Source organism: Hakea prostrata, chromosome 6, assembly GCF_041222555.1.
Source record: "Hakea prostrata isolate BN-2017 chromosome 6, UWA_Hpros_2, whole genome shotgun sequence".
NCBI classification, from domain to species: domain Eukaryota; kingdom Viridiplantae; phylum Streptophyta; class Magnoliopsida; order Proteales; family Proteaceae; genus Hakea; species Hakea prostrata.
This window is the reverse complement of record NC_142605.1, coordinates 40325820-40469005: the sequence shown is the minus strand read 5'-3', so window position 1 is coordinate 40469005 and position 143186 is coordinate 40325820. Positions and strand designations below refer to the sequence as shown.

The 143186-nt window shown below is 37.3% G+C and overlaps 7 protein-coding genes, 1 long non-coding RNA gene and 1 pseudogene across 16 annotated transcripts; 5 read left to right on the top strand and 4 right to left on the bottom strand.

The window, feature by feature from the left end:
• Positions 1-4121: 4121 nt before the first annotated feature.
• LOC149014130 (uncharacterized) lies at positions 4122-5388 on the top strand (annotated as a pseudogene). The gene is made up of 2 exons (XR_016173870.1): positions 4122-4910; positions 5040-5388. The product of XR_016173870.1 is annotated as an uncharacterized LOC149014130 (transcript).
• A 3296-nt stretch (positions 5389-8684) lies between these two features.
• Positions 8685-9011, top strand: LOC149014129 (uncharacterized). Its single transcript, XM_089157775.1, has one exon. It carries the CDS (start codon positions 8685-8687, stop codon positions 9009-9011), a length of 327 nt encoding a protein of 108 aa, XP_089013901.1.
• Positions 9012-22424: 13413 nt separating this feature from the next.
• On the top strand, positions 22425-32531 carry LOC149014128 (uncharacterized). The gene is made up of 3 exons (XM_089158742.1): positions 22425-22562; positions 23833-23999; positions 30858-32531. Exons 1-3 carry the CDS (start codon positions 22493-22495, stop codon positions 30873-30875), a joined length of 255 nt encoding a protein of 84 aa, XP_089014868.1. The 5' UTR covers positions 22425-22492; the 3' UTR covers positions 30876-32531.
• Positions 32532-32669: 138 nt separating this feature from the next.
• LOC149014127 (uncharacterized) lies at positions 32670-36504 on the bottom strand. Of its 4 annotated transcripts, XR_016174113.1 has the most exons (4): positions 36417-36498; positions 36132-36343; positions 35785-35917; positions 32670-35150 (listed from the first exon to the last, which is right to left on the bottom strand). It is a non-coding gene; the product is annotated as an uncharacterized LOC149014127 (long non-coding RNA). The 4 variants fall into 4 exon arrangements; XR_016174114.1 differs by lacking the exon at positions 36132-36343 and having other exon boundaries at positions 35785-35863; positions 36417-36504; XR_016174111.1 differs by having other exon boundaries at positions 36132-36498.
• Positions 36505-37464: 960 nt separating this feature from the next.
• GLT1 (NADH-dependent glutamate synthase 1) lies at positions 37465-51991 on the bottom strand. 2 transcript variants are annotated; one of them, XM_089160135.1, is made up of 23 exons: positions 51738-51991; positions 50913-51572; positions 50615-50734; positions 50288-50401; positions 49229-49381; positions 48762-48862; positions 48497-48593; positions 47930-48039; positions 47248-47351; positions 46932-47111; positions 46471-46814; positions 46319-46389; positions 45768-46237; positions 44638-45507; positions 43828-43982; positions 43375-43536; positions 41655-43256; positions 40341-40556; positions 39973-40241; positions 39371-39676; positions 38982-39249; positions 38612-38869; positions 37465-38320 (listed from the first exon to the last, which is right to left on the bottom strand). In XM_089160135.1, the coding sequence occupies exons 2-23, from the start codon at positions 51297-51299 to the stop codon at positions 38060-38062; spliced, it is 6618 nt and encodes a 2205-aa protein (XP_089016261.1). In that variant the 5' UTR covers positions 51300-51572; positions 51738-51991; the 3' UTR covers positions 37465-38059. The 2 variants fall into 2 exon arrangements, with proteins under 2 accessions (XP_089016261.1, XP_089016262.1); XM_089160136.1 differs by lacking the exons at positions 48497-48593; positions 48762-48862; positions 49229-49381; ... (2 more) ...; positions 50913-51572; positions 51738-51991 and adding an exon at positions 48212-48481.
• Positions 51992-71064: 19073 nt separating this feature from the next.
• ORG1 (OBP3-responsive protein 1) lies at positions 71065-80498 on the bottom strand. Of its 2 annotated transcripts, none has more exons than XM_089158179.1 (14): positions 80408-80498; positions 79798-80100; positions 79646-79689; positions 79484-79562; positions 79213-79329; positions 78549-78731; positions 78361-78447; positions 77463-77557; positions 77295-77382; positions 76178-76258; positions 76013-76089; positions 74307-74442; positions 72709-72771; positions 71065-71895 (listed from the first exon to the last, which is right to left on the bottom strand). In XM_089158179.1, exons 2-14 carry the CDS (start codon positions 80086-80088, stop codon positions 71278-71280), a joined length of 1959 nt encoding a protein of 652 aa, XP_089014305.1. In that variant the 5' UTR covers positions 80089-80100; positions 80408-80498; the 3' UTR covers positions 71065-71277. The 2 variants fall into 2 exon arrangements, with proteins under 2 accessions (XP_089014305.1, XP_089014304.1); XM_089158178.1 differs by lacking the exon at positions 80408-80498 and adding an exon at positions 80226-80386.
• A 6971-nt stretch (positions 80499-87469) lies between these two features.
• Positions 87470-98219, top strand: LOC149014124 (LOW protein: zinc finger CCCH domain protein). Of its 2 annotated transcripts, none has more exons than XM_089158426.1 (5): positions 87470-88617; positions 93315-93960; positions 94788-96183; positions 96294-96371; positions 96524-98219. In XM_089158426.1, the coding sequence occupies exons 1-5, from the start codon at positions 87882-87884 to the stop codon at positions 97223-97225; spliced, it is 3558 nt and encodes a 1185-aa protein (XP_089014552.1). In that variant the 5' UTR covers positions 87470-87881; the 3' UTR covers positions 97226-98219. The 2 variants fall into 2 exon arrangements, with proteins under 2 accessions (XP_089014552.1, XP_089014551.1); XM_089158425.1 differs by having other exon boundaries at positions 94782-96183.
• A 4177-nt stretch (positions 98220-102396) lies between these two features.
• On the bottom strand, positions 102397-115287 carry LOC149014123 (histone-lysine N-methyltransferase ATX4-like). Of its 2 annotated transcripts, XM_089158270.1 has the most exons (25): positions 115191-115287; positions 114852-115058; positions 113568-114742; positions 113356-113411; positions 113058-113271; positions 112344-112466; positions 112175-112243; positions 112014-112082; positions 111810-111901; positions 111645-111737; positions 110027-110162; positions 109198-109303; positions 108948-109047; positions 108690-108814; positions 108386-108531; positions 107844-107948; positions 105448-105512; positions 105022-105229; positions 104421-104507; positions 104250-104306; positions 104076-104165; positions 103632-103718; positions 103323-103397; positions 102980-103080; positions 102397-102755 (listed from the first exon to the last, which is right to left on the bottom strand). In XM_089158270.1, the coding sequence occupies exons 3-25, from the start codon at positions 114582-114584 to the stop codon at positions 102665-102667; spliced, it is 3312 nt and encodes a 1103-aa protein (XP_089014396.1). In that variant the 5' UTR covers positions 114585-114742; positions 114852-115058; positions 115191-115287; the 3' UTR covers positions 102397-102664. The 2 variants fall into 2 exon arrangements, with proteins under 2 accessions (XP_089014396.1, XP_089014397.1); XM_089158271.1 differs by having other exon boundaries at positions 109198-109294; positions 113568-115058.
• Positions 115288-120432: 5145 nt separating this feature from the next.
• On the top strand, positions 120433-141858 carry LOC149014122 (Pleckstrin homology (PH) domain-containing protein). Its single transcript, XM_089157774.1, has 17 exons — positions 120433-120975; positions 122916-123233; positions 123339-123435; positions 123548-123630; positions 123920-123983; positions 124090-124204; positions 124957-125111; positions 125811-125896; positions 126525-126604; positions 127465-127595; positions 127900-128050; positions 137149-137286; positions 138815-138852; positions 138962-139012; positions 140256-140423; positions 140506-140618; positions 141356-141858. The coding sequence occupies exons 2-17, from the start codon at positions 123061-123063 to the stop codon at positions 141477-141479; spliced, it is 1767 nt and encodes a 588-aa protein (XP_089013900.1). The 5' UTR covers positions 120433-120975; positions 122916-123060; the 3' UTR covers positions 141480-141858.
• The last annotated feature ends 1328 nt before the right edge of the window (positions 141859-143186 follow it).

The window sequence follows — 143186 nt, the reverse complement described above, 5'->3', positions numbered from 1 at the left end:
ATTCTTCGGTCCCCAATTTTGAATCTTGGTTCCGCCCCTGAGGACTCATGCTTCTTAGTTAAGAGGTTGTGGTTTCTACTTTGCCGAGACATCTCCCCTGAGAATGTAGTCATGGTGCACGTAAGCTGACTCGAAAGAACCTTAACTCCCAAAAAAAATGGGTCCCCCTTCTAATATGTAGTGGAGATGTTTGAAAGAAGTACATACTCTACCTTGACAAATAGAGAATCCCAACTTTTAGATTTGGTGAACAATTTATACAATAATTTTGTTGTTAATTTCTACATTCAAAGTGGCAAGTATCGACTTATTCAAGAATTATACTTTACTAGAAATAAGTGTTCTAGGATTCTAATAATATGTCAATTATTTCCTCGGGATGTGTAAAATTCTTCACCATGTGGGTAGAAAATCCAAATCTTAAGAGCGTTTTCTGAAGTTTAAATGGTTGATTTGACAAAAAAACTTATGGTATAATTTTATTATCAATTTCAATACTCAAGTCTCCATTTATCGAAGAGTTATACTTCACTAACCATACCTGTGTTAGAAAAGACCCTAAAATATATCAATTTTGCATATTTCACTTTATTTTAACATTTAGTTTGTTTCATAAGTCATTTCCTTTAATTTCAATTTTGAATTTTCTCTCTGCCACTCGAACCCACTTTCTTTTTTTGAGTGGTTGGGTGAAGGAGAGAGCAAAGGGTGAAAGGCTATGTTTAACAGAAAAACCACAAGTTGTCAATTGAAAGGCCTATCTGAAAAGAGCCGTGAACAACCCAACTGTTAAAAACGCTTGGAGGTTTAGAATCTGATTCCAATTGATGAAAGCGAAACCTGGTTGCTTTGGCCCACAAACAGAATAAAACCACCTCGAAAGCTCTTATGTTCTTATATATTCCAAAGTTAAATTATTATTTTAATTTATTTTTCTTTTGATAAAGTATTCAAAAGTTGAAGTTGATACCAAAAATGTTGAAAGATGAACATACAACTGGCCCAAATAGACATTTAAAAGTTGCTTTCTTGAATCAATTCCCTGTCTTCCTTACTCGAGGAATTTTGAATCAGGGTTTCCACTTTCCAGGGAAGAAATATTCAAGAGTTCATACAAAAGCTAGAAGTGTGGATGTTTGTCAGGAACTAGGCAAATGGATTATTATTAAAGTAAAAGTTATTTTTCGTCAACTATAAGTTAGTATCAATTTTTAAGGCTTCGGTCTAATTGTTCTGGTAGCGTCATACAATTGAACGGACCTAGTCATTCCATGCAAGGTTTAAAGTATCTTACGATACTATACAATAGTAGCTGATAAGTATCCATATTTGACTCAACCGATACGATAGATCTCGATACGTCTCTCTATTGAATTATACTGAAATACATTAGTGAGAGCGATACAATATCGTTACAGGACGATACGTCTCTCTATTGAATTACACTGAAATACATTAGTGAGAGCGATACAATATCATTACAGGACAATACGTCTCTTAAAATCACCTGACCGATATGATACTTGATACCAATACTTTAAACCTTGATTCCATGATTGTCCGAAAATCATTTGACTTCCATCGCGATTGGAAAAAAAGCATTAATCAACACACGTGAATGGCCCCGGGAGTCTAAGGAGCGAAATTCATGACCTCATTGCATATGCAAGCGGATGTTAAAGACCTGGTTGGTGAAATATTTAATACTATGATTAAGTCAAATTTTTGAATCTATGCAATAGAATGTTAAGAATTGACTGGAGGAAATATTAACTAGAGAAAAGAATTGCTACCTCATGCCTAGATAAGTATATATATATATATATTTTTAATTTTTTTAAATAGTCAGATTTAAAAAAAGATTTACATAATAATATATATTTAGATTTTTTTTATGTAAATGAATCCTAATTTTGGAAATAATATTAAATTCTAAATTTTGTGATAATTTATTTCGCCCAACTAATATTCTACCATGACTACCGAAATTACCCTTTAGTATTTTATATAAAAACTAGTGATAAACACTTTGGGCGTGTTTGGTTACATGAATCCAGAGATTTGAAATATCTAGATTTACAAATGGGAGATTTATACCCGTTTGGTTGTGTGAATATCTCGATTCATGAAATCTAGAGATTCACCTTTTTACACTAAAAACGTGAATCTGTATATTTATGTGTATGAGTCTCACTACTATAAAAGCATTAAATATTTTGAACCATGACTCCATAAATGTTTTTTTTATAATAAATTTATAGATTTCATTCCAAAGATTTAGGTTAACCAAACAGTTAATTTTATGAAAAATTACTCCATGGATTTGAAATTTATAGATTTGAAAATCTCCAGATTTTTTAAATTCCAGATTCAAATAACCATACTGGGCCTAGCAATTCCTTCAATCTCTTGGCAATTCAAGGTCTTTTGTAGCTTTCAATCCTCATATTTAGTATAATTCATTGTTTGCGGTCAATGGAAAAATAATAGTTGGGCAAAAAAATTATCATAAAATTTAGAATTCGATAATTATTTTTATATATAGAATCCATTTGAGTAAAACCTTTTAAAAAATATATTATTGAGTAAATATTTTTTAAATCTTTGTAAATCTGACTCTTGACAAAATTTTCCTTTCTTATACTCATTTTTATACTATATTCATAATTTGCTAGTTACATTGTCAATAATGCTATCATATATTTATTTTTAGGTCTGTGTCATAAACTAAAAGAATTATTGAGAATTTTTTATTACGGGTTAAAACCACGGGTGTAAATGGATAACTGAAATTCACTCCCAAATTTGCATGCGCATCCATTTAGCAGTATTCGAATCCGTCTAATTACTGATAGGATGTGGATATGGTATGCTTTTTTCTTACTGATTATTATTTGTCCGGTTAAATTATCCGATTAAGTTACTATTTGGATTTATTTTTCTTATTTTTATAAATTGTTACTTGAGATATGGCATTTTTTAGACGTTTTTCTACTAAAATAATTATCAAAGTTGCTGAATTCTTAGATTTCAAACCTATCCTCGTAAACAAAATAGTAAAGATGTCAACAAGTAGTTGAAAATTTATATTCATGCCCATTTAGAAGAATCTAGTTAAGAAAATAATTATCCGATTATCATCTGAATCGTCTGAATATAATAGGATGCGGAGTATGGTATTACCACTATCCGATCCGAATCCGAACCGTTTACCCCCATAGTTAGAACGTTAGTTTCAATCATGGTAGCCTGTTAGGCTTGGGCTGGATTAAGTCCACCAAATTTAAAGTTTGGGCTGAGGTTTATCAGCCATATTAGTGTTAGGGCCCAGCCCAGCCCATCTTCCTTCAAGCCATCTCACGTTTGGGTGATAAATGAAAAGAAAAAAGGGGGAAAAACCGGGATTTTTAATTGCAGCTGCTGCTGCAGACTGCAGTTAGCGGTTGCGATTTATCCACGCCTCCAACAATGAATCCAACGACTGAAAATCAAAACACGGGGACTTGAATGTAAATTAAAATTTTTTTATTTGAGCAATTCCTACTTAATCTTTTCAAATTTACGAAAAATTCCTTAGGTTCAGCAGAACTCGATTCAATTTTCTATGTCAATTTCTTTCCCATAGCCGTTCCAGCTCTATAACCAACACCCATTAACTTTGGGAACCATCCACCACCATCGCTGCAAACCCTAGGTCTCTGCGATTAGGGTTTCGAATTGGTTTTTCTAAAATTAAGAATTTTAGAGAAACTACCTCTGATATCCATCTTCCTCCTCTACAGATCAATGCTTCAAAATGAACAGTAGTTGGTTGTTGTTCCTTGAAGAGTAATTTGGTTGCGCATGATTCAATCTTAAGTTGTATTTCTACCCTAGCGATCGGTGGAGCTCGAGCTTCCCGGTCTGCTTTGGATTTCTTGGATGGGCATTTCATGTCGTCTCCTAGACCACCAGAGAAGCCAACACAAGGGGGAAGAGAGAGATAAAAAAAAACCCCATTGCTCCTGATCTTTAATTCTTGACAGCACTGAAAAGTCACCTTAGAATGAATCTAAGCCTTCTTAGTTACCGTATCCACCATTCTGCTTAGTATTTGTATATGCAAATAGTGACTGCTTGTATATGAAGATTTCATCTGTCAAGCATGTGTTGTTATCTGTTCTTTCTTGCCTCTCTATCCTCAAGCCATTCAATACCGTTGAAGCGAAGTGATGCTCAACTAGGTACTAGCAAAGAAAGTAATGCACTGTCAGCTAGTTCTTTCTCTGCAAGGTGATAGTAGTGTTTGTTCTTTGGAGCCATCAAAAACTGATCCTTCAAGCATCGATACTGACACCCACAAAATTCCACATGATAAAGGTGGATCTTTCAGAGAATTGTCTGAAAGAATATTGGTATAGATGGCAACGCTTCAGTAGATTCACCTTCAATTTGTTCATTTGGGGAGCTGGAGAATGCCAGCGGCTCTTCTCATTCTCAGAGAGATGACCATTCAATCCCCTAATGTGAATTCATCAATGAGGTGAAAAAGGAGGGTGTATTGCTAGCAGAATTGCCTTTGAACAAGTGCTTAAAAAATGCCGGTGCAAGTTCCAAATGTGTCCTTGTAGTGGATCTGCAGGTGGCTCCATTTCTCTTAATGAAAGTGAAACCATTATTCCTCCCCAAAAACTGAAGAGATCCTCTATGCAGGTGTGATTAAATTCTATACCCAAAAGGGTATTGGCTTTCTAATTGACAGGGAGGATTCAATTGTAGAATATGAGAAAGTGGCAAATCAGAAGAGGAAGGAGAAGTTGCAGCAGCAGGAAGGACTCGAGTCAAATTTTCTCAATGGATTAGGCCATGTACAGAAAATGGAGATCCTGAATGGAATTGCAGATATAAAAAATGAGTTACGATCCTTCCTGGTATGTACTTAAATGATCTGATGATGTCTTATTACTTGTTTTATTGCATCTGTTAATTTGTGTTTGATGTAAACAAGGGAAAGACAATGGTTTGTGTTACCGAGCTTTTGCTATTCATTGCCTGTGCAGATGTCGTCTGACCCATCAAAAGCAATCACACCTGCTGATGTCCACGATGTCTTTGAAAATCTTTCAAAAAAGCGTCGCCGTACACTTTAGGTTATTTCATGGACCACATATTTGTCGTTGCTGATGGTTTTGGAATAGATATGAAACAATCCTGAATGCATGTATCGTTGTAGAAATGTTACTTGTAACTGCTCAACTAATATGTAGTACTGAATATTATGAGTATGTGATCATTACTCCACCATTCTATGATTCTTTGTCTTTCTATGATCATACTCAATCCACTCAAATGATGTTTGTGCTCTAATCTGTTTTCTCTCTGGTTTGACATCCTTTTATTGGTGACAAACAGCAGTAACTCTTTTCTTTGAATTAAACTTCATTAGTTGATGAACTGTAGCTCAACCTCGAGGCTCTTTGCTCCTCTGTTTGGTACTGACAAGGTTGATAGAACCATTCTGCTCTGTACTGATATGCTTGTTTATAGATTGTGGTTCAGAATTTTCCTATAATTTAGGTTATATGTTGGAGTTTTATTCAGGATAATCTGTTTTTCATTTCTGTTTAAGTTAACCTAGTTTGTATCTTGGTATTTTATTAACAAAGAAGCTTAATATCCTGAATGGAACTGACTAAAAGAGCCTGGGGCAGACTTAAGATAACCTTAGGAGAAGTGGTGAGAAATGATATATATGGCTTATTTCTTTATTTAATACAACCTAAAATAGAGATGATTGGAATGGAAGGTAAAGATCCATTTAACCAACTCCATTTAGTTGATATAAGGCTTGTTTTTGTTATTATTGTTCACTGATGAGCCACCAGAAACTCAATCCACTTCTCTTTCAGGATCAAAAGCAAAGCAGACATGATATCATTATATCAAAACCAGAACCGGGTGTCCTAAATGAATATTGCTTCAAGATTGGGTTTGCTCTGGTTCACTGATGGTAAGAGGATATGCATTGGCCATGGTTGATTACTCAAACTAACATATATTAGGCAGTTCTCAGAAGTAACCATATAGTGGTGGAAGACATGGGTTCCAGTAGTTATCAGAGCAGTTGCCATATTGTATGTTATGAGAAGAAAGATGTATTATCATCATAAAATTTCTCTTTCAAGTTTCAACTGCCGAGGTGATTTCAGCTACCTCTGATAAGCTATCTTCTCCTCGCACCCATTTTTCCTAGCATTCACATTAGGGAAACCAAACCTGATTTTGACTAGTAGGTGGCTTTTGGCTACGCAGTTGGAATCTAATCTGCGTTTGCCTTGAAATGCAGGTTTCTTTGAGTTGCCGGTTCTGACCATGAATCAATATTTCATCTGAATCACAAACGCCAGAATAGATTGGGCATCTCATTCAGCAACAAAATGCATAATCACCGCGTCAATCAATACCTGCTGCTAGTGTATGCTAATAATGGTTACAAAAGAGAGAACAAAAATTATTTGTGAATGGCGGAGTTTTCTTATAATGTAAGTATGATAGTGATCTTTTCTTAATATGACAATCATGATCACCCGTTTTAGTCATCAACAGTTGAAAAAAAAAAAAAAAGGGACAAAAAGTAGAAGAAAACTTGTGAAAATCGTCACCAGCGTACCCAGTTTTATTATTAATAAATTGATTCACATTCACCTGCATCTTTGGCTCTTCTGGGAACTAAAATTGTCAAAGCTAAAAAAGATGATGCGACCATACTGACCGTCACTCTCCTGAGTGCCAAATGCTTCTTCCGCCGCTGATCTGCGAAAAGCGAAGTAGAAAAAATTGAAGCCTGAGAGATTAAACATGAAAGAAGCAATTTGTGTAGCGCAAATCATGGTTTATTGTATCATTTGAATAGACAAATTTTCAAAATTGTTGACCAGAGCTATGATTGATTTGACTTCGTTCAGCGAACGAGACAATGGTTGAAGAAAAAGGTAGCGTTCTGTGTAGGGGAGCCTACAAGCCTAGATAAAGTTGAATCTTCTTCCGAAATGGCAAAAAAATCAAACCAGAGCAGCAGAATTTGTAAGGGATTTGAAGTTTCCAGTAGTTTCAGTGTTTGTGAACAGAAAACCAAGAAGAAGGTAACGGTCTTCAGGAGACATCCTTCTCCAAGGGTTTCCAATTTCGGTTCAGTGGAACTGTTTCCTGATTTAGTTTTGGATAAGATTCTATAATACAGGTTGAAATTTTAAAATAAAAAGTACAAATTGTGAAATTCATTGCTTTAAGCTGAATTTCAAATTTTGGTGTTAGATCGTAACAATGTGAGGTTCAAAATTGTCCAAAATTTAATTGTTTCAAAAGGAAAAAATGAATCACTGTATTTTGTGATGGCCTCCATGCCGACATTGTGACTTTGAAAATCATCCATTGAATCAAGACATTTGCTTCTGCAGGTAGACTACCACAATATCAAGCTCAGAATAGACAACCGAATTGATTTTTTAGACAACAATAAATTCAGACTTTCAACCATTAACAAAAAACGAAAAGGTCAAGACAACAGGAGTTCAGTAAAAAAGTCTCTTATACAAATAGTGAAATTGCTTTAGTAATGCGCATTAAATACATGTGATAGTGAAACAAAATTTTGATTTCGCATGACGGTCCTGTGCATTAAATGTGTAGAGCAAGGTCCACACAGATAGTAGTTTCCTTATCATTCGGCGGTGGGTGTAGACCACGTGCGTAAACCACCTAAACTCTTATTACTTCTTAATATGTGTTTTATGTTGCAATATGAATTCTTGTACCTATGTAACCTTGAAGATGAACTTGCATTGGCATATTTTAGTGATTATGGAGATTAGTGATGGAAGTAAAGACCATCAATAATCTCAGTTTATGTGGGGGTGTGGGGGCGATACAGTATGATCCGATCCAATGGATCAATACATTTACTCGATTAAAATCTACGAGTATATACCTTATGTTTGCCTATTAGGTCATTGACAAATTTAGAATGTTTTTGCTTTGGTTTTGAATGACAGATCTTATAACATTATTCTAGCGATTGGTTGAGAGATCTCAATTCTTTTCTTCTTCTACGTAGTAAAAAGAAATTTTCTCCTTTCTTGATGGCTAGATAGAACACACCTCTATGTTTTCATTATGCAATTGATGATTTTTGTACGTTTCAACAATGAAACACAGCAATTAGGTTGCTGAACTGGACGTCACCCTCTCTTAATGGCATTGAAAGGATGTTCACGTCTCCCAAACAGAGCACATGGAAGGGATTTAAGGCTACAGTGAAAAGTCTTTATCAGCAAATTGTCTCTTTCCTTCTCAAGTGGTAGAAAATTTTCAGTTTAAATTGAAGGAGATGAAAGAAAGCAGATCCAGCCATCCAGGTAACTGTTCTCTATTATTTCTTTTTCTTTCAAATTTTGATTTGTAATCTAGTCATATTTCAACCACATTTAATAAAAAATTAAGAAAGAGACCTTAAACATTAAAAATTCCATGGTGAGGTCTTTAAATAACCACACCACTTCCTTTTCCTCCACAAGAACGGGCACCACTTGATGAGTTCTGAAAGTTTTAACACATTAAGGATTTTCTTTTTCTGAGCCTTTACTCCTCAGCTCCAAAGCTGAGTGAGAAGTGAGAGCTAGTTTTGAAGTTAGTACTGACTAAGAATCATGGGTAATTGCTTGGAGACAAGTAGAATAGGCCAACAGCAGGAACAAGAGGAGAAGACAGAACAGCAACAGCAACAAGAAGCAGAAAGATCTGAAAAAAGAGATGTGTTTGCTAAAGATGGTGGTGGTGGTGGTCTCAGGGTGAAAATTGTGTTGACAAAGGAGGAGCTGGAATGGTTGATGTTTCAGCTGAAGGAGAAGAAAGGGAAGAGCTTAGAAGGTTTATTACAAGATTTGGAGAAGTGCAGAAGAAGAACTGAAGCATGGAAACCTTCTCTTGAGAGTGTCATGGAGATTCCAGAAGCACATGAGATGATGGACTCTTAACTTGCGAGAAGCCTAGGTTCTCTTTTCCCTCTCCATTTTTGTACTAGGTTAATTTCCTCTCTCTCTCTCTCCCCCTTGTCAAGTTTCCATTATGTAAATTAAGCCACTTACTTGTAATTAAACTTCTTGCTTCTCTATAATTTTTCCTGCTGTGTTTATCGATTTCAAGCTGATTCTCACCTGCATTTTCAGGGCTCAAATTGAATTGGGATCGTTTCCTACTGATTCTGTTGAATCGGAATCAAGATCTGTTATGTGTCCATTATGCCACAGGTTAAAGGTTTAATTCAACTCGTTTCATTAACGTTTTAACACACTGATCAAGTACCTAATATTTTACTCAGATCGTTCAAAAACAAACTTACAAATCCAATTCTTAATATGATAATGTCGGGATTTGAGACTGAATTCTTAGTGGCAAATGGGAGAGGGTCATGGACATTTAACGTGATTTTATTTGGGTTCAACACAAGATATTATGAGCTGTTAGATCGAGATCTCGGTAGACATTAAAATCTTGATTGTTTAGAAACGAACGGTCGAAATCCAAATCTCGACTGAAATGCGTGATCCAAGGAATCAAGGTGATCCCACAAGCAAGTTCAAGTCGGCACTAAATTCATACCTTGGGTTGTACAGTTGTACTCTTTCTCTCTTTCTCCATTTCTTTTTCCACTTTAACGGTCTTCGTCTTGCGTTGTTAGTTGGGGAAGAGACAGGATTAACTAAGGAGCTTGGCTCAATGCAACTTTTAGAAAAGGTTAGAGATCGACAAGATTTTGGGGTTAGGTTGGGAGGATCAGGAAGTGGGACCATTAGTTGTTGATCTTTTGGAATCGTTTGTTTGTATTTCACAGAAACTGGATTTCCGGGTATGTGTGGCATGTGATGAAGCCTGATTAGTCAAAGCAATGAAATCTGAAATAAGTGCGAGAGACCCGGTCCCTGCTCTAGTGGCGTGAGGGTGGGCCCATGTGCCAAAATTTTTGTTTTTAAGTCACGAGAAGCGTTTTTTTTTTTTTGTTTGTCAATCCGGTCTTCTAAGGTTTTGTCTTGACTAATTCGGTGTTCGATCCGAATCGCACACCTGACTATGATGTGAGTGAGTCTTCCAGCAGAGATTTTTGCACATGAGAAATATTTTATATATAAAGTATGAGTCTTTAGACTCTTTACCACTTTATCAATCATGCATTTACAAAGAGCTAAAACTTTACAGCTCTAGATGCTAGAAAATAAGCAAGTTGGTTGTCCAAACTAAACCCTGAACTTGAATGTTGCGCATTTATATGTGTTGTCATTGGTCGAGATTAAATTTCGACCGTCATCAACATAGTCAGCCCCAAACTAATGATGAATTTGAAAGTAAAAATTAGAGCGAAGAACTGATATAAAGACAATATCTTCAATGACATTGGTTGCCATCCAAGTATCCAATCTAGAGGTGAAGATGCGCTTCATATTCGCCTAGAGTTCGCTCCCAGAAATATAGCCATCCCATGATGATTTTGAAATCTTTTCTAGAAAGTACTGTATCCTCACGCATGAAGATAATCAATTCGGTCAAGGCCTCTATTTGCTTTCGCCACATTCTCCATGCCTATATTCATGATTAGTAATCGAAAACCTTCTATTAACAGGACCACTCTTTCTTCGAAATGGTATAGGGACAGCGGATACTATACTAGACGGGATGGGAAAGCTGCCTAAGTTAATGCCAGATAAAAATGATTTTGGTTATAGTTTTCCGTGCGCGTTCGCCTTCGTGCGGGTCGGACTTCCCGCAGGATTTCGCTCCTTAGGCGTTGTTCGGCCTTGACAATGATCATTCTTTTTTGAATGAACTAGAAAGTTTTGGTTCACTATTGACGATCTCACAAAGATGAAATGCGTGCGGTCCTAAGAGGGGAGGGACGTCATTTTGAAAGAACTTATTGTTAACCTCTTTCAGATATGAATCTATCGATTCGAAGGAAGAATTGCATCGCTCATTCGATTCAACATGGGTTTGGGATATGATTTCTTAGAGCGAGGTTTATTGGTCTTTAAGTTGTGGGGTTTTTTCTGTCCAATTTCACATAAATCGAAGAGTCTTGAGCAATTTGAAAGATCATTCGGCGTAGTTGAAATAACTGGTGAACAATCGAAACACAATGTGCAACCCTAGCTGGTTCAAAAAAAAAACAATATCTCTCAAAGCCTCTGCTTCCATTGCTCCAACAGACATAGCTGTAAGAGAAATTAAAAGGATAATTGAAATTTAAGGGGTATTCAATTGACGCGTTTAAATCTGCTATGAACAAATCATGACAATGCATAAAGTGGAACTCATTGATCCTATATCTTGAAGGTGGTGGCTCCCTCCATCTTTATGGTTGGAATTTGTCACCCTTGCTCCCTCATTTGGTGGGTCCTACATATTAGGGCGTGGATCCCACGCCTCATTTTGTTTTCTTCAGTAAAAGATTCCACACTTCACTTTATAGTTGGGATTTCGTCCTTCTAGCTCCCTTAAGGGCAACTTATCCAGATTTTAACAAAAGCTACCAAACATGGTAAGTTATGGTATTACTAATGCCCACATTCTCCAAAAAGTATTGACTTCAGACCTCAAGGATGTTATTGTTAAATCACTTCTATTCAAAAAAAGAAGAAGGATGTCAGTCACTCACTACCGACCGAGACTTGAATGTTGTGCATTAAATGCGCAACACCTGCTGTTAACAGTTGACCAAAATTTTGATCTCAGCCGTTGGCAACACAAATGTGCAGCACTGGAGTTGAACCACTCGTTGGCAGCACAAATGCGCAGCACTAAAGTTGAACCGCGTACTACCAGCAAAGTCTAAGAGATGGACAAAAATGTATAATTCAAATTTGTGTGTATGAAGGAGATAAAAAGACACGCAAGATAGCCACTTTGATGTACCTCTCAACAAAACAACAAAAAAATTGTAGCAAAAAAAGAGATTAAAGAATTAGAATGATTTTTCCTGAGATCTCATGCCAAGTGGCTCTTCTTTTTTTGGCCCATTGGGCTACCCATCTTTTGCTGTTAATCTTTTTTTATTCTATTTCAAATATGAGTCCACAAAGAAGGCAATCCTTCTGTTGGGCCTAAGGATGTTAAAAGTTGGCCCACCTCGATATGTTTAGATTGAGCCCACCAGTTGAAGCCCATGATCAATTAAAGTGACTTTCTATAGCTTGAGTATCCCATTCAAGGTGATTTAACATGATGACAAGCCCATTTAAGGCTTGGTCATACCTTGACTAAGGTCATTTATAACCCAATCACAAATGAGTTTAATCTTCTCTTCAACTTTAAGAGTGAAATCATCCTGATATGGAAATTTATTTATTTTCTTAGGACCGAGTCCATCATCAGCTTAAATTATATTCTTAATTATAACTTTATATTATAAGAGTGGATATAACTATTTATATATACATGGCTTTGCCCGTGACTTTTACTCATGATACTCACCAAAGCGCTGACTCTTTCTCCCAACTCATCAGTTTCGGCTGTCCATTAGCTAAACAAGGAATTAATGATGGCACCAAAATGAATTCAACAATGAGAAGCAACACGGTGGGCCCTTTGTATTCAAACCAGATACAGATCCTCTACTCCCACTACCCCTATGCCTTTAAAATCTCTCTCACAACTCGCCTGATACAGACCTCAGTGACCCATCTATGTCAGAAGAAAATGTTCGGGATAGAGAATTTCAATACATCAAACCAATTGATAATGAAATTTTGCTCGAAAAAATTAATGCGTGTAGAGAAAAATATTGAGAAGGATAAACATTCACAACATCTGCTGAAGTCACAAGTTTAACAATCCCTAGTTGCTTCAACTAGCTTGTAGATAACTTAACATGACCGTTGTTACCGTTATTCATATTTTTAATTGATTTACATTTAAAACAATCAACTTGTGAAGATCTATAGTCCAGCAAGCACACAAAGATTATCTTATTTTTTGGGTTTGGATTCAATAAACTTGGAATCTTTACCACAGATAGATGGATAGGTTTTTCATTGATTTTCTGATTTTTTTTTACTACAAGAAGAAAATAATTAGAGAAGTAATGGAGCGTGCAAATCAATGGAGAGTTGTGGGAATATACATATGAATTCCTATTTGAATCGGGCATTCATGGAATCCCTCAAACCATGTTTTCCAAACCTTCTTTTCTCTTTGAATTATAAGCAAGAAAATTGCATCCATCAGCTACAAAGATATAAAAGAAAAACCTATGGTGAATCCAGGCCTTGAAGAAACAATCCATGAATGAGAATTAATGGATATGTTGCTTCAAGCTCAGGCTTCATCAGTTGCTTAATATTATTAACAATCTATAACTCTTCAGAGATACTCTCGAGAGCTGGATTCCAAGAAGAACGATCAGGGCTAGTAGGAAATATTACACTTTTAGTAGTAGTAGTAGTAGTTGCAGAGATGCAAGTGGTTCCTTTGATCCTTTGAAGCTGATGATCAGTGAGATTCAATTTGAGAAGTCCTCCTTCAACTCTGCACTTAGATAAGAGCACTGCTGCCTCTTTCTTTGTTAGCAGAACCTTTACTCTTGACACTCCTCCTGGAGACCCAATTACTTGTTTTCTGCTATGTTCTTCTTTCCTAGCAGAAGCAGGAGCAGGAGCAGGAGCAGGAGCAGGAGAACTTTCTTTATTGAAGGAGGAAGAACTTTTATTCAGTTCTTCTCTGTAAACATACTTCGGATTTGTTTCTTTGGTACTACAAGCTGTAGCTTCCACTGTTTCTTCATCTTTAGTACTGAAGCAGCTAAGCAAGAAGCAGTTCTCCATAGTTTGAAGAAGAGAAAGACAAGCAGATAAAATTAAGAAAATAAGATTAGAAGAAGATAAAGAGGAAATCTGCAACTTGGATGGGATGAAGTGAAAGAAATGACTTATATAGAGAAAGGTTACTCTTTGGAAGTAGTGAGAAGATAAACAACGCGGAAGAATCTCAAGGAATCGGAGACGCAACTCGTCAATCGTCAACATCTCATGACGTTTGAAGGTCTAGAACCAATCTTTTCACTGAACCCACTTGGCCAACAGACCCACCACCATCTTCTTCTACGCAAAGAAAAAGTCTGCAAAGACTGAGTCTGGGTGGGATTCGTGATGATCGAGGATTTTCAACTTACAATCTGGGTTCATTGTTGTCCATGTCGGTACTGATCCGATCCAAAAACTTAGAATTGATTTCTCATATATGAAAAACTTCTGATTTTAGATCCTGAATTCTTAGAATGAAAGGTTGTATGGTAAAGATTCTTTTTGTTCATTTTCCATGTTTGTAGTCCCTTTTCATCGTTGCTTTTGTTTGGTTTGTGGATGTTAAAATCATATTTAAATATAAAAAATTTAAAAAATAAATGTAACATGTAATTTTGAGTTTTCAGGTTTCAAAATATAAAGTTACGTTTATGTCCAAAAGCAAGAATATCTGTGTGTCTTCTTTTAGAGAAGTAGTATTTTTCTTGTGGAAAACACCAATTTAGTGTCTTTCAAAATGGACTCAAAAGTGTGCTAAAGAAAACATGAGAAACGCACATATGAACATGTTTTAGGCTCTTTTTGTACAACCACTAAGTCGCTTTAAGGATGTTGTGATCTTGTGAGTCACTTTTAATTCAAGTTGATCAATTTGCCAAAATTCTTTAATGACTTGGGTTTGATCTTTCTCATTTTCAAATCTAAACTATTGTATTTGGCAAAAAGAAAATTCTGAATTGACCCAGACCAACCAAGCGGGCAACAGAAGGTGAACCATTTTTCGGTTTGATTCTAAATTTCTAATGCATGCGTAATCAAGTGTCTTCAGATTATGGAAGACTTTTATCTTTTGGTGGAAGATTAAGGGAAACAACATTATGAGAATGAAGAAATTAGATGAAAAAGTTTTAATTTTCACTTCTTTAGTTCTTTTAATAAGAAAGATTTCTCTTACCTTTTTAACAAAGAAGCAGGATGAGTAAAGAAAAACATGAAAAATAAGATTAGACCATGAAGGAATTCTGCAACTTGAATTGAAAGAGATGATTTTGTTTTTATCAAACAAGATTTTAACAGGTTTTTTCCTCAAATGGACATAAACACGCTAGAAATTGATTCATCGTCATTCGGACAACAAACACTAAGAATCATTGCCAAACGACCCCTTAAAATCAAAATCCTTTGCTCCCGAACAGAGAATCCACCTACCTGCTCTTGGGATCTCACCCTCACAACAGGGTGGGGCTCCAGCTGGCCCCACCTGGGCCCCACACTGTTTGTGAGGATGGGAGGCGAGAGCAGAGTGGGTGGATGGACAGAGGATCCAAATTCATTTATTAATGTAGAAAAGGGTTACCTTTGGAAGTAGTCATAAGGTAAATGATGCTGAAGTCTCAAGGAATCGGAGTCCCGACTCGCTGACTCGTCAACCTGTCAAAGCCAGTGACGGTTCAAGGTCTTGAACCAGTCTTTTCAGTGGACCCAGTTAGCAGCCAGAATAGTCTGCAAGACTGAGTCTGGGTCGGACTAGTGATGACTAGGATTTTCAGCTTTAAAATCTGGATCAACTTTTTTTTTTATTGTCCCAGCCGATATCCGATCCAAAAACTTGGAATTTGCTTATCATATCTGAAAACTTCTGATTCTTCATATTAAAAAAAAATTCTGATTCTAGTTCCAGAAGTCTTCAAATAATAGATTGAATGGTAATATTTTTTATTTGTTTTCTTATTTTTAAGTAAGAAATAGTTTTTCCTGTCCCTCCCTACATTTTCATAGATTTTCACTATTTTTCAATATGAAATAGTATGGTTATTACACAGAAAAATAAAAATGAATTAACATGAATAAATTTTGAATTGTTAGGGTTTTTGTTTTTTGGTTGCCAATCCCGGTTTCTAAGGCTTTTCCTTGACTAATCCAGTGTTCGACCCGGGTTGCACACCTGGGTATAGTGGGTGAGTCTCCCAGGGATTTTTTGCATCCACAAGGTTTCCATACCGGAACCTTCCTTAAGCGGACCAAGCTGCTTACCATTTGAACTAACCCGTTGGTTAATTTTTAGGGTTTTAAAATAAAAAATTATATTTTGATGTCAAAAAAAAAAAATATTTGCACTTTCAAGAGAAGCGTTTCCCTTTTTTTAAGGTCTTCTATCTAGCTCTTCTTTTGGCCAATTGGGCTACCCATCTTTCGCTATTAATGTTTATTATTTTAATATTTCTTCTATTTCAAATTTGATTTCACAAAGAGCTGCCCGCATCCATCAGCTTGGGCATAATGATGTTAAAAGTTGGCTGGCACCGATATGTTTTAGATTGAGCCCATCGGTTGAAGTCAATGGTTGGTTAGAGCGATTTTTTCAGAAATTTATCCAGTCCATTTTCTTGACATGTGTCCCAACATCAAATCAAATGGTTTAAATTTATTTATAAATTAAAAAAAATTTGATGTAATTTGTAAATAGACCTTAATTTTTTTATGTGATATTGGGACATATGTTACACATCTACAAAAAAATGAATGGTCCATTTTTGTGTCAGAAATGGAGTGGATATTAGTTCGCAACTTTTCATTGCTTGAATAATCCAGAGAAGGTAAATTAAAACTTTGATAAGTTAAGGTTTGTTCATAACTCATACCCATATTATGGTCAACTATGACCCAATTATGGACTATGGGTCTGATCTTATCTTCAACTAAAGGTTTGAGATCACCCATTTACAAAGAGAAAATATAAAAAGGCTTGAGATCATGCAAGCATGCAAATTTGTCTATTTATCTTTTTAGAACTAAGTACATCCCGATCAGCTTATGCACATTTTGATTGCGCTCTTAGGGGTAGCTTTATATATAAGGTGAGGATAACTTTGATCATAATGCTATCTTTGCCCTCCAAATGTTTTTTTCCCTTTTTTTTTTTATTTTTAAGATAACTCTTTGAATTTTAAATTTTAATTTTTCTTAAAAAAAAATGTGAAAAATAAATTTAGTTTAGTGACAATAATACCCATTATTGACCCAATCAATATATTTGCTTGGATTGTACAGTTAGAGCTTTGACTCTATCTTAGCCTCCAAATGCTTTGTCTTTGGTACCTTTGTAATTGAGAGGCCAGCCTTCATCACTGACATGCACTTCCTATCTTTCTTCTATTTTCTTAAATGTATCTTTGAATATATTCCTAGGTAAGCTAATATCGTGGTTGATCATGATCTAGCAAATGAGACCTTGTTAGTGCTGAGTGTGATAATTTAACCATTATGCACTTATATAGTTGGACAAATCTTTTCAAGTCTCCATGTATACTTTTTCGGGTTTAGTTTGAAATAAAACAATTCTTTCTACCCAAAAAAATTGCTTTTCCTTTCTCCGAATCTATCCGATGGTTACAAAAAGAACTAATTGATAACCCCAAATGAATTTAATAATGAATAGAAAGGTGGCCCTCCCATCAGTAATGAGTTTTTCTAAAATTTAATGTATATAGAGAAAAGCACAGATAAGGATAACATATCCAACACATAGCATTCTATGACTGTTGTTAAGAGTTTTTTTTTTTTTTTTTCTTTTTTTTTTTTCCTATATGAGGTTCATCGCGGGGTGGGAAAGTTGGGCTGCAGCAACTTGCTCCTCCCACTCAACATCCTACCAGGAGGATGCTTGTCGAATCCCCCCCGCACACGATTTACAGCCACAACGCAGCCTGAATTATGAGAATAAGGTGGCCCTCCCATCGTGATTTTCAAAATAATGTAAAAAAACCACGGTAGTAACATATCCACCACATAGCTTACCATGACCGTTGTTAGAGTTATTAACGATTTTCATTGGTTTCAATATTTTTTGGGTGAAATGTTGGTTTGCATGTGAAACAATAAAATTGTTGATAGGGTTGCTGGACAAGCTCAAATTTTTTGTTTTTCCCACCACAGCTAAATAGATAGGTTTTTCATTGATTTTCTGATTTTTTTTATTGACTACAAGACGAAAATAATTACAGAAATAATGGAGCGTGCAATTCAATGTTGCATATCCATCAGCCACAAAGATATGTTTACCAAACAAAAAAAAATCAGCTACAAAGATATCAAAGAAAAACCTATGGGCTATGGTGAATCCAGGCCTTGAAGAAACAATCCATGAATAAGAATGAATTGCTTCAATCTCAGGCTTCATCATGTTCCTTAATATATAAAGAATTTATAACTCTTCAGAGATACTCTCGAGAGCTGGATTCCAAGAAGAACAATCAGGGCTAGTTGAAAACATTACATTTTTTGTATTGGTAGTAGTACTAGTTGCAGAGGTGCACGTAGTAGTTCCTTTGATCCTTTGAAGTTGATGATCAGTGAGATTCAATTTGAGAAGTCCTCCTTCAACTTTGCACTTAGATAAAAGGACTGCTGCGTCTTTCTTTGTAAGTAGAATCTTTACTCTTGTCACTCCTCCTGACGACCCAATTACTTGTTTTCTGCTGTGTTCTTCTTTATTCCCAGCAGAGGCAGAAGCAGAAGCAGGATCAGGAGAAGCTTCTTTACTGAAGGATGAAGAACTTTTATTTAGATCATCTCTGTAAACATACTTGTGATTTGTTTCTTTGGTAGCTGTAGCTTTCACTGTTTCTTCATCTTTGAGTAAACCAGTACTGAAGCAGCTAAGCAAGAAACACTTCTCCATTGATTGAAAAAGATAAAGATAGAAAGCAGATAAAATTAAGAAAATAATATTAGAAGATGAAGGAACTCTGCAACTTGGATGAGATGAAGTGAAAGTGATGATATTATATAGAGGGGTTGCTCTTTTAGAAGCAGTGTTAAGGTAAACAACGCGGAAGTGTCTCAAGGAATCATCAATCTGTCAAAGTCTGATGAGGGTTGAAGATCTAGAAGTTCAGGGAACCCACTTGGCCGTCAGACCCACCACCATCTTCCACGCAAAAGAAAAAATCTGCAAGACTGAGTTTAGTTTCTCATATCTGAAAACTTCGGATTCTCAGAAGTCTTCAAATAAGGGATTGTACGGTGACGTTTTGACTGTTCCAGATGTTAAAATCATTAAAATCATTTATGGTTTTACATAAAAGATATAATCCCAAAAAAAAAACCCAGAAACAAATTTTGAGTTTTTGGGATTTTAATGAGAAGTTATGTTTTGATATCAAAAGACAAGAACGCCCCAAACACCAAATTGGTATTTCTCAAAGTGGGAATAGTACTAAAATGTGAGTTCATTTAGGACCTGTTTGGTTACATGAATCTGGATCAGAATTTGAGAATGTACTGTCGAAAACTCTAGATTCAGAAACTAAAGATTCACCATTTACACTAAAATGAAATCGGATTTTGGGGGGGTGAAAGAGATTTCAAAAAGCTTGCTTTGCCTCCAAAATCCGTGTCTGTTTTTGGATGATCCTATTTCTTCCACCCAAACATTTAATTTTATTTAGCTCCGGTTTGTCTCCCCGGCCCGGCAAAAATGAAGAAAAAAACACGAGAAATAGATCGAAGTACACATACATATTTGTTTGGGGTTCTTTTCATTGTGGAGGATTATCCGTTACTTGAGTTGGTCCATATGGTTTATGGATGGACAATTAAATATTTCTCTTTAGAAGTCTAAAAGGGTTCTAATTGGATGCTTAATAAGAAAGAAATAATGAAGAAAGGAATCACAAAATAGAAAAGCGATAGGAAAAATCCCCTTTTTGAAAGTGCTTTGTCTAATTTCCATCAAGACCTTCATTGGATGATCATTCAGGATGTCTGATTGAATTAATTTTTTGGATTTCTGAGTTTGCTGGAGGTTGTTAAATACTCGGGAGACAAGGATTTCTATGCTTTCTTCTCCGTCTTTGGCGGTTTCCTATAGTTACTGGCAGCTTTATTGTGTTCACATTTTCAATTGAGCAAAGTGCAAAGATAGAACCGTCACAAAGGATCGAGTAGAGGTAGAGGAGAAGTTTTGCATGTATTTCGTCAATTCAATGAAGTTTGGCTTGTATTTCACCAGTTCGACAAAAAAGACTTTGGATTGATCATATATTCCTCCATGCATTAGCCTATATATTTTGGTTTTAACATTTGAGATTTTTTTTTATTAAAAAACAAAAAGAAAAACCATCACAGGCTTGTTTGGTTGGTAAGACTCAAGATAGGAAAGTCGGCGATATTCCACCGTTTCGTCGATGTATGGCGATATGAAAATTGGCTCGAAACAATGCATTTTAAGAGTCCTTCGATTTTCTCATAAACTGGCGAGAATTGCTAAAACCTGATTTGGAATCTTGGATATCTCTTTTGCTTTCGAATTTCTTTAGTTCGTTCAAAAATCTTGACTTTTAGTAACGGTGGTAACGGAAATTACAAGAACTAAAGGGTGGAAGGCGAGATTGTTGGAAAAATATTGATGGTTAGCTGCCTGGAAAGGTTGAGAAATATGGCTAGAGTCATCTGATTGGGATAGGTTTTATTTCAAACTTCTTTGCCAGCGCCATTAGAAGCTCCAAGGCAACTCATATTCCCCCGCTAAGCTATGCAACTATGCCGGAATTATTGATTTTGTGCCGGAAATGTTGGCGAAATATGAGCTTTTCGCTGGTTTCGTTGGTCGTCGAACTAGGTTATTCCAACAATATTTTGTTTCTTGGTAAAGACTAACACCTTTTACTAAAGAACTCGTGGGTTCAATTTACTTGATAAATTATACAATACTCAAACTCTCATTCTTTATATATAAAATCACCAGTACAAAAGTTTTTCATTAAAAAAATAAAAAATTTTAAAATGATCGAGCACGCCCAAGTGGGCCAGCAGAAGGTGAACCATTTTCCGGTTTCCTAACGTTAAAACTGATCGAGCCCACCCAAGTGGGCCAGCAGAAGAAGAACCATTTTTCCGGTTTCCCTCATTTTGGGGTTTCTAGATCATCAGTCCTAAACGCAACAAAATGGCGTCAATGGCGTAGTTTTAGTCTTTAGTCTTATATGGATGTTGAACGTTTTTTGACCAGAAAAAAAAGAAGTTGAACGTTTGACTCTAAATTCTAATGCATGCATTGTCAAGACTCAAAGGGTCCTCGGAATTTCGGATTATGGAAGACGTTTACATTGTAAAATGTAAATTTCTCAACATGATTCTAGTCTCAACTCTGACGTAGTTTTTATTTATTTATTTTCACATTTTAAAGAGAAAGAAAATAGTAGCAAAAGAAAAAAAAAATTTAATTTATAAGAATAAAAATTATGAAAATACAAAAATAGAATAAAAATAATTGCAGATGGCAGAGAAAGAAAGAATTAACTTATTTATATGATATATCAGTACTTAATTTGTATATTATTGAAATATTTTTGCCCATAGGGGTTTAATTGACGAATTGGGTAAACTAGGAAGGCATTAATTTTAGGAGGTAAAATGGTTGGGTTGAAAATTTTCCTCAGCCACCGATTGGGCCTCAGTGAAGGACTTTGGGGAAGGCATCGTTAGGATTGCCATGGGATCGGGGAGAATCACTGGATGTTTGGCAACATTGATATCATGGTTCAAATTCTTTGTCTCTGGTAATAATTTAATTAGTGCCCTCAAAGAATAGATCCCCTTATAATAGAGCCAGCAAGAAAACAAGAAGAGCAAAACAGCTCAACACGTTAAGAGAGGGTCTGAAAGAGCCAAAGCAAAGCGAGGTAAATTAAATGTAATTGGAAAAATTACATGATTAGCTGCTTTTAGGTTTCCCCTTAAAAAAATGCCCATTCAATGCTTTACCTTACAAAACTAGTTAAAATTGAATTTGTATTTACAAAAATAACCAAAATAGTATTTTTTTCACATCTTTAGACATTTTTACTCCTTAAATTGACCATACCGGCATAGGGGTGAAAATGTGCAAAGGGTATGAAAAAATAATGACTTTCCCCTTTTGGATAAAATAGTAATCTTCATACTTGATGTGATCAGTTTTAGGGGTAAAAAATGTGAAAAATTAATATTTTAGCTAGTTTCGTAAATGCAAACTCAGTTTTAAATAATTTTATAAATAAAACATTGAGTGACTATTTAGTAAGGAAAAACCTAAAACCAGCTAATCCCTTAATTTTTCCAATGTAATTTCTCATTTTCATCCAACGGTTCAAAAGACGTTCATACATCATAGACGGCCGCATACGAAACCTTCTGCCCAAAAAATGGAAAACTCGCTAGAGAATACAAAAGATGGCCCACCAGATCCATGATCCAGATCAGACGAGAACAAATCATTCATCAGAAGGATCATCATAGTAGAAATGCTACATGGACACGTTGGATACGTTTCCGAGTTACACACCTTAGTACTTTTATCGTAGTCTTCGCTTTCCCTCGCCAAGTCGCCATTCGGCAAAGGATCAGAAAGAAACGAAGAACATACGAACCAGAGCACGAGAGAAACGAAAAAAGGAAAGCAAGAGATGACAGGTGCGCAGGCGATGAGGCGTATTCCGCGCATCAAGTTCCCTCAAAGACATCCAAATCCTTCAGGTATGTTCTTAATCTTTTTCAGTTTTCTTCGTTTTTTTCCTTCATCGAAGGACTTCTCTCGCTCTGGTTTCACTTGGATTTCGAACCTTACGGTTTTTATTGCTCTCTCATGTCGAAAGCTTCTTTCCTCACCTGCTAATGTAACATCCTTCCTATAGTTTGGATTCAGAATTTCGACTATCTGATTAGATTTCGTTAAAATATCTGAATAGTGTTTTATTAACAATAAACTCTAGAATTTCCGCATAAAATCCATCACGAATAGAAACCAAACTACGAAGGATCTTACATTATCAGCTATAGAAATAAGTATCCGACATGAGAGAGCAATAAAAACCGTAAGATTCGAAATCCAAGTGAAACTTCTTCATCGTTTTCGGTTTTCTTCGTTTTTTCTCATCGGAGGACTTCTCTTGCTCTGGTTTCGCTTGGATTTCGAACCTTACGGTTTTTATTGCTCTCTCATGTCGGATACTTATTTCTCTACAGCTGCTAATGTAAGATCCTTCCTTCCTATAGTTTGGTTTCTATATGTGATTTGAGGAACATTTTACCTTCCGTGAGTTCGATCGGTTTAGATCAAATAAATTTCGTGATGGATTTTATGGAAATTATAGAGTTTATAATTAATGAAAACACTATTCAGATATTTTAATGAAATCTAATCAGATTGTCGAAATGCTGAATCGATCGAATTGTGCTTGACTAAGCTTCGTCCCTGGATGTTAGTTAATTCTGTCCAACCGGCGAGCCGATTTGACACTGGTGGATTCGCCGAAAATCAATTTTGCAGGATCAAATTGAGAATTATCTTCATGGCCTCGTGAAATGGAATAACTAAATTGAGAAGGAATATATTAATAGATGTGAAATCATAGGAATGTTTCCATTCATGTGGAATTATTTTGTGTTATTTGGTTTCTCACTTGCACTATTACATGGTTGTTATTCATCGAAAGCTTATCCATATGTAGTCGTTTTCCATCCCCCCAAATATTGTCAGGTAGAAATTGGATACATAGTTGTATAAATACATCTTATATTAAAAAATCAAACAAACTGAACGGATTTTATTTCAGCTACAATAGTTTCAATTTTTTGGCTTAGCATTAAGGCTTAGTTTATATAAAGGCCTTTACCGTGCTATGAGAATATAAAGCTCCGTTTTCTATGAGAAATTTGTCTCCTCTCTCTTACTCTTATGTCTGTAGGAGTGCCTTTGTGTTACTGAGTTTCCACTCTCTTTGCTGTCTGTGTGACCATTGAACAGGCTCTGCTCCCCAACCTGAAGCGACATCAACAGCTGGAGGTGTTCATGCAACTTTCTTTTCAAGTTCGGGAGCTTCAGGGGGGCCTACCAACACTTCTGTGGGAGGGAAAGCTTCTGATCTGCCAAAACGCACTCCAGTTTCTGACAGGGAGATTGAAGCTATTTTGGTATGCATAACTTGGTACTTCTTCTGGGGACTAAATTGTTGATTATTGCCTTTTCTTTTGGTGGAACTTATTGAGAAAGAATTTTAGATATGGTTGCTGAGGCCGCCAGTAGAATACCTGATAATTAAAGGCCTGAGGTTGGTGATTGCCTAGATTTACCTAGGTGGTTCCCTCATGCATTGATTGGGTTCACTCCTTTCCATACGACTTGCTTTTTAGTATATGTTTGATGTTGGAAGTAAAAGACGGAAGAATTCTTTTATCCTATCCCATAAAGATTGTCCTCTTTTCCTTTTGTCTATCGCTTGGTTTTTTCCTCTATACTCACTTCATAAGCTGTCATCTTATTACAATATTTGGATGGAAATGAGTCTCCAATGTTTTAGTCAGCCCCTTACAATTTGGGGTTTCTCTTAGAGCATGATCATTATGGTTTGTGTCTTACCTCAATTGGTTGCTTCATGGCATGCATTTCATGTGATATGGTTCAAATTAAGGGTGTCATTTCATACCATGTGCCATTTATCATAACTGAAACCATGCTGCTATTACCTTACCAAATAAATATGGTATTGTATCGGAATGACATAGCTATGTCATTTGGTAAATGGTATGGACAAAATGATAAAAGTGAACCACACCTCATTGATACTATACCGAACGCCAAAACCGTTTTGTACTAAACAAATATGATACTCTAATGGTATGACATATTTGTACCATTTGATATTTGGATGGTTACCATATAATGTAAATATATTCAGTACCATACTGATAATGTACTAAATACCAATTCCATACTTAGTTGACACTGTGAGTTCAAATGTATTGGTCTATCGCTGGGGCAGACCTACATTGGGGCTTGAGGGGGCCATGCCCCCCCCCCCCCCATTTTTTGAAAATTTTGATTGATTTCTCTTATTTTTTTTCAGTTTTTTCTCTTTCCACATGTGAAATATCACTATTTGCCTCCCCAATATTGAGAACAATTTTTAAAGGTAAAATAATGGGTATAAATGTTATTCCTAATTAAAAACAAACTCCTTAATCCCTATTTATTCTCTCCTCTCTCCTCTCTCATCTTCTCTTCCTATTTATTCTCTTCTTTTTCTATAAACATGGGCTAAGGAAATTTTTGAAAAAAAAAAATCTTATTAGGTATTCAAAATGTCATTCCTAATTAGAAACTAACTCCTCAATCCCTATTTATTCTCTCCTCTCTCCTCTTTTCTTCCTATTCTATAAGCGTGGGTTAAGGAAAATTTGGAAAAAAATCTTCTCTACAATTAAGTACTCTTTTTCTTTCTCATCTTATTTATCTTTTCTCTTTTTTTCATTTTATTTGTTATTCTTTATATTTAATTTTATATTCTCGCTGTTTCTTTATTTCTTTTGCAATTTTTGTTATTTGATTTTATATTATGAATAAAATGTCTATAGTTAGTAAGGTAACTAACTACCATTGGTTTGCATCTCCTACCCAAAAAAAAAATGGTTTGCATTTCCTACCAAAGAAAATTTTGGTTTGCATCTAACTTATTAGGGTTGAAGTCATGTGTCATTTTTTTTGGTATTGTTGCTTTAATTTATCTATATTTTGTCTGGGAAAAAAATATCACCATCAGTAATTTACCTTTTTATTTTTCAAATATGTGTGGGCCCCACAAAATATGTGGGCCTATGCTTTAATATAATAAAATAATTCAAAGGTGGGATTCCCAATGGGTCTTATAAGGGCCGACACAATATGTGTGGCGAAAAAATATTAGTGCTTCCTAAGGTCCATTTTAAACCTTCCCCGTTCGCTCCCTCCTTTCCGGCCCTTTTATTAACCCTAACTTTCTCGTCCGCTTACTTAGATCATCCTCCCCTTTGCTTTTTTTCTTGTTCTTCTGTTTTTTTTTTTTTTTTTTTTTCTTTTTTTTTTTCGCGGCCGGGCCCCGGGCTCCGTCCCCCCCCCCCCCCCCCCCCCGCGCGGGGGCGGGGTTGTGGTTTGTTTGGTGGGTTGGGGCCCCCCCCCCCTCCCTGGTTTTTTTTTTTGTTTTTCCTCTTTCCTTCTTCCTTCTTCTTCTCCTTCTCTTTCCTCCCTTAAGTGACAAAACAAGAAGAAGAGGGCAACGAGAAGCAAGACAATACCGAACAAAACCGCACCGTACGTGATTTATACCCATACCGTTTTTAAAGTACCGTTTTCATACCGGACTTTCATGGTTTGAGGTTTTCAAATTCAATACCGTACCCCTCCGCCAAATCACCCCTTGAGTGCTTCCCCAACGGAAAGGTTATCTGGACTTTCATTCCGCCCCCCCCCCCCAAATATTGAGTCCTGGTTCCGCCCCTGGTGTATCGTTTAAACGTTAAAAAAATTGCGAGGTATTACAAGCCAAAAGCATCCCTAGGTTGTCTAGTGGTCATCAATGTTCACTTAGAACTCCAAGCCACCTCCCTATGATGAAATGATACCATACACAAAATGAATAATAAGTAAGTCAAAGACACCTTACTACTCTAGTGTTCCATGTCTCAGCTCCCAAGCCAACAATACAGTACTATGAACATGCAGCTTCCCTCCAAGGAGGTCAAAATTCTTAGAATATTTGAGATTTTTCCAGACTTTGGGATTGCAGTCGAATTATTTGAATCTGTAAAGCGTCTATAGATGGTCGAAATTCTTGAGTTTTCTGTGATCTCATGAAGATCTTGTTGAGTTTTTGTGTCTTGAACATGTTCTATTTCTTTTCTGACATAAGAACACCTTACGTTTTATTTTTAAAATTGTTCCTTTCCTGGAACAGAATGCATCATATGCATTGATAGAGAAGTTGGAAAAACTTGGGGAAACAAGGGTTAATTGTCAAGAAGTAATGTACAAAAACACAGAAGTCTGATATTATTTCACAAAACAGTGTACCTCCTTTTGTAGTTAAAGAAGAAAATTAACAACATGAATCCTGATGGAATCGAACCATCATACCCTAGAAACTTGCTAGGTGCTCTTCCATTTGAGCTAAGGATTCACCTACAAAAACACATGTTAGGTCATCAATCCAAAAAAGGTCCATATTGTGAAAACACCTGGATGAAAAAGTCCATATCTAATGATGCTTCACAACTCATTTAATCCTTAACCATACTACACAAGCCTTTTAACCCTTAACCTAAGGGCAGCTAGCCAGTAAAGATGGGACATCTAAAAAGAACTAAACCTGAATAGTGATCTATTAATTTCTTCTGCTAATTACCATAAAAACACCCTATTTGATGTAAAATATACAAAATATTTTCCTGCACTTGAACAACGAGTACATTACAACATGAACAGCAATGTTTCTGTGCCCATAATAAGGGTTTGACTGAGTCTGAACTCAAGAATCAGTAATACACAGTTATCCTATCCAAACATAAATCTTTCCATTGCAAATCAGAGGGTAGCGAGACTTAACGAGAAATGTTCATAGAAGAAAGGTAAAGGTGTTCTTAAAAATAAAAAATGAAACTAATAGCAATTGTCTCAAAGTGAAAGGGAAACACTGTTCAGGCACTCACCAAATAATGTGACTCAGAAAATTTCTGTTCATGTACTTATCATGCCCCCCTTAAGTGTGCAATTCTATCGTACAACAGCAGGCAAACAGCCATTGTAAATCCTAAACCCTAAAACTCTAATAAAAGGACTGATCTCACATATCACAATACATAATACAAACTATCATAAAAGAGTAATGTGAAACTGGATTCTCATCCTGCATCTGGTTGGTTGCATCTTTCTCATCAAGAACTTCAATTTCACCATACTTGCAAGCATTTGATCTAGTCATTGACTTGCACTGTTAACTGCCAAACCTTTTTATTTACTCAATTGCAGTTAGCTTGACATTAGTCAACCAGGTATGCAAGGTTAGCCCTAATGGACTTACTATGAATATCACAAAAGCAAAACATATTTAGTTTGACTTTAGTAAACTTAGGAGCTGCAGAAGAAGTTGATATTGGGATAACTTGAAGTACTACTATTATCTTTATACTTACAGTTACCCTTAAGGAGCTTCAGATCAACTATGAAGTATCTTGATTAGTGTTTGCCAGGACAAAATGACACTTTTAATATTTTAACTTGTCATGTGATTATTTCCATTAAAAAGTTATATATTTGCTGTCTTCAGATTTTCTTTGGCAACTAATATAATACCCTTTTATATTTGGTTAAAAAGGATTGGCAAAGTTAAAATAAGTGAATCAAAAGTGAATCAAAAAGACTATATTGATCATGTCCATCTAATTGAAAGTTTAATCATAACACATATGACTTTATGATCCAGGACCATGTGTGCACTAAGTTTTATAACCCTTCCTTTGATCCCTGATGTGAGATATTATTTCCTCCAAGTATCCACTGTGTTATGGTTTTGAGAAGTCCAATCCATATAGCAGTGCCTCCCCAGCTTAAATGCTTTCAACGATTTTCAGTTTGGTATATTGTCGTTGAAAATCTTCCAAAAGGCACAGTAATAGAAATTAAAGCCAATTCTAAGATAGGTTGATATACAAGAAATTTTTTCGGCACCAAGAATCCCCTATTGCCTATTGCCAGGGAGAGTTCAATGGTATTAGTTGTAGGATCACGAATGAAGATTAAGACATGAATCTAAAACAACTTGCCAGTCTGCCACTCCTTTTCCCTTAACAGTAAGGTTTGCACAAAACATAATTAACTTCCTTCTTAGACCCTAAGTAAAACATATAAAAGCAAAAGAAACTCAGAAAAGCCAGAGAACCCAAAAGAAAAAGGAAAAAGACATATAGCATGTTACACCAGCATAAAACTTGACAAGCTATACACTGCAAAACTTAATATGACATTCAAATTGACCATTCGTCTTCAAAATTTGGTAAAACAAAGAAGGATCCATGTATCTTTTAAGTAACAAACATAGAACAGAACATCAAAAGGGAACCAAACCGATTATTTAGTCTACAACTACAAGCACATTAATACTACGAAAATTAATATTTCCTTGCACCAATAACTCCATAGCCGCCACCACCACCGTTGAAAGGGACTGTCTGAGAAACAGCAGTATGAGTTTGCTTGATGACACTTGGAAGATCAAGCATCTCAATAGTCGATGTGAGATCTAAATCTAAAAATGTGAAACCAGCATCAAGAAAGAAAATACCTAGATCGATTTGGATCTCCTTGCTTGGGATCGACAGAGTGTAAGGTTCTATTGAAGCTGGGGTTTTGATGGAGTCACAGCTAGGGTTCAATCGCAGATGCCTCCGACCGATGGAGGAGAGAGTGGCCTCTGACGATGGATTGGTGTACAAAACAAGCTTCGCAGTTGGAGATTGGAGAGAGGAAAATGAGCTAGAGAGTTGCAGGAGCGAGGGTGATTAGAGAAGGGCTTTTTATGTTTTCGAGTCAATGACTCAATTACCCTTGTGGAACATCTTGGCCGGCTTTCAAGCCAAGTGTTGTCCGCCTTTTGTTAAGAAGCGTGCCCAATCCAGAAAGCTTTAATTTGGTGTTTCTCATTTATGAGGAAAAGGTGGGCAAAGTGTCTGTTCGTCCTATTTGAGAAATGGCACACTATGTTTGAACTGGCTTCCCATACAAGTTTTTCGCTGTTTCTGTGCCCAAAATGGAAATGGCTCACAAAAAGAAGAAACAGGATGGTTTCCATAAAACCCCTTAGTCTGCTGGATAGATTTTTAGGTTTACAGGACTTGATTGTGAATGGTGGCTTGCTATTTCTGCCCACAAAAATGTGCCTTACTTGACAGAATTGCTTCATGTTGGGTGAAGTTGACATCTAGCCTCTTCAACCTCATCTACATGGTACATACTGTGGGTTTTGGTCATTCTTCAGCACCTGGATTAGATGTTTCTTTTTAGATCCTTTTTGTTAACAAGATGTCCATAATATTTATTATCTATAAGTGATGGACATTGAAGTTCCTGATACTTCAGCAACTTTTCTCAGTACTGTTACCTTGTCTTGTTTGCATAGATTTCACCCTGTTGGTGTTTGGCTCAGTGACATTTTCTTTTTTTGGATGAATTGGCTCAGCAACATAGTGGAGCACCTTCTTGCATTTATTGTAGTTGAAACCAATCTGCTTAGAGTATGACATAGATTTAAATTTTTTTGGTTCTAAACCATATTAAATTCATGAGGGCTAGCCTTGGTGCATCCATTAGTTTCTTCTATTGTGACCAAGTCGTCATGGGTTCGAGTCTGAAAACATTGTCTGTGACAGCAGCGTTAAGGCTCTGAACATTATGACCTTCCCCAGATCCAATGGTGGCAGGAGCCTTATGCATGGGGTATGCCTTTTTATGGTAGATTCAGGATTCGAAAAATATAGTGTGATATATGTTCAGTTTATACATCAGTTCTGTAAACTGATCCTCTTTGTTACATATATCAAAATAAGAAACACTAAAATGTTCTGATTGATATGAAAAATATGATTAAATCAGCAACTAATATTGTGATTTATAGACCTGCTTGAGCTTTTCACCATCTATGAGAACTATAGGATCAGTGCATGCATTAGTAATTTGCTGATCAGTGATTTGGAAGACGGTTTTATTTCATAGTGTGAATTATCCATTTGTGCTGTAGGATTCTCCAAGGAGGGCTTAGGAACTGCTGGTTAAATGTTTTTCCTCTTTGTGTGTTCATGGAATTATCTTCTTCTTCTTCTTTTCCTTTCCCCCCCTTCTTCTGGGGGGGGGGGGGTAAATTTCTTGGAATTATCAATGCTTGTTTGTTTGTTGCTCTCCTGATTTATTGGTTTATGAATCAGTTTCTTTTCACTATTTTACTTATTTTTAGTATCCATTTTTGGCAGTTGGGTGGCTGCGTCTGATGTTTTGACCTCTGTCTCCAACACTAGAGGATGGTATGTTGCCATGTTTTTCCCCTTTAGTGTTCTCTCTTTTGTGAAATATCAAACATATATCTCAAGGGAATTTTTTTTTTACTTATACAATGTTATAGAAATGGATGGACAAGGTGGGGATTTGACCTTACAATAACATAAGAAAAACAATTATAATGAGCTTTTTATGGGATACAGTGGATATGTCTCATAGAAAATGTTGCACTCTCATTTGATGACATTTACAGATTTTTTTTCTTTTTTCCTGGCTTCATGGTGGTATAACTTGTACATTGCATTAATTTGTAAAGTAGGATTGTAAAATGCAAACAAAAGACTGCTTTAATCACATTTGAAGTATTAACAGCTACAGCTGGCCATCTGTAGAACTTACAAGTTAACCCTAGAAACAGGTGTGACTAAACCCTGCAGCAGAGCACCTCTTTTTCTCTATACCTGGGATTTGTAACTTTTAGCTTTTTTACTTTTGAAGTCCACCTAAAATGAGGTAGAGCTGATTAGTTTATAGTTTATCTTTTCCCTCTTCATAGGGCTAGCATATTTTCACTGAATCCAGGTCTGGCATGCATAGTTCAGGAAATATGGTTGCTATTGCTGTGATGGTGAGACTGGTTGTGTTTTGGTGCGCACTTAGGTAAAGGACACGCTTTAAGACTGAAATAAGAGTGGTGATGGGTTGGCATTCTCGCCATGGATTTTAGAGTGCATACTTATTCTGGAATGTCCTATCAGGCTGAGAAGAAGTTCCAAATAACATTCTCATTCTATGTTAGGAATGTATGCTGTATTTTGAGAATCATCAGGTGGTTGCTCTTCCGAGGGCTGCTGGGTCGTATGTGTTAAAATGATCTAACCATCTGTCTGCACGTAAAACTGATGATTGTTACTAATCTTGCATGCTCAGGACAGGAAGGCCAAACCAAAGCATCTGGACTCTTATATTTTCACTCTTTACGTAGCAAACTACGCTTGTGTGAAAAAGTCACTTCATGTCTGGATTATATGGGGTATCATACAAGTCGGATTGAAACGATTTCACCACCGGCTTCTGCTCTCAATAAATGGTTTTTTACAGGAATTCCTGAAGATGGTCATAGAAAGAGTTAGCTAAATTAGTCATATTTAAAGTGTAAATTAGAAACCTGAAATCTGAGCTTCCTATTTAACACAAAAGAATGAAAAATATTTTACACGTTCATCTATAAGGTGTGTTATTTCTGCTGATTGCTGTTGACGTTCTTACTGGATTGGTGAGCATCCTCAAAGAAAGAGAGAGTGAAGTCCAAATTTAAAATTCAAGTATAATAACCACAAAGCCACCAAAGCAAAATAACAAGAACTAGTCACCGTTTCAACACATTGACCAGGGGTGTTGAAACCCACAACTTAATCCTTAAAAGGCCAAGAAGAAAAGATATTGTTGTTTGATGTTAATTTTCTTCAATAGTAGCATCTATCACTTTGAGATCATAGGTAAAAAATTTAAATTGGCAAGAAACATTGGACCAGTCAATTCCATAGCTAACGTCCAATTTGGAGTATTAAAGAAAACATAAACAAATGGGAGATAAGAGTAGGAAATACTCTGGAAATAAAACTATAGGTAGAAACCGTTACACAGAAAAAACGACATGGTGAAAAAAAATGATGAGCCTGGTAAAATTGCTAAAATGACATCTAAGAATCGCTAGATAGTGATACAAGATATTTTGAAGCGTTGTTTTTTCTTTCCTAGGGTTTCTATTAGTTATATTCCTCGAATTAGCAATGGCTTTGCTGATTTCCTTGCTAAGGGTGCTTGTAGATTATCTCTAGACAGATTTTGGTGGGGTATCCCACCTTTCTTTATTGTGGATTCCTCTCGTTTGTATAGATCCTTTGATCTAAACTCTTTCATTTAATATAATCGCTACTTTTTTGTTTTGGCAAAAAAATAAAAAATACAATATATCAGAAAACAAATTCTAACTCAATATAAGGAAACAAAATCAAAACAAGAGAGAATCTGATATCGACATCTTGAAATGATATTTCAAAAAATCTTTTCGGCTTCTAGAATTGAAGAGTGTGGCAGTTAAGCAGCAGGAACAATACTGACTGTAAGATCTCTCAAGCTGTCGAAATCTAAACCAGAAGTGGCACAAGGTTCATTATTCTCCGTCGTTCGTACCCTCCTTTCTCCCTTTCCAAAAGATAGTTGAGTGGGAAATTTCAGTTTTGATAATTGAGAATACCCAAATCACGATCTAGGGTCTTACCGTAACTCGAGAGGCATATTTGGTTCGTGGTTCATCACTTTTACGGAGGGTAGTTCAAGGATCAGGCCGGTTCAACATAGTGGTTTAAACAAATATCCCTTGTGCCAAAATCTAACAGATGCCAACCTCTCAGTCCATCGGATGGGTAGGGAAATTTTATGTGGGAGTGACACACGTCCATGAAGTTAGATTAAAATAAAATATTTTCTATTTTTTAATCTAACTTCAACGGCTTATGAACATGTGTCACTCTTTTATAAAGAAATGAATTATCAATTTCCTTGTCAGAAATGAATAGAATGAATATGCAATGAACTGGAAGGCTTGGACATAAAAGATCTAGATCCTTATTGGGAGTACATAAGAGTTCCACAATCACTTCTGAATTACCCAAGATGTACACTATACTATAAGCTTTGGAGTCTGGACCGGGACCGGATCTTGGTTATTTTCAGTTCGTGTTAGGCGACTCATTGAGAATGAAGAGATTTACCAGAGGCCTAGAGTTAGAAGAATTCTCCAGGTGCGTAATGTAAAATTCCTGCTATGGCCCCACCTGGGTACTTTATATTGCGTGGCATCCGCAAACTGCTAGGGAGTGACGCCAGTCCGGTGCAGATACATTTTGGGCTCCAAATCAAATCTCAACCATTGAATGAACACTTGATTCAATGTTCGAGATCTGATTTTGAACTCAAAATGCACCTCGGCAGTCAACTGCTTGGAGCAGTGCCGCTCCCTAGCAAGGTACCTGGCATCCAGCTTCTTCACTGCTCAGATCCTATTTTTGTACCCCCTCCTTTAGGATAAGCTCTATGGGCCTTGGGTCGTTCCGAACACCCTCCTTCAGATTGCTGGTTTGTTATTGTTGCAAGTGAGGCGAATCCCTTTTAGATTGCTGGCTTGTTTTTGTTACAAGTGAGGCGAATTCAATATCCTATTCTCTTGTTAGGAGAGTCTTATCTTTAGTGTCTAAGGCAACATGACTACCCTTCACTTTCCCTTTCCCATCTTTAGGCTCGGTTGTTCTACTGCTTCGTTCATCGGGCAAAATGTAGCCTAGAAAGCACAAACAAATAAGGGACAACTTCCAAAGTCGTTCTGCAAACAATAACCGACCTCAGCTCTGGGAGAAAAAAGATTCTCCTGAGATGATTTCCTGCTAAATATATCATTAGGATCAGGATATCCCGATCGATTCTAAATATTACAATAACATTTGTCATGACTATTAGTATAAATGCTGAGACAGCATGGATAAGGAACATGCGGGGGACGATATGGCCGTTCTAACCGTCTTTCTATGGCAAGTTCAACATCCCGAGCAATGTATAATTCAGTGAACTGGTGATCAAACGAGAGTTTGTCTAGTTTATTGGATTATTCAAATTGCTATACCCCCACGTTTGTAGGAAGTGGAAATATACCAAATTCGAAGCGTAGGAATATAATCTATCAAGTATGTGAAGATTGAGATTCTCACCTTCGCATGTGATGCGATCGCAGTCAGGGCATCTTACGAGCTGCAGACCTGAAAAAGAATTCATCGAATTCCAAATCAACTCTTAAGAAATAGTGTTCATTAAAGCATGTTTGGGAGCTTCAACTCAAACATTAGTAATCGTTATGGAATCCTCATTGGCCAACAGGTGATCCACCATTTCACCCCAACTATGTGTTGGTCTTGTTGATGATATGAGTAGGAGTAATTCCATCTGTCAGAGATCAAACGTTAATGCACTGAGAGGTATTACACTATCATACTATGATTGATTTACGCATACCCTGTTACTAAGACGTTACCAAAACCTGAGGCATGAATTTGTTCCTCTTGAATTCCTCGTGTTCTGGTTGCCGGACTTTGAGATCTCCCAAACATGCCAACTTTCATAGCTCTCTTGCATGAATCAATCACCACGAGGAAAGAACTATTCTTTGGCCTGCTACTAAAGAATAGTGTGTGCTTACCGAAACAGAGACCTCACTAAAGATAAAATTAATCATCAGCAAAAGAATGTATAACTAAAATGACATAATCATGTTCACCAAAGAAAAAGCAGATATAGCCTATACTAGTACTTCTCCAATCGATGTAAAATTAAAATGTCGGCATTTGCCTTCTTGATTGAGCGTCGTTTCCCAGCAAAATATAATATTGGCAGTTGGTATTTAAAGAGCGAAAACATAATTTCAGAAAAAGCTAGTTCGCTCGGTCGACAGACAACTGGCTGATCAATTTGCCAATAACTTGAATCCAGAAACTTTAGAGGGACATTTCGAACACTTAAACGGGATAACAGAATAATTTTTACTCCAATGTGTTAGATCAAGCCAAGTTGCGGACAATATCACAAAAAGAAAAAACATAAATGGATGCCAGGATACACCTCGATCTGAAATTTTCGAAACTCAAAAGCACAGAAGCTTCAAAACCTTTCAAACCAGAGTTTCAGCATTTGAGATTTCGGTAAACCGTTCAATCAGTGGAAGCTACTCTGAAAATTGTGATCAATAACTCAATGAACTTCAAGTTAAACATATTTTTGAAAAACGAAGGAATTATGCCTGTCAGAATCTCATGCTATAAATACAAAAGCAATCAGAAACTGAGGAATCACCTTCCGAGAGAAAAGCTTTTCTCGTCCAAAAGAAAGAATGTTCACCGATCGGCGATCCATCCGCTTGTTCCAAAATTCACTGTTTACAATGACTGAAATCTCAGTGATTTCACTAGTTTGAAGAGCCTAGAAGCTGAAATTCCGGACAAAATAACGGTATATACGCTTAGTAACTACTTCAAGCTAATGGATCCAGCGTCAGATCTGATGCTATCTATCAGAAAGTACATACTCCCTAATAATATGAAAGTGAGATCTAATAGCATAGGAGCAGTAAGAAAATTCCGTTGAACTTCGAAAACCTAGAGTTCACATCGATTGAAATAGCGGAGAAAATGAGAGATTACCTCGAAAAATTAAAGTTCGGACTGATAAAATTCGATCGCGGAGAACTTCGGAGCTAATGGATCTGGCATCAGATGTGATGCCATCGATCAGAAAGAACCTACAGCTCCTTACAATATCAGAAAGTGAGATCTAACAACATAGGAGCACTAAGAAAACTCCGATGAATTTTGATTCTCGCCTTGAAATACAGCAACCACCACCAGACCTAGAACTATCGACCGAACAAAAACTTCGAAAAACCAGAATTCACATCGATTGAAATAGCAGAGAGAATGAGAGATTACCACGAGAACATAGAGCTCGGATTTATAGAACTCGATCGCGGAAAAGAACAGGAGCAAATCGAGCTGCCTCTTCGTATTCGCTTTTCCCATTTGAAGTACAGAGCCAAATAACTGAAACGGGTGAATTTATATAGGAAGGGATCGTGGACGGAAAATTCAGAAAGGGCGCGAGAATATGGACATGCATCCAAGGGTAATTTTGTCCGTCGATGTATCGTTTTTTGTTTGTTTTTAGGGTAATGCGATGTATCGTTTAGTTTCCTAGCGAACAGACTTTGGTACAATAGGCGGATCGTCATGCCAGCTTTACGACAAATAGATCATCACCATGACATCTGACGGAACATCAGGATTCTACAGTCCACTTGGCAGATTCTGTTATCATTGTTTCTATTGTTTAATTTGTTATCTATTTATTTATTTATGCCAAGTTAATGAAATGTTAAGAACCTACAGTGGAGTATAGTGTATCTGAAGTAGACATGTAAATGGATAAGCCGAAATTTGTATCCGAATTCGCATTGCTTATCGGATCGGATAATATCTGGATAAAAATTTATCCGGATAAAACAAAGTATTCGGATACAGTAATTGGAAATCGGATAATCGGAAATTATCCAATTAAAATAAAGTGTTAAACATTTTTTTTAAAAAAAAGAGAGGCTAATAATCGAATAGTTTATCGGATCGGATATTATCGGATATATCCGATAAAGTTTCGGATTCGAATTCAAATGCCTTCTCTAAATCTCTACCGAATTTGGATTCGGATATCGGTTTTACTAATCGGAATCAGATTTGGATACTGGTGTATCCAAGCCAAATCCGATCTGTTTACAGGTCTAATCTGGAGTAGTTGTAGGTTCAATTTGCCAGCAACATATGTAATATTCCCCACCTTTGTCTAAGTTCACAATAGAGAACAAATTTGAAAATTTTTCTCTATCACATCAGCTAGTAGGGTTTCCCACCAACTTCGATTGTGAAATAAAATGACCATTTATGCATACTTGCTTTACCTGCACTTGCAACCTTGAATGCCCTCAAATTGATAGATCCAATCTTTCCAAACATGTTAAACCTTCAGCACCATGAAATCTGCCTCTCTTTAGGCAAATTCAGTAAGTTACATGAAAAGCAAAATTTTATGCTTATCCCACAAATGACAAATTCAAATTCAGTAAGTTGCATGCAGAAGTGACTCCTAACTGAACAGAATAAGAAGCACTACAGTTAAAACTTAAGCCCCATACAATTGGGTAGAAGGCCCATAAGAAACCAACAGAAATGCAGATCAACCTGACCCACAAATTAAAAAGGGCCCCACTACATTATGCTGTACATTATTCTTTAACCACACAAAATGACGGCCTTCCTTCTAGTTTCCCCCCCAAAAAAAGGTATAAATTTAAAAACCTATATATAATAATCACAGCAAAATCTTTAGACCAACACGATACTCGCCTGTAACAAGAATTCCAAACTCCATCTCTCCAACTCTTATATCCCGCATAGCCCAACTGCCCTTCCACCCGTTGGCACCCTCCACAGTAAGGCCGAGATCCCATTTTAGTCATCTGCTTGAACATGTCTTTGCTCTTAAATTTGGGTTCATTTTGAAGGAGGCGGGATTTGCAGGTCACCTATGTCTTCACAGTAAGTTTCTTCTCGATATCCTCACTGCCGGAGGCTATGTCGAGCTTCTCATCTTCTCCTCTCATAAGATACTTGTCAACCTGAGCTGCAGCCTTTCGGCCTTCTGCAATTGCCCATACCACCAGTGATTGTCCACGTCTGCAATCCCCAGCAGCGAAGACCCCTTCTACGTTGGTAGAGAACTGCCCATTGTCGGCCTTCAAGTTGGAACGGTTGTCACGCTCCAAGCCTATCTGGTCTGCAATCGTCTGCAAATACCGATATAAATAAGTTAAAACCTTAGCGAAGCAAATATTCTGGATCACACGCATCTTCTTGTGGGATATGCATATAGCTAAGGCCTAAACAGAACTACATGAAAGACAAGAACCCATGTAGCCAACCGCACTTAGTTGGGACAAGACTTCTTGTTGTTGCACATGCATTTTCCTAGTGAAGTGCAAATTTGGATTAATGCACTTATTCGCTCTTTGGGTATTCTAATTTACAAAAGCTACAGGACTAAAGGGAAATTACAGTTGAGGATAGAGAGTACTAACCGACTCAGGACCAAGGAAACCCATGGCTAGAAGTACGAGGTCAGCCTCAATTATTTCTTCAGAGCCTTCGACTTCTTTAAACTGGAACCTTCCACTAGCATCCTTCTCCCAGTTTACTCGCACCATCTCAAGTCCTTTCACAACTCCATTATCATCTCCTATAAATCGCTTGGTCAGGACCTCATATGACCTTGGATCCTTGCCAAACTTAGCAGCTGCTTCCTGATGACCATAGTCTACACGGAAAATGCGAGGCCACTACAAACAAGAATATGGCGATCAGAATGGTAATGGCACTTCTCAAGACACATGACCCATGACATAAAAGACTGCCTTTTAAGGCAATAGTTAGTCTATGAAAGGGTCAAACCTGTGGCCAAGGGTTGCCCGGAGCCCTGGTCTGAGGTGGTTGAGGGAGAAGCTCTAGGTTTACAACGCTGGAGCAGCCATGTCGGATTGATGTCCCTATGCAGTCTGTGCCAGTGTCACCTCCACCTATGACCACCACCTTTTTCCCTTTCGCAGATATATAGTTTCCATCCTGGAGGCCAGAATCCAACAAACTTTTGGTATTTGCATGAAGGAACTCCATAGCAAAATGTACTCCTGTGAGTTCCCGTCCTGGAACAGGAAGATCCCTGTAGAGAAGAGGCCTATGAGATCTTTGTTTGTGGTGGATTGCTACTTGTATATCTTCATGGTGAATGTTAAGTCTACATAAGATGGTGAAGGATTTCAACAGTTTTAATTTTCAATTACCTCGGCTTTGTAGCTCCCAAGGCCAAAATTACAGCATCATTATTTGTTCGAAGCAACTCCATAGAGTACAATGGATCTTTTCCAACATTTGCATTGACTACAAAATTGACACCTTCCTCGGCCATTAGATTAACCCTCCTCTGAATAATATCCGTCTTATCAGCCTTCATGTTTGGAACCCCATACATCATAAGTCCACCTATTCTGTCAGCACGTTCATACACAGTCACCAGATGGCCCATTTTGTTTAACTGATCAGCAGCAGCCAAGCCAGATGGCCCACTACCCACAATAGCAACTCTCTTCCTGCATTCATTGGTATAGACAGATTCTTCTTATTACAAATACATTGAACATTACAAGAACTGTCACCAAATGGGTATACTCATGGGTAACCTCATAACTGCCACAGAAACAAAGGGCAACGTGATAACCGACTTGACAGAGGTCTAGGAGAAAAGCAGCATCTACATCACTATCTAAGAGAATAATCAAAAAGCAGCCTCCAGACTGGAGTATAGCTGGGCTCAACAATGTACAAATTAACCTATCGAAAGAGTAAAAATTCCATGAGTTTAAGCTAATGAGAAGCAAAAGCTTACCCAGTTCTCACAGGGGGAGGTCGAGGTACCATCCAACCTTCCTCAAAAGCCTTGTCTATAATGGAGCACTCTATGGTTTTGATAGATACAGGGTTCTCAATAATGCCAAGAACACAAGAACCTTCACAAGGTGCAGGGCAAACTCTGCCAGTAAACTCTGGGAAATTATTTGTCTCTAAGAGCCGATCTAATGCTTCACGCCATCTGTTTTGGTATACCAATTCATTGAATTCTGGTATCTTATTTCCAAGAGGGCATCCTGAGTTATCCTGACAGAAGAAATGACATACAAAGAAAATTGTGAAGACCAGGATAAAGAAGGGAAGAAATTTTAACCATAAAGAGTAGGCTTTATCTAAGGCACATACCTGATGGCAGAAGGGAGTTCCACAGTCCATGCAACGAGCTGATTGGGTCTTTAGGAGTTCTCCTGGTTTTGACTCTTCCATAACTTCTTTCCAGTCACTAATCCGAGCATTGGGATCCCTGTACGAAATACTCTCCCGCTCATAAGCAACAAAGCCTCGGTGCTTAACAGCATCAGCAATACGGGTTGGCCTCTTTACCGGTTCTTCCTGTGCCACCTTCAATGAATTATAAAGAACTGTAGTCAGACAATTAATCAGGAAGGAGGAAAGGGGGAAAGGGATAGCTTAATCAACTGAATCTAGTGACATCCAGATAAAAAAAGAAAAAAAAAAAAGTCTCATATATTCACTTAGAAATAAGAGAACTTTGATACTTACCCCACAAATGACATAAATATATGATTTCAATGAACCAGATATAGAACACTAGAAGTCAGTAAAGAAGCAATGGGTTTTTTCTTGGGGAAAGGAGAAAGAAGATGGGGTTTCTCTTTTTTTTTTTTTTTTTTTTTTGTTTGGGGGGGGGGGCGGGGGTTGTTCACGTGGTCGAGTTCCTGGCTCAAGCAGCTTGCTGCAAGAATGTTGATAAGTGGGTGTTTTTGTGGACATACCACAACTCAAGGCTTCAAGACTAGGTCTGCCTACAAAAAATTGTTCTTCCCAATCAACACTGTAGTCTTACATTTCACAAACCATACGCACGCTGGTCCTTTTCCTGGCCCTGAAACCTTAGTTCAAAAGCCGTACCAAGTGCATGAGGCTCCCACCCCTGCAGGGTCTAGAAGGGGTATATAATGTATGGTGACTTACCCCTGCTTTCTCATAATAGGCTGTTTCCAGACCAGAGCCTGGAGCAACCTTACTGCTGCATTAAACACAATCAACCCATTTAATTGGCACTCCATGTTAACCATCTAGTCCCATCATTTGGTTCATAGTCATGCCACTATTGTCTCTTAACTCAGATGGACCCAAACAGGGCAAAACCAGTTCCCCAGCTAACAAAGATTGTGACCCTCTAATAACCAACATTATGCTTGAAAATTTTCTCCTCCGGCATCTTTTCTTGCCCCACATCAACAACCACAAGAAACTGGAAACAGATGAAGATCACAGAGCTCTTGTCGTGTTGGTCTACTGAAGTACCCTACCAATACACTAGAATGGAAAATTAAAATTTTTTACTATAATAATAACTCAATAGAGGTCATTCACCTAAAATAATAATAACAATAATGATAATCCACCTAAAAGAAAAACTCAACAAAGATCATTGTAGGTCATGGTCACTGACTGACTGTAAAATCACATTACCTGTATCGCATTCCCATTAGAGGATGCAGCTGCCAACTTCTTGAGCTCTTCAAATGCATCCTTTTCCATCAATTCTGCCTCATCCTGTTCTTCAAGCTCTACGGCAGCTCGTTCCTCTGTCTGTCTTTTGCCTTCCTCAGCCTTTGTGTTGGCAAGAATCCGTTTATAATCCCTTGGGAATACTTTGATAAACCTCGGAAGAAGATTTTCAAAGTCAGCAAGGACTTCCCCAGCCAATTTGCTGTTAGTGTGTCGCTGATGTTGCTGTATCAAGATCCTTAGTGTCATAACATCCTCTTCATCCTCAACTTTATCAAGATCTACCAGCTCAAGATTGCACCTAGATTGGAACTTGTTATCAATATCAAGAACATAAGCAATCCCACCACTCATACCAGCAGCAAAATTCCTCCCAGTTTTTCCAAGCACAACAACAATACCACCAGTCATGTACTCACATCCATGATCACCAACGCCTTCTACAACAGCCCTAGCTCCTGAATTGCGTACACAAAACCTCTCAGCTGCCATCCCATTGAAATATGCCTCCCCACTAGTTGCACCATAGAGAGCCACATTTCCAATCACAATGTTCTCTTTAGGATCAAAATTACTCTCTCTTGGAGGATAGACTACAATCTTGCCCCCTGATAATCCTTTACCAACATAGTCATTGCTGTCACCTTCAAGTTCAAGCATGATGCCTTGGCAGAGGAAGGCTCCAAGACTTTGCCCAGCACTCCCACTGAGCTTGATGTGGATTGTATCTGCAGGAAGACCTGCCATGTGGTATCGTTTTGTGACTTCATGACTAAGCATGGTTCCAACAGCGCGATTCACATTTTTTATGGGCATTTCAATATATACAGGAAGACCTTTTTCAAGACCAGCTTTGGATAGAGAGATAAGCTTTTGGTCTAAAGCCATTTCCAATCCATGGTCTTGCTTCTGAATACAATACTGGGCTGCTCCGTCCCGGATACTAGAAGCAGGTCTGAGTAGCAGTGAAAGATCGATGTTCTTCAGTTTCTCATTGTTTTTAATAACTTCTTCATCAACTTCCAGCAAATCTGAACGACCAACCATCTCGTTGATTTTTTTGAATCCAAGCTGAGACATGATTTCACGCAACTCCTCAGCTAGCATAAAGAAGAAATTTATGACATGCTCAGGCTCTCCGGCAAATTTCTCACGAAGAACAGGATCTTGTGTGGCAATACCAACAGGGCATGTGTTCTTGTGGCATTTACGCATCATGATGCATCCAAGTGTTATCAGAGGAGCGGTACTAAAGCCAAACTCCTCTGCACCAAGAAGTGCTGCAATGGCCACATCTCTTCCAGTTTTAAGTTGACCATCTGTCTGGAGAGTAGTTCGACCACGAAGGTCATTTGCAACCAATGTTTGATGAGTCTCAGCCAAACCAAGCTCCCATGGTAGGCCGGCATTCTTGATTCCAGTCCAACGTGAAGCCCCGGTTCCTCCATCATGACCCGAGATTAAAACATGGTCAGCATGGCCTTTCACTACGCCACTAGCAATAACTCCTACGCCAGCTTCAGACACCAGTTTCACACTTATCCGAGCTCCTGGATTAGAGTTCTATGGAAGATTAAAAAAGGAAAAAAGGAAATTAGTTAGTTACAGAAAATCGCCCGAAAGCCCCTTCAATTAAGAGGAACACCACACACACATGCACACAAATTATATGTTTTTGTACCTTGAGATCATGAATTAATTGGGCAAGATCTTCAATGGAGTAGATATCATGATGGGGAGGGGGACTGATTAGCCCCACACCAGAAGTGGAATTTCTAGTGACTGCAATATCTCCGATAACTTTGTGGCCTGGAAGTTCACCTCCTTCGCCTGGCTTAGCACCCTGTGAAGAGGTAAAACCTAATCTTTCAGGAAAAAAATCCACCTCAAATATAAAAGCAAAATTTCAGTTTCCATAAAACCTCACCAAATGCCAAAGGTGTATCAGTTAAAGATGCAAATACACCCAGAAGGTGTTTTGCAGATTCAGCGACATCTGCCCATGAACATAAACACATAAACAAGAGGAACTTCCGTTCCAATAGGAATGTAGGGTCTAGGTAGGAAAATAACCTTGACAATAAGACATCTAAATTGGTATGGAGTCTTGCTACTTAATGAATTCAACAATTACCTGAGCCATTTTTATCTGAAGCTCATCGGCATTTGTAAGGTAATAGCTAGAAACCCCAAATCTCCCACTGGCAACTTGCTTAATAGCACTCCTCTTTGGATTCATTGAACCTTCTGGAAGAGGCTGCATTCGAGATGGATTCTCACCTCCCTCACCTTTAGTAACAAGAACATAACAAATTAATAGGTTATACAACTTGGGCAATTAAAATAAAATTGACAAGAATTAGCAGAGCATTCTAAACCATTGATACTTAATCCTCTCTCCCTTCCCCATAAAAAGGTTCAAAGAAACATACTAGGCTACTTCAGAAGTACTGAAGAAAGAAAAAAACAAAATCCCAAAACCTAAATGATGCATGTACTTGTGTAATTTCACCTAAAAGCTGTTAACTGTTAGTGAAGAACAGCGTAAATGCATATGTCACACCCCCTCAGTGCATGGATCCCAATCTTAGATCCGTACACATTACACTCCATGCCATGAAAATATGACATTGACGGGGAGAAGTGGAAAAATGCTATTGCACCCATGAGTCAAAACACCGAACCTCCCTGCATTAACACCATTTTTGCTAAGCGAAAATGCTCACAATGTTGGTGAAGGCAACATAAATATATAAATCAACAGAATCTAAGCCTAGATAATACAAATAGAATGAAATTACGTGGTATTAAGAGATAAAGAGTCAAGACTATTACTAATAATTCCACTAACTGAAAAGCGAAGTCATAATGAGGAGTGCCAAACAGTTAAAAGACTTCCCAATCAACCACAGTTTACTAATAAGATTCAGGTGTTGATCAATACCAGTATTTGACTTCCCTCCTATTGTGTTCATGGCGATAGCGAGGGTTGAATGCGCCTCCAGTGATATTGAGCCATAACTCATGGCCCCTGTACAGAATCTCTTCACAATCTCACTGGCAGGTTCAACTTCATCTAAAGGGACCTTTGTCTTTGATTGCTTAAACTTCAGCATCCCTCGCAAATTGCAGGTCCTGTTGAGTTCATTTATGCGCTTGGAGTATTCTTTATATGCAGCTACACTGTTAGCTCTGGCAGCCTCTTGAAGTTTTGCAATAGCAAGAGGATCATTAAGGTGCACTTCTCCATCTTTTCTCCAATGATAATCTCCAGGATTTGGCAGCGCAACAGCTTCTGAACTTCCAGGAGGCAAGACCCTAGTTGGAAAAGCTATTTCATGTAGTCGAAGTGCATCCTGAGCAAGCATTTCAAATGTTGCACCCTCAACCCTGCTTGGAGTGCCATTGAAACATTTCTTTATCACATCAGATGAAAGACCCAAAGCCTCAAAAATTTGAGCACCCTTATAAGAGGCCAAGGTTGATATCCCCATTTTAGCAAGAACCTTCATCATTCCATAGTTACTGGCTTTGAAGTACTTTTTCACCAACTCGCCCTTAGAGTGGAACTCACCATTTGCTTTAGGGGGAATCTTACCATCAGCCTGCAGTCTCCAAATAGCTTCTATGGTCAGATATGGACATATAGCATCAGCACCAAAACCAACCAGGGTACAGAAATGATGCACTTCACGTGGCTCAGCAGATTCAACTATCAATCCAATTCGAGTGCGCTCAAGTTTTGAGACTAAATGGTGATGGACAGCACCAACAGCTAACAAGGAGCTTACAGCAACCCGGTTTGATGAAAATGCTACATCAAAATGGTGAAAAAGAATATCAGAATGGTAATGAGAACGATAATTAAAATAAAAGGACAACAAGTCAGTTAAACTAACATAAGAAATTTGAAGATTTGGGTAGACAATTATGCTATTTTGGCATGGTTGAGGCCCCACTCCCCCTCTTCCTCCCCCCCCCCCCCTAAAAAAAAAAAAAAAAAGAGAGGAAGATGAAGCTTGTTTATTCATGATAGTGGTTTTATCAGGGGTTTCATAAGTCGAGAATTATTACCTCGGTCCGACAGAACAAGTGTTCTATACCCTTCCTTAATTGCCTTGCGTGCTTCAAGGCATAACCTATCCAGTGTCTCTTCCAAACCTCTCCTACCTCGACTTTTGGAATAAGTAATGTCAAGAACTTTGCTCCGCCAACCTCTATAGTTCATCTTTTTAATGGCCTCCATTTCTTCAATGGATAGGAGAGGACCTTTCAGTGAGAGGCGACCACACTGCACTTCAGTAGTTTCCGTCAGATCACCTTCTGGGCCAACCATGCACTCCATAGAGGTGACAATCTTCTCCCGGATTGGATCAATAGGTGGGTTTGTCACCTGAGCAAACATCTGCTTGAAATACTCAAAGGTGAGTTTTTCTCTGTTTGACATCACTGCCAATGGAGCGTCATTCCCCATTGAGCCAAGAGCCTCAGTTCCATCCTTTGCCATGGGAAGTAATAACATTTCCAAAGCTTCAACTGTGTAACTGTATAAGGAAATAGATTTGAGCAGAAATGTGCAAGAACAAGAAGTGTAAGGAGGCTGAAAGAATTCAAGATTTACTCACCCAAAAGCCTTCAGTGGAGCCAACAGACCATGAATGCCCATCTTCTCCATGTTCTCATCATGCTTAGAAGCCTGCACATAAATTTAGAGTTACATCACACACCTTGTTTCCCAAACAGAAGAAACTGTAAGAGGAAACCTTAATGTACTCACCAGCACAGCCCCAGATATTGCTGGCGGAACCTTGTCAGACTCAGGTACAGAATCAACTATGTTTTTCAGTTGTATCTTCTGCCTGCTGAGCCAGTCACCATATGGCCTTGCAAGAGAATATTGCTTCTTCAGAGCCTCATCATCTACAACAATATGGTTCTCAAAATCTACCAAAAGCATCATCCCAGGATTAAGTCTTCCTTTCCGTTGAACATCTTCAGGTGGAATGTCTACAACACCAACTTCACTTGCCATTATGACACGACCACTGTGAGTGATGTAAAAGCGACCTGGTCGCAACCCATTTCTATCCAACGTGGCTCCAAGATAGCGTCCATCAGTAACTACAAATTTCCATAACATGCAAGTACAAAATAAATTCCTCTGGAGGAACAAGCAGATGTGGAGCATAAATAGAAAACTAGAGCAATGAGGACACAAAGTCAAATTGGAATTATTACATGAAATGAGGGCAGGACCATCCCATGGCTCCATAAGAGCAGAGAAATACTCGTATAAGGCCCTCCTATCTGGATCCATATTCTTGTCATTTTGCCATGCTTCAGGAATCATCATCATGACAGCTTCAGGAAGACTTCTGCCAGCTCGAACCAGAAGTTCAAGGACACCATCGAAAGCTCCTGCAAAGATTAGAAATGCTTCCGTTACTAATGGAAATCCTCCTAAATGCAGACTTGGTTGTCCCTTTTCTTCCCTCCTCACCCATACTGTTCTTCTGAGGTACTGAACTCTATCTCACATTAGATTACAGCTCACCTGAATCAGACGAGCTAGCATCCACAATTGGCAGAAGTTTCTTCATCTCATCCTTCGACAATTTAAGCTCCTTGCATTTCAGCAGACCTTCACGTGCCGTCATCCTGTTTGAAAGAAAATGCATCAGTGGCCCAAATTTTAGTAGTCCATTATCAACATATGTACTAAAAGTCATGATACGGTGATACTCTTAAAACCCTTTAAAAATTTTAATGTAAACTTTGCACAGCTTGGATCTAGGAATGGAGTCTACATTTCACTGTAAGTGCATTATATCGTGTAATAAATAGATGCCAATAAACAGCAAAGAGAAGATGACAAGAATATATTATGTGGTATAAGGGGGAAATGGAACTGCCCAGTTACATGGTCCTTGCACCAGGGATTTCCAACAAGAGGGGACTGGACAGCATCCTTCTTCCCATATTATACATTTACAACTTGGAGTAATAAGTGACTATATTTTCTTCTAAGTTTAGCCACTGAGTCCCCCCCTGATGAATAGTTAAGCCACTGAGTTGTTAAACTCAGGCATGTAATTCCACAAAGAGGCTAATAGCATGTTAGTAACTGATTAGCATTTACTAACTCTTTAATAAACTATAAATGAATGATCAACAGGATTTTGCCCCAAATAAAATTTAAACAGGAGGGTTAAGTTTATCACAGGAACTCAGCATACCAGTTAACATTGCCTCGTAGAGTGTTGATCTCCCCATTGTGGCCCAGGACACGCATGGGTTGAGCACGGTCCCAGCTAGGAAAAGTGTTTGTCGAAAACCTAGAGTGGATCTGCAACAACGAAACATATCCAAAATTTCACCACCAATTACATCTATTCATTCCAAGACATGAGAAGTACAAGAACTCGCAAGATAAATTTGTATTCAGGGCAACCGATAAATATTATACATTTGCCACATCTGCAGTGCCAATGCAACAGACTGTGAGAAACCTAAGCTACCTTGATCGAATCAATTTCCTTTTCCACCTCCAAGTCTCATCCTCAAGAATTGACCATAGAGAGGAACACTGCATCAGGTTTCTGCAACATGGTTGACTCGGCAATAAGGTTTCACACCAACTCACCCAAGGAATCCAATCCGGTATCCAAATTCAAACAGTAATCAAGAAGAGTACAAGTACTTAGTCTGACATCATTTCCATTACCAGTAAATTCCACATGCAGCTGGTTGTTGAAGAATGAAGTTTGTAGAGAAAGAAGCAAGGGCATGGGGAATATATTTACCAGGGCCATGTAGCTCATAAACCTTTCATCCCCAAGATCTGCATAGTAATAATCCTTCAACTGGACTGGCTTCAATTGACCTTTGTAGACAATAGTCCTGGCAAAAAGGAGGGGAATCACATAAGAAGAATAAAAAGAAATAAAGTATCATTAACAAATATCCCAATGCAAGGCTATAATTACCTAAAAATTCACAATTCCTTACTCATAAATAAAATTAAGAGGGGGGGGGGTGAAATCATATAACACTATCCAAAAATCACACCTTGATGAGAGTGAACATATGTAGAAGTCCTTGACTCCACCATGCTGGAGGTTTAAAGCAGCTCGAATAGCAACCATTGAAACCCTCCTTAATATGTACATCTGAGATATGAAGAAATCACAGTGAAAAACGAAAATAAACAAAAAATAAGCACACAGGCATTGTTCCTGTTGGGTTGCTACAGGTGCTGCCCCTGATTCATTAAGACCCGGCCAAGCTAATAAGTTATTGGGGATCAACCAAGTGGAGGACATAGATGCATAATTACCGTGGACAGGTAAGAATGCGGATACATGAATGACATCAAACCCGAAATTCTTATTTTTACCGTCACAAGTCTCACAACTGCAGCAGTATATACTAAAAACTTAAAAATATAAACTAATATTAAAAAGAAAAAAGAATACACTATTTTCTAACTTAAAAGTCACAATTAATTGAAATGCTTAACCAAAAGAGGAGACTACCTGTTTCTCAAAATCAACCTTCGATCCAGGATTCGGGGTTATAAATACTTGTTCAATAACAGGCTCTGTTTGCAGGGCAGATTTTCCCAATCCTGTGTTATCAGTTGGAACAGAGCGCCAACCAAGAACTACATGTCCTAATGATTCAGCAACCTTCATGAAGAATCAAGAACTTCAGTAAATGAAATACTAAAAAAAAAATTTCAAACAGGAATGGACAGAATAGAAAGGTCTTATAAGACAATGGAAGATGACATCTCATTATCATCTACTACAAAGACGCCATTGATGAACGGACAGTTAACAGTAGAGACTATAATTAGGATCCATACTTCCTAAGTAGCTGTTCCCAAATGGGGGACAGAGGCACAATTTAAGTGTACAAAATCTACTAAAATGGTAGTAATTCTGCTCTAACTCTTTCTTAGAGATCCCTTAAGACGTATGGATAACAAGGGATCAACATCTTGCAAACATCAATTAAAAGTGGTTGATAAATGCAAGAGTAGATACAAGAAGCAATAATATAGCGATTTTAATTACTTGTTCAAGGGTGAACATCAACATAAGAATAGTCTTGGAGGTATTAGTTTAGGTTCAGTCCCCTCTACATCAAGGGACACATTTAGAATTTCGGATGTAGTACTATCCTCTGTATCAAGTTTTTTCTTCACAATCGATAATCAACACATGATAAAAAGAGTGAAATCCTACTCTAACCGATCTGGCAAACAATACAAACCAATAGATTTTATAGAACAAATATATATATATATATATATATATATATATATATATATATATATATAAGAAAAAGGGTCCACATAAATAAGCAACTGCGGAAGATTATTTCAAACCTAAGACACAAATGAACTAATTTTAAACATTTATGCACACCATAAACGGAAGCAGACATTGAAAAATTCTGTACTGTTCCTCCTTCAAAAGAAAATCACGTTGCAGATAAATAAGATTTTAACTACCAGCAAAAGCATATTCCTAGCTATTGGTGTACGCCTTAATGAGTAGAAGAAAAATGCTATAACATAACAAAATTACCTTGCTGAATACGGATTTACTTTCGTTCCTGCGAGTCTCAGATGTTGGCAAGAAGAACATGCCAACTGCATACTCGCCTGGTTGGGGAAGCTCAAACCCAGCATCCGGCGCAACCTGGTGAAGGTCAAAAAAAAAAAAACCAAAAAAAAAAGTTAGAATACAATTTATGTGATTCATCAAGTAACAAATAGACTTAAAGCAACTGCTATTTCCAGGTCAGTAATTTAACACGAGAGACCGTTTCATAAGTCAAAAATATAAGACTGCGGAATTCAATATCATTAGCAACCAAAAAAAATCGAAGATTAAAACAACTGGAGAACGTGCCTTTGCGAAGAAGGTATGAGGAAGATCCACAAGAATGCCCGCTCCATCACCGGTGTTTGTTTCACACCCACATGCTCCTCTATGTGACATCCGAACCAGCATCTCCAATGCATCTGTTATCTGCAAATAGGTGCGTCAAATAAAACAAGGACTGAGTGAATACCAGGGAGGGAGACAAAAGAAATAGTCAAAGAAACACTCCAGAAAGAAATCAAGCCGAGTCGAAAACAACCGTGATGCTGAACTTATAGACAAGAAAGGAAAAAGCGGTGAGAGTAGAAGACGTAGGATGGCTTACAGTTTTCCTGCTGCTTTCCCCCGATAACTCGGCCACAAATCCAACTCCGCACGAATCCTTGTCAAAGGACGGATCATACAAACCGAGAGGTTTCTCAGGCACCTGAGACAATGCAGAGCGAACCACCACCTTGAGCACTGGGGACCGTCCAGGACCGTCCGATCTCCATTGATGTAAACGTTCTGGAGCAGACGAACGCAGTTTTGCCCCGAAGAACCTGTTTTCCACGACATTTTGCCGTTTGGTAGCAAAGGAAGTTGAGATTTTCTTCCCATGTTTACCCAAAAGAGCAATATTGGTTTGATGATTCGAAGGAGAACCGGAAATGGAAGGTAAAGCTCCCGATTTGATTCGGAGCTGAAGAGCTGAGCCGGATAAAGCCGACATATTGTGAAAAAATGAGGACTTTTTAGAGTTTATTTACTTGTAGCGGAAAAGGATTTTTCTTTTGATCGATTTCTCTGCTGAGAATTTCAACCATATACTTTGCTTAAATCGCTTGTACAAGTTTAAAAAGATCAATCTCCCAAAATCTGCTTTGGCAATAACTATCACCAGAAAGTGTCCTTCGACTTCAAAGTACACAGTAGCACCGGTAAAAGAAAGATCTCTGTCGGAAAAATATCGATTCTCACAGCCGAGTCACCGCTTCCTTCGATACTACAACAATAAACGCAGAATTAGTCAGATCAAACAATTTCAACAGATCCTTCACCAAGTTTCTTAAGCTCTTTCTCTGATATTACTCTTTCAAGCTCCAAAAACACAAAAAACAGTTCTTATAAAAACAATCTAATCGATTCGAGCAAAGAAATGGCTTTCAACCTATTATCCCAGCAGTCACCGAATTCCGGTCTACGATTTGCGGATTCACAGTCTCTGTTTTCAGATCTACTAAGCCTCAAACAGATTTGAATGTACAATCGAAAACTCCACAGAAGAATTGAAGAAGAAGCTAGCAATGAAACGAAACGCCAGGAAGAAAAAGAAAAATCGAAATGAGAGAGAGCGAGCAGAACTCTTCTTCTCACTCGACCGACAATCTCCGGCGTCGTTCTTTCTCCTCTCAGGAGGAGAAAACAATTTCTTTTATAGACAAAATGGGTGGGGAGGGGAGGTTAAGGGTGGGGAGGGTTGTGGGATCCATATCCACAATGGAGCTGCTCTTGACTCGGCTGCGAGTCTGTGGGTACCATTTTTCTTCTCTCTTCTCTTCTCCGTTCTCTCTTCTCTCTTCTCTCTTTACTTCATAAAAGTGACAGCTGGGACTTGTTAGTGAGGGCACGTGGATTCAAGAAACCTATGCGGCACGCGACAACCGCTCATGGTGGGTCCCCTTAACTGACGATTTTACGAGGGCTCCGACTTTCCCTAGCCGCCTGCTGCTTCGGTTCCGAGCCTCCGCGGCCCCTAGTCCCCAAATAAATAATCAATAAATTGTAGTTTCTTACCAATTTAGGGCAAAATAGAAGGATAAAAAAAGAAAGATAAAAATATTTAATTACCATGGTGGCTCTTGCCTCTTTGTTTGAAACTCCCGAAAAATCCCGGCTGTACTTTATGGTTTCTTGGTTGGTACCGTAGCTTTCTGGTGAGACTGTTACCTCATAACTCATAAGGAGGTGCGATGGCGACCAATTCACATGCTTTTTTTCGGGTATTAATGACGATATAATACTTGCCAAATCGGGGCCGCAGCTGATACTGATCCGGAACGGGTTGATGACGCAGCCCTACAAGTTTAAAGGCGGTATCTTAGAGTCGGGTTCATTTCTCAGTTGAAGGAGCACTTTGTGATTCCGACGACTTTCCAACCACAAAAAACATAATGAGGCCCACAGGTAAAATTTTGAATTTTTTTATTTTTTTCAAAAGTATTTTTTACTTGTGGGTCCCACTATTTTTGTGTTCTCCCAACGGAGATATCGGTATTTTAGGGATAGATATCTTTGAGTCCGGATCAGCTATCCGTGGGGGTAGCACTCTGTACTCTCCGACGGTTTTACCACCATAAATACAGGAGGACCCATAGATTGGATGATAAGATTTTTTTCATTTTTTATTTAATTATTTTTACTTGTGGGTCCCACAGAATTTGTGGTGGCAAAGCGGGAGCCCAGAGTGCTACCCAATGCCCAACGGGAAGATGATCCAAATTCAATATCTTTTGGGATTTTTACCTAAAAAAGGGAAAATCTATTGATATATTACAGTTGATAAGCGTTGAAAGCGGCAAGAGCAATGAGTCTGTATCACCTTCCTTTTGGAGGAGAACAAAGTGTTTTTATGATGTTTTTATGTTTTACATTTAAATTATGTTATATTTTTTCCGTATCTCAAATGAATTTCACACAATGTGTATAATGAAAAAATATCAAAGAAACAATTGATGAGGAGGTGATCCGAACTTAAGAACAAAATTATATGAGTTTTACTTTTACGTTGGTGAGAGCTCATCAAGGAGCAGAGAATGCATAAGATGTCATTTGGTTTGCTTTTAGGTTAACAGTATTAGTTTCACGGAATTAAGGCTAGAGTCGGATTAATAAGTTTACAAATTCAAATTCTAAGATAAAATGTCATCGACTATCAATTCTGATTCTTTCATAGATCTTACTTATTGAAAAATAATATGTTTCTAAAACTTTTAATAACCTTTTGAAACATTCCACTTTTAAGCCTCATTTATCACACTAAGAAATTAAATTCCACAATATTGTTTTTGGTAATTCATTTTTTGGGTAAAACTTTCATTGAACATACATTTATGCCAATTGATTCTTGTCTCGATCACGTAGACCTAACATATTAACAAATCAACAAGATCAGAACTTTCTTATTAAATTATTTGATAGACTGATTATGGTTCAACAAGAAAAATACATTATTTTTTTTGTTGCCAACCCCAGTTTTTAAGGCTTTATCCTGACTATCCGGTGTTTGACCCAAGTCGCACAACTGACTGTGGTGGGTGAGTCTTCCAGCGGCAATTTTTGCATCCACAAGGTTTCGATATTGGAACCTTGCTTAAGTGGACCTAAAAAGATATTTATATATTATTATCACATTATTTAATGGTTGTTTCATTTGCATTTTTTTTTCTGTTAAATTTTAGAAATATTGCCACTAATCAGGAAAAAAAAAAAAAAAAGGGTTTATAGACTTCTCCAGAGATTTTTTTTTTTTTTTTTGGTAGTAAACTCCAGAGAGATGTAAGCCCCATGGTTTTTGGTGGCATTTCCTACTTAAACCAATCGTCAAAATTTTCTTGGAAAAGAAGGCAGGGGATATTAAAGGAAGCGTTGTATGAGCCTTTTAGAGTCGACAAAATCTAGTGCAAGAACAGGGACTAAACGCTGTTTGGTGTACTACTATATCAGACAGATGTCACACAACAAGGACAAAATTTTGAACTTCTCGTCTTCTCCCTTTAGGACTTACACACGCTGGGGTTAGAGTGGTCCCCACCTTCTCTATCATAGCTTATCTCATCAGTCATCCAAACCCTTAGATGTGACAGAGAAGACTTCAAATTGTTGATCACTCAAAGTGACGCAAAGATGACGTCAGCAAATTCAAGACAAATTTTGTAGTTGTTGGAAATCCAAACGCAACGTTCGTGTTATCTGAACATGTAGGACCCACAGATTACGATCTCCCGCCATTATAACGTTATATAGAAAGAAGCGGTGACGAGCTGGTTGGCCTCATTTGGAATTTCAAATTTGACTACGAAGAACTCTTCTCTCTCAGCTCAGTTCTACTTCTTGCCTTTCTTACCAAAAAAAAAACAAAAGCGTAGTAGCTCTTGCCCTCTAAGTATATTACGTAAATCACTCTCTTACCTCTTCTTAATCTATCTAATCTAATCTAATCTAATCAAATAAAAGGTCAAGAGGCCCTAACCCTAGTTGTATTAATATAAACACTTCATATATAATCTTTGTTATCATGGGCGGTTCGCCGCATTGGGGTCAATTTGAAATTTTTAATTGGTTGTTTCATTAATTAAGAATATTTATTTTTCAGACAATCTTCTTAGTGACTTCACCGAATGCCTTAAATATCAATTACTTTATGAACATGCATGTATCCACCTTTAATGAGTGTAATTTGATGTCGTTAGACATCAGATTAGTATAAAACAGCGTTCGTTACATGACATACGTAACTTGAGTACTGTTAGATAAGCACATTTGAAGTATTGAAAGAATCTCATATGACCATTTTATTAGTTTCACAATTGAGGTCATGTGTGACCAATTCTTATCAAAACAAATATGTAGACTATCTACATGTCAAATTTCAATCTTTATGCTAACATTCTAAAGGAAATATCCTGAGCCATCCGATTAATGAAGGGATGATCATTAGCTAATAGTCAAGAGAATATACAAAGTAGAGATATTGACCAATTCTCCATAGACCACTAACCATTCAAATCTTCACCAAAATTGATTAATGGATGTGTTTTATGGTATTAATATCTTAATTAGAAGTTTATTTAGAGATTAATTTATGTGAAAAGATAATACTAATATGTAATTTATTCAAACATCGTTGTAGATATTAGATGTGTTTCTCATATAATGGTGATAACTTCTTATGTATGGGCAGCAAGTCCAAGAAGGTCTCAGATACGAAACCCCGGTCCCTCCCCCCTCTTTCCCCCACACCAAAATGTGATTGACTTCGGAATTTCAATTGACTACAAACTCAGCTTAGCTCAGCTCATGTATGCCTTTTCATGTTAATCTACATGTATGTTACGTAATCTCTCTTTGAACTCTTCTTTATCTAATCAATTTCTTAATTAAGATAATGTCAAGAGGCCTTAACCCTAGTTGTATTAATATAAGTACCCTATAATCTTTGTTTTCATGGGCGGTTTGCCGCATTAGAGTCAATTTGAAAATTTTAATTAGTTCTTTCATTAATTAAGAATATCTATTTTTATGCAACCTTCTTTGTGACTTTATCCTATGCATGTGTTATATATCAATTACTTTTCTAAATATGCATGTATCAATGTTTAGTGAGTAAATTTGATGTCATTAGATATCAGATTGGTATAAAACAAGGTTCCTAAATAACTTGTGCTGGATGGCCAATTTTCAAGTATGATTAGTTTTTACCATTCTATTATTTTTGTGTCAGTGTTGTTTTATGTCACTCTTATTCATGTTATTGGCAACTTATATCCCATACAAATCACTGTTTTTGTCCAACGTTTGATGTCATTTTCATTATACAAAGAATGGATTCAATAAAATCAAAATCAAGTCAATTCTAATTTAATAATTTTGTATGTATATGTCTATAAGACTCAAAGCTGATAAAACGTAATTGATTGTGTCTATACAAGATTGTGACCTTCATTTTATCTTGACGTGAGAAATGAGAAATATTTTAGGATAGAACTTCATAAAATTTTATCCAAACATCCCTCAACTATTTCTTAAATTTTTTTCAAAGCATCCCAACCAAAATAATAAGTGGGAGTGGGCATTCAGCAAAAGCCATGGATGGGTCCCTTGATGAGGGCTTGAGGTACATTTTCTTATCAAAATCAATGTCAAGAACTATCAATTGAGAGAAATTTATCCCAATAATGCTCCAAGTTGATAAATTATATGTGTGTCCTCATCATAAATCCAGAGATAAAAAAGAAGTCAATAATATATGGGACCTTAGGTAGTTGTAAGGGAAATGAAGGAGAGGGACATGCATGGTATTGTTGATGCAAAACTACAATGGAAAATTTTACAATTATTATGTAATAAACTCTATACTACTCAAAATGAGGTTACACTTGTTAATGCATAATTAAGACAAAATTAAGGAACATGGTATTGTTTCTAAATCCCCTACATTTTGGATGATTAACATGGTTTTTCCATCGATTAGGTCACAAAGCCATGATCTAGATTAGTCATATATCAAATTGTCAGGTTTAATTCAATCAAACCTTATGAAATAGACTAGCTAGGTTTATAACTTAACACCAAAATTTTACGTTTTATTTAACTAACTACATGTGTTTTGTTTGTTTCAATGAACATGTTTGAATGCTCAATAAACCTAACCAAAAACTTCAAAGAAATGGTCATTAGTAATGTAGATTCACATGTAAAGAGATTTTTCATTCATATGTCACAAAGTTAGCCGGAGTCTTAGGTCATGTCTCCTTGTGAGTGATACTAAAGACAAGCCCTCTAGAGGACCAAGACCTTTCTATTTCAAAACCATAGTATAAAAAATATATTTAAATATTGGAGAATAGAGCTACATGGATATTCTTCATGTAGTCAAAAGAAGCAATTCAACTTAATAATTTCATGATAATATTCTATCATTTAGAGGCATTTTGTTCAATAACACAAAAGATTCTATAGTTTTTACCAAAACCAAGTTCATATGTATTGTTCATTGGGAAATACACCAAAGGAGATTTTGAATATGCTAATTTGCATGACAAAAATGAATATATTTTATAAAGTTTTTCTTAGATAAAAGTGAAATTCCATTAAGATATAAATAATTGTTAGATACTGTTGGATCATTCCATCAAGATTTACAAAAAAGTTCATAGCTAGATTTGTTGTCGCAGATGACCCATATTGATGCCAATTTTTAACCACAAAATCTAATGAAAGGAATATGAGTTGAAGAAGAAAGATATACTTTTGAACGGAACAATAGAGAACCAAATATATCTTTTAAGGTTCTTGTAAGTTTCAAGCAAACACGTAATGAACGTTTATTTTAAAGAATATGAACCCTACAATGAAGCAACAAATGCAAAGCATTTCCTCTTTTTGCTTACTTTATTCTCTTAGACTTTCTTTTATTGTTACTTCTTTTATTGATCTTTACTTATTGTTCACATGTATTTCATCAAGTACACATAGTGATTTGATATGTATCAACCCACTAATATATAAAACTCATATGTGTGGTAGGTGTGATTTGTGACTAGTGCAAATTAAACTCCATTCTACCATGTTGACTTACCTAACATCCTTAATATGGCCTCTCAAATTCTCAATCTTTTATTCTACTCTTTATAAACCATTGGATTGAATAATATAATAGAAAGGTGATTGATCAAAGTATCCTTTTGTTTATAACCGTTACAATAAAGCAAAGTTAAGAATCTTATAACTTCAAGGAGTTGGCTCAGTTGGTGTAAAGATCAATGTCGCTAAGAGTTCAGATCTTCTTAGAGTTAGGAGCAAAGTTCTACCATATATTTAAATATTTAAAAATTATCTCCTAAAAATATAATCAAACTGAAATTCTGTTAGGAGGGATAGTAACCATGCATGGTTGTTCAACTTTTTTTGTATTTTTCTTTTTACTTTTCTTCTTTCTTTTAGTATTCTATCTCTTCCTTTGCCCCATGTCATGAGATAGAAAAAGAGATTGTCATTACGTTATACCAACCTACTAATAGAATAGCTACTTGATTGATTGCTTGGGCATTGTATGTGTTTGTCCCATCCACTGAAAAAAAACTACAAGTTTCCTTCAGAAAAGAAAGTTGACATTTAAGAAAAACCATGTCAAAAATATTAGAACTAGATTCAAAAACAAACATGAGTCATTTGAACTAGTAATAGTTTTTCAATTTGTTTAAAGAAGGTGATGGATAAGGGCTAGTGGTTAAATAGGTAGATGATCCAAACCATGGTTTTAAGGATTAATATTACATGTATAGTTATTGTTATCTATTGATATTAATTTGAATCCATGGTACATAAAACCAACAAGATGATTACAAGTGGTTGATGATATAAAACATAATTGAAAAACATAATTGAAAAGGATAAACATTAACAAAATTGGAAATCATTGTCATCCAACTAATTAAATATCTATACAAATTAATTATCGAATTCAGCCAATCAATAATGAATTCAAAAAACCATGTGTCTACACATATAGACACATAATGACATAGATGTATATATAAAAGAAGAGAAATTAATAATTCCAACCTAAAACAAAATTGCAAGTCCTCTCACAGTCACAATCCAAATAAATTAATAAAAAGGTACTATAGATAACAATGTTTTTCAAATAATCAAAATAGGATGGATTAAGTGGAAATGTGCGTCTAAGGCCTTGTGTGATCGACATATTTTATTAAAACTTAAAGAAAAATACTTTAGGACAGTAGTTCGACCAACTATGATGTATGGTGCAGAATACTAGGCTGTTAAGAAGAATCATATAATAAACTCATTGAAGAAAAAATGATGATGCTAAGATGGATGAGTGACAAAACTAAGAAAGATAAGTTAATGAATGATCATTTTAGAATTAGTCTGGGAGTTACTTCTATAATTGATAAGCTACGAAAAAATCTTTTAAGGTGGCCAGACCTCGTTCAACCAAGGCTTTTGAAGTGGCAAGAACACATTCAACAAAGGCCTATAAATGTTCTTGTATAGAGAAGTGATATAATTCAAATTGAAAGAACTAAAAGTGCTAGGAGTAGACCTAAGATAACCTTAGGAGAAGTGATGAGAAATGATATGCATAGCTTAGCTCTTGTATCTAGTATGACTCCAAACACAACTGATTGAAGGGTAATCAAACCTATTAAGTTGGGACAATATATTATTGTAGTTCATAATACTCATCTTAGTATTGTCGAATTCTAAAATAGATTTTCTAATTTGTCTGAAACTCTTGTGGAATAGGATCAAAACCTACTCCCTTAAACATTTTTTTAAGTTGAATTTGTCACCACACTAATTAAAAAATATATTTTTTTGCTTAAAGGAAAAAAGGAAGATACAAGATAAAATTTGTACATGACATCAACAAAAATGTGGGTTAGGTGAGGGGAAGGCATGCATTGATTTTCAGAAATTTCCTCAACCACACCAAAACTAGTTCTATGGTTTTGGAGATCTCAATTTCCTTAGCAGCGTGGTTGGTAGGTAGGTAGAAATTTAGTTTGTGGTAGCTATAGAGATAGAAGATCCCAAAACTACCTACCAAGAAAGTATCTATAATGAATCTCAAATTCAAATTCAATGATGTGGATGTGACAAGCATCTCAACAACCTTTGAAAGCAGAAGAAAGCTAGAAGATACCTAACACCTCCTTCTAACGAACCCTCAAGGCCTACGTAATTGCTTGCTTCACCTTAATTTGGTAAATTTTCCAGCTCTGGGATTTCCAAACCTAATAAAAAACTTGCAGAAACTACAGGTTCGGAGTGTATCTTTCGTGAAATACTTAAATAAGAAGAAGAGAGAGAAAGGTGAAAAGAGTACTTTCGTCAATCGTCGTGTTCAAGACATTTCACATTTGTTGATATTTTATATTTTTTCCGGAATATGAGACTTTTTGAAGGTGAATATGAATCACACACATGACTTAATTTACTAGATCTTTATTTTAGGTTATATTAGGCTGAAAGGAATCATAGAAAGGCAGGAAAATAATGATAAAAAATAAATATATAATTTAAAATTCTTAAAAGGTTTAAAAAAGCAAACATGAGGAGATGAGAAATTACACTTGGATGGTGAATCATGAAGTTTTCTTGTTATGATATGAGGTCACTAACCTAAAGAAATCATAAAGGACAAGGAAGAGAGAGAAAGAAAGAAATTAAATAATAGAAATAATATATAATAAAAATATTATTGGTTGGCTTGCATTATAATAAGTTTGGCATTATAAGTGATTTAAAGTAGAGTTTACTAGAAAAAGAAAAAAATATTTTTATAGTGCTCAATCAATGATGGCTGATATACTTTATGGGTATTTAATAATTCAAATAATATTTGATTGGTTATGAAAATATATGTATTTGTTAATCAAAGTTTAGTGTCCACTTTATTCATGTAAGATGGACATATGGATAAAAAAATTATTAAACTAAAGTTTAGGCCAAATAGTATCTTTCTACAAACGGCAACAAATATTGCTCTGGAATTTGCACTAGTCTCTAGTTGGTTCAAGGATGGAGTGAACTAATCTTAAACCGCATAACTGTACAAGGAATGAACTGTGAGAATGGGCCATCTCTGTAGACGACAAGCCACCTTAGATGATTGGGTCAAATAAGATAACACAAAACCTCATAGTGAAAGGTTTAGGACTCAAAGAGCATTCAATGCTAAGAATTATTGCTGGAGAGTAAATGCATTTATTTTTCTCACCTAGCCTGCCTCCTATTTTCATTTGTTACTTTTATACTGAAAATCCATGATGTTCTCATGGAGAAAAATCCCTTGCTCCCTTAGATTAGCATATGCTCAGTGAAGAGTCTAGATTGAAAGTAACGCTTGGCTTGCTGGAGAAGCCAAGGCCTTGAATCTTCCTCAAGAAACTATGAGAGTAATTTGGCTGGCTTTAGATATTATCCAAAATATCCGTTCACCTTATCCATTAATTTGACATGCAATTAATGTGGATTGATTTTTTGGCAACTGACGTTAAGTTCTTGAGATTTGAGCGCATTAAATGACGGGTCATTTAATGCTTTGACGCATCCAGCTTTTCTCCGAGAAGTAACATTCCAATTGTCGTCTTGTGCGCTTCTATCCCGTAAGGTGGTAGTGCCTTGACACTTTGAGTGAGTAGAACTGGTCTCCTCGAAATTTGGCTTTTCGGAATGCGCCCAGCGGTTTATTCTTGTATTTTTGATGAGACCAATATTAAAATCAATTGCACTAACCGGTTCACTCCTGTTCATGGGCTCACCCAAATTAGTTGTAACAAGTGTCCACTTTATTCATGAAAGATGGACATATAAATTTAAAAAAAATATATATTATTAAACTAAAGCTTAGGCAAAATTATCAGATGACTTAGATATAAATAGTGCAACTAGTTACCTTCTTTTCTTACATTAAAATTGTCACTTTTTTAGCTGTACCTTAAAAATATAAGGAAAAAAATAATATTTTGTTGTTAGAACTATTATTAGGGGAACAGGATTTTTAAGGATTAGTATTATATTTTGATTGTATAGATGACAAGGTTAAATGCAAGTGACGTTGGTCATGATGTATCATTCGAGAGAAATAAAAATTTAGGAAATGAAATGTGACCCTTGGGGGAACGAAAGGGTAGTGGCTTCAATAACCAAGACGACAAGAATTAGATGATACTATGTGCAAGTGATGAAGATTCTATGTACCATGGTTGAAAACATGACACCCATAATACATTCTAAGCACAATTGTTAGGCCTCAAGATCAATGCCACACTATTTTATGAGAATGTAACAGCAAAAACAAGGAAAGCCAAACGAGAACAACTATTAGTTCCAATGGTTGCAATTTGTCCAATTTTTTCAATTCAAATACTTTATAATAAATTAAAAGAAGGGTAATTTTCATTTGCATCCCCTAAGGTTTGGTCTTGGCCATCAGGAAGAAGAAGTCAAACATCAGTGGCTCTTGTGTGATTCCATGAAATTACTTGCATTTATGCGAAGGTTTTATTTTGATGATTCTAAATAGAAACCGCTTATTAAGGTGTTTCCATGGAATCATCCACCTTAAAGTAAAATGTAGAATCACCCGATGTTATAGAATCATGCAGATTCAAAGTCGTTTTTTAACCAAACAATGTCTTTATGTTTTTTTTTTCTTCTTTTTGGTTGGAATCATGACTTTTTGAAAGCCGATTTTAGAAAATTATTGAACCAAACACAACCTTAAACTTATTGTCTTTGCATAAAAAGAGTCTTAAATCACCTTCCCGCCAAGGAAAGCACACGGTAATCCCTAATACTTTTCCCAGTAATATTGTATAGGGTTCACTTCACACAGAAGTATGACCCATAATGTCCCACATGGACTCACACAATATGTAATTGTAAAAAAAAAAACCAATGAGAACGCGACTTGTAAATAAATACACAATTAATATAAGGTCAAGAGAACTTTTTTATTGTTACTAAGATAGAAGTTATTATTTTTTAAATATAAATGGAATTTGAGTAAATTTATCAACCAAAAAACCTTCCGCCAGCTGTCACCTCACCAATAAAACCGGATTGGAAAATTGGGAAAATAGCAAGGCACGCTTGGAAATTGGAATGGAGAGAACGAAGGGTCGTGCCGTTATTTATTTAACAGTTTTTATGAAAAGGCGTATTTAACTTTTGACGGGCCAGAGGAGCCAACCAATCAGAGAAAGTCAAACACTCATACTGTTTGCTCCAATGCACACCCACGGCCCCACCACCACCCACTACTACCACTGCCACAATAAACTACTTCTGACGATCTTTGCAGAGGTCGCGACTTTATTTTCAACACGTGAGGTGAAAGTGAAAACTCCAAATGGCGGTTGGGTTATTTTGACACGTGACGGTAAAATCAACAACCTATCTGGGGATCCGATCCCGTTTCCAGTTTTTGAAACCGATTATAACTGTTTCAACATAGATCTGAGAATGATATAAATACGTTGCTGCAGGTGCAGGGCAGGTGGTACATAAATCTCAGAAATGATATATATATATATATATGGTAATTATTACTTTATTCATTAAAGAAAAAAAGTACAGACACATAGCTGCATGAAAACACAAGATTCACATCTATCCAAGGAGCAGAAAGCGACCAAACTGTCATACATGTAATAGACAGGGTCATCCTGAGTAAGGGATGAGTCAAGCCCAATATACCTTTAGAAATAAAACTGCAACAAATACAGTACCAGCACCCACAAAGGGGAACAAAAAACACGCCACAAAGGCAGAATCTCAGAATGATATAAACGGTGGTGCAGGTGCCACAATACCAGGTAGCATTTTTTTGTGACTCACCCACTGAAATATATAAATATTTGCCTGACCTTTAGACAAAGGACCAATTTGGTCTCGATACAAATAAAATAAGGAGTCAGATTGACCATGAATTATAGAAGGGCTAAGAGGATTAGAGTAATGGAATTTTTTTACTTATGAGCTCCACATAATTTGTATTGTAACACCATTTGGGGAGCACTAAGTACTCCTTGTTAGGGGAGATATTCACACTCTAAAATAAGGTCATGTTCATGTTTAGTAGACAACAAAGTGTGCTCCTTACATGGTCATGCCCCTTTCATGCGGGCCCGTAAATAGACAGCAACATGCCTCTTCAGCCTTCCTGATTGTAGATATTTCGGGTTAAAAGACAGAACCAATGAATGGTTAGAAACAAAACTTGCTTTGGGGTCAAGAAAATTTCTCGTGATTCACTCTTAAGAAGGTAATCCCTTTCATTCCCAGTGATTTAGTGATTTGACCCTAAAGAAAGGGCTTTTGGACTCGGATCCACTAATACATGATAATATCAAAATTCATATTAAAATTCATATTGAATACCTAATCTTGGCAAATCCAAAAACTCCAATTCTTATCATATTGAAATTCGATTTGTGTTACCAAAAAAAAAAATTTCGATTCATGGGCCAATTCTGACTTTCAAGACTTTGCTTGTGAGTTTGGATCACCTATCGTTCAAGGTAGAGAGGTCTATGCTTATCTTATACCTTTTTATCATATATATATATATATATTAGCAAAAAAAATCTACCTGTGAATTTTGACAAAATGAAAAAGATAGGCTCTAGTAAACTCTCATGGACTCTTCTATTATATGGTGGAGAGGTGAAGAGTGCACTGATCTTTATTCTGATTTATTTTCACGAATAGAAGAATTAAATTGAGGTGTGAAAAGAACAAGGACATCCACATATCCAAATGGAAAATCCGCACTCAAAAGTGGAGAAATGCGAGGGAAACACATTAGTAGAGGATTGTTTTTGGGTACAAGAAAGATCCTCCCAATCCTTTCATGGTTGCAAGATTGATTGTTACATCAAACCCTTTTATAAGGGTGAACCTTCCATCAAACTGACTTGCAGGTGAGGAGAAGTAATCCAACCGTACAATGTGGGCTGTGCAATGATAACTACAGCAAGAAAAGAGTTGATATCTCGTGGCTGAGAATGAGTGTTTCTGTAAGTAGGCCCGTGGTTGAATGAAGAATTTATGTACCAAACCCTGTGAAAAAGGGTTTGGTAGCTGAGTGTTTTGTGGTAGGTCTTCAGGGAAACAACCTCTTGCAAGTTGCAACTACCATGGAGACTTGCAATAGCATTAGAAGGACTGAGCACCAACATTGACCACCACCTGTCTCACTGTCTGAAACCACATTTATAGGTTTTTTTCTCCCTTCCCTTTTTGGGTCCAAAGAAAGCACAATTATAGCAAACGGTAAGAAATGACAACACTAGACCAAGGTAATTCCACCACGTGAATTTTACTGTGTCACGTTTCCCACTTATTATTGCTTTCTTCTTTCTAAGATTACCTTCCCTGTTTTCAATAAAGCTTTCCTGGTTGGCAAGCAAGTTGAACTGAGCACAAGGTATAAAACACACCTGCTCAGAAAATCACAGAAAAGATGGGGATCTGAAAAGCAGCACACAAGTCTTACTGGATGAAAAGTGAATAAGTAGGTCCTACACCCATGAGTAGGTGGGTCCCACAGTAACAGGGGATCCTATACTTTTCCTGGCCTTTCCAAGAACGTATGGCTCTTGTTCTTTGTGTTTTGATCTTACAAGTTCCTGGAAAAAGATAGGTAACTTTTGAGGCTTATGTCTAAAATCTATAAATAATATAAACCGCATTTTCTATAGTTTACCTGTAAGCATACACTGAAACTGACACACCAACATAACAACTGAAGTAAAATTTCATCAAACAACTAAGATAAAATATTCTCAAACACAAAGCTTTACCCCCCAAAGAAAAACCTTTACTCCCTTTTCTTTTCTGTCTCCATTCTATGGCTTGGTTTTATTCCAACTACACAGGACCAGCTAAATATGAGTTCTATTTAAAGTTGTATTTGAATGAAGGTCTAAGCTATCCATGTCTTTTCTCACTTCTCCTGGGGTCATTTTAGGTGTGCCTTCTTTTCTTTCTTTTTTTTATACAAAAATACAGAATGTTACAAAATGTTACAAAGTAGGGTAATTGTTCTGACTCAACTTATCCCATATTGTAGATCCTTGGGTCCCTAATGCGAAAGTAGCTATCTTATATAACACCTCTGAGAGCTCTTTTGGGGTGGATTTTTCAATAGGTATCCCTAAGAGTTTGGGTGCCTTTGAGTTCCAAATTGAATCATTCCTATGTACGGGAAGAATCCAGAGGACTCCTTTGAACTGGAACATGACCATTACATCACAGACGACTTTCTATAATTTATTATGATTTCAGTACATCAGGACTGATAGCCTTCGATTTCCTCCTCACTTTGGCCAAGGGAATAATCTGATTATAAATTAAGCTTGTAAATTCCATTGAAGCTTAGAAACCCTGCTATTACTTTCAGTTCATTAGGTATTTCATAAAGAACCATAAAGACATGACAGAACTGCTACGTTTTCCCAATAAAACACTGGACCATTTTAAAAAATGTGTTCTTCCAAGAAAAGGACACTGCCCAATTGTCGATGAAACACCCTGGTAAGCACTTTCACAGCTAATAAAACTGATAAGCAGCAATCTCTTAATCCCTTTCACGTGGTAGTCTGCTTACCTAATGAAAGCCTCTAGTCTTGGATTATCTATACAAAGTTGAACCAAAACTTCTACAGAGCGCAGCACTACCTAACTCCCAACACTTAAATCTGAAAACCTGACACTGAGACCACAGTTAAATAGAATAGGGTTGACAACAACAACAACCCCCCCCCCCCACCCCCGGGGAAAAAAGAAAAAGGAAAAACGAGAGACAGACACCAAAAAAAGACAGATCAGATCAGTTCCTATCTCCTTTTGTCTATTGCATCAAAATTAATTTGCCCTCCTTCCAAAAGAGTCTTGAAAATTATTTTTTACTTATTAGGTCTCAAAGTCAAAGCAAATTACACCCTTCATGCATGCCACCCCTCCAACAACCCTATCCCAACTTAAAGGGGTCGGCTACATGGATCCAAACAAAAGAGAGGGAAAACTGAGGCCTTTAAAAAAAAGGGAATGAAAAAATGGGGAAGGAGGGATGGATAACGAAAAGTAAAATGAAAATTGGAAAAAGGCACATGAAAGATGGGGTGAAGTAAGAAAAAAGAGGTAAAGCCTAGCAAATCAGGAGAATATCAGCTAAATGGGGTCTGCTACATGGGTCCTTTGCTCTCCAATACCATTCATGTACACCAAAAGAACTTTCAAAATAAAGGTCCATGCATTTCAAGATGAGCTATATAACTATATTAGAAACCATCATTTATGGGGTGGAGTTAGGGAGAAATCTTATCTATATCTCAGTGTCATAACAATGATGATCAATTCAGACAACCTTAATGATAAAAGGAACTAAACATAAATTGTACCTGGGAATAACACAAACTGGGAGCAGCATTAGGATACTATCCAGTGCATGTAGTCACCCTATAAGTATTACATGGGTGTGGGGAATGGGCAAGGGAGATGTCGTCATGCCAAGACTGCAATAACAAACTTATAAATAACCTAGAAAAATAATAAATGATTGACCCAAAACTAGCCAAGTTGAAGACAAAGTTGTCATATAGCAGAATTGTCCAAGAAGTCTCAAAATGGACCCCGTTATTGGAGAAATATGTGGTTATGATCTAGTACAGGATGCCAGATAAGAAGACAAGAAAGCGATGGTAACTTCAAAGCAGAAGTTGCTGTGCTGCCTAGTGGCAGTAAGTGGTACAGAGAATTCAGCCATCATTTAAATACAGTTTAGGCAGGTCAAATAGCATGACCAAGTCATTCCACAAATTATAAACACAAAAAGGCTTGGGGGGGGGGGGGCTCAGGGCTGTGCCTGCAGGACAATTGGGACTAAAACCTTTAGCCAAAGTTCTGTTTGGAGGTCAGGTCTAAAACAATAAGATGAAGAGAAGAGGCCCAATATATTTCAGAACTGGCTGCCCAAGACAATGAGCTTAAGAACAGTCTAGTTTGGCAGCCAGCAAGAAGCCAGCCAAGTTGAAGACAAGTTGGAAAAAGAATGCCCAAATGAAAACAAATGGGCAAGTAAAGAGGCAAATATTGATTTTTTATGATAAAGGGGTACAATATGCTAATTAATGTTCGAAAAGAATGGGCAAAATATAACACTTGGTTGCTTTGGTGGTGTAAGTGCTTATCCACACTTGGGTTGCCTTGCCAACTGGACAACTATAGTTCAGCTGCAATTTCATTCAAGCAATGGTCTATACATTTGCATCTCACTCCCTACTGTTACAGGTCATTATGTTGAGTCATATAATGCACCTATTGTTACACAGTCTCTGTTTGACATAAATCTCATGAGAGAATTTGTATTCACTGCTGTGCTGAAGCACCTCAATCAGTAGGGAAGTCTTCCACAGCCAGTGTATGTCATACATCATGTGAGAACCAACAAAGGGGTTACTGTTGTGTATGGCCAGAAACATTTTGTTGGCAAGATTTCCACTCAATCATTCACTGTCATAATAATTTTCCTACATCCTATCCTTAGTTGTCTTTGCATTGCTACTGTCTGGTGTAGCTGTCTATTTAGGATGTAAGGGGTGAGACTTTTCAAGACAAACAGACACGTCATGTGCTGCTCAAAGCTATACATGCCATCTGTTATAATCGTAAATTGTAAATATCCTTTTGGGATTTCTCTCTCCTTAAAGAGTGGTCTCTGTTCTTACATATCTATCGCCTTACTCAACTCTTTTGTGAGAAATCTGTTGCATCAGGAATAGTAAAGGTCTACTTGCTAGAAGTATTTTTTTACTATTCCATATCTAATCTTGTTTAGACAATATTATTCAACACTTGTGTGAAGGGCATTGCATCTTGAAGACAGCATTTTCTAAGATCATCTGCATCATCTTGTTCTAACAAAATAGAGAAAAGTCATTGTCCTAAGTGATGTTCTTACCCTATTCTTTACATTGTTTTGGTGGATGAGACAAAGGTTGGAATTAACATCAAACTACAGTTATGTAGAACAACCTTGGAATCAAAAGGTTTTAAGATATGTAAAATGAAGACAAAGTATATGGTTTGTAAAGTCAGCAACTCTGGGACAGATAATGAGAAGGTAAGTTGAGAAGAAAGAAATTCAACAAAGTGACCATTGCATTGCAGGTAGCTACAATAAATCATCAGTAAGGTGACACAGAAGAGGATGCGTTCCTAGGATTAGAGTAGGATGAAAAAAGTGGACAGGCACATCCAGGTTGTTGTGTGATTGACAGATTCCTTTAATTTTAAAGGATGAAGTTTATGAGACAATTATAAGACTGTCTATGATGTATAATGTGGAGCATTGGTCTATTAAGAAGCATTAGTATAGGTAAGTGTAGTAGAGATGAGGATGTTGACTTGATGAGTGCTAAAGACAGGAAGGATAAAATAAGGAATGATAATATCACAGTTGGTTTCAAGACAATTCCAAGAAAGTTGTCTGAGGTGGCATCAACATGTTCAATAGAGGCCCTCAGATGCTCCAATTCCAACGAGTGATTTATGATTGAAGGCTCCAAAAGAGCTACAGGTGGGCCTAGGATGACCTTAGGAGTAGTGGTGAGGAAAGACATGCACAGTTTAGCTTTATCTTGAGTATGATGTTGAATATAGCTGATTGGAGAAAAAGGATTGTGCAGCCACATCCCGGTCAGTGTGCATAGGCTTATTTGTCTTTGTGTTCATCTAATTTTCCTTTATCTTTATTATCTTGTCTTTGCTAAGATCCATGTAGCTGTCCCCATTTAGGGATAAGACTCAGTTGTTGTCATTATTCTAGCCATTTCTTCTGATTCTGAACAAAAAGCCATTAATGTTTAATCATAGGACTAGAGTTGGGAGAGTAGTGGGAAGTTATTTAAACCCAAGCAGTAAATTAAACAAAAGGTCAAGTTCAGGAAAAGAAAGGGGGTCAAAAAATATTGTCTACTCATGCCTAGAATTCTTTCAAGCCAAAAGAGAACTGTAAGTAGAAATTAAAAAGGGAAAGATGGGGAGATGGGGAATATAGTTATTGCAAGTTCGTAACAATGTAAAAGATAAGTCAATATATTTACTCATTATTGACTCCCAAGACTCAAACAGTGTTGTTCATTGGCATGATGCTAACTTTAGGCATTTTCAAATGGCTATTCTACACAAATATAGAAAATGTACCTTGTCAAATTGCTTGACTGACCTTTGTACTACTACCTCCTTACATAACTTGATACACCAGCCATGAGCATTTCTCCCTTGGAAAAGTTTCATGCTATAAAATATGTATGAAACTTTGAGATTTGTTCTTCTAAATGTAACTAAATTGAAAACTATGGCAATTAGAAGACTCTTCAGTTACTCGTTTCAATACTATGTAAAAGAAGTAGATTTTGTAGCTGGAGAACTTCCAAATTATCATTTTCTGACTCCTTGAAGTATTCAATAAGGGTGGAAAAATGTTGTACAGTCTAGTAAAAAGGTGAGTAATCAAGAGACCGAAGTAACTCAACAAAATCAAAATGAACAACGAAATCAGACAAGTAAACAATAAAATTAATCAGGATTACTGGTCTTGCAGAAGCATAATGCCATGCCAGAAACTAGAAAAGCTGCAAACCCAGAAACTCTTCTTAGGTAGGAAGCAGCATTTTCTTTTTTGGGTTAAAGTAGAAGTGACATTAAGAAAAGCAAAAATACAGCAGAAATGGAAAACACAATCAGATAACATATAGTGCATTCAAGCGAAAACACAAGAAACTTACTTAGCAAAATTCTTTGACTCTCAGAAAACGTGCAATGGAGAACCCCAAATGCAAGAGACCAGACTCACTTAAAAGCTCCCTTCCTGTTGAATTGAAGAACTCAATCGCATCAACACAGCTTGGCAAATAATTTACTTTCACCCATTACACTGTTAAAAATATACATATCACCATTAAATTTCAAAATAATTGTTATTTAAGCCTAACACCTAAAATGAATTTATTTTGTTGTAAGTTTTTTTTAAAGAAATGACTATACATAACAAAGGTCTATTGAAGGTGTGGAGGGACGGATGTTTAGACCTAAGACCTCCTTGGTCTGCCTTACTCTACATAAGAGAATGTGCTATAGAAAAAAGAAAGAAAAAAAAATCTACAATACTACAAATCTGAATTAACCATCAAATTAACTTTGCACTAACATTCTTTCATCCTCTGTACAATTCCATCAGGAGTCCAGGACTGAAACCAGTCATTGGACTGGATTTCTGAATGCACATCCAATCATTTCCTTTCTGTCTAGGTGACATTTGACAGTACAAAGAAATGATAGAGCCAATATGTGGTTGTCATAAAGAATTCTATTTACAACTTCCTTTCCTTTCATGCACATGATCTAGTGAAAAGCAATGCAGATCCATTCGCTCCACGAAAAACAAGAAGCCTAGAGTCCAAATAGGTCCCACAGACAATCTTGGACACATCAAACATTTCCGGTGGGATCTGTAACTGTATCTCATGAAGTACATTGGTTGCAACATTGATTTCTTGTAGTGATGGATCATCCAAGTTCATCGTCATCTCGACCTCGCCTGAGCCAAGAGTGGCCACTGGAAGGCTTGACGGGAATTCTGCTACTGGGCTTGCCCTCCTCCACTTTCTACTGGACAATTTTTGACCTGATTGAGCCTTAGATGAGCTGGAGCCCCTGGCCTTCTCTTCCTCAAGGTATAGCCGCCTGCCAGCGGTTAGTCTGGCCAAAGAGCACACTTGCAATCTACCAGCTATCCCAGTCTTGTCATGGGGCCAATCTCGCCCAATTATAACACTGAAGCGAACGTCTGAGGTAATAGAGAGGGGAGTGGTCGAATCAGATCGTGCCACAGTAAGGTGAACATCACCAATGAGGACTCTGGAAGAAGGCTGGCGAAGAGTTAACCCAATATGCCTTCCTGTACTGTACAAGAGACGCCATCTTCCTGGTAGGAACTTCAACCAGTTCTGCAGAATCAAAATGAGTATAAATTAGGACAAGTTTTTAGGTAATGAAAACAAAGAGAGGACAACCATTGGTTTTATACTTGTCCTATACCCATTGTTCCAATACAAGGAATTAGTGAATCACCTCCACACCCAAACTCCACAGTATTTAGATTTATCATAATAGGGTTGTGTCATGATTTAGAGTTAATGAGCAATGTAAATGCTCAATTCAGTAGAGCTTCAATCCCCAAAGAATCAGGTTGATTTATAAATCACTGGTTCCATAAGAGGATGGAAGTGATGAAGCACAGGTAATTCCTTCAAGCAAATGAAGTACTTTAACCACAGGGGAACAAGTGATCCTTAAAAATATAGATTGTATCACATTGTATCACTGATTGTCCAAATTCACTGACCAACCTAATCAAAGTGAGAGGAGATTATCATTCATTTTCATACTCTGGAAATTCTGTTTGTTGGTTGCAAATTTCCCTTCTCAGCAGTTGTCAGGGACTCCAGTTACTGACTGACAAGTAAATATTTCCATCCTCATATTGACACAGATGTTAGGAACAACAATATATGTATTTCCTATTTACAGCAGAAGAAAGGCCTATACTGCTTCATTCCAATAAATTATGAAGTCGATGTTTGACAAGAAACACTCTTATGGTAACAGGACAGTAAACACCATCAGATTTCTCTGAACAGGCCTCATTTTAGAAGCTGCAGTTGTACAATTCCAAGCACAGTACAGGAGGATGGACAGTGATTTATAAAAAATAATATAAAAAAATACTTAAAAGAAATCATGTAAAATTAGGAAGTTACCTTAATCTTTGGGTAAGGATTCAACATCTCCATCAATTCAATGAAATAAGCAAGCCTGTTACGCTAAGACCACGGAAACAAAACCATTAAAATACTGAGTGCTCCTTATGTCTTTTCATCTTATTTACTTGTCAAGCTATTTGATGGTCCCAAAGAAGGCACGAATGAAGTGTTACCCCATCCAACAGCTCCCTCACCCCCAACCATTTTCTTTTGGGTGAATAAGAGTTACACAAGAATAGGGGAAGAAGAAAAAGCATTACAAAAGATCAATACAAAGGAAAGCCATACTCATCACTCAAAAAGAGAGGACAAAGAGCTGCAGTGAGAAAAGGGGTAGGACCCAGGAAACAACAGTAAGTATCTTTGTTGTGGATAAACAGTTTGCAGTGGTTCAAAATTTCACCAAACAGACATATCCGATAGGAAACAGATGAAACCCAGAACTAGCATGTTCCACTGAAATTTTCAGTACATAACTTATCTGGGTCTGTCTAAACTGCACAAAGAAACAAGTTACTATGCATGTCCAGTGTGATAGCATAAGGTCAAATGGGAAAAGCAACTGTGCTGAATCCTCCACCTGACTGAACACTAGTATTCATCCAATCTATCAAATTGTTCTAGATGATTGGAAACGATATAAAAAATAGATCAAATTTGCAGGAGGGTGGATTGTGTTCCTCTTACCATGTTGGTGGTAACAATAGTGAGTTAGACCATTTTATTGCATAATTTGACATATACCATTGAGAAACAGGAAATTATTAACCTTAAAGACTTCACAAGGTGTTTGGAAGAATCATGTATCTATTAACTCTGGGTCCTTGGGTTTTATAGCAGTTGTCATTTTCAGGTACCACTTAGATAATACATCCCAAGGATTCTAATAGAAAAGGCAATTTATGACTTCCATAGTACTGATAGAGCAACATGGAAGTATTGGTACACTACAGCAGAAATATATGTACAAGGATGGCTGCGGGGATCAGATTTGGGTTGGGAATCAAAAAGTGTAACAGCTAAACACAACCATTATTCTCGGTTCTGATATCCAATCTAACCCAGAAAGGAGGTTCCATGTTCAAGGTCGGCAAGTTCAATTAAAATGCTCAGATAGAGCTGGTTGCACACCAGGGGTTGGAGCTAACCGCTCAGGGTGAACAATACCCCTCTTCCAGAAAAGAAAAGAAAAAGTTACCAACTGGATTGACATGTCAACTGAAATTACCAGGTAGGCTACTTTAGGTCAGGAATTGTAGATCCAGTGTGTCATTGCTGCATTTGCATTATTACAATAGCCTAACTAGATGCTTCAGCATAACTATATCTAATTTCATTTTCTCCCACCTATATAACCCATCTTGTAGCTGATACCTGACACAGCCTCCACAGTATACATGTGGGTATTAAAAATCTCAGCATAAGTACCTACATTAAGGCTTTGCCAGTGCTTCAAGAAAGGAAATCGATACTAGCAACAAGAAAATTTAAATAACTAATTTCAACAACCCAAAAAATGACAACAGTAGTAAAAAGTGAGCTACTGACAACAAAAATTAGAAATTCATCGGAAAAAGAAAGAACATCCCAATTACCTGATGCCGGACATAAATGTATTCCTCTGTAATTCGAACAGTAGTTGAACCTAGACCCCATCTGATGATGTCCATAGATGCATCTACACGCCATCTTGGTCCACACAAGAAAGGGTGCCTCAGGGAATCTAAACAACTGCTTGTTATCCCAAAACGTGATAATCATTAGAAACATTATTTACAACACAGGAACATAAATACACATGTTGTTTGTATTCTTTAACAATTATGAAATACAAATTAAAATTAAATTTTTTTTTTCAAAAAAATGTCACAATACTAAGATAATAGCCAACAAGTTACAGAAACAACATTATTTTCAGTTTTTCATACTAAGACAACACCCAACATGTAAGAGAAAGAATGCTATATTTTGTTTTACTCAATATCATTCAAATGTTGGAGGGCCTGTCATGATAAGAGGGAAGCCAAGATGAAATCAGAGTAAGAGTGCATAAGAACCAAGGCACCCCTTCCCATTCTCACACAGGTTTGGGGTTCCCTTCCCCCTCTCTCCAACTCCCCCCGTGACCTCACCATTTGGCTTCCATCCCCCACCAAATCCTTTTCCATCTCTTCGGCTTGGAACCTCCTTAGACCCCATACCCCCAAACCACCCTGGCCCCCCTTGGTTTGGTTCAAAGGCTTCATCCCCCGCCACTCCCTTACCCTTTGCAGAGCCCTCAACCTAGCTCTCCCCACCCAAGCATTCCTCTCTAACCGCCACATCCCTATTAACCCAAACTGCATCCTTTGCTGGTCCACTGTGGAAAACCTTGAGCACCTCTTCTTTTGCGGCCCTTTCTTCAAATCTATTTGGGGAAAAGCCCTCTCCTTCATATGGCCCCGTTCGAGACGTTCCTTCGGATTTGGTCGAGATTGGTCTTGGATTTTGAGAAACTTTTCGGGCTCTTCCATTTGCGATTGGATTGGTAAGCTAGTGTTTTGTGCCTTAGTCCATCACCTTTGGTGTGAGCGCAATCTCTAGAGATGGACTTCCAAATCTCGCTCGATTGACCAGATTTGGAATGCCATCTACTTTGACGTTTCATCTAGATTGGTAGCTATCCCCCATCCCCCGGTCAATGATACCCCAAGGAACAGGCTCATTGTTGTCTCCTGGGGGCTTAGTTCTACTCTCCGGTCTTCTTCTTAAAGACCTTGTATTCTCCTTTCTTTTATATAATTATTTATTCATCCAAAAAAAAGGAACCCAGGCACCCCGAGGTTGGACTTGGCTACACAAACGCTCGTACACTTCTATCTATAAACCCAAAGAAATAAAGAATGTTAATTACTTCCTAAAACTTACGACTAACTAAAATAGAAGTCAGGAATGGCGGGTGCGTACTACAAAACCAAGTCGAAAAGATTGAGAAATAGAACTCAATAGAACATTACATATTTTTCCCAAATAAAATAGATTCTCCATATCATACTGAAATAGAACATGGTTGGGACCCAATACATCTTGATTTGGATACCCAATTAGATTTGGGTCCGTCTAAGGCAGTGCTATCTGCATAACTTGAATATCCCAGGATAGCAATGTAGACAGAAATGGTGAGAAATAGGAACATGCACAAGCTCTAATTACAAAAGTGATATTCTATTATGAAATAGTGAAATCTAGAAATAAACAAGCAAAATTGCCTTTTGAAATTGTAAAATCTAGGTTCCAGAGATCAATTTTATCTCAAGTCTACCTCAATCGCTCAGAAGGCTTTGTTGCAAGCAACAAGGATAGAAGATGCCAACCTGCTCCCCAGTTCCTATCAAGTATCTTCACAATAGAAACAAAATGATTATATCTTCAAATACAAATTTGGAAATGGCATTAGAACCTGGGGATTACAAAAGTTGATACTAACTTGCAATCCAGCATTTCCGGAAGGGGAACTCTTACAAAGAATTGGCAATAAAAAGTCACGCAAACATGATGGGTTGTTTCCCTGCACATGACAGAAGACCAGAACTTCAGTACTAAAAGTTAAAAGCAATGAAAAAAACACAACTTGTGGGGACCAAATCTATCCAGATTATTAAATCTATGACAACCATTTCCACCAAATGTCTGTCATGAAAATCCATGAATGATGACTCACCACAATTTCCTACATTAGACTCCAATATATGGTTGAATGATAGGTGTCAAAGTTACAATCTGTATGCAGCCACCCTAAATCCTAAAGTTACACTATCAAATTGTAAACCTAAGCAGGAAAAGAAAAAAGTAAAAAGCCATTGAGCAAACACAAGGAGAGAACTACCAGACAGTTCAAGAACTTTCTGCAAAATAGCCAGTAGGAAAGGGCGAACCTTGTGCCGAAGGCTCCCACACAAGCCAGTAGAATATGATTGCAGGCTGAAAATGATCTTACGGGAAGTGGTGAAGAAAGACATGCATAGTTTAGGTCTTGTATCAAGTATAACCTTTCATAGAGCTGATCATGCAGCTGAACCCAATTAGTTGGGTTATTTGAGTTGTTTTTGGTGTTTCTGTTTCTTTTCTTTGTATTTTGCAATCATTTTATGTTTTTGTGGGATTGCACGGATCCATGGAGCCAACCCCTTCTGTTGGGCTAAGGCTTAGTTGTTGCTGTTAGTTGTTGTAGAGAAGAGACAGAAGATGGCAGAAGAAAGACTTCTGATGTTTAAAAACCCATTTAGCACTCAAATAGTTTGATAAGTAAATTTTCACCATATGTCCAGCATGACAATTTCATTAAACCCACATCAGTGGACAATAAGCTTCACCATTTTAGTTTCATGCAAAGAGATTGAAAAGGCTCATGATATCTCTGCATGTCGTTGATTAATTTGACATGAGTTAAAAGCTTACATCCAGTGATCCCAAAAGCCAAATTTCTGAACTCACAAAATGGTACTATTGCATTTGACAGCAATATGAATAGAGTTAGATCAGTCAGTCATGAAGAAATTCAGTTTAGAAAGATAGATAGTACAACGTCAGATGGTACAATGTACCTTAGTGAGGAAAGATTTGAACTTCATGAATATTAAAGGGTCCATCAGCTCCCGCAGCACCATCTTAGCCATCATAAACCCCACACATCTGAAAAAAACACAAACAAAAGAAATATTTCAAAGAAAATGCACACAAGAATCTGATACACTAACAATTTCCCATCTTACCTCATGTCAAATGCAATCATCATCTTTCGCCTTTCCATATTAGTATTACTTGGAGTATTGTCATAAAAATCAGCAGCGTTTCCTAGGATCCCCACCTATAAATAGTCATACAGATAGAAAAGTAAGGCACAGGTGGCAGGATGAAATCAAACTAGTCCAACAAGAAACTTTCATCTCTTTCATTTATAAACATTAACAAAACTTAAGCTACAATTTTCTATATAATCAAACTGTCTTAATCCTAAATTCCGACCCAGCTCGATCTTAGTCCTTCGTTTACTTGATTTAAATCCTAAATTCCGACCCAGCTCGATCTTAGTCCTTCGTTTACTTGATTTATACTAAATAAGACAACTCGAGTGGCAGCCTAGGATTAGATCTAGCAAGTTCATTGTTTTGTGATTCTTCCAGGGAAGAAGTTTATTTGATTTTGTAACCTAACACAGACGAAGGAAAGCACACATATGAACAGTATTAATTGTTAAACAAAATCGAATTGTTTGAGAAAATTGTTTATCAATTCAAAACATGTTTCCGAGAACCTAATCATTTGTACATAACTGGAGAACTCGGGAGAAGAGAGAGAGAGAGAGAGAGAGGGATGGATATGCATATGTGAACATGCTAAAACATATTTTTAACTCACCTTGAAACAATAGCATTTCCAAGCTAAGAAAAGGAGGAACATGGAATAAAACTAAAGCACCACTTAGATGATAGCAAGTAAATCAACATCTAGCAGTTCACCAGTTGAGGAAGCTTGATTTCTGTTTATACATGATAATAGATTACAAAGCCAAAAAAGCAATGCATCAACTAGCTGCTTTGACCACCCTTAAGTAACATATAGCAACAGCTCTAAATAATTCTAATAAAGGCCAGATGCAATTGAACTCACTTTAATATGTCTATCCACTGGGCTTATATGTATATTCTCTAGCCTTAGCTCAGTATGGGCAAGCCCATTGCTGTGCAAGTAATTCACCTGAAAAAAAGATACACAAGAAAAACACAGTTATCTCAGCGCAGACACTTTATGGTTTTACAGATATTATCTGACTGTTTACAACATAAACTAACACATACTCCAATTAAGAGGTCCCTCATTAATATTCGTATAAGCCGCAATTGTCGAGAAATAGCAGGTCCACCAACAGTATCATCCCCCACCTTTCTAACGGACTCCTCATCCAATGCCAAAGTAGCTTCTAAGGTTGGAAGCCAGTCTGACAATTGAAGCCAATGTCTCAAAGAATAACTACCATGATACTGCATATGGGAAAATTAAATAAATAAATAAAAATAAGAAGCTTTCTCACACCATTGGGCTGTGCTGATGAATTCTTTAGTTTTTCTATATGAAAAGGATAATATTACTCAATTGGATATCACGGCACTGAATGAGAGAGGGAATTCCCCTGCCTCTGTGGCATAAGCAGGGACATAGAGAAAATCTTGCCCCTGATCCCACAAAAGAAAACCCTAAAGAAACATAGAGTGGCCAGTAAGGTAATTCTTACACATAAGCACAACTTTCCTATAATGGACAAATATAATTATCCGACTCATTGAGGAATAATCTTTTCCAAAGGGGCACTGGGTAAGAAACCAACAGGTTTCTACTCTCTTAATGAGCATCATCCATATAATGGAGACAAGGGAACAGTCCCTCTGGTCTTTTAAGGCCATAAAATTGCATTGTTGACATCTCATGGTTTCATTGGCTTTTGCTAATTTTTGAGAGACCTACCCCATGAACCAGGGTAAATGAGCTGCAGTCATCTGTCGTACATGGAGAAACAAAGCCATATACTTGCATTGAATATGAATGATACATAAGCCTGCGCCGAGCTAACTTTTTGAGTACCTGCAAGACAATCGATAACGATGTGAACAAAACAAAAGGAGATAGTCTAATTATCAACCAACACAGTCCAACAATAAGCAATGAGACTTTAGGAGCCATTAAATCCACATGAGGGGGGAAGAAAGAAAAAAAAAACAAAAGGCCATCCATCAACCTCTATGGCTCGCCTCCCTCTACGCTGAGCTTGAGAACTAGTAAGTCGTCGAAGCACAACTTTCTGGTTATACAATGGGCTGCATATACATGATTCCAGCCTCTAAGAAACTCTTCTCTGCCAAAACAAATCAGATATAAAGCAACAGAAATCAAAACTAACCTATGAGGATTCTTCACTATCGCTTCAAGAACCACCTCATCTGCCTGTCATACCTCGAAACATGAAGAATCAGAACAAAAACTTCCACTCTGAAAATCTCGTTACCGTTAAAAAAAAGTTATATGCTATGATCTATGAACAATTCTACGTACCCTACCACCAAGCCCGATACTGACGCAGTCACAGATCGTAAAGTCGGACATTTTAAACTTCGTCACAGCAACCTCCGTGGAGATTGATCCAGCAGCGTGCAAATTTTCTTGAGATTCCGAAGGAAAAACGGCTTTCTCCGTCGAACACCTTACCGCCCAACGCGTTCTCCGATGAGTGCTGCTTAAAAGCGTTCGAGCTGATGGGAGCAGTTTCCTCGACAAATTTCCACTCAAATTCACCAATTCGAAATTCTCCGATCCAAGTATGAATCCAACTCCGCATACCGCCATTAACTACAAACACTGAACAACCAAATCCAAAAATCATATCAATTAATTTAAAATCAAACTAAATATCTACAGAAATCATTTAGTCTCTTCACTCCTCAATTACTATGGGAGAGGAGAACTGGCGGGAGAGTACCAACCAGAAGTACTGTAGCAGGAACGAAGAGCGAATGAAATTAAACTAATTGCTAAAAGCGAATGAAAAAGTTCTGTAGCAGGAACGAAGAGCGAATGAAATTAAACTAATTACTAAAAGCGAATGAAAAATGAGGGGAAATTGGAGGTATGTAACTGTGCGTTAGGGAATAGGAGAGATACATACATATAAGAGAGGAAGAGGGACAAAATGGGAGAGTGTGAGAGTTGCGTGTAAGAGAGCGTTTGAGGTGTTTCTCCATGAGGACTTCGCAAGTCTGCGTCTGCTCGTAGAAAATATCACATTTGGACTTGTTGCTGTTTGATTTCCATGTCATCGCTATCAATCCAGTAGTTGGCCCCACACCTTGAAAATAACTGTTTGGTCTGGAATCTTTGTTTGCTGGAATAAAAGTGGGTGAGAAAATTCTTGAAAAAAAGTATAGATTTCTTACTTTTTCTTAAGATTCCCAAAATGTAGATTTTTTGGTTGCTTGGGGGTGGAAAAATGAGAAACAAATTTTCCTAATTTTGTAGAAAATTTTGGAAAAATAAAATAGTGGGACTCACTACTATCACTTTTCTATAAAACCATTTTCCTTTCTTTTTCTTCTCCTTCGCTCCACTACACATGGGCCTACATATTTTTTTTCTCACCCCACCTTTACAAACAAATGTAGCCTAAGAGTTGTATGATAATTATTCTGGCACACCAATTATGTGACATTTGCCCAGTTTGGTCTCCGAAATCATATATGATAAGTCGGTCTAAAAATAGTGTGTTGGTTCAACAAAAGTGTGTTGAATCGAATATTTTGGCGCAAAATTTTTGTGCCAACAAGAAACTCCAAATTGGAGCTTCTTGGGCACAGAAGCTCTTCTGATAGAAAACGCGAGCACAAGAAGGAAGTTGATGGTAAATTAGGGCATTCGTGTCATTTTGCCATCTTATTTTCAAAAGCCCTAAAACAACATATCTTCAACACTCTCAACTCTCTATCGTCTCTCTCTACTCTGTCGTCTTTCTCAAGCTCTAAACAAGTTAAGATTCGCCTCTCTGTACTTTGCAACCGACGCCTTCTCTGTGCAAGCTATCTGTCTCTACCTTTTATGTCCACGACGCCCAATTTGGCTAATTTGTCACAAAAGCATAAAAAGTTCATTATGTGCCGAATTGGGTAAATTGGCACAGATTCATTGTCATACAACCCAAAAATGTGCCAAGAGTGTTGCCATACAAACCCTCTCTAAAACTACTAACAAGTTCTAGGTGACCTACAAACTTCAGTTCCAATTTTTCGGGCTTTTTGTTTCTTTCTTATATATAATGAGGTGACATGGTTTCTCCACCAAAGCTATAGAATCTGTGTACTCATGTCTCCTTTACATTGTTGCTCTCTTCAATTGTTTCCTGTGTACACACATGATATGGTTTACCTGTGTTCAACAATAACTGGGAAAACTTCCCTCTTGTCAACATTAATGGCCACGGAGGTTTCATGGTTTCACCTTCATCATCATATACTACATGGTTTGAGTCTACAAAGAATAAGGCAAGTAAAATTATAGCTTCAAAACGTCATACAATAACTGTTATTGATGGTGGTACGTAGGGCACGTACATGGTTCTCATTTGACTTAAGTTGGGTCTTTAACCGCTTTAACATACCACCTTTGACATCTCATTTGACTTCTTTACTATAGAGTACCCCGCCGGGGGGAAATTTTAGTTCTTATTTTTTCATGTGTATATGGAATATTCATTCCTGTCATAGTGAAACGCCAAATATTAAATTTGTTTCTTCACATGATTCAGTTCAACACTGAATATTAAATTTATACTTGAACCCATAGTTCTGGCTGGACATTTGAAATGCCATTTCTATACAGTTGGCCTTGTTTTCAGAATTTTCATGTTCCACCCCATTCTAAATAAGCATTGTTCTCTTGCATTTGTTGTTATTGTTTCCCATTTACAATTTCATTCATATTTGTATTGTTTCTAGCGCCATTTGCTGTGCTATGAGATATACGTACCTTACATGATGGATACAATTGTCGTATTCCTTGTGGGTAATTGTGGTTGTTACAATTTTTATTCTAAAGATTTATTGTGTTTGACTCATTTCTTAGCTTGGATGACCTTGTTTATTACATGTTCCACATTTAGTCACTTTCCACTCCATGGTTCAGATCGAATCTTGTGTTTTCATACATCTATCTTTTATATTTCTTGATTTTTTTTTTTTTATGTGTCTGTATTTCCTTCAAAGTTTATAAATGAAGATTTCTAATTTCTTAAAAAAAAAAAAAAAAAAAAAAAAAAAAAAAAAAAACACCATGTACCTTACATCGAAAGTCAACACTTTAGCCACTTCAATTTATAAAAATTACTGAAATAAAATCTGAAACATGACAGAACTAAAGAAGCAAGCACAAACAAACTCATGAGGCATGCTTATAGTTTTCAATCTTAACAAGCAAGAATGCATGAATTGCATGGGGAAAATCATTTTTCTCAATAGGCACTGCTGAAATGATATCGAGAACCAAAAAAACATGCACACAGAATAGAGACCTGAGAACAATCAAACAAATTTCTCCCAACAATATGTAACTGCAAGTGAAATGAAATTTTAAATTCAAAGGAACCTCAGTAGGTAGGTTCCTTTTCTCTGATTTTGGAAAACACCATTCCTAAAATTTGATTTAACTATTGTTTCGTCTCTGATTTTCGAGGTCTCTTTCCATTTCAAAATCCAAGCTGCAACTTTATATTCTCACTGGTTCATACTGTTCCTTGCTTTTTGTAGATTTCATATGTGAACCTCAGCTTTTCAGATTATGAATCTCTGTGAAGGAATGACTACTCATAACTAGATCATTGGGCCCAGTTGATGGTTCAGAGTTGAGCTTGACAACAAAGCGAGTGAAGTTCAGTACTATCACAACCACCCCACCCCTTTCTTACCCGGAAATTGCTTGGGTGCTGCGCAAGCACCTGCAGCAAACGCTCGACTGTCCATTTTCGAAAAGAAAACCTCTCAGTTGGAAGAAAAGAAAAAAAAATCCTGGACAGTAACTTTCTGCTTTGGTCTTGGACCTGCTATATGATAACTGTGAATATTTGATGATCCAGAATACAGTAAATGAATAGGGCTCACCAGTGGGTTGACAATGAATATATCCATCCTTTGTAGTCTTGAATGATTACAGTTGGCTCATTAATACAAATGAACTTCGAACACATTATAAAATGTAGAATTTCAATCTAAAAATTGATCAGTTCTTCCATGTAACAGTGGACTCTCCCATGTATGTGCAACGTAACGCCATGGTTCTGCTGTGCACCTTCTTTGTGCTTATGAACTATTCAATGCTATGCTTTGCCAGATTTTTATCCAGTTTACAAGATTAGAAAGAAAAAGAAAAAAAACCCTTATTTAAAGAATATGTGCAACTTACGTCCAGGTGTCAATGGTAACTGGCAAACAACATATTTGAAGAGTCCATAGTGACTCCATACACCAGTAGAATGAGCAGCAAACTGGCAGATGGCAAAAGCTGATGAAGAATCCATACCAAAAAAAACAAATCAATAAGATAAGATTTTATTTATTTTTCCTCATTCAAACAGTAGAATGATAATAGAAACTCATAAGGAATTAATGCGTGAAAGCCTAATTCTTCTTCATTAAAACTACCCATCAACCTAGTTACAGAAATCTTCAGGTTCAGTTATCTACAATGGTAACCTTGAATATCTTGAAGAAGTAATCAACCAAACATGATAAAAAATCCCTGACCTGATAAACCCTTTAGAATTTGCTGTGAAAATTATCACCCCTTTGAAAAATTCAAATCACAGAAGTTTCATAACTGCTGAAGTAGACTAAGGTACAATCATCTTACTTAATTTTTTTTTTGGTAAACAATCATCTTACTTAATATGGCCTTAAGAAACTGACATTCAACGAACATTTGATGATAGAGAAATAAATTATTGCAACCACTGGAGACTGCTAGAGGTACTCTCTCTTTGTCTGAGATTTTTCAAAATTATTTATAGAACTAAACAGTTATAGTTCATAAGAGGACATCTATGAAAAATAAAATTTGGCTGTAGAACTATACATTCACTCATGACTACCATTCAGACAACCATCTTCTTATGGCATACAAGCATGTACTATTTTCTTTTTTTAATAAAAAATATAAAAACATATCATATGTATAATAAATATATGATATTTACGGGGGAAAAATGAAGCCTCTCAATTGCCGACAACTTAGTTTGAGAAGAACAAACAGAAAAGAAGAAACGTGGTGATGATTTTAAGTATTTTGGAAAGTACTATAACTAACTTGTCCTTTCTCTTTTTCCCTTGAATTGATCAATCATTCAAAGATATTATCTCACGTTCTTCTACAATGCTTGTAATTAATGTTGTAAAAGCATATTAATTATTTGACAGATCTTTTTGCAAAAGAAAACATTTTGTTTGTTTGATTTAAATTTTTCTCTTCTGCTTAACAATTAATAAATAAAATAAAACAAAAACCAACAAGGAGAAAAGAAAACTTATTTCATGTTTTTTGTTTTAGTTGAAACTTTGGGTTTAATTGTCTTACAATTTTGTATTCATTTTTTCGCACGCCTTCTAGTCGATGTTCCTTTTATTAATTAAAGTCTCTCCTTTGGATCTACTAGTACTTTTTGTCTCCTCATTCTCATCTTCTAGTAAGTCTCATAGAGGTTAGGGCCAATGACACAACATAAAGAATCATTAGTAAGTTTAGCTTAGGAATAACAGGATGGACCATGCATCGATCTATGAGTGCCATTGACATATGCTTCTTCCACGTCTTCCCCTTTATATATTTTTTCGAGATTTTCTTTTCTCCATAGCCTCTCCACCACGGTCTGCAACAACGGAAACATTGAAACGAATTCTAGATTTTTAAGTATAATTCTATTATGCATTATATGTTATACTACAACAAAATCTCAACAGATAAACCAAAAAAGCATAAACTTGTAGGAGAAGAAGAAAACTCACCCATTGAATTAGCACCCACAAAGGGATCTGTCATAGCAACAGCTTCAGAACATCTCCAAATCTCTAAAGCAAAATTGTAAAAAAGAAAAAAAAAAATGAAGAGAAAATAAAAGAAAAGAAGTAGTACTATCACTTCTTGCAAATACTTAATATTGCCTATAATTTTTTTGAGGGCTGTTGATTCAAGGTCAACCGTTAAGTTAGTTCAGCAAATGACATGGTTGGAATGAAAATTTGGAAAGAACTGAACAATAATGCACAAGCCTTTTAGGTTTAACCGTTGGACCTGTTTGGTTATCTAAATGCAGCGATTTTTCAAATCTTTGGATTCATGAATCGGATATTTATAATTGTTTGATTGTAAAAAATCCCTAAATTCATGAAATCTATAATTTCACTTGTTTGACTAAAAACATTAATTAAGTCATTTTTGGGTATTGGATAAAATCAATGGATTCCACTATTAAGTATAAAATGGATGAAGTTTGTGGATTCACGCGGAATAACCCGACTGAACTCTACAAACTTAGATAAATTTGAGGCTAGCCAAACAGTTAATTTTCTGAACCATAAATCCATAGATTTGGAATCCTATTTCATTTCAAATCCCTAGATTCATGTAATGAACAGACCTAATAGGATTCTCATAAATAAATTGAGTTAGTTTTTACTTATCTATTTTCAATACCCACACCCTTAGTTTAAAAAGACTATTCATTATGCATATCTTCTAAACTTTTCAAGAATTTATGACTGAGAGAGGAAGTAGTCGAAAAAGGTAGAGGGAGACAAAAAAAAAAAGAAAGTCAAACATGATTTTTTCTTTTATTTTTATTTTATTATATATATTTTGAAATATTTAAATTACTTCCTGATTTCTTCATGATAAGAGTTTTTTTTTTTTTTATACATTTTTCAACTTTACAGGGGTTTGATTGATAGATTAAATAAATTAAGGAATGACATTAATTTTAGTATGTAACTTAGGGGTGGTGCTGAATTTTTCTCAAAAAATATAAACATTTTTTTTACATGTTGGTCTTCTTAGTAGAGCGTAAACTAATGTTGGATCCTCTTAGTACAATAAACTACGTCTGAATCCCAAAATAACTAACACTATTTAAAAAATGTTAAATTTGTTTGTAAAATAACCAAAATACCCCTCTCCAAAGCCTCCCTACTATTCCCCACTTCCATCCTACTTCAACAAGCACCAATGACTTAGACAATCTATCTATATCCACGATAATGCTATTGTGTGTTACCGCTATTGTTTTGAAATCCTCCTTGATAAAAATCGTCATCTATGTGTTCTACCAATCAACCAAAGTTACAGGCTTTCTTTGACGAATCAAACTTAGTATTCAAAACATAGAGAAAGGAGAGCGGTTTGAGTCATTTGAACTGAACGAAATGTCTCTGGATTTGAACTCGAGATCCCTAATTAAATAGTTATTTGCAAATTAAAATTTGAGTATTTCAAGGAAATAATTTTCAACCCAAATAAGATAAACCTTCATAATTATCAAAAGAAAAATCCTTTTCCAAGTCCCACATATAGAGTCTTGTATGATTTCTCTATGAATGGATTTATCATATATGATGAGCCAGTGGGATACCTCCCAAGTCCCAAGACAAAATTTTAGACGCTTTATCATATGGATTTCTTTTTAAAGTTTTGGATTTCAGAAACATCAAATATATGTTTTTCGTGATTATCAAATAGTCTGTTCACGTACATTTACTTTTTCTATGAATTCATTTTTTTTAAGACACAGATTCAAAATCATCGAAAACATCCATCGCCAATCTTTTTTATCTCACCGGATAGAGGGATAATTTAGTCATTTTACAATTAAACTTAACAGGTCTCAAACAGTGTTAATTGCTTTCGAATCAAAACGTAATTTATTGTACAAAGAAGACCCAATATTAGCTTATGTTCAACTAATACATACACCATCTACTAAAAAAAAAAAAGTAATACATACACGTAAAAAATCTAAAAATATAAAGTTTCTGAGTTTAACTATGGTACGCGGCCGCACCCCGGCACCGACTGCTCGTCTGAAGAAATTAACACGTGGAGCGCTTAAGAGCCAACTTTTCTGACTGTACGTCATATCTAAAATTAACGAGGGTATTTCCGTCAAAAGCGAGGAATTATCCGCATTCTCCAGACGGCCGGGAATCACATTTTCCCCTAATTTTCGAAGAAGGTCTCCCTCGTCTCGACTCCATTATACCTTCACAAAACCTCGGCATTTCTATTCCTGGATTACCTTTGCCGCTCAACTTCTCGCGATTTTTCTTACTCGTCATCGACGTTGCGAGAATCACTCACTTTTATTTTTAATATCTTCAGTGAAGTACTGTAGAAGATTTATTTTTTAGCCGGGAGAAAAATTGCCGGAATTTCGGCCGCTTTTCCGTCAGGTCATTGTCGATCTCAGGTTATGTGTTGGAGCGGCAACACATTTGAAGGTTTAATCGAAGATCAACGTCGGGTGCAAGGAAGGGTTTGATTTTGTTACAGTTATTGAAATTAGGGTTTTCTTTTTCAAGCTCTGTAATTGCCACGGCCTTTGATACGTTATCGTCATGCCGCGCAGTTCAAGACACAAATCTCACAAGCAACATAAGCACAGTTCGAAAGATGCAAGAGAATATTCGGACTCTGAAGAAGATAGGAATTTGAAAGATAGGAAGGATAGGGAAGAAGCTGCCGTTAGGGTTTCTAGAGACTCAGCGTCCGGTGAGAAACGAAAACTTGCTTCACAGTCGCAGGATGCTAAAGATCTGCTTGGTCCTGGTAATGGTGATTTATCTGACGGTTATGTTTCTTCGAAGAGGCGAAAGGATAGAGGCGATGTAACTGTCACTGATCGGTGGAACGGCGGCGAGGATGAGCGAGGAGAAAGTTTAGTCAAGCATAAGGAAATGAAAGGGGATGCTTTGCGGCAGGAGCCTGAGAAAGTCCCAAAGTCAAAGGTTTATGTTGATTCGAAGAGTAAGTCTAGCCGAAGGAATGAGAGTTCGAGCGATAGAAAGGACGAGATGGTGGGTGTATCGGTGGAGAGCGATGAAGTGAAAAGGACTAGTAGTAAGGCTGACTCGAAGCACAAACCGGATAAAGATTCCAGTCGGAAAGAAGCTTATCAGTACAAGGATGTGAAGGAGAAGGAGCGAATAGCAGAGAAAGACAGAAAGGCTCAAGATGGTAGACGTGAGAAATCGACTGATACCGTGATTGCGAGTGAAGTTAGTAGGAAGCACGGATCTCAATCTGGTAGTTTTGAAGAAGAACGCCCAGTGAAGCCAGAAGTAGAAAATTCGGGTAAGGTAACTGATCATTGTTATGAATTCTATCAAATGGTTAACCAGAAGAGGGTTTATTATGTTGCTGCTTTTGACTAAGCACTGCTTCTTCGTGGTTGTATGGGGGAAGTTAACAAAGAGATACAGTGCTAGGTACTTTTCTAAGTTTATAATAATCTACAAAAATGTGTTTCTGGCGACTTTAGTAGTTGGGAATCTGATTAAGAGTCTTTTCTGCAATTAGTTTTCAAGATAAGTGATATAGAAGTGTAGGATTAGACACTGTTTTGGTCAGAAAATCACCACTAGAATATATGAAAGTTTGAAGTTGGATTAGGGATATTGTAGTATCCGAAAGGTTTTTCAAAGCAGTACAACAGTATGATCTGACAGAAAATCAGTAATACTATTATTTCCCCAACATCCGTCCCCCCCTCTTGGTGGTTGAGCCGGAGAGGGAGACCTTAAAATTTAGTTTCCGGGTTTGATATTTGCTGGTTGGTTGTCCCATTGTAATAATTCATTGCCTTGGTATATTAGAGCAACTCTTTTGCCATGGCATTTTTTTTTGGCCAATTTGCCATGGCATCATTAGTTGAGTAATTCACTTGCCTATATATATTCTCATGATTCAAGGAACCTCTTTGGGGGGGGTTAGAGTGTGTGTGCGTTTTTCGTTTTCCTCATGGTGAACGTAGTGGAACATTTGGTGGCTGTGAAATGTTTTCTTTCATATGCTTCGCCACACACACATACACAGAAAGGAATTCAAAGGAAGACTAGATGGCTGTGAATCCCTCAGCCCAGAGGATAACTTCCTTGTGTGGGCAATGAAGCTCGTATATTTTTTACATGAGATACGTAGGTTCTTGTAGCCATGCCAGGATTATTATGATCAAGCCATTGTTGATTTGCTTGGAGAATTCATCCCGGAAAGGAGTTTCTTTTGTGACATGCTTTGAGATGTCGTTTTGCAAGGTCATTTAGCAGATTTTTGTTATGGAAAGTTTTAAACTGGGCTCTTTTCGTATTTCCCTTTTATTGATATTGATTGATTGATTGATTAGAAACTAATCGCACCTTTGGTGATCCTGTCTGTTAGAGAGGAAGTGAGATGTGACCTCAAGATAAAATTGGGGGCTAGCATCTTAGGGCTATTATTATTCATGGGCTAGTATGGGACATGGTACCCCCTGAAATTATGTACTAGATGCGTGCCTATGTGTTTGATGGGTCACAAGACTTGGAGAAACATTTGAATATATTCAAGAAAGAAAGTTTTTGATTCCTCATTGGTGGTGCAGCACATTATTGGGACTGTTTAGGTATTTGATTCTGAATTAACGCTGTGTTGTGCTGTGGCCTTATTGGCTTCAGCCTATAATAGTTTATAGATTAAATTTCAATGCAGCTGAAGCACTATTAAGGAAAGAGGAGGGGTCATTATATCTGGACCTTAGCTTTTGGCCGTCCAATTAATCTATCCAGTTAACCAATTGTTTGATGTGAATCCTTTACTAAAAACTTAACCATGACACCTTTGTCCATTTAATCCATGAAAAATGCTGCTATTATGTCAAATTTAGTCCACACTTACACATTTATGTATTTGGCTGTATAAATAATTGGTTTATAGAGATCTATTTCAAAACAAAGTATGGGAAGGGAGCACATCAGATTGGGACCATTTTGAAATATGGGATCATGGGAAGACTTCTAGTAGATGCATGTTTATTTTTTGATGAAAGAACGTCATTAGCATGAGCAAAGGGATGTCCAACCATTTCCACATTCATGTTTTGTCATTATGTGACACAAGTCTATCTGTTTGAAATATTGTTGGGACAAAATTTGAGAAAGTATTCATTTGGTTGGTCTGTGGATGCTTGATGATGTTAACATGGTTGGATTTATTATGTCTCAAAGCCACGTGTTTCAAGTTTGAGTGGTGGTGGTGATGCCTACACATCCAGGTGCCTTCTTGGGTCCAAGATGACAACATGTCTTGTTTGATGCAAGAAAGGCCATGTGTTGGAAGCCTAGGTAACATCTTATAATTTTATAGGATTTTTTTGGGTATACACTTTATGTTACGTTTATTTATGTTACTGCTTCATTTTTGATGAATATGTTATATTGTATTTATGCTTTGTTTAGTATATGTTAGTTTCTTAGCATAATTTGTCTCTGTGTTGCCTGTAAGCATAATTATACAAAACTATTATTTGTATATTACATTTAATGCTTGCTGTGGCACCTTGCTGGATGCCTAGTTCCTTAGCGCCTGGCTACCCTTCAACGCCTTGGGTCGTATTGACAACTATGTATGGAGGTGATCAAGTAGGAACAGTGCTACCAACTCAATTCGTAGAGTTGAAATGTATAAAGTTTACCATGAGGTTTTAGTTTTTGTCCCATTTTATATGTAATAGCAAGTTACAATCTTTATTGCATTGCTAAAACTTTACTTGATGCTGTATCTAAGTCCACCCGATGAATAAGGCCTTATACCCGCTAACTACTAAGCCAGCCAAGGAATTTGTAAACAAGTAGACTTGAGGTGATGTAGATAAGTTTCCTAAAGGGCTTATTCTATTGGGTTTGTTTGTGTCCGTGTTGGGCCTTTGTCCCACGAGTTTTCTTTGTAGCGCACCACTTTAATAAGCCTAACATACGGTTACAAGTAGGAATCAAGGTTTTTCTTATTAGTTGAAAAGTCCTATTCTGAGTTGGTTTCTTTCGTTGTTTTATTTTCGTAGTCAGTTTGTGTACCTTATAGGTTAAGGATTGGTTTAGGCCTTCTCTTTTAAGTGCTCGAATCTGTTTTTAAGTCTTCAATAAGTGTATCACTATCATAACTCTGAATCTGTTTGGACCTTTTTTTTTAATGGACGGTAGTCCACTGGTTGAAAATTTTAATGGTAGGGTTTAGGTTAAGCTTTTCCCCCTTCTTCTTCTTCTCCCCCCCCCCCCCCCCTTTTTTTTTTTTTTGGGGGGGGGGTAGTGAAGGTTTGGGCAGCAAGTGTGCTCGAATTGATCTACCTGCAAGTGAGGGCTGGTTTTCTGAAAACAAGAAGAGTGAATCTAGGGTTTAAATTGTCAGAGATTGCTACTGCATTAGGGTGGAGAAATCTGATTGATGGAAGGGGCGGGGGAAGAGAGCTGAGATTCTAGAAAAGAAGAGAAAAAAACAAGTTTGGGATGTCAATTCTGTATGCTCAGTGGCACCAGAACTTTTAGAAAAAAACTCATGTTCTTTACTCAAGTCATCTTTAATTTTATTAGAAGGGGGGGGGGTGTATTACATACGCAGACCTTTTAAATATCTAATTTTGAATCTTAGGAGGACTCTTAATCACTCTAAAAGTCTAACTGAAGTAAATAAACTCAGAACAGTAGTCTATCTTGCTATATATAATCCAGTCATGTGCCAATGTAAAATCTTTTTAGTCATGGATATCCCAATTGGACAACCTTAACTGCATCAGCAAGCTTATTTAAGTAACCCCTAGTAGCATCCTAACTTCTAATACTGACCCAAAGGAAAAAAAATATTCCACATTTTCATATAATGGCTATTGCTCACTAATTTGATTTGATTTATTTATTTATTGCGTCAAGAGATTCTGATCCAACATATTTATGCTGGATATTCCATTGTCTAGAATATAGTTGATCATAATAATGTTTTCTAGACATAGGCGTCTCATGATGCTTTCTATGTGCCTAGACTAAAGTTGAGGGGGCAAGCCTGATGATCATCCATATTTTTTTGTCATGTTTTTTCAAGAGTTCATAAACAATGTGCTACATTTGAGCATTGCTGAGTTGGTTTAGCCATCAGATAAACTCATTCCTCTTCGGAAATTGGTTATGAATTAAGGTGTTAATAATTGGGATACTGTTGCATCATTCCATCATATGTTAAGAAAGTTATTGTCTCTGCAACTCACTTCCAAATGGACTCATGGATGGTATCTCCTTTTCCCTTATTTCATCTCATTAACTTGCAACCACATGGTTATGATTTAGTACATCTACTGAAGGTTGGGAACCCAAGATTATCCTGTCATTGCTTTTGAGTGAGATTACCAAGCTCCTAATCTCAAGTCCTTTCATTTCCCCTCACCTTAAGGGTGGGTGGGCTGTGTTACTTTCTTCAGTTCTTTCCATAAACTGACACTCTTGAAGCCTCAGTTTAGTTGAACTGGTGAAACATACCGGTCTGTAAAACATGTAGAAATGAACACCAAAATACTTTTCTTTTTCAGTGAAATATTAGACTATATTTTTACTCTGTTCATTCTTTGTCCTGGTTCCCACATCTGGTGCTGCATTTTTTGGAAGTCCCTGGTAACAGAAGTTACCATGTTCTGTCTTTGCATAGTTGGTTGCAGAACCAGGTGAAAAAAGTTGAACTCATTTGAAGATCATTATGGCACTTGTAATGTTTACAAATATTGTTTGATGGCTTCTGCCTTTTTTTATTTTTCTGGGTTTCCGGGGATGGCTTCTGCTTTCTTACAGTTTCATTTCCTCTCAAACAGATGCTCCAATCTGACACATGTAATTTAGCTTGTTATATCCAATTATTTTCCCACCCAATTTTTTGAGTATTGGTATTGTCATGTATCACCTATTGAGTTCTTAATTTTTTCATGTTGGAGATGTTCACGTCTGAATTTTTTTTCTTCCCCCTTTTGGCTTTCTCCACAGAGTGGCAAATTCAAGATGAATTACGGAATCTTGAACTCGAGAAAGAACTTGAGAAACGGATCAGGCGGAGGAGAGACAGCTCTTGTGACAAGGATAAATATCCAGAAAATGTTAAGGATAGTAATGAAAAAAGGACGTCTTCCCGAGATGATAATGCCAAGAATGTAAAATATAAAGATGAAACACATAAAGATGTGAGGTACAGAGATAAGTACCATGAGGAACCAGATAGGGATCGCAAGCAGCGAGATGATAAGTACAAAGATGAGCGCTCCAGCAGAGATCAAACTAACAGCAGGTCTGATCCTAAGCATTCAAGGGATGATAGTGATCGTCATAAGAAATCTAAGCCTTGTGACAGTGATAATGGTGGCAATTCATACCTTGATGATCGGGGATCAAGGTATAAAGATAGCAAAGGGAAGAAGAGATCTTCTGATGAGAATGAGGACCATACTGATGTCAAGTCTCGTAGTTCCAAGGAGCATCGTTCCGCTGTGGAGAAGAAATCAAGTAGTAGTAAAGCAGAGTCAATTGCTGAAGGGGGAAGGTCCCAATCACGCCATGTGGATGACTCCAGTGTGACCAATAGCAGACGGAAGAGCTCCCCAAGATCCAGTTCTCATGGTGCCAAAGATCAAGATAGGTACCTTTCTCTCCCTCATCATTAATTTTGGTGTATTGAATTTTCCTTATTATTTTATTTGTAGCACTTAACGTTTCTTTGGAAACATGAGGGAGGTGGTTAAGCATGTTTCGCCAGCTTTGGGCGGACAACCACCACAGGTTTTTGATTATCAACCAAATAGTTGGTAGGCTGTCAGATGATCATGATGGATGTAACATCAGTGTCATAGATATGATACTAGGGACAGGCATAAGAATCAACCTTAAGTAGATATTGATTAATCATGAATTCATGAAAGCTAGTTTTTTGTTAGAGAAAATGGAGATCATTGAAATGATATATGTGGCTAAATATATTTTTGCTTTCAATTAGTTATCTTTCTTATGGTTTTTATCCTTCAGTAGCTTTGAGGTTTCCCAAATAGTTCTCAAGTTGCGAATGGGGTTGACAATGCATTTTACCTGTATTGGATCTGGTTTGATGGGCTATTATGGTTGTGACTCAAAGGTGTTTAATTTGAGTGGCTTCCTTTCAATGCTGAAGATGTCCTAGAGAAATTCAATATGTTTGGGACAAAAAAGGTGCTTTCCCAGTACATGAGGCTCCCCAATATGGGATCTGGGAAGGGTCATCATGTATGCAGCCTTACCCTGTTCCTCAGGGAGGCTGGTTCCAGATTGGATCTTACGACCACTAGGTTGCAATTATGCGATCTTGCGGCTGCCCTGAGCAGAGCCCCCTGCACCATATTTTCAAGAAATGTATCCAATATGATTTTCTGTGGTAGGGGAAACAACCCATGCTATTATCATAATAATGTCGCTGTTTTCTGTTGTCAGGAATAGCTCTAAGCACTCAGATACAAGGCACAGAGACTCCGAAGAAAGATTGCGTCCAACTGTCAGAACTTCTAATAGGGATGTCAGCAGTGGTTCTGCGGTGCAGGAAAGAATCTTCGAGGCTCGGTCCTTGGACAAGAAGGACAATAACCATTTAGGTGAACCGTTGTGTGAAAGGTCCCCAAGATCAGATAACCAGGTCTCACCTATGCTCTTAATGGAGAAGTCTCCATCGTCGACAAGTATGGACCGTAGATACTCAGACAAAACTAGTGCAAGGAGGAGCCTTGATGTTGAAGATACTGGACGTAGGAGTTCTGGTTCAAAAGGTGGTAGGGATTATTCCACTAATGAAGAAAGGATGAGCCGTGAGTTACCCTTGGAAAAGCCTACAGTTGAGGACTATTCTCAGACAGAAGGAGACGCGGTATCTGTTACTTCATCTAGAATGGGCCACTTGCCCAGCACCTCACCATCCATTCTTCCTCCACCCCCTCCAGTCAGGGCTGGGGTTGACAGTCCTTCAGTTTTGGGTTCATCTGAAGAAGAAAATAGAGGTAAACCTGCCAATCGCTTCAAGAGAGCTGCTGAACCAAGTGTAGTGCGAGGGCAAGGAAACCCCTGGAAAGGGGTAAAAAATTGGTCTTCACCAGTAGCAAACGGCTTCATTCCTTTCCCACATGGTCCGCCTCCAGGAGGTTTTCATCCAGTTATGCAGCAGTTTCCTCCTGCACCTATTTTTGGTGTTAGACCTTCAATGGAATTAAACCATGCGGGGCTTCCTTACCACATCCATGATGCTGATAGGTTTTCTGGCCATGGGCGCCCATTTGGGTGGCGGAATCCGGCTGATGAGTCTTGTCCACCCCATTTGGGTGGATGGGATGTAAATAATGGTGCCTTGGGGAATGATCCCCATATGTATGCAAGGCCAGATTGGGATCAAAACAGACACCTTATTAGTAGTGGTGCTGACATGTGGAAAGGGCAAAATGGTAACATGAATGTGGAGGTGTCCACTGCATCCATGAAAGAGGATTATGTCCCACATGCTCCAGGTGAAGAATTTTGGAGTGGGCAGCCAGGTCAGCGGTCCCGGAATGAGAGGAACCGTCCTGGTTCTCGTGCTGAAAGCATTGAGGTCAAGAGAACCAGCAGCACTCCTCCACCAAAGGAGACACCTAAAACTACTCCAGAAACTATAAAGGAGAAGACTCCTGAGCCTTGTAAAATATCAAGGAATGATGGTACTCATTTTTGTCATGTTTATCTTGCAAAGTTGGACATTTCAGCAGATCTTACGCATCCAGACTTGTATGACCGGTGTATGGGCTTACTGGATGTTGAAGAAAAGATTACTGATGATGGTGATGCTACCAAACATGTGTATGCAGATCTGGAGGTAGGATATTTTTGAGAAAGGTTTGCCTCTGTTGATGTTTTTTAATTTATTCGGTTTAACAAGTTCGATTCATTTATTTCTGTTCTGTCTTTTCTCTCTCCTCTTAACAGGTGGGTTCAGTTGTGAGTTCTTATAGTACCAGCTTGAGTGCTTCCCTTTTCCCTGCAATAAAGGATTCTGTTTTTCAGGTATATTAATGTTAGTGAAAATTCATATGGTCATCTATTTCTTCTGTATTTCTTAATGTAGAAAATTTTATCTCTTCCAGTCTTTATCTATCTGCTACTTTATGGCTATAAACATATATTGTGCTTCTGACTTTGTGATTCTGAATCTGCAGAGAGCCATGACCCTCTACAAGGAGAGCGGAGGGATGAGAGCCAAAGTAAATGCTTTGCGGTCTCCCGAGTCGGAACCTCCAAATGTGCATATTTCCTTTCGTGAGGGACTGGAACATTTTCCAATTTCCACCGAGGAGGTTAAACATCTTATTTCAGGTTCTAATGAGGGGGAAGTTGAGGGTTCAGTTCCAGCTTCCAAAGAATTGGAAGCTATGAATTCACTTCCAACGTTAGAACAATTGGAGGTGGAGGAGCCACTAACAACTTCCGGCGAGGAGAATTTAAATGAGACACAGGTTTCGACTTTAGCTCTAGCTGGCAAGCAGTTAGAGGAGCTGGCACTGATCCCTGGTGAGGGTAAATCAGAGGAAATGTCACCAAAATCCAATCATGATAAAGTAGAGATAGTTGGAAGTACTTGTCAGGAGGAATCAGATGAAGCAGTGGGGGATCCCTTCTCTTCCCTGAAAATTGCTCCATTGGTTACAGGAAAAGATGATGAAATGAATGACGGTAGTTATCCTAGGGTCAATCCTCTTGCCAATAGTGCTGAGGAAAGTCTGGGTTTAGGTGATCTTACTTGTGGTCCTGTCGGTTTTTCTCATAGTTCTGAGGTGTGTGAGGCTTTGATGCCAAAGTCAGTTGAGTGTGAGTTGGTAAATTTAAGTCGGATACATCATTCTCCTGAAAGTACACATTGAGACGATTTCTATTCCATATCATATGTTTTGAATGCCAATATCTTAGAATGTGGTTTCTTTCCTATAATTCTTTAATGCTTGTCTATTTCCTCTCTGTGAATTTCTTTCTGGTGAAGGGGATGGAATAGATGGGGATCCCTGTAGGGATCTTCAAAATCCCTTGATTCCTTCTGGAATCACTAAATAGATTTGAGCCAGTGAGAGTGGTGAATGGGATGATGAGGAGTTTCGCTGAATTTACAGGTTAGTGCCAAATGATTGTTATGTATGGTTCATTATGGGAATTTCAGGTGTTCTTTCTTGGAGTATCTGTATTGACCTATTCTTTCTGAAATATGTGCCTTTTGGTGGAGACTAACGCCCTCCCACCCGTGTTGGAAGTTTGCAGTTCCAATGGATTGATGGAGTGATGTTTCTTGTATATGATGACGCCTTCAGCTTTATGGTAAGCTTCCCCCCCTGGATAGAACGAACTGTCTGCTGGTATTTCTGATGTCTTAATTGAATCAGTGACGTGACATGGACTATAGGAACCTGGTCGTCTAGCGAATTTAATGCGCATGACTGTCAAGTGGACTTTTGGACTGTCAGATCTGAAATTTTGGTCAAAATTTTGATCTGACGGTTTGAGTTGTTTCACATGACGGTCTTGCGCATTCCACCTGTTTGGTGAGTCTTGAGTCTTGAGTCTTTACCCGTCAAGCTAGAGGTGTGTGTTCATTTCACGTTTCTCTGTCATACAATTAGGGGTGAAAATATCTGAGTACTAATAAAATGCATCAGAGATGAGACCTTCTCTATTAGGTTCTATTGTGAATCTAAATCTTATTGTGTGGAGTAGCATTTAGCCCTCTTTGAATAGAGTTTGCCATCGATATGAACTTAAAGAGAGGGGGACCGGGATGATAGATTTTTTATTTTTTTGGGGTAAGGGGATGATAGATTTTAAAGCCGAAATCAAGAGTCACCGCCAAACTCTTAATCGACACCAAAACCTAAAACCTAAAACCTAGGATAGTCATTTTTAGTTAGAAGGGAATCAGGGTCTGTCAGGCTTAACAGCTATCTGGATGGTGATTGGGGATCTTAAACTGGTTCGGCTGATTACGAGGGAGATAGGAATCGTCACAAGACTGGATCTGTAAACCCTTGCAATTTGGCGTTAATAGAACATGGGATCAGGATTGGCTGTTATTGGTGACAGACGGCTAATTAAGATATTATTTTTTTATTAGAAAGGCGTTTTTTTTTATATATAGATAGAGAAGTTGGGGATAGAAATATTATATATGTCGATTACCAAAAAAAAAAAAAATATTATATATGTTGGTGGTAAGGTTTGAATTTACAGTCTCTTTACTGAGAGGTGAACCTTCTACTGGTGGATTTGAACGTAACGTCTTAATTGTTGGGAGACGTGAGATCGAGGGGGTGATGCAGTCGTTCTACTGGACAGTGGACACCAATGAAATCTTAATTAGGTGGAAGGGCCGGTTCTAATACGTTATTTGGAGTTTCTTGAGGAATAGGCGAATAGCAACGGTTGGCCTCTGTTGGGCTCGGTTATTAGCTTCCCTGATGTACCCTATCCACTCCAGCCTTCTTCCTTTTCGGGGTATGAATTATTTATTCATCCTAAAAAAACATAAAAAAAAAAAAAAAAGCGGCGATTGTAATTGGAAAATTTGCCTCTACCGTGGAAGATGGTAGCTACAACAGTACATGATTTTTATGCCTCCCCGTTAATCTTCATCTCAGCCTACCATCGTGCGACCATCTTTAGAGGATTGCAACAAAAAAGGTTTAGACATGTGAACATATTTGTGACATCAACGCACTGACATATGCCCCTGTTCTGTCCACTACTGTATTTTTTTTCAGTAAGTTGTGAAGGATATTTTGGGAAGTTTACATATGGTTTTCTTTTTCCTTTTTGCTAAGAAAGATAATGGCTTAATTTCTGTAGTGGGGCTGGTGATAAGCGGAAAAAAGCTATGGACTGATGGCTCTCTCCAATGCCAAGAACGTTCAGCTCAATTTCAGTGCTGCGTATTTACTCTTCTGCAAATGGTTGAGATTTTGATGTAAAGAGGATGATATAACTGAGTTCGGATCCTCATCCCGTCGGGGGGACTGCTCCCCGACGGCTTCCCAACCATACAAACACGTGGGGCCCACAGGTAAAATTTTGATTTTTTTTTTCAAAAAGTATTTTTTACTTGTGGGCCCCACCCACGTGTTTGTGTGGTTGGGAAGCCGTCGGGGAGCATCTGTGCTCCCCCGACGGGTGAGGATCCAGACTCGATATAACTAATGTAAGTACGGACAGGTGCTAACCCCAGAGCTCCCTCCCATAGGAGTTTGGGTTTTTAACCGCTAAACTAATACCCCATTGGCATAAGCCAAAATTTGAGTTTGGTGGCATTGTTTCAATTCCCACGTGACAATACCGAGGAGGAATATTGTGATCAGAGACTCTCCACGGACGTTGTTGTGAATAAGATGTGGACTGGAACATCTTCTCATCTGGGAGAATTATGTACTCTGTGTTCTCACCACACAATAGGAATGGAGTTATCTGAATAAAGCTTCAGTGGTAAAGGTAATCTGTGCACTTGAGGAATGGTCGCAGCACTACTACTGCTGAAAGCTTGATACGCACATTAACACTCATTTTCACAACCTGCAGTCGACAAAACAAAAACAATCATCCTCCTTAAGGCAATGGTTTAGGTTCGACAACGACTCTGCCTGCCGTGGATGGGAGACTGCTGTCAATCCATGGCGTGAGAACTGTCGCTGAGAAGATAAAAAGATCTTGCCCGAACCAAGTTTATAGTTAGAGAAAAGAAATGGAGAACTGATGAGGTCTATCAGTTTGCATCAAATGTCCAAACCCTCATGCCGAGACCAAGAGTGTGAATGCAGGTGAGGCTGGCATTGAAGGGACCAAGAGCGCTGTAGAGGAGTGACAATGGCGCAGGTAGGTGGTGGCAGGCGACGGTTGTGGTATGCGGAAGATAAGACGAGGCTGTCGATGCAAGCGAATGGAAATGGAAATTGGGGATTAAAAATGTATTAAAAATTGCAGGTTAGATGAGAATCTCGCCTCATTTCTTGTGTCTTGAGTCTTGACCTCCTTGCTTTCCACCTCCGGCCTCAGCCTCTAGCGCTGCAACTCCCCGACCTCAGCCCCTGGCGACCCCTTGGAGGTTCAACTTCAGTGTAGCATTGTGTGCTGCACTGCCAATGATCAAAAGCAAATCTCGACCCTCCGTTTCCCTTTGTGTGAGACAGGCGGTCAAGATTTCAGCGGTGGAATTTTGATCTTGACTGTTGACAGCATTTAATGTGCCAACATTTAAATCTGCCCCACCCCTTAAATCCTTTCCTGCTCAACGGCAACACCAATCCCACCCCATTTTGTTTAATTTCCGTCCACATCAACTTACCGCTGCAATCCCATTTCACCTGTCCCCCCACCCGCCCGGCCTTCCCTCACGAAATAATTGAACGAAAAACCCGGTGCGGGTTTCAACCACCCTAAATTCGAGATGTGCTTTCTTGCGGGACCGCCCCGCTTGAGCGACCCCATTTAAGTTGGGATACGCTTCTCCTTTTTGAGGGCGCGCTTCAAGTCGCGTTGAGACCTTCTGCCCAATTTCGAAAAAGGGTTCCAGATCTTCAAAGAGACCCATGGTAAAGATACGTCTAAGAAATGGTGGTTCAATCGAGTCCGTCTCAGGCAGGTTTCACTTTGTATCTAGGGGATGCAACACTATTGCTCATTCTCTAGCTGGGAAGCCAGGGATGACTAAATTCCACTACTTGATTGTTGGATTTTTGTAATTCTGACACCTTGTCATTTTTCTATTCCTTGAAATGAATGTTGGTTCACCAAAAAAAAAAGTCTGTCTCAGGCAAGGTCAAAGTATCTCATGCCCCATGGTATGAAACGATACAATTCTAGTTGATACACATCCATACTAGATACAAATAATACAATACACATCGATACCCGTCTCGCTACTAGATTGCACTAAAATAAATGAGTTAGTACAATACAATACTCATCAACACAAGTCGATACGTCTCTTAAAAGTACTTGACCAATACAATAGTCGATATTGATACTTTAAACCTTGGTCCTAAGGTAAGAGTTTGCACTTCCCTCACACCTCTCTACTGTATGTTAGAGGGTACATCCATGTAAGTGGTTTCATCTTTAATTCATTTTAACAATATTCAAAAATAGGTCTCACCCTTGTTGTATCTTTGACATGAAAGAATTTGATTACCAAAAAAAAAAAAAATTAACTAAGAATTCAGATCTTCTCCATCCGGGTGGATTGTCCCTCCATCCTCTCACCCTCGTCAACCCGCCTGCCTCTACCAGGGGCAGGCCATGTGTGAAGGTCAGGGGATGGGAGGACAGACTACTTGGGTGGATGGAGGATCTGGATTCCACGGGAATTAGAGGACCCAGACTCGGTTTCATCCATAGATTCGTGTGCTGACCAGTTACCAGAGCCCATTGGATTAAATTCCATAAATGGACGTGCGATCGGGGTTTCTTTAATAAGCTGAAGGAACCCATGGCAAGAAGTCGAAGCAGAGCATTTACCAGTGTAACAAGTGATTGAGGAGAAACGAAGAACCTCACCTCTTTCCGACAAGACATACCATGGTTTTCAAGCTATTCGTTCCTGGAACATTTGGATTGTTGCTGCTGCTTCCGTCAATGTTAACCTAACAGTAGAAAAGTAGATCGTATCCGCGCACAGGTGCTCCCAGGCTGACTCAATGGCGGATGATGCCCTGCAGACGTTGCTGAGGATCCAAATGCCACATTAAAGTTCGAGGTAATTCGGTAGAATCTTCTGGTAAAGCTGATCTTTTCCATAACTCCATTAGGTCATTCAAATCTAAACACGAAACTTTGCAGACCATTTGCCTGTCAAGTCGATCCCAGAAACTGCAACGCAACCTCTTTGCTTCCAATGTTCAGGGCGCATTGTTGAACAGGTAAACATCTGAACCATCAAATGTAGTTCGTAACAACTATATATATATTTTATATATATATATATATATATATATATATATATATATATATATATATATATATATATATATATATATATATATATTTTTTCTTTTGATACACGTTACATGGAAATGCATCTGAAGTTTTTGTTTTGAAGAGAAACCAAATATTAGCTATAAAGAACTTGATTAAATTGAAGGAACAGTAAAAGAATTTACACAAAGAATGCCTGAAGGGGGAAATTAAAATATGAAAGACAAAAAAGATGGGTAAGAGCTTTTATTAATTACCAAAAAAAATGGAAAGGAAGATACATACTCGGCGACCAAAACCCTGAGGTCTTACAAGGGGGTTCAGTGCGCCATTTGGAGAAACAATGGTAATTATGTAAGCTAATTCATGAATTTCCGGCAGTTGGGTGCTTTACAGAGGCAGGGAACCTTGGAATCATCACTATCACCAGGATCGAACAAGTAATCGTAACTGTGAGAAGAAGCCAAAGGGAAATTGTCAATTTAGGGCTATTGAAAAGGAAGAAAGCAACATATATTACATGGTTTCAAGGCAGATAAAAACAACAATAATAGTAGAAACAGAAACAATAACGCTGTAAACCTCATTTTTCAAAACATGGTGACAGTAACACACGCACAGATATCCATCGGAAAAAACACGCAGAGGAGGGGGGGGGTAGAGAGAGAGTTTACGTTAGCTCATCGCCAGAAGAAACAGCCGTCTTAGCAATTAGTACAATTCGGCTCTCATCATTCCCGACGCTCATAATCCTTGCATAGCAATTGGGCATGCACTGCAACAAGCGCAAAGTATTGATCATCACAAGCAAAACACAGTTGGAACATAATGCAAGTGTGCATAAAATCAACCCTAAACTTGAGGTCCTCAAATGACAAGTGTCATAGGAGATATGGTGATAAACTAAACACTTACTGCTGACACTGGAATGGATAAAATCAATTGGCAGTGAAAATGAACGATGAAAGAATGAGGGACAGATACAAATGACAATATTTTTAGCTATGATAAACTTACAGAATGATTTATTAAGCGTGCTATGTTGCCTTTGTTGGTGGCATCGACCACTACTTCTTCACTGATCTTAAACAACTGCAGAATAAAAGGCGGCAATTTCCAGGGTTATCAACATTTACAAACAGCAGAGAGACCCTGAATATTATATAACCTCACTGTCTGTAACACGGATAAGGAGCAAACAAGAAAAGGGTTTTTCAAGAGGATGACAAACACAGTACTTTATAGCAAAGACTCTTTTAGATGTGCCAATGACAATAGGGCCACAGAAGTTGAGATCGAGCAAACAAATCAAGTGAAGAAAATTACATAGCAGTCTTTGCCCTCTAACCGGTAGCGTGCCTCTCTTAGATCTGCAACACTGCCCCTAACCTGTTCACCCCGATACTCAAGGACCTGGAGACAGGCAAAGCAAAGTTTTGTGAAGCATTGTATCTAACTTCTGGAGAAACCCCAGTAAATGTTTTTGGCAATAAAGGCATATATTTTCTGTAAATGTTTTTGGCAAAAAAAATGCATATATTTTATAGCATCTGTTTGCATTAAATGAAAACTAATTGTACCTGACATAGAAACTCTTTTGATGAGCACTATGAGTTATACATCAAATGAAAACCTAAATCTCATTCAATCAGAAGAAAGGCCGAGCAGGGGAGCCACAAACCCCTCAAGATATATTTCTTGACCTTCTGATAATTTCATGTGAAAGGCAAGCAGTTCAGAATCTATATTAAGGTTTGAATTGATGCATACCATTTCTCCTTCTTGAATATTTCGACGGGCAAAGAGGCCCCATCCATGTATGCCGGATCTACCAAAGCAAACTCTACCGTTTTCGGTTCTCTGCATTCATGAATAAACACCAAAGGAGGTTAGGAAATAAATTAGGAACCAATGATAACCAAAAACTTTAGATGGATAATTTGCCTGTAAGTGCTGGAGTCGTTCCTTGAATGTAGAAAATGACCCAGGATCCTGTTCTTCCTGTTGGGGAAAATATCAATTATCAACCATCAATTTTACAATGATTCATCTCAATGTCACATTCAAAAAATACTAAGAAAATAACCAAAATGATTACTGTATGGATATCATTACCCTGAATGTATTCAAGCATTCTATCATGTCTGATGGATGCTGACGTGGTCCCTTTACTCGGTGTGCTATTGCCTCTTCTCTAGTCCTCTGACAAGCAAAAGAAAAAACATGAGAAATAGAATATGCAGAATTCTAATTATAGCAGCTTCAACTAGAGATATCTCTAATCAGGCAAAATAGTTAGCCCTATCTACTGGTAGTAGCCAATCTATTGTGGCTTACATTTTAATCAACCAGAAACAATGCAATGGTGTATACAATATTTGAGTAATGCAAAGTTTGCAAGAACAGGACCACTGGGGAATAGCAGCCTCAACTAGAGATATCTCTAATCAGGCAAAATAGTTAGCCCTATCCACTGATAGTAGCCAATCTATTGTGGCTTACATTCTAACCAACCAGAAACAATGCAATGGTGTGTACAATATTTGAGTAATGCAAGTCCACAAGAACAGGACCATTGGGGCTCCCTCCTTGCGGTCACTGAATTCGTGCAACACATCTCCTTGTACCCCATATTGTAATGACTCTCTAAACACTAAGCCAAAAGTTAGATTAAAAAGCATTCAACAAAATTGACTAGTAGAACATGGTGATGTACCTTATGTTTTGATCTATTAAAGAGCCGGCACCTTGCAGCAGATGATGAGTCAAACTGATCAATCTCCAAGGCTGAATCCTCTATAACCTCCGTTCTATTGGATGAAATTAGCCTGGAAACCAACCGCTTCTTATTTTGAAGCAAGCTTTTGGCGGAGAAGACCCCTATTGGAGTCTGTATGATTAAAACATTATCTGGATTTGGAGTCCTGGCCAGCAGATAAAAAAAGAAAATTAAACTAGTCAATAATTGTTTATGTATAAGACTCCACAATAAACTGTTCTTGCAGAAACCACCCTCTACATTGATTGCTGCAGTCCAGGCAGCCGTCAGATATTGGGAAAATATACAAGATTCTATAGTAGTGATTACAACCACTAGCATGTCACAAATTAGGTAGAAACTGACAAGAAGAGAAAACATTACCTGTGAAAAGCACAATATGAGATCATCTTCGTGATCTGTCTCCCATTCTTCTCCAAACAGTGCAACTACACATCAAATATAGTGTTAGTAAAACTTATTGCAAACCAACAGAAGTGTTTGACAAGGAATATGGATGTTTCAACCGTACATGCATTTGCAAGTCTTTACAGAAACACCCCTATCACATTCATACAACTAAAAGAGATTCAAGTAAAAGAATGGAACTTGAGAGGAGAGCCTGTATCAATTCACAAATATAAAAAGAAGCGCATCTTAAACGACCCTATTCAATTGTGATATGGCTTCTTCTTGTTTTGTATGCATCTTAAGCATAGTAATGTCATTTGGTACAGGAAATCGCATTATCACAGACCTTATTAAATTACAGCTTACCTTCAACATACTCCCAAAAATGATCCATTTCTCTGCTAAAGATTGAAAAAAAAAAAAAAACTATACTTCTATGCATGTTGGGAAGGCATTAAGAATAACAACCAGAAAAACTATCAATATCAACATTTTGCATGCAAGTTCCCATCATTTAAGTGGCCCTGTTACTAGGCCTTCAAGAAAGAGAGAGGGCTTCTAATTCACATTGTAAAAAATATATATATATAATAATAGTATATATTAAATAAATAAATAAGTATATATATAACTCTCAAGAGAGCATTTATGAAGATATTTTACAGCCAAAAACTATAAACGATGGTTTTTCAAAATATTTTTCCCACCCTGGCCTAGGCCAACGTGGTGTACCTAAATCCATAGATGATCAACTAGGAGCCAATAAACCAAGATCTTTAGAGAAGAGAGATAAAGGTCAAATGGGTCAAAATTAGATTTATGGATAATAATTAATAATTGGGTTATCCTGTGACAGTTGGAAATGGTTGGAATTGAATAATCCACTGGAGGTGATAGAAGGCGATTCGATGTTAGCTAAGTACTAGTTAGTTTTTCTAGAAATTTCGGAGAGGGGACAATTTTAAGGGACAAATGGGTAATTTGGTGTTGGGATAGATTAGGAGTTTATTTAAACTAAATCCTAGTTTTTATGCAGAAACTTGAAAAAAAGATTGAATATTGACCTCGAAATTGAATCTTGAAGGAGATCTTCAATAATTCAAAATACAACTTCAATTCAGAACTCCTAGGCACTTACTTCCCCACCGCATTGAGTCAAATGGTTCCATGCTTATACCACTGGAGTTTATATAACAACTAATCTTGGTGCTCACAATGGTGGAAGAAGGCATCAGTAGCCTACCGAGCAAATTCATTAGTCAATTGTTCTGCGTTCCATAATAGACCACCTTACAAACTTATGCGAAGACTCAAAAATAAACTCCTATACTACAATAGACCACCTTACAAACTTATGCGAAGACTCAAAAATAAACTCCTATACTACAAAAGAAAGACCTAACCCAATCTTCAACATGTTAGGCAACCTAAACTGATCAGGTAAGTGAAATAATGGAGAAAATAAACTCAAAAAAGGAAAAACTCAGCGAATTAAATAAATTTATTGTTTTTACTACGCATATTTAGGCCCATTAAATTGGTCTGTCTTAGACAATCCATGAGACCCAAAGCCCAACATGTATAGAACCTGACCACTTTATTTCTAATTAAACAGGCCTGTTTTGGTGATGGATCTGCTCCATAGGTTAGCATATAACTACTGGGAGATGAAAATTTAGGCAGATGTACCATGCTTTCGTGCTTCAACAGGGATTTTTTTAGGGCTAGGTTTCAAGGATTCAAGCAATCTCCTGGTAGTTACAAGTGTGAAAGCTTTGGTTCTTAATGTGGAATTGCATTGAACCCTCTGCCCTTAATGTACCCATCTTTTATTTCCAAATAGTTTCTGCAAATATTTTTACGTGATTACACGTTCAAAATTAACCTTCTTTAAATAGAAGAAAGCCCTTGCATCTTCAATTGGAAATCATAATGTAGATATGCATTCACAAAATGACGCAGTAAACATGGCTCAGGATGTTGACCCAAAAAAAGAAAACACGGTTCAGGAACATAGACGATACATCATGCAAAAGAAAAACAAAGAAACAAACCTTCCAAAAAATTGCAGCAAATTTAGTCCCTTATATGACAACTAAGATTGTTATGGTTCTTCTTTAGTTGTCTTTTTTTCTTTTTCTTTTTCTTTTTTTTAATGGTTCTTTAGCTGTCATATACTTGCCAACTTAAATACTACAAAAGTCATACATCATGATAAAAAAGTGAATCAGATAACTGTTACACAGAATCACAACCAAAACCATGCATTTAACCTACGGAACTTTCTTCACAAAACAATTTTGTTTTTTAAAATTGCACAATTTGTATAACAAGGAGCATTCATAAATAAAAATAACTATGCAAATTACCTCCATACGATATCCTGCCCTTGATGCACACATTGCATGATAATATGTGGAACACTTGTAACACTGAGTGCAGGATCCATGCATTTGTCTACAAATCACGCAAACCTGACCGACAGCAAACAAAAGCACTACTTGAGAAGGCATTCATCGACAAATAATAACTATAATACCAAAATTAAACAAGCAACTTCGAGGTCACTCATCTGAACCACTAAGAATCATAGACCGAAATAGATTCACTAAAAGAAATTAAGCTAATTGCAATGTTCATCTCTGTTAAAGGAGATCCACTTTTAAACATTTAGCGACAGAAAAGTCTGGGAAGATGTCTTTCTTCCATAGAAAACTGAAAAGGAGAATATATGTAGAGAATGTGAAATTGTATGTATATGTCTACCTACTTACATATCAATGTAAGCCAAAGTGATGAGAAGACAAATGGGCACAGAGGGGAATACCCAAGATATTATAACTTTCCAAGAAACTTCAATGGAAGTAACTCAAGCAATTTTGAATCAGAAGATCTTTATTCCCGCTTTTACCTTTACAAAATTATGTGATGGAATTCTTAAAATTCCAACAGCAGGTTCCATCTTCTCATCACTTGAGAAAGCAACTTCTGGTTGAAACCAAGCACATGTCACATGAACCCACAGACCATCGACATCAGATGGCTTCAGAGCACCCCCTAATGAAAGAAACAGAACAAATTAGACAAGGACATCAATTGGAGAAGCAGCAACTTAAAGAAACCATAAACTGCACAGCAGGTAAATGCTGTATTTAACAGAATACCATTAGTATGCAATATTGGGAGAGTTAAAAGGCAAAATCTACAAAACGTACCTTTCACAGGACAAAGGCAACACTCCCGTTTTACATCAGGTATTTCACATGCTCTGCAAACCCACGAAGTGAAATCTCGAACATGTCTTGCTCCATAGCACTCTTGGTGGACTGCTATTTGACATCTGGATGGGGGGAGGGGAGAAAAAACTCACAAATGATATCTTGGGACAGGGATAGTCTGCAGAAATTGCAAAGCAAAAGATAACTTTGATCTCAACCCAGGGTACTTCAGTAAATAAAGTCAAATGGAGCTACCTATTGCAGATAATAATTTTATTGTAATCCCAATCCTCAACCCATCTGCAAACAGCACATCGTTCTGTCGTCCACTTAGCATGTACAGGTTCATAATTCTCTGTGATAATGAAACAGATAAATTACCCAGTCTATCTAATGGTAGCTTGACCATGTAAAAGCATCTTCACAGATATTGCCCAGAGGGACAAATGATAATTGAAATTTGATAAGATAAAAAAATTCTCTATGCTGGGAAGAATGACTCTACCTTTCAAGAAATCAAGCAACTTCTGCTTCTGTATCTTCAGAGAAGGTCGTTTGAGAGGGGGCACAGAAACAACATTATGGGAATGATACTCTCCAACCTGCAGCATCTGAAAAATTAAAAATTGAAGGATATTAAATACAACAAATTTTACTGCAATTGTAGCTACATGCAGTGTCTCCGTCTCCGTTAACAGAACACTAGAAAAGAATATCTTATTTACCAAACAGAAAAACATTGAAAAGTAAAAACCAAAACAAAATGCAAAGGAAAAGGTTATTCAGAACCATCACAAATACTACACTATAGGAACAGAAACAACATTATGGGAATGATACTCTCCAACCTGCAGCATCTGGAAAAATAAAAAATTAAAGGATATTGAATACAACAAATTTTACTGCAACTGTAGCTACATGCAGTGTCTCTGTGAACACAACACTAGAAAGGAATATCTTATTTACCAAAGAGAAAAACATTGAAAAGTAAAAACCAAAACAAAATGCAAAGGAAAAGGTTATTCAGAACCATCACAAATTCTACACTATAGGAACAGAATTGTAAAGCAAATAGCATGCACTGAAACACCAATTATATGATCGATGAATTCTAAGGAACAGTTTAGCTTTTCATCTTCAATCAGCAGCAAAGGTGTCATAGCTTTTAAAAGTTGAATAGAGATGATTTTGAATTTTTAAATGATGTTTATTTAATCTAATTATCAGTTGAAAGGGGATGATTGTGTAAAATTATCTGGAAGTATAAATGATGCAGTAAGAAGAAAGTATCTAGTACGACGCTGGAAATAACAAGATCCACTTAGAGTACAAACCCATTGTTCCAGCGGTAGCATTGAATCTTTCACTTTAACACTTGTCTTCCAGTTTTTCTTTTTGGAGCCAGTATGTCGTTCCCACTCACTAAGTGATCGCTTATCTGGTCCACATGATCCACAACCACAAACAACTCTGGAACAGAAATCAATTAAAAAAACAGTCAGAGAAGTTCTATCTGGGGAAGAATAAATTACTTCCTAACTGTCAAAAATTAAAAAAAAAAAAATTGACTAAGACTTTATGGAACCAGCCTAAAATAGATCCAAGGAAAGACCCCCCCCGCCCCCACTTTTTGTTTTTTAAAAGGGTCACCGTGGCACTAAACAAAGAATCGGCTCTGGTATGGAACAAGTCATTCCTTTTTGTAATTGAGTCTATATAATATAAGTTTCTATAAGTCCGACATTGTACATGAATTTTGAATAATCAAAGCTTTGGTCTGAAGTCACGGTAAATTGTTCCAATGCTGGAAATCCTTTTTTATTAATTATTTTGCGACTAACACTTAAGTTGGCTTCTGAAATGTTCTGCACCTTTTACTCCATTAAGAATTCATATTAAGTGATTTTCTGCATGAATGTTTGAATAGAAGAATTCAGCCATTAAAATCCACTCATGTTTCGACCTAATGTTTCTTCAATGCAGAAAGAATTCAATTCAACTTTGGCCAGATTCTGACCTGCAGAACTGGATATAGACCTGTGTCCTAATCCTTCCATTGTTTCTTCATAAGTTACTGTCTCAAGCCCTAGTATTATTAAAATTGATTATGACTTGCTGTTCTTTTTTATTTACTGACAACAGATTCATATGCAGAATTGGTTGGAGTTTCAAATACTAAATTCTGTTCCACATAACCACTGAAATTATAGTTTTTCCCTTTTACTAGTAGTTCCAAGATTCCCTATTGATCCTGATCTAACCACCGGGTCGATTTCAGATTTTCGGCCCTTGTTTCATAAACATGACTTGAGTTGGATGGTTATCTAACCAGCCAATGTTGTTCAATTTGATTTTTCCTCAATTGTTGATTTATTTCTTAGTGGAAAGATCCTGTTTGTACTGTTTTGATTTCTGAAGTTCAGTACTACATTACATAGAAGATGACAAAACAGAAACCGGTCCATGGATTCTTCCAGGTAGGCTGTACAAGAAAACCAAGCAGTATGACCTTCCCCAGACCTCACAATATTGGGAGGTTCATGCACTGGATACACCGTATTGATTAATTCATATCTTGGATTCAGACTATCTCCATGGGAAAAGAAAAAAGACCAGCATTACACTGAATCATTAGATTCTTTATGTAGCATACACTGATAATAACAACCAGATTATTAAAGCTCTTAACTGATACATCAAAAGCATGATATAAACAAGAGAGAACCAAAATTATTCGACTTTAGGCATCCCTGGCAAATCATTTGTCAATGGAAATGAAAACTTACTGAAACATTCATACCCAAAAAAAAAAAAAAAAAATCAGTGATACTTAATTACTATTCAGAAGAAGAAAAAAAGATAAACAGCATTGAACATTTATGCACAGCCTTCTGCAATTAAAAAAAGGTTGAGACAAAACGAGAAAGCAGCTATAAAGTAGCGGACACTTACAAATGAAGACTTGGAATATATGTCCCTTCCATGCCATGGCACACAACAGCTATCTTGTCTGGAACTGTTAATTGCCCAGTGTTTTTGTTACACCTGTTCAAAAAATTGTAAGATCCTTATGAACGAAAAGTAAAAATAACACTTAGCAAGAATTATGAAAGGAACCTTTGCTTTGCATGCCCTTTTTCTGCATCTGATAACTCAAAGTTAAACTTTGCTTTGCAATCGGGACAATAGTAGTCAGAGTCTTCAAGATCCTTTGGTTTAAAAATAACTAATATCAGTAACCTCATCCTTCAGACTCTAAAATGAAAAATATTTCCAGATAAACCAAGAAATAATATTAAATACAAGTAGTGATGTCTAAACCTTGAACAGGTTACTGGAAATTTTGTCACACTCTGCGTGAACCCAAACTTTACATCCATCACAACGAACCTAATTCAATAAAGTAGAAGCAACAAATTATTTAGTTATCTTTATACTGTTTGATGAAGGAAGGATGTTTGTAAGATTGTGAATTGTCTCACCCAACTGCCACCATCAGAGTGATGCCAAATCCTCTTGCATATGCCACAGTATTGTTTTGATTTTTGTAGCTGTATCAAGAATAGAATTTACCAGGAAATAAGGCAACACTGAAGAAAATTACCAGCCAACTTCAACACACAAAACTAAGTTAAGGCACATTATACACACCGTGGTACAATGTTTGCATAAAAATTGGGACTTTAGAGTAGAACTCTTCATTTTCTTTGTAGTTTTGGGTAGGCTAAGCCCACAACCATCACACAATCGTAACCCTTTCTTCTCAAGCACATCCTGCACAAGAAACTAAACTGGATAAGTATAATTTTTTATACTAGAAAAATTTTAATGCACCAAGTTATTAGGACATACACATGGACAAACAAATGATGAAATTGATGAAATGCCATAGTGCACCCTACAAATAATTTGCTTCAAATAAGTAATCAAGATATAAGTTAAATTACAGTTTCTAAGTACCCTCTAGACATGAACATGCTGCAAGTATCACTCTACGGTTTATTGGAGACATAAATGGGAGTTGTTACGCCTCTTTTCTTTTTCCCAGTTAGTCAAAAAATAAAGGTGCACATTTAGTCCTTCAAAGTTCCTTACAACCCATTTTTTCCCAGAACTGCTGTCATCAATCTTAAAGTTAGAATCATGCATTAAACTATGCCAGTGTATGTGGTCAGATATGTAATTTTAGAGTTTAGACATTCATGTTCTGGCTATATATTATAGAATTTTAAGAATTTACATACTGATAGCATGATAAGATAAAATAATCTGATTATTATAAAAGCACTCTTATTGTAATGGAGCTTTGATGCAAATGTGGCAACCCCAATCACATAATGAGAGAGAAGGTACTGGCACACTCACCTTGTTCTGACAGTTAGATTCTTGATGCTGATTTGAATCAGTTGCCTCTTGGGCACCTCTAGGAATAGACTGATGGTAAGCTGACTGCCCAACTACCGTGTTCAACTCATCTGTCAACACGTCCATAAAACCATGTTCGGCCAAAAATGCCTCTTCTATAGCCATCCGGAAATCACTAGGCTTGCTCTTGTGCAACTGGGTTTGCCCCTGAAATCTGAACGAACCAAAAATCTCCCTTAAGAGAGCTTTCTTAATTCGAAGTTTAGTCTAATTTAACAGAAGTTTTATTTATACAAACCTGTCGAGATAATCTAAAAATGGAAAAATCATCCCATGCTTCACCCATGCGTAGTCCTGCTCATCAACAGTGAGATAGAATTATAAAGAATGAAATTTTGATACTAAAACACTTAATCATTACTGTGTATCCCAACGGGGGAATCACGACAATTAAAACACGGAACAACCATATGAAATAAGTATAGAAAGCAGAGGAGAATTCGAATTTACCCTCTCTTTTCCATTTCCGGAGTATCCGAAGAACATTACACAAATTGCTCCGGCAACACAGGAATTCAACACTCTTTCAGGTGCTTGCAACATCGGATCAATGACTGTGGCAGGCCAAGCAGGATACCTCTTTCCAGATTTTGCCCAGACTATATCACCCAGAACAAAGTCCTCCGGCCGGAAGAAACCTTTCCGCTTCTCATTGTTCTCCTTCAACGACCTATCTATGCATGTCGGATCACAAGTTCTGAAGAGCTCATCAGCTTCTGGCAAGGATGGAGACTTGGCAACTTCAGTCATCTGCTCATGAAGAGATGTAAGCGAGCTACGGGAGCTAGAATACTTCCTAATTTCATAGTTCTTCAACCCCATGGTTCCTACTTCTTCTTCTTCTTCTTCTTCGTATTCTTCATCATTTTCTTCTTCTGTGTACAATGGAGCCAACTTGGGGATTCGCCACGTGAATTTATCACCCTGGCGTTGTTTCTTGTTGAACCCATAAACAACTTCTGGAACTTTAGAATTGAACTTTTCTTCCTTGCAGAATGTTGCTTCAGTTGTGAAGTCAGATTCTGGAACAACGAGTTTAGACTTCTCCTTCTTCCACGGGTCGAGAACCGAGTCATTGAAGCGAGAAGGTAGTACTCGAACTCGTCCTCTAGACGTTTTAACTAAGGCTGGACGAAGAGCCTCTGCATTGTGATTTTTCATCTTCCAACCGTCTCGTCTCCTTGGCTCAGACTCCACCTCGCCGGGGCAGTAAGAGACCTCGGAGCACCATGAAGTTGCGACGCTGCTCAATTCCTCGCAATCCTCACCAAACCCTCTACGTAATCCATAACCATTAAACGGAATTCTGCGAGCAGCGACCTCGCCCAGCATATCAAGAGGGCAATACCCATTCGTCTTCCTTTTCTTTGTAATCCCTGGACTATCATCGTCTTCACAGCCAGGCTCTCCTACTTTGCAACGTTTGAGAGTTGGCATTTTGGATTTCAAATTCTTTTTGATAATCATCCGCCCTTGAACAAATACAGAGAAGCGAAACCAAACCAAGACGAAAGAACAAATTCCTCTCTCGATACCGATAAGAAACCTAATTCCGCAGAAACCACTTGAATTAAGGGATCGAATCAGAAGCCGGCGGAATTCGGCATCCTACGATATGGTTTCTCCTTCGATACATAAAACTTCAAATCATTTTCCTTAATTCAATATAAACCCGAAAGTAAAAACTAATATCACCGCAAAATAAAAACCCTAGACTCAGAGAACGAATCAAACCTCTGCTAACTCGAGTGTGGGGGAACAGAAAAGATTTCCCAACTACACGAATTCCGCTGTTGCAGGGAACAGATCAAACGAAAGAGTGAGACGATTAATTTCGACAGAATAAACAAGAACAACAAAAGATTTCGAGACAATGACAATTTGCAGAGGCGGAATTCGACAGATTGAAGAATTGCGGGATCTCACGAGCTCCAACGGCCTCTGCGTCGAGGGAGATACATGGAATTACGTATATTTATTTCAATGAAATAATAATAATAATAATAATAATAATTATAATTACAATTATAATAAATAAATAATAATAATAATAAAAGGGGTTTGCGTCCTTACCAAGGTTTGTTCTTTTTTTCGCTCCGAATCCAAAACTCAAAAGAAACTGAAAAAAATGCGGGGGAGAGAGTAGCGGGAACGTGAATCGGGACGCCGGGAATGGAACTCAACAACTTTATACCGCCAAGAGAAAAGGAATAAAAATGTAAAAAAATATATATATATAAATAGATAATCAGATAGTGACGTGGCTATACATTTGAAGGGGAGCTATATGGCCAGTTAAAATTGAGAGTTTGGAATCTACACCAATTCATATTGGTATCTTTGGGCCGGATGTGTGTGTGGGTGGCTCTAAATAAATGGTAACGGTAATCTGATTGTTAAGAAGTTAGCCAAACATACCATCTACGTGGCAGATTAGGGGTCCCACATCATTAACGAAATGTATTTTTTTAAGGTAATTAGTCAATTTATTCAGCAAATGACTGTGCCGAGATTGTGGCATAAACAAGCTCACAAAACCAGGGAGTGGAGTGGAGGGATGCCAATTAGTCTTAGTCAAATGGTTGATATCCCTATAAATGCAAACTTACATGTACGAAAACGTGTTTTCAAAAAACAAATATCATCTAATTAATACGGCATGAAGAATGCCATTAATTCCTAAGTGTTTAACAAAGGATGCATCTTTATTTAAACTCAAAAGTCCATCATTTTCTTGCAAGGGCATAGTGTAGCCGATCTGTTTAATTGCTGACGTGGTGAGACACATGTTGGTGGGCGTTGAATAGGTCTAGTCGCCCAGAACTCTTCATGGGTCTTTATAGCTTGACTTCCATTGCCACTTAATCTGGAGTCCCTGACCTCCTCATTTCTTGCCAACCACATGAGCAGGTGTAAAAACACATATTGAAGAGCTTCACAGTTTCCTCTTTAGATTCATTCTTTAGTTTCATCAAGCTGCTCAATCATTCATCGAGTTTTGGATTAGGCTTTGTTGGTGGTTTATAGCTTCAGGGGCTAGCCAACCAAACTGCCCTTGCAAAATCGCAATCTAATAGTGTGTGAGAAGCATCTTCCACTTTACAAAAGCATCGAAAACAGCAAAGGTCAATCGGTATTTTGCTCTTAGCTAGAGATTCACCCTTAGGTAAACCTTCAGTGCAACATCGCCACACAAAATGTCTCTTTGGATTGAGCTTGAGCTTGACAACCCAAATAAATTTCCGCACCTTTACAGAAACTTCTTCCCAATTAAGTATTCTAATGTGATGATGATCCTCTTCCCTACTGGGTCTCAAATTTCCTATTCATCTGAGCATGGTATGCTGTCTTTACTTAAAATATATCATCCTTAGACGCACTCTATCTTTGCTTATCTTCACCTGGAAATATGCCCAATTGTATTTTTAATGGTAGCTTCCTTCTCCCATTGTTGAAACCAAGTGTTCAAAAGGTCTATTCGCCATAATCTTGCTTGTTGATCTATCAAGTCAGATACAGAAGTGTAATGGGCAGCTTAATTTCTGGTTTAGAGGTTTGGAATTCATATGTGGAATGCCAAATGTCTATCTTTGATCATTCTCCAATCTGACATATGAGGTTTTCTTCCAATATCTTATTCCTCGCTTGAAATATACTTCTCCAAGCCCAACTTGGTTGATTACCTTTTTTTTAGCTTCTAGGAAACCTGAATGAGGATAGTAAATAGCTTTTGTGAAGCATGCCCATAAACTATCATGTTCTCTCCATATTCATTCAACAACCTTGGTAAGCATTGCCAAGTTCTGGGTATGTGTATCTTTGAATACCAAGCCGCCCTTTTCTTTGGAAGAACCTAATAGGTCCCATGCTATCCAATGCAATTTAACCTTATCTCTCTGAGAGCCCCAGTAAAAATTTGGATAGTCCTTTCTCATCTGTTCATGTACAAACTGTGGCAAAGGAAAAGAAACTGACCGAAGAAGCACATCTTTCCCTGCATGTGATAACAACTTATATCTCCACCCTTCAAGTTTCGAGCAAACCCGATCCTGAACATATGCAGAGGTTTGTTTTTTTTATATTCCAACTTTAGGGGGTAAACCTAGATATTTGGTGGGTTCTTTTGAGTATGAAACTTTGAGGATACATCTCTTGAACCGACATTGTGTGTTGGGGCTGAAGACTAACCAGGATTTTTTGAAATTTATAGCCTGGTTGCTACTCTGAAAGTACGTATCCAGTGCTTCCTTTAGACTCCATACAACTTCTAGCTTTGCTTTCAAAAACAATAATGTATCGTTAGCAAATAGTAGATGACTAATGGGGGAGTGCAACCATTAACTTTGATACCTCTGAACAGGCCCTAGCACCCTGCTTTTCAAAAACTATTAGTATAGAGCTTATTAGCTTAATTCATGTGCACACAAAATAAATAAGGCAGGAGACAACGGGTCACCTTGTCTTATACCTCGGATAGGAATAATGTTAGAGCTAACATTACCATTAATAAATAGCTCATAGGAAACATAACTGATATAATTCAGAGTCAAGTTTATCCATTGTGAACAATAACCCATCTTCAATAAAATTGCCTCAATATACGCCCATTCTATTATATCATACTCCTTTCTCATATCCTACTTTAACCCCATTAGACGTTTGTTGCCTTCAGCTTACACTTAGAGAAACTAATCACTTTATTCTATTGTGGCTTTAAAACATTGTGTGCTTTGAAAACACCACCCAAATATTGGTATGTTATGTGTTAAAGACACCATCACCAAATGTTTGGATTCATGGGCGTGGCCGGGCCTTGCGTGTTTGGTTGTGTATATCAAAATGTTATAAATTGTACTAACCCTAAGATTTAGGTGTGATCTTGGTCTATTAGATATCAATTTCTTGAGTTGATTAATTACTAAATTTGATGCATGATCCATCAAATGCATGAAACGAAAATCGATTATTAACTAGGGTGAATCATTCACCCCGTTATATGATTTTTAATAACAGTGTATATGGTAGACCGGTAATTTTATTTATTTATATTTTAGTTTGATTACAAATTTAAAATAAATTACATGATTAGATCATTTTAGGTTTTTCTTCGTTAAAGTAGCCGCTCAATGTTTCAATTAACAAAACTTGTTCAAATTAATTTTGTATTTACAAAACTAACCAAAACAATAAATTTTATTTCTCTTTGGATATTTTGACCTCTAGAAAACTAATCATACCATCACATTAGGTAAAATATACATGAAAAAACAAAATAAAATAAACTATAATAAAAGTAACTAATAATAAAAATGATTAAATGGGTTTTCTTGAGTTGGGGTTTATAGGAAGAAGATGATGCTGGCCTGATGTGATGGTAGGATTACTTTTACGTGTAAAAATGTCAAAAAGAAAACAAAATTTATTATTTTAGTTAGTTTTGTAAACTCAAAGTTGATTTTAGCTATTATTGTTTAATTGAAATTTTGAGCTTAGTTAGCAAAAGATTAATGCTTCTACGTAGGAGGTCAGAGTTTGAATCATTTTAGGGTTAGTGGCGAAGTCCCCCCTATATTAATTATATAAAGCTCCATTGATAATGTAGTCGAGGTGCCCAAACAAACATTGAGTGATATTCTTGTAATAGGAAACTTAAGAATAGCTAATCATATAATTTCCAGTTTAGAGTATTATGGTTCTCTCTTATTTGATGCCCCCCCCTCCCCTTGGTTTGATTAGGATTCAGATATAATTTACGCAATAATAGGGACCACACCCAATTTGACCCTAAAGTAAATGATGGGATTGCAATTTTTTTTTTTATTGAGTTTTATACATGTAGTCTCCACTTAAGTTGGGCCAGAATTCTTGTTGTTGTTGGGTCCCTTAAGAGGCTTAAATTGCATGCAACCCAAAACAAAATTGCGTCTGGCTCATAGCTAAGAGGCTGGTTAGTATCGAATTAAGTTTCAAAATGAATTGCCAGAATACCTTTGTGAAACTAAAATACAAATTGTTATTGTGTCTCATCCCAAACCCAACCTTTAGCGGAGGAAGTGATTCACCATTTACCCGTCTTCTTTCTACACCTTACCATGAACCATCCACTATTGCTGAAAACCACCACGCCCCCTCCCCCTGCCGGCCACCATCGCCTCACCTTTCTCCTTGTCGGAACTAGAAACGATTTACCCAGGAAGAAAAATTGACAAATTGAATCTCCTTCCGCTCAATTTCCTCATGTCATTCTAAGTTTTCGGGGGCCCTATGGGAGGAAAACGTTGTCCAAGCTTCAAGGATACTCCAAATAAAGGGGAATACAAGAAAACCCACTATCGCTAACAAGAGTCCGACTGCTTGGGCATTGGTTTCCTCCTCGTAGGGGCCACCAAAACTTTGAAGTAGATGAGGAAGATGAGCGGAAGGAGTTTCTATTTGCAATTTTTCTTCTTGGGTAAATTGGGAGTTTTCGGTTTCGGTAGGGAGAGGGGGGAAGGGGGGGGTAGCGGTAGCCGATAGGGGGAGAGGGTGTGGTGGTTTTTGGTAAGGTGTAGGAAGAAGACGAGTTCCTCCTTCACCCATTAAAGGTTGAGTATGATACGAAAAATAAAAATATTTAAATAATTTAAGACTAATAAGAATATTTTAATTTTTTTAATATGGTCAATAGAGTATTTTGGTTATTTTATTAAAACTTAAAAATGTTACTAATTGGGCTGTTAGTTGTGGGCTATACATAATCTTATTTTTTTGAAGTTACAAGTAATTTAAACCATTTAAGGAGCCACGAAGAATTTTGGCCCACTGGCCCAATTTAAGTTTATACACGTGAAAAACTCTTGTTCTATTGTTGATAGTCTGTGACACGTAGTTACGAAACAGACTTTTGAGTGACACAGGTTATTTTAAATAACTTTATCTAGAGATTTTTGGGAATCTCTACGAATATTTTGCAGACGTGGAAAGGTAATGGCGCATTGGGTGATAATTTTGCTTAAATAAGTGAGCATGACTATCAAGTCGAGATTTTTGGACTGTTTAGATCCAAAATTTCGATTGAAATTAAATTTCGACCGTTGAATTTTAATGGTCGAGATCGAAATTGTGATCGAAATTCCAATTCAACGGCCGACTTGACGGTCCTGCGTAGTACCCAAGCAAAGTCCATCGGGTGATTGGGTGGATTTCTCATTCTAGCACCTTTCGATGAGAGGGCATTGGCTCCACAGAGCCGCTCGCACGCGGGAATTATAAGTAAAAGGGAATTAGCCAGTTAGGTGTGTTTTCGTCTTTGCAGAAGCTTACAAGACTGGATCAGCTGTAAGCGTGGAGCCTCTGGCGATCCAAGTTTCAACTCCAAAGTTCATTCCTCTCGAAGTAGATCAATTGGTTTCTGTAAATCGTGGAGAAGGTATGATGCTCATGATCTCTTCTAGTCGTTCACAATTTTTTTTTTTGTTTCCTGTTAATTTATTGCTTTGATCTCCCAAATGTTTTTGTTCATCTTTACTGCATATTTATTTCCGTTAAATTAAATTTGTATCGAATTTCAAATTAAAATTCAGATTACTGTCTCGGTTGTTGAGGAGTCCATGTGCAACTGGTACTCCAACAATTTCAATTAATACACAGCTTATCTCAGCAAATTGGATATCTAGGGTCTTTAAGTCAAAGTTTCTTTAAAACTCGGCAAATAATTTAAGCTTCGAATTTTGGTGATTGACTGAAAACTACCATAGGCTAGGTCAATTAGGAGTGAAGCTTGTTATTTCTTTTTTCAGGGTTTCTTTAGGTAGTTGTGAGCTCCACTGATGAACTATGTCATACTGCGAAATGATGTTTTGGACTGATCTACTCACTGGTATCGATCTGTCTTCTGTTGATACTTCTTTTAAAGATCGCATCAAAAGGCGTTGATTTTATTTTTTGTTCCGTACGTATTCATGTATTTATACCATAAGAATTTGGCTATCCATCTCTATGTTTTCTCTTTTCGGGTGGGGGTTGTATGGCGCTGAGTACCATGGTATAGGTTGTACCGTTGTAGGCATGGATCATTCAGAATCTGATCTGTTATTCTTTTTATTTATTTCTTGGGTTGGGGTGGGTTTCATTTAAAGTGAAGGATGATAAATTATTCCAATTTCATTCGGGAGCTCAAAATTGGGGTTGCTCTGAAGTCGCTTGTGTAGAAGCTTAAAAGCAACGCAAGCTTATTCTTTTCCCATGTTATTTGCTGAGAGATTTGTCTATTTTCCCCCTGTGAAACCCAATCCTAAAAATTGGAACTAATAGTTCTCCATTTTGGTTCATTGCCACCTCCCTCCCCAAATTATGGATTGTAAAATACATAGGCCATCGTCTTTCTTTTTTTTTGATAAAAGGAAATTAGATTAGCAAATCTAATGAAGACAATTACATAGTTTACTTAGGTCCAGCACATTTCAACTATTCAGAAATTCTATTGATGATCTATATGCTAAATAGGTTAACCATTGCTTGAGTGTGGGGATCTTAAACCAGTAATGTCTATTGTAGGAGTACAAGAGGCTAGATTTGCCAAAAAGGGGACATGTTCAAGCAGCCATTGTTTGTTCTTTGGGTTTCGAATTAGATCGATTACTTATTGCGTGTTGCACCAAACATTAGTAATGTTGAAGTTTGATTTTCGGGCTTGATCTATTATGATGCGAAGTCCAACAATGGAAGTGCCAATAATATCTTCATTTCCTAAGCCTCTTGTGCTGATGTAGTTGATTTGACCTTCCCAAGACAAGCCCACACTTTGATTTGACCTTCCCAAGACAAGCCCACACTCCATCCCGCGGAGTTTAGTTGTGAGTTATGTACCTTTGCACACAATAAAATGGGAGATTGAAACAAGTTAGTGTAATGCATATATTGGCAAAAACAGGCTGGTCTTTGCATATGGTCCATTGTATTGTTTTGGATTATTTCAGAATCAATAATCCCTTTGGAAGTGAGATTTAAGTTATATCCCCATAGGGAGATATTGTGCAATACTCTTGTGGGGTTGGGTGCTTGTTTATTAAAGACTTTTTGATTGTGTTCTTGCCATACATAGTAACAGGTGATTATAAACATAGATATCAACAACCACGTAGAATTTTTATCAATAGTGTTGATTGATAAGAAATATGTGCATAGGTGTACAGGATGGATTGATTTGTAAAAGAAAATACATAGGCCATCGTCTTTTTTCTACAAACCAAAATGATCCTGATTCAGTGATATATCAAGGTAAACATCCACATAGGAAAGGTATGGTGCTAGGAACATTTTATCCTTCATGGACTGAGGTAGGTTATGGATGAATGAGCCAATAATCAATGAGGTCTGATTTTGCATTGACTAAAGTGAAGAAAATCTGATTTATTTCTGCCATCAAATAAGTAGAGTATTTGGTTGTTTGTTTAATTGGTTTTTGCTTTCTTTTGGTTCCCCCCAACCTTTTTCTGTGCAGTTTTCTTTTTTCCCAGTTGGATTTTTGTACCTTTTTACCACCATTTTCCAGCTTCACCTTCCTTTTGCCCATTCTCTATTCTACCAGATGTAAGCATCTGTTCGCAAATTAATCTAAGCATCCTTCTTCTGCCACTGCCCTTTTCTTGTTTGTTTCACCCCGAGGCTCATCATACAAGAAGAGAAACACCATATTGGTCCCCAAAAATTGACTCATTAAAACAAATTGGTTATCATTACTTTTTCTTTTTGGGGTTTTCCATTGATGTAGTCCCCTGGGTCCTAATTACTTGAAGCATTTATTTTCTGTTTCTGAAGGGTTGGAGAAAGATTTGAGGTTTGAAGCTATTGATTGGATTAATAATAAAAAATGATTCTCAGCCAAGGTAATTAAGATTTTTTGGTTGGCTTTAAATCTTATATAGCACATTTAATTTTGTAAGGAAAATGGACGTTTGTTCCCATGAATAGATTATACTGTACCAGCTCTTTGGATGTAAGGATAACCTTCATGGGTGATGGTCTTCCAAAAATCGAGGTTTTTCAGGACTATTTCACAGCTTCAACTTCAGCTGGTGGTTGCATTCAGAAAAACAACCCTAGCAATTCGCAGCCAAGAACTGAATATTCCTTGAGGTACCAAATTTTTTTCTTCTTCCTGCACTAGCTCACTCGTCTATCAAAGTGTGTAATTTATTAAACTTTTACCGTGTTCCTAACTTCCATTTTTTCATTACCAAGGTCCCGTGGTTATTCTTGGAGTCGGAAATTAATTACTGCTGCAGCTATGTTAAACTTTTTCAGTAGAGATCAATCAGGAGCTGGAGCCAGGGATAAGGTAAATTACTGAAATAACAGGCTCGAACTCTTCACAATCAATGATAGTATTAAGGTTATCTATATGCTAGGTGGGGAGATCCCGTTACCTAAATAAGTGTCGTGACTTGCAGGTTGAACTAACTAGTGCAGAGCTCAAATCTCTTCAATCAGAGATTGTTGATTTAGAAGAAAGAGAAACCCATCTCAGAGCTAAGTAAGGGCGAGATAATGTCTCAGTTATTGGATGTAGTATGAATTTCGCTTGCCATATATTTTTTGCTATTGCTTGATTTCACCATATATTTATAGTGGGGGAGGAGGGGGTTGGGATGGCATCAGTTACCAAGGTTTTTGTTGTAGCTTTTCATTTTTGTGATTTCAAAAACCCTTGAGAGTCACAAGGTTATTGGGTTTCATATGTCGTTAATTTCCGATTCTATTAATATTGTGATAGCCTGCACTCCCTACTTCACATTGACAGCCATTGTTTTTTATCCATTCAGGTTGGAACATATTGATGAACTTTTGAGGTCTGCCCGTCTGACTGGCTATTTGTTTATTAGAACTGTAATCCCTTTCTTCTCTCCTATGATTTCACTTTGTATGGTGACGGTTGCACTATATGTAATTGATCTCAACTTCCTCACTGGATCCTTCTGTTTTTGGTGAATAGCGATGGACGGCACTACCAGGGGAACCTCCTATAATTGATTCTGATGTTGATGATTGGCTTCCACGTTTTGTTGTCCTTCATGGGGCATGCATCTTCTTGTATTTGCTATCCACAGGTAATAACACTTGGTCTTCATGGGCACCTTATGCATTCCATAGTTCTATTTGATATTTTGTTCCGAAACTTGAAAACAGGTTCATCTACTGCCATACTTAATGGTTTTGCTTGAAGAAAGGTCCTGTTTTCTGCAGTATGCTCATTTGGGGTACAATCAGGAGGCATTATGTCTATACAGTCCAAAAACTGTAACCCCATTACTTCTCTATATGGTAGGATGTAAATCATGTAATGCTGGGTACAATTTACTCCTATTGTTTGAGATTTTAGATACAGGTAATGATGCACCCCACATCAATAATATCCTAAGGAAGATGTCCCTTCCTGTTTAAGTACATGGTAATATTCTCATTGAGCTGGGTTTATATATCCAATGGTTCCACAAGTTAAAAAAATTGTCTAGCTGAAAGTTGTTCTAATTGTATGGTGCATTTAGAAACTATCCATTGTATTCTCCTAGATGTGCAAAAGGATCTGCAACAAAGTCTCCTGGAAAATCCACTGGTTAAAATGGCCTGTGGAGTCACATTTCACTGCAGCTGCAAAGTTCTTGGATAAATTCTCCTTCTTTCTCTATTAATATGATAAAAGATCATGGACCGACACTTCTTGTTTGTACTGAAATTTAGTGTTAGTTTGGAGATTCTTAGCATTAGCATGTCCAGGATATAATTGTAAATTGTTGGTATCATTACCCTGTAATCCTTTGATATCTCAAACTGTGTACACTTGCTTGTTTCTTTCATGTAGATTTAAGTCCTCAAGACTCGACCCTGCTGTCTGATATCGTGGAAGTAGGCCCACTGCCAAGTTTTGTCCAAGAAGATGAGCAGACACGATATTCGTTTTATATCTTAACTTGTCATGGACTGAGATACGAGTGCTCGAGTCACTCTGAAGTACAGGTAAATCCTGTGAATTTTAGTTTGTAGCATTAGTAGTGAATTCGGTTATGGAAAAGAAGGCGGCGACCCGGGGGGGGGAGGCGTCAGACCAGTCTTTTATGAAGCTGTCTTTTGCTCGAAATGGACTGGATTTAGAGAACCACTACCTAAATATGTTTATTCTTCTCTTTAAATCACTCATGAGCTATGTTTGTATATTTGCATATAACACCAACACTGCTAATTCTGCAGACAATTTATTAGGTATATTGTATTAGTTAGCAGTTTGTAATGGATTTTTGAGTTTGGCTCTTAGCATAGTGCATGATGTTAGTCGCTGGAATTATGACTGTGCCATCTGATCGGCATTAATGGCATATGCATCCATTTGCCTGCTTGTTGGTGTGGCGGCAGTTCAAAGCAAACTTGCCTTAGACCAAATCCTTGTGTGCTTTCCTGCACTGTCCCCATCGTTGTTTTCCCTTCATTTGGGGTGGAGGTTGATTTTTTTTTTTTTTTTTTGGGGGGGGGGGGGGTGTCTAATGCTTTGGTTATCAGTTGTATAACTGAATTTCACGGGGTGTGATGCTGACTAAATTGTGGGCTTAGCTGCTGCTTTTGATGAGTAATTTGAGTGGATTATCAGTCATACCTCGTATCATTTTATGTTAGTGGTCTGTGGTCCTATTATTATTCCACATTTAACATTTTGGTTTTCAGGTAGATGCTTGGTTGAAGGCATTAGACACTGCCGGTAAATTAGAAATGGATGGTACAGAAGCTGTCAAAGACAATTGCAAGTTATAGCAAGTATGCAGATCGGAAGTGGTTGTAAATAGATTGAACAATTGCAAGTTGTAGCGAGTATGCAGATTGGAAGTGGTTGTAAATAGACACAAATATTAAAAAGTTCCTTGGATTGGTTTATTTGGAGCCTCAATGTAGCTTCACATGAATCTTTTATTACATTTCTGTACAGAATTTTTAATTCAATTCAGATAATTGGGCAATAAATCCAGAATTATGTGCACTGCCTAATGTAGCTGCTGCATTGGTTGGTTTATTTCTTTAGTTCTAATTTTTATTTCTCTGTCAACTCAATTATCCATATCCTGAAGTTACCCTTTTCCCAAACCCCTCTCTCTGTGTACTTCATCATCATCATTTGCCATGTTGCAAATCTAAATGGGCCAAAGTTTGTAGACAGGTTCTCTCAAAATCCTCTGCTCAGATGTAAAATTGCTATTCAAATAGAGCTTGTCAAGTGATATATAAATATATCTTAATCACCAAGATAGAAAAGATTTTAATAGATTTTAACTACGCATGAAATTCTGTCATTTTCTCTTTGATAAAACCTTAGTTTTATTCAATGTTCTTGGATATGAAACAATATTCTTGGTGGCTGATGACCTTGTTCAGATTTATTTTTAGTTACCATCCATGGATTTCTTCTTGTAAGGGCTTCAGAATTCTTTACCATTGCCTCCATCACCTTACCTGTTCTTTTGCAGGTGAGTTGATTCTACCATAAAGAAAAGAAAATAAAAGAAAAGATTTCCGAATAATATTTTTTTTTAAGCACGCCATTCTTCAGTTGCTTCTATGGGAAAGATTCATCCTCATTTGCATTTCCCTTTTCCACTTTTTCCCTAACCAAGCAAGGGATATTTTCTCCAAATCTGGTAAGAATTGTAGTACTCAATCTTTATATCATAAAGCTGTTCTTAGAGAAAAGCTACCACATGGAAGGGTGCGTGAAAATGTGTTAATATATCAATTATCAAAGGAAGCTGCCATTGTAGAGGTTCGGAGTTCCAAAATGAAATTTCTGTACATGCTAAGCTCCACTTGTTTCTACATTAAATATTAATCAGGTTGAGGTGGCAACGCAGCCAAACGCAACATGCATACTCCTTGGCTTGGCCCTACCCTTCCCAATCTATATTGACCAATTCCAGGCCAAACGGAGTTTTTTCTTTTCTTTCTAAAAATAACATTACAAGTAATTTTATGCTATAAAATTTGACATGTCATAGTGTCATCCATCCACATTCCTTTAATTATAAACCATAATACTGGTCACCTCAAAATATTGATACAATCAGAAATCAGAGTAGAGGGTGTAGCAAGTTTATGTTGTCATAATATGAGAGAGTGCGAGGAACTAAGACCCTATCCCTTGCCCGGTCACTTCCGTCACTCTCTTACACCACATATTTATGAGGGAGCCAAATAGAGAATCAAAATCTAAAAAACAATCCACACAATAACCCTAACTTTCCCAAACAATTCAATTCAACAAAGTAACCCTAACTTCCCCACACAATTCAATTCGTCATTCTATTTCTCTCTTTTTCTGAAATTGCTTCAGTCATGCGCATGAGGCAAGATTTTGATCCACTGGATCAGAAATCTCGATCTAAATTTTATTCCTGGTCATTGAATTTTGACGGTAGAGATCGAACCGATCTGATGGCTCAAAATATTTCGCTTGACAGTCTGGTGCATTAAAGACTGAGACAAGGTCCCTCTTTGTCTTTTACTGGTTTGGGCAGAAACGGTCCACCGGAAGAAAAATGTGAAAAAGTGCTCCCCCGACGGTTTCTGACCACACGAAGCAGTGGGGCCCACGGTAAAAAACACTTTTTAGAAAAAACAGAAAAAAAACATTTTTAATTTTTCCCGTGGGCCCCACGTTTTGTGTGGTCAGGAACCCGTCGGGGAGCACTCTGTGCTACCCCGACGGGGTGAGGATCCAGATTCACTTGAGAATTGAAATCTCCACTCCACAGGGTCTCTGCGTTAGTTCTCTGGCACACTAGCACAGCCTTTCACTAAATCCATTCGTAACCGTAAGCTCCAGGAGTCAAAGATGAGCTCCCAGATCTTCAAGTCCGCCGTCGCTAAGTCTATGAGGACACTTATTTTTGCCCCGAAGAACTCTGCTGTTTTCGCTGGTGAGGTTTTTGTTTTTCTTAACGCATTTCGTTTTATCTTCTCGATTTGCTTCCTACTCATTTTGACTTCTCTGTTCTGTGAATTTCCCATATGCCTACTATATCCTTGCTTTTCTCTTTTGACCATCTCACGGTACTTATTTGTGTGCGTTTTGTTTTACTTGACTCAACCTTTGTTGATATCTTTTCCGCCAATCCATTTTTATTTAGCTGTCTTCTTTGACAATGTTTGCTGAAACTGCTCTGCATTTTCAACATTTTCTCTTTAATTTATGAGATTTGCCCTCTACAAAACAATGGGAGGAGAAGTATCCGTGCTATAGGCGCTTAGATCTTGGTTTTGAGCATTCTCATGGGTTAACAGTACTAATGACCCCATACGCCATTTCCAATGTAAGTTATTCAATCCAGGAATTGAGGTAAAATGTCCAAAGAGGTCTGTTAATCCAAAGTAAGAATGGGATCCCAGAACGACGGGAAAGATAGAGATATTAGGAAGAAGAAGTGTGATTACTTACAGTGCTGAATGTTAATAATGATTTTCTTTTGTTATCTTCCTCTTGAAACCCCACTTTTAGATGTTGTATCTACTATGCTTCTGGGTTCATTGGTTGCATTTGATGATCTGAATGAGATTTCAGGCAAATATTCTGACACATCCAAATCTTTCCCTAATATATATTGTAGGGTGCGTTGCTGGAGGCCTTGAGGCATTTCTTCATATCCAAAATGTACTCTAATCGATTCCCGTAGCTGAAAATGAGAAGAAGATACACTATATAGAGGCTAGAACCAAGGGTGCAGTTGGTGTCTTTTTCATTATCCTATTGGGCCAAGGAAATGGAACAAGATACATCAGAGTTTATTGAAAATGTCCAACTGGTCCACGGGAACTGAATGAGATATACCCTGATCAAAAAAGTTCAATTGTCAATCTGGCGATCCACTATCACCAATCCGTTGTTTGCTTCTTTTGCTTGATCATCTGATTTGCTTGAATATCCATAGGCCGGGGTTTGTACTGCATAGTGGTACACAAGTTGATGATCTTCCATTGTAGATGATCTTACGATGTCTTCTGTTGATACCCCAAGTTTCCCGGATTTGATTGAGTCAGATCAATTACGTCTTGTCTGGAGTTCAATGCATGCTTAAAGATCCTCAATGTTTTTTTTTTTTTTTTGGTCCAGAAATTTTTTATGTCTAGTAAAAAAGAAGTATATCTGGAAAGGAGAAAGAGATCCCATAGCTAGTTTTTCTTATGGTGCTGAAATTGTTGGACAATGTATCTCATTCAGCTAGTTTTTGTGATGGATCTGTTTCTTCGCTTCCTAACTTATTTGAATTCCTTTTGAAGTTGACAATAAGTAGAAAGTTCCTTTTTTTTTTCCCTTCTTTTGTTTAGGGGGGGGGGAGGAGGATTGGGTGCATAGTTACTTGAATGAGTTGAAGATTTTAAATGCTTCTTTTACTTTAGGTTGTTTTATTGTCAGAAATCTTAAGTGAGCTTTCTCCTGTCTAGAGGGGTGAGCTGTAGCAGCAGCAGCGGCTGCATCATTTAGAGAAAGGCTGCTTTCTTCTTCTTCATTTTACAGAAGAGTGAATTCAGATAGTACATCCAGGGGATGGGTTTCAGGAGCTCTAGCCCTTCCTGCAGCAGGTTTGGTACACTTGTCTTTCCTGCCATTTTCAGCTTGTGTTTCTTTTGAGCCCACATGAGAAACTGATTGAGTGAGGAGAAAAACTTGTTCAGCATTGTGCCGTTTCTTTTGCTTTGATTTTTCATTGGGTGTCCTTGTACTTCTTATGCAAAGGAATGTATCTTTATGTTCTATTGTCATTCTAGTTTTATCACAGTTTTCACTTTCCCATTGATTGTTTCTATTGGCATCATTCTTTTATATCTGATTTTGTTCTTTACTTTGGAGATTGAGAATCAGTTCTCTTCATTTCTATTCTATTCAATGTCGTATTCAGAAGAGTAAAGGATATGATGGCTTAAAGTAAAAGGTCTGAGTGGGCAAACTATGATGGCATGACTTGATTAAGCTGTATACAAAGGAAGAGGGCCCTGCCCCTGCTAAAGTTGTAGCACTGGGTATCTGCAGCCTCTTCTACAACAATTACGTGATTTTTAATCACTGTAACGGGATGAAAAGAAAAGGCGTGGGCTGCATTCTAGGATTGAATGCTAGCTTAGGTTTCTCCTGATATTACATTTCCATCATGTTTGATGTCATCATACTGTGTGCATTGATCAAAACCTTTACACTGATCCTTTCATGCATTGTATTTCTAGATCTCTCTCTCTCTCTCTCTCTCTCAAACACACACACACACCACACACACAGTTGCACATACACAGGCATATGTGCTTCCTGTACTTCCCAAGATAAACGATAAAACGAAGAAGGTGAAGAAATGATGTGCCTCTTTGAGTTTTTAAGATCCTATGAGCCATTTTTTTGGAAAGATTAGACAACAAAATGCAAGAAACTTTATTGAAAGTACTGGCGCATCTTTGTGCATTTTATTAGCTTTGATACACTGTGGAAGAGGAAGTATGATTGCTTGCTCAACAACAACTGTACATGACACAACTTTTTTGTACACCTGAAGACTGTTTGAATACATTTGAGCACTTTCTTACGTATGAGACCTTATGTTAGCATGCATGTTGGCAAATTTGTACATGCTGGATGTTCATTAGGAGCAATACCCACAAGATCATATCTCTATTGGACCTGTATTTCTCTTGGAGTCTGCTTACATGATGTCATGTGGAAATGTTTTCTTTTTTTAGTTAAATATTTTCTTGGGTGAAGTTATCCAGGATCTTCCATCCTGAAAAATTTGTTAGGATGGTCCAAATATCGACCATGTGGCAGTAAACATCAACGTGGTTGAGTCCAAACGGAGCTCATCAAGTGGCAAAGCAAAGCTTTAAAAATCTTAGGACTTAAAGAAGGTGTATGACCTCTTATGGATGACTGAAAGTACTAGGATGCATGGACATGTATGGGTGGGTGTTTGATAGATTTTGAGTCTGAAAAATTGATGTGGTATGTTACTGATAAACTTTTATCAGTGAAATAAATTTCTGGGGATCTATTTTATGTGCATTTCAATGTGGGTTCTCATTTCCAACAGTTGTCTTCTCTTAGTTTATATGCTTCAGGAACAGGAGGCACATGCTGCTGAGGTATTCTTTTTTTTCCTGCCCCTTGCCGTTAGAATTATGTACTGTGTTGATTCTGTAATTTGTTCTTCGTTTTTCTGTTGGTAATATCCCAACCCCCTCTTTTAATTCAGATGGAACGTACTTTTATTGCAATTAAACCTGATGGCGTGCAGCGGGGACTGGTATGTTACAACCATCATTTTAATGCACTTGTATTATCTGCTTATCATTGACAGATTGTTCTAAACTTCAAATTGCTCTGACATGGTTTATATCCTGTATTGCCTCTGAGACAATACTTACGACATGAATGTATCAAATTCAAACTGTATTAGAAACATGAAATGTCTAACCCTGCTAGGTCAGGGGTCCAAAATTTGTTGATCTGCTTAAATTAAAATTAATAATCTATGGAATGGAGTTGTCCAAAATTTGTCGATTTAAATTAAAAATAATTATCTACAGAATGTATATTTGGACTTGAATAAAATGATGATATCTAGCATATCCCTTATGTAGTTAAAAGAAAGGGGGACAGATGACTTCAACTTTGATTATCAGCTGTCTCAGACATCTTTGAAGACACCATATAACTGGCTTTTGAGTGTCTTTTGTTTTATTCTCAAAAGTTATCCAGTCAAGGGTGAAAAGAGGTCTCAAACTAATCAGAAAGGGTACAATTATGTTACCATTATAATGTCTTTGTTTAAAGTACACATGAAAGAAGTCAATAACTGTATATCACCCTCATTGAAAAAGATAAGGAAAAGTGTGCCATACTAAGAGTGCAACAGTTAGGTTACCTTGAAGGGTGTCTATATGAAAATCCAATGTTTTGAAAATCTTGTGTAACTCTTAACTAAATTTAAAGGGAAAAATTGTAGCATTGCTTTTATGCCCTTTTAGTATTACACAAAATTCAACAATTTCATTTGGGGTTCTCAAAACACAAACGAGACAGTTGAAGTTCTTGTGAATGACATAATGGTGATTCAATTGCAAACTATTTCAAAAACATATTTTACCTTTGATTTGAACAACTTATGAATAGGAAAAAGGGACAATCAGAAGTTGGTTAGAACTCCTCAGTTCTTCACTTTAGATACAGCAAGATGGATCAGCACAGTTTCCAATAAGCTAGGTGCTGTAGGAACAACAGTTGGAAATTGGAAGAGATCAAAGGTTACTCAACTATGAACTGTTTGTACATAGCATACTTTATTTTATGGGGAATAGGGATCATGCCTCATTGCATATTCTTTTTTCTTGGTAGAAAATCATTTGAGAATGTCCGAGTCCATATATGTTTCTTTTTCTGAATTAGTGAGTGATTTTCTTTTGTTTTTCACCAGATTGCAGATATCATATCACGCTTTGAGCGTAAGGGTTATAAGCTTGTGGCTATAAAGTTAGTGAGCCCTTCAAAAGAATTTGCGCAAAAGCATTACCATGACCTCAAGGAAAGACCTTTCTTTAATGGTCTGTGTGACTTCCTCAGCTCTGGTCCCGTCCTTGCCATGGTCAGAAAATAGAAATTCTCTTCTCCTTGTTATTCATGAGTTTGTGAACGAAGCAAAGCTCCAACCTTTTAATGTCACGCAGATCCACTCCAAATTTCGTATTGCTTCCCTATTTTGTGTCGCTCTATTCCAACATGCCGATTTTTCGCCTAGATGTCGGCGACATAACATACCTTGGCTATGAGTATCTTTTACCTTTTATTTATAGTAATTAAAAAAATATATATTTTTTTAAACGAGAATAAAGGGAGAGAACCTCAATGATTCATATTAGCTTTTCAAATAAAATATTACGATTTTGCATTTTGACATGTGGTGAGCACTGACCTCATTGCACTTTTTATCTTAAAATGTCTTTGTTAATCATAAATAAAATCAACCATTGGTTCTAAGAGTTGAGATAGATTTGCAACTTTTCCTCCACTGCGATTGACATTGAATATTTTAAAGATTTTGATTAAGTATGGCTGCTTTTTGAAGCCATTTCATGCTTGGTTTCTTGACCTTCAATAAACATATAATTTCAGGTTAAAGTTTGGTAGTGTGTTATACAGGTCATTAATGAGCTTGAATGTATTGGCTTATCTGCTTGACAATGCCACTTGTTCGGTCTAATATTAATAAAATTATTCTTAATATTAAGGGTAAAATTGTCTTATTGATTTTAAGGACCAAAATGTCTAACAAATCAAATACAACAAAGACTTTAGATTTTCTATCCGTCAGTGTAAGATGGATGTCATAAGATGGATGTCAGTTCTATTTTTAATATGTGATGAAAAAGTGTGAGAATGATACAAACTTCTATCTTGACGGATAAAAAATCCAGACTCTTCAACAAAGATATATTGATGTCAACAACGATAATAACGAAAATGGATAAAAATCTTAAGATTAACTTGTAATTAAGGTTCGAAAAATCGCTCTATGTTGCGTGTCAGTGGCTGGCAACGCCACTGAGACGGAGACATATCGCAATATGTCAGGCGACATTTGGAGGGTGTCGATGAAAAATCGACCCTTAATTTGAGGGGTATTTGGGGTCATTTTAGTATGAATTTTGTTATGTAACATAACTTGAGGCCAATAAACAATGTTATTTTGATCTAAAATATCACTTAAACTAATGTTCATAATAGACGAATGCCAAGTTGTATGCAGGCAAAACTAGAAGTTTGAAAAACTTGCAGATTTGTATGAAATCTCGCTTGTTCAGATTTATTTTTAGTTCCCATCCATGGATTTCTTTCTTGTAAGGGCTTCAGAATTCTTTACCATTGCCTCCACCTTACCTGTTCTTTTGCAGGTGAGTTGATTCTACCATAAAGAAAAGAATAGAAAAGATTTCCGAATAATATCTTTTTATAAGCACGCCATTCTTCAGTTGCTTCTATGGGAAAGATTCGTCTTCATTTGCATTTCCCTTTTCCACTTTTTCCCAAACCAAACAAGGGATATTTTCTCCAAATCTGGTAAGAATTGTACTCAATCTTTATATCATAAAGCTGTTCTTAGAGAAAAGCTACCACATGGAAGGGTGCGTGAAAATGTGTTAATATATCAATTATCAAAGGAAGCTGCCATTGTAGAGGTTCGGAGTTCCAAAATGAAATTTCTGTACATGCTAAGCTCCACTTGTTTCTACGTTAAATATTAATCAGGTTCAGGTGGCAGCGCAGCCAAACGCAACATGCATACTCCTTGGCTTGGCTCTACCCTTCCCAATCTATATTGACCAATTCCAGGCCAAACGGAGTTTTTTCTTTTCTTTCTAAAAATAACATTACAATTAATTTTATGCTATAAAATTTGACATGTCATAGTGTCATCCATCCACATTCCTTTAATTATAAAACCATAATACTGGTCATCTCAAAATATTGATATAATCAGAAATTAGAGTAGAGGGTGTAGTAAGTTTATGTTGTCATAATATGAGAGGGTGCGAGGAACTAAGATCCTATCCCCTACCCGGTCACTTCCGTCACTCTCTTACACCACATATTTATGAGGGAGCCTAAGTTAAGTCTATCACGGGCTCACGACTGTCTCTAATTAATTTTGTTAGTAGTTAGAGTTGACTTCTCCTGTCAACATTGAACTGTTCTAGTGGTTGAAACCGACACCTCTTAGTGAAGAAGTTGTGGGTTCGATTTTCGCTGAAGCATATTAATATCCCATCCGCCGGCTTCATAGAGTCTTTTTGAAAAAAAAAAAAAAAAAGAGAAAAAAAAGAAAAAAGAAAAAGAAAAAGAAAAAGAAAGAAAAAGAAAGAAGAAGAAGAAAAAAGAAAAAGAAAAGAGAGTTCACTTCTCCTTCTATTATATAAGAGAGGTGTAAGAAGAATAGAGACCTCTATCCTCACAAATTGAGAATCAAAATCTAAAAAACAATCCACACAATAACCCTAACTTTCTCCAAAATAATTCAATTCAATAGAGTAACCCTAACTTCCCCACACAATTAGATTCAGTCACTCTATTTCTCTCTTTTTTCTGAAATTGCTTCAGTCATGCGCATGAGGCAAGATTTTGGTCCATTGGATCAAAAATCTCGGCCTAAATTTTATTCCTGGCCATTAAATTTTGACGGTCGAGATCGAACCGATCTGATGGCTCAAAATATTTCGCTTGACAGTTTGGTGCATTAAAGACTGAGACAAGATCCCTCTTTGTCTTTTACTGGTTTGGGCAGAAACGGTCCACCGGAAGAAAAAGGTGAAAAAAGTTTGGGCTGAAATGGCCAGACATGGAGATACCCAATGAGAAAGTTGCACTGATGCCAGAGACCAAAGAAGTGCTATATAACATATCGAGAATTGAAATCTTCACTCCACAGGGTCTCTGCGTCTAGTTCTCTGGCACACTAGCACAGCTTCACTAAATCCATTCGTAACCGTAAGCTCCAGTAGTCGAAGATGAGCTCCCAGATCTTCAAGTCTGCCGTCTCTAAGTCTATGAGGGCACTTATTTCTGCCCCGAAGAACTCTGCTGTTATCGTTGGTGAGGTTTTTGTTTTTCTTAACACATTTTGTTTGATTTCTCGATTTGCTTCCTACTCATTTTGACTACTCTGCTTTGTGAGTTTCCCATATGCCTACTATATCCTTGCTTTTCTCTTTTGACCATCTCACGGTACTTATTTGTGTGCGTTTTGTTTTCTTGACTCAACCTTTGTTGATATCTTTTCCGCCATTCCATTTTTGTTTAACTGTCAGTTTTGGCAATGTTTGCTGAAACTGCTCTGCATTTTCAACATTTTCTCGTTTAATTTATGAGATTTTCCCTCTACAAAACAATGGGAGGAGAAGCATCCGTGGTATAGCTGCTTAGATCTTGGTTTTGAGCATTCTCATGGGTAAAGGTACTAATGACCCCCTACCCCATCTCCAATGTAAGTTATTCAATCCAAGAATTGAGGTAAAATTTCTAAAGAGATCTGTTAATCCAAAGAATGGGATCCCAGAACGACGGGAAAGATAGAGATATTAGGAAGAAGAAGTGTGATTAATTACAGTGCTGAATGTTAATAATGATTTTCCTTTGTTATCTTCCTCTTGAAACCCCACCTTTAGATGTTGTATCTACTATGCTTCTTGGGCCATTGGTTGCATTTGATGATCCGAATGAGATTTCAGGCCAATATCCCGACCCATCCAAATCTTTCCATAATATATATTGTAGGGTGCGTTGTTGGAGACCTTGAGGCATTTCTTCATATCCAAAATGTACTCTAATCAATTCCCGTAGCTGAAAATGAGAAGAAGACACACTGTATAGAGGCTAGAACCCAGGGTGCAGTTGGTGTCTTTTTCATTATCCTATTGGGCCAAGGAAATGGAACAAGATACATCAGAGTTTATTGAAAATGTCCAACTGGTCCACGGGAACTGAATGAGATATACCCCGATCAAAAAAGTTCAATTGTCAATTTGGTGGTCCACTATCATCAATCCATTGTTTGCTTCTTTTGCCTGAATATCCATAGGCTGGGGTTTGTACTGCATAGTGGTACACCAGTTGATGATCTTCCATTGTAGATAATCTTAAGATATCTTCTGTTGATACCCCCAAGTTTCCCGGATTTGATGGAGTCAGATCAATTACGTCTCGTCTGGAGTTCAATGCATGCTTAAAGATCCTCAATGTTATTTTTTTTTCCATCCAGAAATTTTTTATGTCTAGTAAAAAAGAAGTATATCTGGGAAGGAGAAAGAGATCCCATAGCTAGTTTTTCTTATGGTGCTGAAATTGCTGGACAATGTATCTCAGTCAGCTAGTTTTTATGATGGATCTGTTTCTTCGCTTCCTAACTTATGAGTTGAAGATTTTAAATGCTTCTTTTACTTTAGGTAGTTTTATTGTCAGAAAATCTTAAGTGAGTTTTCTCCTGTCTAGAGGGGCGAGCTGTAGCAGCAGCAGCAGCTGCATCATTTAGAGAAAGGCTGCCTTCTTCTTCTTCATTTTACAGAAGAGTGAATTCCGATAGTACATCCAAGGGATGGATTTCAGGAGCTCTAGCCCTTCCTGCAGCAGGTTTGGTACACTCGTCTTTCCTGCCATTTTCAGCTTGTGTTTCTTATGAGCCCACATGAGAAACTGATTGAGTGAGGAGACAAATTTTGTTCAGCATTGTGCCGTTTCTTTTGCTTTGATTTTTCATTGGGTGTCCTTGTACTAATTATGCAAAGGAATATATCTTTATTATCTATTGTCATTCTAGTTTTATCGCATTTTTCACTTTCCCATTGATTGTTTCTATTGGCATCATTTTTTTTTATCTGATTGCGTTCTTTACTTTGGAGATTGAGAATCAGTTCTCTTCATTTCTGTATTCTATTCAATGTCGTCTTCAGAAGAGTAAAGGATATGATGGCTTAATAAAAGGTCTGAGTGCGCAAACTATGATGGCATGACTTGATTAAGCTGTATACAAAGGAAGAGGGCCCTGCCCCTGCTAAAGTTGTAGCATCGGGTATCCGCAGCCTCTTCTACAACAATTACGTGATTTTTAATCACTGTAACGGGATGAAAAGAAAAGGCGTGGGTTGCATTCTAGGATTGAATGCTAGCTGAGATTTCTCCTGATATTACATTTCCATCATGTTTGATGTCATCATACTGTCTGCATTGATCAAAACCTTTACACTGATCCTTTCATGCATTGTATTTCTAGATCTCTCTCTCTCTTTCTCACACACACACACACACACACACACACACACACACACTTGCACATACACAGGCATATGTGCTTCCTGTACTTCCCAAGATGAACCATAAAACGAAGAAGGTGAAGAAATGATGGAAATATGTGCCTCTTTGAGTTTTTAAGATCCTAGGAGCCATTTTGTTGGAAAGATTAGACAACAAAATGCAAGAAACTTTATTGAAAGTACTGGCACATCTTTGTGTATTTTATTAGCTTTGAGACACTCTGGAAGAGGAAATATGATTGCTTGCTCAACAACTGTACATGACACAACTTTTTTGTACATCTGGAGACTGTTTAAATCCATTTGAGCACTTTCTTACGTATGGAACCTTATGTTAGCATGCATGTTGGCAAATTTGTACATGCTGGATGTTCATTAGGAGCAATACCCACAAGATCATATCTCTATTGCACCTGTATTTCTCTTGAAGTCTGCTTACATGATGTCATGTGGAAATGTCTTCTTTTTTTAGTTAAATATTTCTTGGCTAAAGTTATCCAGGATCTTCCATCCTGAAAATTTTGTTAGGGTGGTCCAAATATCAACCACGTGGCATATCAAATGGGGCAGTAGACATCAACGTGGTTGAGTCCAAACAGAGCTCATCAAGTGGCAAAGCAAAGCTTTAAAAATCTTAGGACTTAAAGAAGGTGCATGACCTCTTATGGATGTCTGAAAGTACTAGGATGCATGGACATGTATGGGTGGGTGTTTGATAGATTTTGAGTCTGAAAAATTGATATGTGGTATGTTACTGATAAACTTTTATCAGTAAAATAAATTTCTGGGGATCTATTTTATGTGCATTTCAATGTGGGTTCTCATTTCCAACAGTTGTCTTCTCTTAGTTTATATGCTTCAGGAACAGGAGGCACATGCTGCTGAGGTACTCTTTTTTCCCCTGCCCCTTGCTGTTAGAATTATGTACTGTGTTGATTCTGTAATTTGTTCTTCGTCTTTCTGTTGGTAATATCCCGACCCCTCTTTTAATTCAGATGGAACGTACTTTTATTGCAATTAAACCTGATGGCGTGCAGCGGGGACTGGTATGTTACATCCATCATTTTAATGCACTTGTCTTATCTGCTTATCATTGACAGATTATTCTAAACTTCAAATTGCTCTGACATGGTTTATATCCTGTATTGCCTCTGAAACAATACTTATGACATGAATGTATCAAATTCAAACTGTACATAGAATCATGAAATGTCTAACCCTGCTAGGTCAGGGGTCCAAAATTTGTTGATCTGCTTAAATTAAAATTAATAATCTATGGAATGGAGTTGTCCAAAATTTGTCGATTTAAATTAAAATTAATAACTACAGAATGTATATTTGGACTTGAATAAAATGATGATATCTAGCATATCCCTTATGTAGTTAAAAGAAAGGGGGACAGATGGCGTCAACTTTGATTATCAGCTGTCTCAGACATCTTTGAAGACACCATATAACTTGCTTTTGAGTGTCTTTTGTTTTATTCTCAAAAGTTATCCAGTCAAGGGTGAAAAGATGTCTCAAACTAGTAAGAAAGGGTACGATTATGTTACCATTATAATGTATTTGTTTCAAGTACACATGAAAGAAGTCAATAACTGTATATCACCCTCATTGAAAAAGATAAGGAAAAGTGTGCCATACTAAGAGTGCAATGGTTAGGTTATAAATTATTTGACACCTTGAAGTGTGTCTATATGAAAATCCAATGTTTGAAAATCTTGTGTAACTCCTAACCAAATTTAGTGGGAAAAAATTGTAGCGTTGCTTTTATGCCCTTTTAGTATTACACACAAAATTCAACAATTTCATTTGGGGTTCTTAAAACACAAACGAGACAGTTGAAGTTCTTGTGAATGGCATAATGGTGATTCAATTTCAAACTATTTCAAAAACATATTTTACCTTTGATTTGAACAACTTATGAATAGGAAAAGGGGACAATCAGAAGTTGGTTAGAACTCCTCAGTTCTTCACTTTAGATACAGCAAGATGGATCAGCACAGTTACATCTGCCTTATTCCTGTTTCCTTAAGACTTATAATTACGAACAGATTCAGAAATTTCCAATAAGCTAGGTGCTGTAGGAATAACAGTTGGAAATTGGAAGAGATCCAAGGTTACTCAACTATGAACTGTTTGTACATAACATACTTTATTTTATGGGGAATAGGGATCATGCCTCATTGCATGTTCTTTTTTCTTGGTAGAAAATCATTTGAGAATGTCCGAGTCCATATATTTTTCTTTTTCTGAATTAGTGAGTGACTTTCTTTTGTTTTTCACCAGATTGCAGAGATCATATCACGCTTTGAGCATAAGGGGTATAAGCTTGTGGCTATAAAGTTAGTGAGCCCTTCAAAAGAATTTGCGCAAAAGCATTACCATGACCTCAAGGAAAGACCTTTCTTTAATGGTCTTTGTGACTTCCTCAGCTCTGGTCCCGTCCTTGCCATGGTCAGAAGATAGAAAGTCTCTTCTCCTTGTTATTCATGAGTTTGTGAACGAAGCAAAACTCCAACCTTTTAATGTCACGCAGGTTTGGGAAGGAGAGGGAGTCATAAAATATGGTCGTAAACTTATTGGAGCCACAGATCCCCAAAAATCCGAGCCAGGGACCATAAGAGGTGATCTTGCAGTTGTTGTAGGAAGGTATTTCTCTGGACTAGAGAAATCTGTTTTCCTCTGGTTTCATTTGTTTGCAAGGGGAATTTAAGGGAATTGATGGGAAATTTTTGTGCTTATAGAAACTTTTGTAATTGTTTGTATTCATTACAGTGTGATTACATGACTAACTCCTAATCATTTCATATTTAGTTATGAAGTTTCACTTTAATTCGTATCATGACTAAATATGGTCTGAAATTTATGTAGCTTACGCAATCACATGGTGGCGTGATTACAAAAGTTTATTTTTTATTTAAATTTTTTTCGCTTCCCTTCCCTTTACTTCCCCTTGCAACCAAACAAAGCTTTACTAACTTTTCATTCGTTAAACCGTTCATATGTTCCAAATTCAATTTCTAATTTTGCTACTGTTTAAGTATTCTGTTATTATATAGGCATGTCATTAGATTTTTCTTGTCCTCAGTTATTGGAAAATTCATTGTCAGTTTCCCTCTTGATCCACCCTACATTTCCATCAATCAAGCTCCATTATGGAAATTATATAAAAAATCTCCCCATTTCCTTGTCTGACTAGCCATTCGTTAATCTTCCACTACGATTGTTAATCTACTGCAAAGCATGTCAGAATGCTAAATAGAACATGCTTCACGTGCACAAGATTTGTTACTTAATGCCCGTAATTCTTCAGCTTTTGTCCAGCTGCTTCTGAAAGATATTCTCCATCATACATGTGAACAGAAGAATCTGATTTTGCTTTGCAGAAATATTATTCATGGGAGTGATGGACTTGAAACTGCCAAGGATGAAATCAATCTCTGGTTCAAGCCAGAGGAGTTACTTAGTTACACAAGCAATGCTGAGAAGTGGGTCTACGGAGTCAACTGATCACTGGCAACCTTGTTCTTGTTTCTTGTTTTGTTGCTGTTAACTCCGACTTCTTGGTCGGATATGTTATTATACCTCATGGCAGTTGGTCTTCAGCATCAGATAGGTTGGAGAACAATATATGTGCATGAGTATCAGAATAAAAATGACTTTGTGGAGGTGAGTGACTTAGCGGCTTTCCTTTACAAAGAAATCTGAAACTGAATATATGACAATAATTCATTCTCATTATTTGGTCAGGGAATTCCTTGTAGATAATCATATCTGCCCTTAATTTTTGGTTAATTGTTTTTCAAATATAGTTATTGTCTTTCAAGTACCTTCCCAATGCTTATTCTAGCAAGTGAATTTCAAAAGTTCTGTTACAAATCTGTGTTATGATTTTCATATGTTTTGGGGATTTTTATTTGCGGCAGCTGCCAATGGTCCTGATTTTGCCACACAATCAAAAATCGATCTTACGGTCGATAATCAAAAGGTAAGAGTGTATTTGTAAATAAAGTTTTTCATTTTTACATTCAAGATTTAATGTTTTGTAAATTTACAACATAGGTCCTTAATCTACCCGACCCCAAAACCCCTTTTTTTCCCATTTTACGGAAACGATGGCCTCGACTGGGTAGTGATCGATGAAGAAAAGGATGATTGATCTGAAGATATTAGCAATTGATCTGCAAGTGAATGATTGAAGTAAGGCCTTTCAAGTAATTATAAACTTGTGATGGGGATCGAAGAAAAGTCGTGTTCTTCTGGAACTTTTCATTGTTCGAAGTTCTTTTTTAGGGATTATTAATTGATAGCAAATTCTGCTGATGAGATACAAGTCCTAAAATCTAGACTTGCAGCTGTCTCATTTAATTCATGATGCAAGATTGGCATTCTTGTCAAGAAGAGGGCTCAATGGTTTCGAATTTCAAAATTCCTGGCATATCAGTTTCATAATGCCTGATTATTGAAAAAATTCAAGAAATAACTACTTATCCTTTACCCTCCTGTCCTTCTACTTTCTTTGTTTCTTCTTGCGATTCTCTCCCTACAACTTGGCCAAAATCTTTGAATCTTCTTTTCCAAGGTCTATTAATGGCCAATAACTATATAAGAAATTAACTGAAACCCTAGAACTTTTCGTTAGATTATTTCATCTCCGCCAGTTCAACCTCCCAAACAGCTCCATCCAAACCCAAGTCTCCAACTCCAGTTGCAAGACCAGTTTCGGCAATTTCACCTGTGTCGGCAGCTCATGCAGAAGTGCCTGCACCTTTGGCACCGAGTAAGAAGAAGACAACGAAGAAGAAGCACCATCTCCCTTATGCGTGAGAAAGAGGGGTTTGGGGTCGGGTGGATTAAGGACCTATCTTGTAAATTTATAAAACATTAAATCTTGAATGTAAAACTAACAAAATTTTAATTACAAATACAAACTTACCTATTGATTATCAACCGTTAGATCGGTTTTTGATTGTGTGGCAAAATCAGGACCATTGGCAGCTGCCAGCAGCAGCTGCCGCAAATAAAAGGTAAGGCAATGAGAACTGAAACCCCTGCCCTGAAAAACATTGCAGGATCCTACCTATGCCACAGTGGAGGCTGGTGTGCTATTTTGCCGGTAGATGTGCAGAGAATGGTTTGTATTTGGTATGTACCGCTTCAATCATAACCTTCCTACATTGAATGCAACTTTAGGTGGTTTTGGATATGATGTTTTAG

Bases quoted from the DNA above. Each gene is read 5' to 3' on its own strand.
- LOC149014129 (XM_089157775.1), top strand. From the start codon at position 8,685: ATGGGTAATTGCTTGGAGACAAGTAGAATAGGCCAACAGCAGGAACAA.
- LOC149014128 (XM_089158742.1), top strand. From the start codon at position 22,493: ATGACAGGTGCGCAGGCGATGAGGCGTATTCCGCGCATCAAGTTCCCT. The intron at 22,563-23,832 runs GTATGTTCTTAA...ACCATTGAACAG, and splicing joins AAGACATCCAAATCCTTCAG to GCTCTGCTCCCCAACCTGAA.
- GLT1 (XM_089160135.1), bottom strand. From the start codon at position 51,299: ATGTCGGCTTTATCCGGCTCAGCTCTTCAGCTCCGAATCAAATCGGGA. The intron at 39,677-39,972 runs GTAAGCTTTTGC...CAATGAATGCAG, and splicing joins CCTCCCCCTGTGAGAACTGG to GAAGAGAGTTGCTATTGTGG. The intron at 38,870-38,981 runs GTTTGACCCTTT...TCTTGTTTGTAG, and splicing joins CGGGCAACCCTTGGCCACAG to TGGCCTCGCATTTTCCGTGT.
- ORG1 (XM_089158179.1), bottom strand. From the start codon at position 80,088: ATGGCGGTATGCGGAGTTGGATTCATACTTGGATCGGAGAATTTCGAA. The intron at 78,448-78,548 runs GTATGTGTTAGT...TCTTTTTTTCAG, and splicing joins TGAGGGACCTCTTAATTGGA to GTGAATTACTTGCACAGCAA. The intron at 76,259-77,294 runs GTACATTGTACC...TGTCATGTGCAG, and splicing joins TCAAATCTTTCCTCACTAAG to GGAAACAACCCATCATGTTT.
- LOC149014124 (XM_089158425.1), top strand. From the start codon at position 87,882: ATGCCGCGCAGTTCAAGACACAAATCTCACAAGCAACATAAGCACAGT. The intron at 93,961-94,781 runs GTACCTTTCTCT...TTCTGTTGTCAG, and splicing joins GGTGCCAAAGATCAAGATAG to GAATAGCTCTAAGCACTCAG. The intron at 96,184-96,293 runs GTAGGATATTTT...TCCTCTTAACAG, and splicing joins ATGTGTATGCAGATCTGGAG to GTGGGTTCAGTTGTGAGTTC.
- LOC149014123 (XM_089158270.1), bottom strand. From the start codon at position 114,584: ATGATTATCAAAAAGAATTTGAAATCCAAAATGCCAACTCTCAAACGT. The intron at 110,163-111,644 runs GTAAGTGTCCGC...TTTCTGTTCCAG, and splicing joins TATATTCCAAGTCTTCATTT to AGTTGTTTGTGGTTGTGGAT. The intron at 105,513-107,843 runs GTAATTTGCATA...TTTGATGTGTAG, and splicing joins GGGCAGGATATCGTATGGAG to TTGCACTGTTTGGAGAAGAA.
- LOC149014122 (XM_089157774.1), top strand. From the start codon at position 123,061: ATGAATAGATTATACTGTACCAGCTCTTTGGATGTAAGGATAACCTTC. The intron at 125,897-126,524 runs GCAAGTATGCAG...ATTTATTTTTAG, and splicing joins AAAGACAATTGCAAGTTATA to TTACCATCCATGGATTTCTT. The intron at 127,596-127,899 runs GTGCATTAAAGA...TCTCTGCGTTAG, and splicing joins ATATTTCGCTTGACAGTCTG to TTCTCTGGCACACTAGCACA.